The sequence below is a fragment of the Bufo gargarizans genome, chromosome 4, assembly GCF_014858855.1.
Source record: "Bufo gargarizans isolate SCDJY-AF-19 chromosome 4, ASM1485885v1, whole genome shotgun sequence".
In the NCBI taxonomy this organism is placed as follows: domain Eukaryota; kingdom Metazoa; phylum Chordata; class Amphibia; order Anura; family Bufonidae; genus Bufo; species Bufo gargarizans.
The window spans coordinates 71,806,027-71,950,205 of record NC_058083.1 but is presented as its reverse complement, the minus strand read 5'-3'; positions in this window follow the sequence as shown (position 1 = coordinate 71,950,205).

Here is a 144,179-nt window from a genome sequence, read left to right as displayed (position 1 = left end):
ATAGAGCAGATCGTTATGGACGTGACAATACCTAATATGTATACTTTTTCTTATTTATTTTTACACAATAATAGCATTTTTGAAACCAAAACAATGATGTTTTAGTGTCTACACAGTCTGAGGGCCATAGCTTTTTTATTTTTTGACCGATTGTCTTAGTTAGGGTCTCATTTTTTGTAGGATGAGGTCACAGTTTGATTGGTATTATTTTGGGGGTCATATGCCTTTTTTATTACTTGGTGATGCACTTTATGTGATGTTAGATGAGAAAAAATTGCTTTTTTTTTTAGGGTGTTTACCTCAGGGGTTAGGTCATGTGATATTTTTATATAGTAGATTGTTACGGATATGGCAATACCTAATATGTCTACTTTTTTTTATTTATTTTACTTTAACACAATAATAGCAGTTTTGATGCAAAAAAGTCATATTTTAGAGTTTCCCTTGTCAGAGCTTTCTTATTTTTTGACCAATTGTCTTAGTTAGGATCTCAATTTTTGTGGGATGAGGTGACGGTTTGATTTTTTATCACTTGGTGTTGAAATTTTTGTTATGTAAAGTGACAAAAAAGGACTTTTTTTGGCACTGTTTTTTTTTTTTTTTTTTGCTGAGGGGTTAGGTCATGTGATATTTTTATAGGGCTGGTTGTTACGGACACGGAGATACCTAATATGTATACTTTTTTTTTTATTTCACTTTAACACAATAATAGCATTTTTGAAACAAAAAAAATATGTTTTAATGTCTCCATGTTCTGAGAGCTATAGTTTATTTATTTTTGGAGCAATTTTCTTATGAAGGGGCTCAGGTTTTGCGGGATGAGGTGATTGTTTTCTTGGTACCATTTTGTGGGACAAACACCTTTTTGATCACTTAGTTTTTCACTTTTTGTGATATAAGGTCACAAAAATAGCTTTTTTTGACAGTTTTTAAAAAATTTTATGGTGTGTATTGGATGGGGTGGATCATGTGATTTATTTATAAAGCCGTTCATCACGGACGCGGCAATACCAAATATGTCTATTCTTTTAATTTATTTTCTATTTTAAAAAAATTATTACTTACTTAATTGGTGAATTTCTTTTTTACATTATAAAACTTTATTTTTATTTTTTTTATTTTTTTTATTTTATACTTTGCGTCCCCCATAAGGTCATACAAGACCTCTGGGGCATATTTAACTTCAGTTTTTTTTTCACTATTGATTTCTCCTGTAACTGTGGAAGACCCGACAGCTCCTGCACTCTCCAAGCCCGGTGGTCACATGACCACCGGGCTGGGATAGGAGTCGCTGTGTATACAGCGATCTAGAAGGCAGGGACATACAGGAACAGTCCCTGCCTGCTCTCCTGGGTGCCCTGCTGTCACTGACAGCGAGCCCCCCACTCGGTCGTGAAATGGTTAAAGACCCTCCCAGCATCATACATGTAAGGGTTTAAAGGCATCTGTTACCTGTGACCTCCCTATCCAGATGTTTGTATAGACACATAGCTGCAGCTCACCTGATTAAGACTATTTGTCTTATTTTTCCAAATTATGACACTTTTACTTAATATGCAGATTAGGCATTTGGTGCAATTATGGCGTCAATTAAGGCATCAAGAGCAAAGGTGAGGCCCTCATTGCACCAAATGCCTAATCTGCATATTAAGAAAAAAAATCATAACTCCAGAATGGAGCCTCAGATCAACAAAAGAAAAACAACGTTTCAATCAGGAGAACCACAGCTATGTGTCTATGCAAACAGCTGGATAGGGAGGTCACTGGTGATAGATTCCCCTTCAGATACATACCTAAAAATGGCCTCCTGGGGTCTGTCCTGTAGGAATCTCTGCGATGAAAACAGACAAATCCTTATATTCTAATATACATTGTTAGACTAATGATATGATAGATGTTGCATCTCATGCCCATTGATACTGACTGCGGGGGAGGGCCACAGGACAATGTCTCCTTGTCTGTGCCTTAGATCCCTATGGGGGTGTCCCTGGTGCATCAGTTGTGTGTAAACACGCAATGTGCCAAGATCGGAGCCTGGAGACCGAGCTCATCATGCTGGATCCTGCACTGCTTAAGATGAGAAGAAATGATCTTCACAGGGAGAACCAAGGGACACTTCTGAAAGACTTTGCTTTCGATATTACACATTATGAAGGGATCACAAAGACCTAGAACTGATCTCATGCCACAATGTTATGTCTTGTTACAATGTACAGGGCCGTTTATAATATTGAGTGGACCCTGGGCAAGAATTTACTTGGGCCCCCTGGATCCTGCCTTCCCACATCCTAGCATGCAATGCACTGAGGGGCGCCACAATCCTTGATACCTGCGCTATGCCAAGTCCGCCCCATGTCTGCAACAATAATGTTTGATGTCTGCAATAATGATGTCTGAATAAAGAAGCTACTTTTTTGGCGAGTGCCGCCCACATTTGTTTTCTCCTTCGTGACATAAGTTGTTGTGATTTGGAGGCAGAGCACCATCTGTAGCAAGGAAAACCCGGCATCTCAGTTTTTTTTGTGTCTTGGGAGAAAGCTTTGTGCCACCTTGTTGTGCTCTTTAGAAAGTTTGACGTTCTGAATTCAGACATTAGTGCGGGCCTCACCACAGATCATCCAACGCCAACCCCCCCCCCCCTCAGGTATGCAGCCGGTGTGTGCGCATTATCCATTCTTTCGTTCTGAATTCAGAGTTACTGAAGGCCACACCACAGATCCCCTAATTATCCTCCCCCCCCCCCCCCCCCCCGGCCGGTGTGTGCATACATTGACAAAAAAAAAATACTCAACTGCCTCTAACTACTTCTTCCGCTCCGCACTTGTGAGATGCCCAGGCGTGAGTTTGTTACGCAAACCCGTCGGTGCGTGCGCCCGCGAGAAACACCGCGGGAGTTCATGGGTGTCGCAGGTTTGCGCAATGAACTCACACCTGGGCAAGTACTCCCGCAAGTATGGCGCAGAAGAAGTAGAGGTAGTTAAGTAGGTTTGCTGACATTGAGCGCAGCGCAGACGCACTTATCATATAGGGAGTGCCCGTCGCCGCACTTAAAAAAAACACTTGAAGGGCGCGAAGTGGCCAGCGGGGCTCAAGCGGCAGCTCCCTTGGGCCCCCCAGGAGCAACTGGGCCGGGGACATCTGCCCCTTTTGCCCCGCGTTAAAGACAGCCCTGACAATGTAGCTTCACCATATTGTCACCTGCTTCCAATGAAGGGTTCTAACTTGAGTTCAGGAACAGGGGAGGTTGGCAGAAGTATAAATGAATGTAATTGAGAAGCATAGGAGCTGTCCAGCACTAGATGTAAAGAAAACGTGGCCATGGTATCATAATGTGCTTGAATCTAGGAAAGTATGCAAAGAAAGCTGCAAAACTTTAGTGTATTCATTCCCAGGCCTCGTGCGCACGACCGTATCTGCTTTGCGGTCCACAAAATATGGATGCGGTCCGTGTGACGCCTGCATTTCTTTTCAGACCTCAGTCTTGACTTCAGTGGATCTTATGTCCGTTCTACAAAAGGGTGCACCTAGCCTTTCTGCTTCCTGCGGAGAAAACTGAAACAGCGTCCCCCCATCCTTCCCCATGCAAATTTCTTAACCAAACTCCTTCCCTTCAGCCAATGGCCCTTCGGCTTCCCGCCTCTTGCCCCTACCTGGTGCTGCCTGAGGTGATCTCCTCACCTGGCCTCATTGATGGTGCACCTCTGCTTGGCCTCAAAATGTGGACCATGGACCGATTGAAGTCAATCGATCTGCAACACAGGCGGCACCTGTATTTTGTCAATCCGCAAATACATTTGTCATGTGCATGAGGCCTAATAGAGAAAACAATTATCACTTCTACATCTGTAAAATAAATAGCAAAATAATGTAAAGATACACTATATATCCTTACCATAAAAAAAATGAATCTGCAAGTAACGAAAAAATGCTTCATCGCACCTCTTTGTTGTTCACCCAGAATACTCTGTATTCCCGATTGCGCTATGAGCTTTAGGCGATGTATTTATCGTGTATGCCACCTATAAATTATTTACCAGTCCAATAACTGGTGGTGGGCTGCTGCGCTATCTTTCATCCCTGATGGGCTTGAAGATAATTTAATTTTGATTTGCACTTCTCTTGCATCATCTGGGTTTATGTGGATGTATATATATATATATTTTCGAGAACACTTTACTTTTTATGTCCTTTTATTGGTCTGCATTGATTTGGGGCTTATTTTATTCAGTGTTTATGCAGTTTACTCTTTTGCTGATGGGACATTGCAACTAGTGAGGACATTTTGTCCTAATATTATGTCTAGACACTTTTGCACTTTATGAATAGTGATGATCGGCAGGGGCAATATTCGAATTCGCGATATTTCACAAATATTTGGGTGAATATTCGTCATAAATTAACAAATTTGAGAATTTGCCATTATTTTCTTAATTGCCAAAATCGGCAATGTAATATGCGCATATTACGCGCGCAATACAGGCGTGGGTCACTTTTGATACATTTTTCAAGCTGCTCGAAGTTTCCTGAGACTGGAGAAAATGGTTGGTACGGCAGAACATTACAATAGCTTTATATGTAGATAGAGTGCTCCAATATATTTGCAATTGCGCAAATTGGCAATTAATGATGCGCATATTTTGGCGCAATTCGTGCAACTTCACATTTTAGCAGGTCTGACTACATATTACTGACTGGTGCACTAAGTATTGTTGTGAACTTGTGACATCACAGCGCTATGTCTGTAGCATGTATGTATGGACAGCAGAACCTATCACACTGCCTAACACCCTGCACTGGAACCTATAAGCTACACTATATCACGATTAGTGTTGAGCGAGCATGCTCGGCCGAATAACTGTTCGGCTCGAGCATCGCTATGCTCGGCACATGGCGGTACTCGGCCGAGTACCACATGTGCTCGAGCTCCATGCTCAAGTCTCCTCCCCGCACATTTCACGGCTGCTAAGCAGCCAATAAACATGCAGGTAAGTACAGTGATTGGCTAGCCAGAACGCGTCATCGGGTGCTATATAGCACCCGATGACGCAGGTTCGGCTCATTGTGAGTCAGGGAGAGCTGCGCTTAGGAAGGGAAAGATACTGTAGGGAGTGTGATCGCAATATATAGTTGCAAGAAAAAGTATGTGAACCCTTTGGAATGATATGGATTTCTGCACAAATTGGTCATAAAATGTGATCTGACAGTCTGCTTAAACTAATAACACACAAAGAATTAAATATTACTACGTTTTTATTGAATACAAAATGTAAACATTCACAGTGCAGGTGGAAAAAGTATGTGTACCCCTAGACTAATGACATCTCCAAGAGCTATTTGGAGTGAGCTGTCAGCCAACTGTTGTCCAATAAATGAGAGAAGATTGAAGGTGTTGGTTGCAGCTGCCCTGCCCTATAAAAAACACACACCAGTTCTGGGTTTGCTTTTCACAAGAAGCATTGCCTGATGTGAATGATGCCTTGCACAAAAGAGCTCTCAGAAGACCTACGATTAAGAATTGTTGACTTGCATAAAGCTGGAAAGGGTTATAAAAGTATCTCCAAAAGCCTTGCTGTTCATCAGTCCACGGTAAGACAAATTGTCTATAAATGGAGAAAGTTCAGCACTGCTGCTACTCTCCCTAGGAGTGGCCGTCCTGTAAAGATGACTGCAAGAGCACAGCGCAGACTACTCAATGAGGTGAAGAAGAATCCTAGTGTCAGCTAAAGACTTACAAAAGTCTTTGGCATATGCTAACATCCCTGTTAGCGAATCTACGATACGTAAAACACTAAACAAGAATGGATTTCATGGGAGGATACCACAGAGGAAGCCACTGCTGTCCAAAAAAACATTGCTGCACGTTTACAGTTTGCACAAGAGCACCTGGATGTTCCACAGCAGTACTGGCAAAATATTCTGCGGACAGATGAAACCAAAGTTGAGTTGTTTGGAAGAAACACACAACACTATGTGTGGAGAAAAAGAGGCACAGCACACCAACATCAAAACCTCATCCCAACTGTGAAGTATGGTGGTGGGGGCATCATGGTTTGGGGCTGCTTTGCTGTGTCAGGGCCTGGACAGATTGCTATAATCAAAGGAAACATGATTTCCCAAGTAAATCAAGACATTTTGCAGGAGAACCTAAGGCCATCTGTCCACCAGCTGAAGCTCAACAGAAGATGGATGTTGCAACAGGACAACGACCCAAAGCATAGAAGTAAATCAACAACAGAACGGCTTAAACAGAAGAAAATATGCCTTCTGGAGTGGCCCAGTCAGAGTCCTGACCTCAACCCAATTGAGATGCTGGGGCATGACGTCAAGAAAGCAGTTCATACCAGATATCCCAAGAATATTGCTGAACTGAAACAGTTCTGTAAAGAGGAATGGTCAAGAATTACTCCTGACCGTTGTGCACATCTGATGTGCAACTACAGAAAATGTTTGGTTGAAGTTATTGCTGCCAAAGGAGGTTCAACTAGTTATTAAATCTAAGGGTTCACATACTTGTTCCACCTGCACTGTGAATGTTTACATGGTGTGTTCAATAAAAAACATGGTAACATGTAATTCTTTGTGTGTTATTAGGTTAAGCAGACTGTGATTGTCTATTGTTGTGACTTAGATGAAGATCAGATCACATTTTATGACCAATTTGTGCAGAAATCCATGTAATTCCAAAGAGTTCACATACTTTTTCATGCAACTGTATTCAATAGAAAAATGTTTCAAAGATCCAAAAGTCCTTTTAAGGACTATTGTGTGTGGTGGCAGGCTGCCAGTAATATATTATAGCCAGAGAATACTTTTTCAATAGAAGGTGTCTGCAGTGAATTGTGACACCTATGCTGCAATACCTTCTGTGTGTTAGGGCCTGAGATAGGAAAAATATTAGCGAAAACAGTTATATTTTTTCCATAATTTATCCACATTTTTGTTATAAACGGTCCCTGCAGGGAATTGTCACATCTGTGCTTCAAAAGCGTCTGTGTGTCAGGCCAGATATTCGGAAAAATATTACTGACAACAAATATATTTTTTCCATAATTTATCCATAATTTTCCTATAAACGGTGTTTGCAGTGATTTGTCACATCTGCGCTGCAATAGCGTGTGTGTGTCAGGCCCAGATATTGAGAAAAATATTAGCAAAAACAATCATATTTTTTCCATAATTTATCCACATTTTTCCTATAAACGGTCCCTGCAGTGAACTGTCACATCTGTGCTGCAATAGCGTGTGTGTGTCAGGACAAGAGATAGTAAAAATAGACTTCACTTATATTTTCCTTTTTCCATACTTTTACGTACTTTTTTCATATACTGTGCTTGCTGTGAACTGTGACATCCGTGCCACATCTTGTGTGTCAAGCGTGCATATAACCTTTAATATGAAGAAGGCAACAGGGCAGTGGCCATTATGCTGATGGTGCAAGCAGAGGCCATGGCCCTGGGCGCGGTGAAACTCTGCCTGCTGCCAGAGCACAAGAAAAACAATCATCCAAGATAACTAGCTTCATGTCCCAGTTTGCAGGGCGGCGCAGGACACCACTGTTGAAGTCAGCCTAGTGCGAGCAGGCGGTCGGTTGGATTGTAGTAGATAGTGCTTCCAGTCAGTTAAGCACCACCCTGTCTTCCACCAAGTCCAGTCTCAGTAGCCAGGAGTCTGGTCCACACAATCCTCACCCTGATCCTCCTTCCTCCCACTATTTACAGTCTTGCTAAACAAGAACCCACACTCGGATATACAGAGGACCTCTTTTCATCGCCATTAATTGATTTGGCCCTCTCGACAAGCACGCTTGAAGAGGGACCTGAGATCTTGTGCCCCGATTCCCAACCTCTTGAGCATCCAGAGTCACAAGAACATGACGCTGGGGAATGGCAATTAGTGTTTAATTAGATGGATGATTATGAGACACAGTTGCCAATGATTCAACCGCAATTACTATCTCAAGAGGTTGAGGAAGAGGATGACACACAGTTGTCAATCACTGAGGTTGTGGTTAGGTCAACAAATCAGGAGGATGATCAGAGTGAGGAAGTGGAAGAGAAGGTGCTGGACGACGAGGTCACTGAGCCAACCTGGAAAGGTGGCAACAAGCCAAGCGAGGAGAGCAGTACAGAGGGGGAAGGATCTGCAGCACTGCAAAAGGCTGGAAGAGGCAGTGGGGTGGCAAAAGGTAAAAGACGGGCACCACCGAACAGGCCCTCAACTGTTCCACGGAGCACTCCCTTGCGTAAATCTCCCTTGCCAAGGGGGAGATGTTTGGCAGTATGGCGCTTTTTTGAGGAAAGTGCGGATGACAAAAAAATAGTAGTTTGCAACCTGTGCCACACCAAAATGAGCCGGAGGGTGAACACTAGCAACCTCACCACCACCAGCATGATCCGCCACATGGCATCAAAGCACCTTAATAGGTGGGCCGAACGCCTGGGTCCACAATCTGTATCTCCAGGTCACACCACTGCCTCCTCTTCCCCTGTGTTACGTGCTGGCCAATCCCCTGTCCAAGATACAGACCTCCCGCCCTGCACCTGGACCTTTGCAAGCAGCATCAGCGACCACATCCACTTCCCTGTCCCACCGCAGCGTCCAAATGTCATTACCCTAGGCATTTGAACGCAAGTGCAAATACCCAGCCACCCACCCAAATTTACTGGCAACGGAAAAGTTGCCATTTAGGCTTGTGGACACTGAGACCTTCCACAGCCTGATGTCGGTGGCCGACCCTGGATACACAGTCCACAGCCGCCTCTATTTTTCAAGGTGTACCGTGCCAGCCTTACACCAACATGATATTCACGATTAAAATTTGTGATTAGAATATTCACGCCCAACACTATTTATGAACACTCGCCTGGGTTAAAGGGGTTATGAATAATAAATGATGTAACAAATGAAACTCAGACATCATATGGTACATGACAATCTCTTTCTAAGGCCTCATGCACACGACCGTTGTTGTTTTGTGGTCCGTTTTTCACTGATCCGTTGTTCCGTATCTGAGGTATTTTTTCCTCTGATTTAAGTCCTCTTCCGTTACGTTATTCCACAAAACATATCCGTTTGGTTTCTGTATGTGATCCGTTTTTTGCGGATCGGAAACTGAAACAGTAACTTATTAATGACCAAACACATGAGCAATATGGGCTGGGCATAGCATTTCTACAGTATGAATCCGCAAAATACGGATGAAATATGGATGACATATGGATGTGTTCCGTGTGCGTTCCGTATTTTTTTCGATCCCATTGACTTGAATGAGGTCTCAGACCATGATCTGTGGAAAATAATAGGACATGCACTACTTTTTTGCGGAAAGGAAATACGGAAATAGGAAAATGGAATGCACACGGAGTACCTTCCATTGTTTTTGCAGACCCATTGAAGGGAATTGTTCCGCATACGGCGTGTCTCAGCTCTACCTATCACAGCTCATGAGGCAGTTGGAGGATGAAACTGAGCATGTGTGGCAGGTGGCGCTATACAGATACATATTATTAAATAACTCAGTAGCTATGTAAAATATTTAATTACATGCAATTACAAAAGTATTCAGATTCAGCTGCTGGTTTGAAAACTGTAGAATATTTTTCATGGGACAACCCCTTTAACATTTAACTATTGTTTTTAACCTTGTATTAGCTTTTTGTATCTATTACTTATTATTATTGTGTTATTGGACTGGTCTATCATTTATAGGTGATATGATTTTTATTGGATATCTGGCCATGGTTATTAATTGTATAAAGGTTCATTTTTGGTTGGTCACAGCTGCTGAAGCCTTTTTCTATACAGACGTGGACAAAATTGTTGGTACCCTTTGGTCAATGAAAGAAAAAGTCACAATGGTCACAGAAATAACTTTAATCTGACAAAAGTAATAATAAATTAAAATTCTATAAATGTTAACCAATGAAAGTCAGACATTGTTTTTCAACCATGCTTCAACAGAATTATGTAAAAAAATAAACTCATGAAACAGGCATGGACAAAAATGATGGTACCCCTAGAAAACACAGAACATAATGTGACCAAAGGGACATGTTAATTCAAGGTGTGTCCACTAATTAGCATCACAGGTGTCTACAACCTTGTAATCAGCCATTGGGCCTATATATATGGCTCCAGGTAATCACTGTGTTGTTTGGTGATATGGTGTGTACCACACTCGACATGGACCAGAGGAAGCAAAGGAAAGAGCTGTCTCAAGAGATCAGAAAGAAAATTATAGACAAGCATGTTAAAGGTAAAGGCTATAAGACCATCTCCAAGCAACTAGATGTTCCTGTGAGTACAGTTGCACATATTATTCATAAGTTTAAGATCCATGGGACTGTAGCCAACCTCCCTGGACGTGGCCGCAGGAGGAAAATTGATGACAAATCTAAGAGACGGATAATCCGAATGGTAACAAAAGAGCCTAGAAAGACTTCTAAAGAGATTCAAGGTGAACTTCATGCTCAAGGAACATCAGTATCAGATCGCACCATCCGTCGTTGTTTGAGCCAAAGTGGACTACATGGGAGACGACCAAGGAGGACACCATTGTTGAAAACGAATCATAAAAAAGCAAGACTGGAATATGCCAAACTACATGTTGACAAGCCACAAAGCTTCTGGGAGAATGTCCTGTGGACAGATGAGACAAAAATCGAAGTTTTTGCCAAGGCACATCAGCTGTATGTTCACAGACGAAAAAATGAAGCATATCAAGAAAAGAACACTGTCCCTACTGTGAAACATGGAGGAGGCTCTGTTATGTTCTGGGGCTGCTTTGCTGCGTCTGGCACAGGGTGTCTTGAATCTGTGCAGGGTACAATGAAATCTCAAGACTATCAAGGAATTCTAGAGAGAAATGTACTAGCCAGTGTCAGAAAGCTTGGTCTCAGTCGCAGGTCATGGGTCTTGCAACAGGACAATGACCCAAAACACACCGCTAAAAACACCCAAGAATGGCTAAGAGGAAAAAATTGGACTATTCTAAAGTGGCCTTCTATGAGCCCTGACCTCAATCCTATTGAGCATCTTTGGAAGGAGCTGAAACATGCAGTCTGGAAAAGGCACCCTTCAAACCGGACACAACTGGAGCAGTTTGCTCATGAGGAGTGGGCCAAAATACCTGCTGAGAGGTGCAGATGTCTCATTGACAGTTACAGGAAGCGTTTGATTGCAGTGATTGCCTCAAAAGGTTGCGCAACAAAATATTAAGTTAGGGGTACCATCATTTTTGTCCATGCCTGTTTCATGAGTTTATTTTTTTACATAATTCTGTTGAAGCATGGTTGAAAAACAATGTCTGACTTTCATTGGTTAACATTTATAGAATTTTAATTTATTATTACTTTTGTCAGATTAAAGTTATTTCTGTGACCATTGTGACTTTTTCTTTCATTGACCAAAGGGTACCAACAATTTTGTCCACGTCTGTATATGAAGCCACTGGGCTCATTGACATATGATTAAGAAGGACCAGTCTATTTTAGTAATCACCTGCATTCCCCATGTAATAACAATTCTGGAACAACTATTCTTATGACTGTATGATGTGCTGTTCTTCTATTATTCCTGCTAGAAGTTCTGAATGAATTGCAGAAAATGGCAAAGAAGGTACAGCTGGGTGTTACCAGTTGGGTGGGGGGAGGGGTCCTTGCACAGCCTTACACTATCCAATAAGTGCAGCCAGTGTTAGACTGTGCAGCCTAACTTGTAACACCCACCTGGACCCTCATTGAAGGCTGCTCGCAATTCATGCATAACTCCTAGCGGGAATAATAGAGGAATGGCACAATTCCAGAATTATTATTACATGGGGAATGCAATACTAAGGGGGCTTTATTACTACTGAGGGGTCTGTAGGGAGCTTTATTTCTATTGGGGGATCTGTGAGGGTATTATTAATACTGGAGGGCTCTTCTACTAATGGAGGCACTCTTGGGGAGCACTATCTCGGTTGGGGGCACTATTACTAATGAGAGCATTCTAGAAGGGAATTACTATTGGTGGGACTATGAGGAGTACTGTTACCATGGGGGGCACTCATTTTTCTTCAGGATAGTATTTGGGGGTACAGAAAAGTAAGGAAGCTAAGATGTCTGTGTGTCACACGCTGCAGAGACGAGGCGGCTGAGAGAAATTGTCCGGACCGAATGGAGAAGATGATGACAGAGAAGATCTACATGAGAGGAGACGTCACCTGGAGGCACTGGATGTGAGAGGTACGTGCTGCTGTATAGCAAGTACAGTAAAATGTCTTCAGTGCTAGTGTTTGCAGGGGGGAGGGGGGAATGCGGTTGTTCAACTTAGAGAATTGGGCCTTATGCATTGGTGCTTGGGTCCCGGATCTTTTGAGACCCTAGCAACGCCCCCGGTTAATGCTAAGTCCTGGGGCCTGCAGAGTACTAAGACACAGAGTCACAGGAAAGGTTCTATAGGTGGAATGCCCGCCTTCTCTGGTTAGCCAAGCCCATCGCACCAGATTTGAGGTCCATTTGAGGACATCCTCCTGCTCTCTGCTGGTATTTGGCAGATCTGCAATACCTAGTCCTATAACGAGCTGTACATACTGGGGTGCCAGCTGCAGTATATGCTTTCTAATATGTTTTAATATTCATATTATTACTGTTTTGTTAGAGGATTCATTAAAATAATTGAAGTCATTACAGTATCTGAAATCATCACAATATTATCAAGCACATAGCGCTAACACCAGGGCGGGGGTAGGCTTACTTGGCTCCCCACATACATCTATCCTGCAGTATCTCTATGAGAACTATCTGTGCTGCAGAATTCGGCATAATATATGTGACATTCTCGGATACGTACATCTGTTGGAAGCAGTTGTTCGTATTTTTCAAGAGCGCAGCCTTCATTCTGCACATGGGCTTGGGATTACCTATACAAAACTGCAGCAGATTGGCTTTTTGATAAAATACAGATGGGTTATCAGTGTGACCCCGCTTTAGGTATTGACATGCAATCTGCAGATTTAATTTACTCAAAGAAAGATAAAGATTCTGATGAAGATATAATCACTTCTCACCAGCAATGGACTAGTTCACGGGGAGGAAAACCGGGAAAGACAGAAGGAATACATTCACATATAAATAATGTACTGTCTATCTATCTATCAAATATCTAACTATCATCTATTTATTATCTATCTATCTATCTATCTATCTATCTATCTATCTATCTATCTACGGGTATCTATCTAATTCAATAAAGCTTTATTGGCACGTCCAAGTAAAACATTTAGCATTGCCAAGCAAAAGAAATAATAGGTATTGTGGAGGGGGGTTTGATGTGTGAATTAAAGGGGGTGGATGTTGGGTTAAAGGGGCAGTATGGGGGTATAATAGTCCATGGTGTCTCATCTTCCTCTCAGTTGGTGACAGGTAGAGACATATTGGGCAGCGATCTCCACAGTGGACTGTTCTTCTCCTAGTAGGATGTGGAGTTTCCTCCGCTCATCTATGGAGGTGAAATCTGGGATGTGACTGGAGAGTCTCTGGAAGTAAGTGGCCCTCACGGGTCAGTATTTGCTGCAGTGTAGCAGGAAGTGGGCCTCATCCTCCAGGGCCCCCTGCATACAGTGCTGGCACAGTCTATCTACAGTATCTATCTCATCTATCTCTCTGTTCTATAACTGTAATGTCCATATCACTTTAACTAATCTACTTTGATAAATTTCCTTTGGGGAAATCTGCTCGGCTACCACCTAAAAGGTCACTACCCTTTGAAAAAGCTTTGTACATATATTATTGGTTGCTTATAAGGCCATTTTATTTAATCACTGTCACTTATAACCAAGAATGTCCTTTCAGCTATTATTATTATGGATTAGTCAATGGGATTGTGGGACTGTTTGACATCTAACAAGTAGTCTGAAGCACAGATGTGCATTTATGGAATATCCACATATCTGGTCACCTCTCCATTCATTCTCTGGATGTAGTCAGGTCAGGAAATCCTCATTCTCCGAATAGCTGGGTGCAAGCCAAAACATACAAACATGCACACTGGGCCACTGTGATGACTCCTCATGCGGTTGCCACTACTGTCCCTGTTCCTCCTTGTTGAGATCACCATTTGTTTTACCCTTCTTCTGATCTGTCAGAAGGACGGAAAAATGAGAAACACAACGAATCCTGTCTTTGAAGCAGCCTTAAGGCCTGTATCATACGGTCCCTATTTTGCATCATGAATTGGAAGCCAAAAGCAGGAGTGGGTACAAAACATAGAAGACATGCAATGTCTTAAAGTTCCTAGAAGCGTTGAGCAAGTCTTGGCTGCTTTTCTTTCACTCTGCAGTCCAACTCATCACAAACCATCTCAAATGGGTTAAGATAAGATCAGGGCCAGTCTGGGACTGAAAAGCTGTCCCTGCACGCAAACCCAACCAGCCCACATACATTATCACAACCAACATCAGCCTCAGCACACCAGAAAATCCTTCCCTAGCATTGTCAAATACAGTCAGATCCATAAATATTGGGACATCGACACAATTCTAATATTTTTGGCTCTATACACCACCACAATGGATTTGAAATGAAATTAACAAGACGTGCTTTAACTGCAGACTGTCAGCTTTAATTTGAGGGTATTTACATCCAAATCAGGTGAACGGTGTAGGAATTACAACAGTTTGCATATGTGCCGCCCACTTGTTAAGGGGTCAAAAGTAATGGGACAGAATAATAATCATAAATCAAACTTTCACTTTTTAATACTTGGTTGCAAATCCTTTGCAGTCAATTACAGCCTGAAGTCTGGAGCGCATAGACATCACCAGACACTGGGTTTCATCCCTGGTGGTGCTTTACCAGGTCTCTACTGCAACTGTCTTCAGTTCCTGCTTATTCTTGGGGCATTTTCCCTTCAGTTTTGTCTTCAGCAAGGGAAATGCATGCTCAATCAGATTCAGGTCATGTGATTGACTTGGCCATTGCATAACATTCCACTTCTTTCCCTTAAAAAACTCTTTGGTTGCTTTTGCAGCATGCTTTGGGTCATTGTCCATCTGCAATGTGAAGCGCCGTCCAATGAGTTCTGAAGCATTTGGCTGAATATGAGCAGATAACATTGCCTTAAACACTTTAGAATTCATCCTGCTGCTTTTGTCAGCAGTCACATCATCAATAAATACAAGAGAACCAGTTCCATTGGCAGCTATACATGCCCACGCCATGACACTACCACCACCATGCTTCACTGATGAGGTGGTATGCTTAGGATCATGAGCAGTTCCTTTCCCTCTCCATACTATTCTCTTCCTATCACTCTGGTACAAGTTTATCTTGGTCTCATCTGTCCATAGAATGTTGTTCCAGAACTATGAAGGTTTTTTTAGATGTCGTTTGGCAAACTCTAATCTGGTCTTCCTGTTTTTGAGGCTCACCAATGGTTTACATCTTGTGGTGAACCCTCTGTATTTACTCTGGTGAAATCTTCTCTTTATTGTTGACTTTGACACACATACACCTACCTCCTGGAGAGTGTTCTTGATCTGGCCAACTGTTGTGAAGGGTGTTTTCTTCACCAGGGAAATAATTCTTTGGTCATCCACCGCAGTTGTATTCCGTGGTCTTCCGGGTCTTTTGGTGTTGCTAAGCTCACCGATGCGTTCCTTCTTTTTAAGAATGTTCCAAACAGTTGTTTTGCCCACGTCTAATGTTTTTGCTATCTCTCTGATGGCTTTGTTTTGTTTTTTCAGCCTAATGATGGCTTGCTTCACTGATAGTGACAGCTCTTTGGATCTCATCTTGAGAGTTGACAGCAACAGATTCCAAATGCAAACGGCACACATGAAATGAACTCTAGACCTTTTATCTGCTCATTGTAATTGGGATAATAAGGGAATAACACACACCTGGCCATGGAACAGCTGAGAAGCCAATTGTCCCATTACTTTTGGTCCCGTAACAAGTGGGAGTCACATATGCAAACTGTTGTAATTACTACACCGTTCACCTGATTTGGATGTAAATACCCTCTAATTAAAGCTGACAGTCTGCAGTTAAAGGACCCCTTGTTCGTTTCGTTTCAAATCCATTGTGGTGGTGTATAGAGCCCAAAATGTTAGAATTGTGTCGATGTCCCAATATTTATGGATCTGACTGTACCAGAAGTGCAGCACAGAATCCTCCCCAGCAGCACCAAATACAACAGGGCAGCACAAAATACCTCTCCAGCAGCACAGCACCCAATCTAACAGGGCAGCACAAAATACCTATTTCAACATTTGTGGTATATTGATAGGATATGCCAAAAATGTCAGTTGAGTATCGGATCTGCTCCTATCTCCAGCATGGGGCCTTCAAAGTAAAGGGCGAGCAGCCGCCCATGTTCGGCCACCCTCCATTTACCACTATGGGGTTTCAGAAAATAATCAAGCACTGGCTGGGCTTGTTCTGGGAGTCCAATTGCAGTGAATGGAAAGGTGGCTGTGCTTGTGCAGGCGCATATCGTGCTGAAGGATGCTCCAAATCGTTGACAAGGCCTGCCCCTCGACATATATTAGGCGCATCCATGGGCTACAAAGGGGAAATTAAAAGCGGCAAAGAAAACACTGGTCTTGATAAATGTTACTCATACTGTATAGGATAGACACCTTGGGGTAAATTTATGAGAAACTGAAAAAAAGAAAAACTGGCTTGGTTGCCAGTGACAACCAGTCACAGCCCAGCTTTCATTTTTGCAAAGCTCTATTAGAAATGAAAGCTGCATTGTGATTGGTTGCTATGGGCAACAATCCAGTCTTTCTTTTGGACTGCTTCATAAGTCTGCCCCCTTGTGACACAATATCGTGAAATCATTTGAAAAACTTGTTTTCAACTGACACACCTACAGTATTAGAACCTGTCCAGCCAAGAGGAAAGGTAAGGAAGGACACGTCTGTATCTAATAAAACCTGGTCAGGTCTGTCATACCTGTTCTTTTATTACTCCACTTTCTCAATGATTTCTGTACAATATGTTGTTTCCAAACCGCCCCCCTACTAAGGTCCCGAGGGATCAGGGGAGCCTGCCAGTTAGTGTTCAATTTCCCTGCAGCACCACCACGGGGGAAATGAAGCATTACACCATGCCAATTCAAATCAGTTTGTTATTTGTGTAATGCAGGACAGGACAGGTCCTCCAGGGCAAGAGACGATCTTTGCAAGCATTGTGGCTAAGAGATGAGGATCCTTAACAAAAGAGCCCCCATCTATTAACATAGAATTCCCTTATATGGTCTGTGAAAATGGGTTTGCAAAACTGTACAATCTCTTTAAATGGTCGAATGAGATTAGAAAAACATGGTTGCTGTTTTATAAAAATAGTACCAGTCTTATGAATATTCTTTTTAAAAGAAAATGTTTATGTCATTTGTAACAATATTAATTTTTTGCTAAAAGATTATTCTGACATTTTAACTTTTTTTATCACCTAAAATATTCTTAGCCGCTGTTGTTAAGCTGGGAAATTCCCTGCTAAATCATCTGCGCCAAAGAAAACAGAAGGTTCCCAAATAACCAGAACTTTTTTTTAGAAGGAAGTCTAAAGCATAAGAACATGTGCTACCAGTGATGAGGACATCAGGGTGAGGCGGACGTGCATAATGTATTAGGGAGATGGCAGAACATAACTCATAACTGATTGGCTGTGATGTCATTCAATTACCTAAATCATGCTATCACACAAGGCACTGGTCCTGTGGTACAGAATGACTAAACCGAAAAAGCAGCTGAAAGTTCAAATTTAGGTTTAAACCTCCCTCGAGAAGCTCTCATGAAGCACACAGGGAAGAGTTGTGACTATGAACTGTGACACTTGATACTCACTTCGTATATACTGCTGTAGGTGACAGACAATGGCCAGTGGTAGTGCAGTATTGTCCAACCTGGTGCTGTTGAGATATATGCTATGGTAGATGACTAGGTCAATCCATGAGGGTATTTCTTCACTGGAGGTACTATTATAGCTCATTGTCAGATAAATAAGAATTTTATTGAAGTACAGTAAATTTTACTGTCTGGAAAAATTGGATATCAGGAATTGTATGAAAAGTGAGAAAAATGTACATTAAAATGTTGACATTCACTCAGAGGGATCCAGAAAAGACCAGATCAAGGCTGGTGGAAGTCCCTAGGCAAAGATTTGACAAATACCCTTCCCCTGTAACAATGTCATATAATGTGCAACTTTGTTCCTCAGACACTTGTATCCCTGACTTGCCTCTATATTTATTGGAGCTGATGACATCCCATTGACAACGCTTTACCACAGAAGGGAGTCGTTCAACATTTTGGAATATTTTTCTTTTTAATTTTGGCAGTGCTAGGCCATTGAAAATTAAGTGCAAAATTTCTTCTTTTGCAGTAGTCAGCACAGAGTAATAAAACTTCGGTATAGGTATGGAAGCCATTGTTATTTTACTGCCACTACAAGAGAAATATGTTATCAGCTGGTATAATAGTAGATTGGAGGATTGGGATAACAGTAGGATAATACCTTTGTCCACTCGATAAGCCTAGATCAGATGCTCACAGAAGACTATTGTACTTATCAGTGTAATGTGTGATGCTTTAATTGAGTCACAACCCATCGTCTCTCTCTGGTCATAGTGAATGGTCTGACTGAGAAAGCCAAGCGAGGCTGTTTGAGGTGCTGAAAGTCCAAAGGAAACTTCACAGAAACACCATTTATTCTAAAACATAACATTTAATATGTCAATAATAAAAGCCAATAGACCCTTATAACACAGAAAAAAATATATAAATCAAAAATAAATAAAAAAAACCTAGATATGGAAATAATATTTCAGTAGCCTACATTTGCAGGATGGCTGACAAGTGTTCCATAGACTTTAGGGGCAATATCCCTGACCTGGCCCTATTATTGCCAGTCCTGCCTGTAAACGGAATAGCTGCCCCGATTGGGGCGATCCCGTGTCTCGTACCTCCTGATAACCCTTAGATAACCCTAGCACAGGGAATTATTTCACCAATGTGAAAAAGTGGCCCTATAATAAGACCTGCACTAATATAAGTACCAAAAATAAAATAAAAAATGCATATATATAATGCCCCAGGTGGGGTGACAAGAAACCACCCAATAACATACAGTGAAAAAGGTGAGCGATACAACAAATATCAAAGTCAGGTGTTTGAGAGACACTCCTGACCGTCCCTTTAGCGTTTCACCTAGTTGATTACAGGCTCTTCAGGGGACATAACATACATAACAATACAGCAGGGTGCCAGTCACCAGAAATGTATCACCGGAGCAAAGAAAGGACAAGATGTTACTTGTTTAATAGACCAGTGGTCAGTATTATAGAAAACCACAGCTATATAGATTGCTGGATAGATTCTTCAGTAAAACCAGAGACATACAGGTTCATAACCTAGGTCAAAAGTAATAACCGAGTAGTCGTTATTATAAAGAACCACCGCTATATAAATTGCTAAGTAACTTTTCAAGGATATATAGGCTCATAGCATAGGATAATAGTAGAATAAGGGCAACACTAGTATACCCTATCTATACCTCTCTTATATTGCAGGGCAAAATAGCTGAATAGAGAGAAAGGATTCCCTTTATAAACAACATATCTGATGAATTGATAAAAAGAACGTGTGGATTAGTGGCTATCAACTGAGTCGTCAGGTAGATGATATACACAGACGCTATAGCATACTGAATAGTCAATCATCAATATCTCCCTGACATCGTAGATAAGCTGGTAAAACCAGCAATACTTGCGCGCCCATAAGATATAGGGCAGCGGCCCTTAGATATCCACATGAAGAAAATGGCATTGTTCAGATGAAGACACATGCCGGGCGGCCAGGAATCTCCAAGATGTGAGGCGGATGGAGGCAGCACTCTGCATGTGGCGCTCACGCTATTTAAACTCCACTTCCGGGTATGATGTAGATGCGCACGTGATCGCATGAACCGGCTGACGTAGTTGGTCATGTGCCTTACGCTCCCAATCACGTGACCAGGCCAGGCGGCTGAATAAGCCGATCAATCCAACTGCAGTGAAGTATAGTGCTGCAGAGAATATATAGGTAAAAATCCCATTCACCAAATAGTCCATTTTTGGACCAGGTGACCACCTATTTGAATATATACATGTTGATCACCTGCCATTTGATATACCAGATATAGATTATGCTGTAGTTCATTACAGCTTACAAAGAGAGGACACTTATTCTATTATCCTATAGATATGAACTCAATATGAGATCGGACATAGCTGATAACATGTCAGAATATTTGATAGATTACCCATGGTCTAATAAGGGAATTGTTGGCTCTAAATGGTATGGGGATATTCGTAGGGAGGCCCTCCCAGCACTAATTATATAGACATGATGTCATTGATACATTAATCCCCAAGTCCAGAAAAGATAAGGGAGACCATTTCATAGAAAGCACTCAAAATCAATATATTAATTTAGTCAAGCAGGTGCAAAGGTATTAAGCATAAAAATACATCTGCCCCTATTTGTTGATTTCAATACTTCAATCGTAGAGAACTGGATGACATTCGTCACCCCAGCATGGTTGGCCCATACATGTCGAGAAATGGATTTGTCCCGTCTATTACGAATGTCCCCAATGTGATCGAGGATTCTTTTCTTGAACATCCTCTTGGTTTTACCTACATATTTGAGCCCGCAGACGCATTTGGCCAAATAGATAATTCCCGAGGTATTGCAGTTCGCAAAGCTCCGGGTGTAGACTATCCTATCTTCAGAACTATTATTAAATTTTTTACCTAGAGATATAAAGTTGCATGACTTGCATTTGCCGCATTTGAAGGTACCCACTTGTCTATTGGATAACCATGTGTTGGTCACAGGCGGCTCTAGATGTCTGTGAACCAGTGTATCCCCTATACTATGGCCACGTCTAAAGGTGATAGATGGGTTTTCAGATAGAACGGTAGTTAAAGGGGTTCTTCACTTTCATTTAACTGATGATCTATCCTCTGGATAGATCATCAGCTTCTGATCGGCCGGGGTCCGACACCCGGGACCCCCGCCGATCAGCTGTTTGAGAAGGCAGCGGCGCTCCAGCAGCGCCATGGCCTTCTCAATATTTACCGCCGGGCCGCCCGCCCACTGACGTCACGACTAGTATCAACTACAGTGGGCGCGGCTAAGCTCTGTTCACTTGAATGGAGCTTAGCCGCGCCCACTCTAGTTGATACAAGTTGTGACGTCAGTGGGCGGGCGGCCCGGCGGTAAACAGTGAGAAGGCCGTGGAGCTGCTGGAGCGCCGCTGCCTTCTCAAACAGCTGATCGGCGGGGGTCCCGGGTGTCGGACCCCGGCCGATCAGAAGCTGATGATCTATCCAGAGGATAGATCATCAGTTAAATTAAAGTGAAGAACCCCTTTAAGTCAGGATCCGTTTTTATCAATGACCAATAACGAATCAAGAAATCACGGACCTATTGTGACTCAGAATCAAAAGGTCCCAATGATCCTTATAGGTTTTTGTGAATTTGTTCTCTTTATTTGTGGCCGTAGTAGGGAGGAGCGGTCTCTTGATTTTGCCTAATTCCACGCCTCATAGAGGCATGGACTAGGGTACCCCCTTTCCTTAAAGCCATGGAATAGCTTAGATGATTCATGTGTAAATATATCAGGTTCTGAGCAGTTTTGCCGTACCCTCAAAAACTGTCCTTTGGGGATACCCTTCTTTAAGGGCTTAGGATAGAAACTATCCCATCATAGGAGGCTGTTAATCGAGGTATTTTTCCTGAATAACGTTGTTTTAATGTAGTTATCATCATTTCTCTCCAAAGCTACATCTAGAAAGGTGATAGTATTCCGATGAATTTCTGAGGTGAAAAATAAGCCTATATGGTTGGAATTCAATTTGTCCATAAATTGTTGGAACTCACTTTCTGTCCCTGACCAGAAAAGTAGAACATTGTCTATGAACCTGGACCAGAGAGATATATGTCTGGTCCATTGTGTCATAGATTCAGAGAAGACCTCTGTGTCCTCCCACCAGCCCAGGAGCAAATTAGCATAAGTTGGTGCACATGGGCTACCCATCGCGGTGCCCCTGAGCTGGTGGTAGAAACGGTCCTCAAACATAAAATAATTATGTGTTAAGACAAAATTAAGATGTTGCAAGACAAATAGATTGTGATGATACATATCCTTAGATCTGGAATCTAAGAAATATTTAGCTGCTGGGAGGCCTTTTTCATTGGGGATTGACGTGTAAAGTGCCTCTACATAAATAAAGGCAAACCAACTATCTGGTTCCATAGTTATACCCTCTACTCGTTTTAATAGGTCCGTCGTGTCACGGCGGTAGGACGGTAAAGATGACACAAAGGGACGTAAAACATGGTCAATAAAGGTGCCAGCATGTTGAGTAAGACTATCAATTCCTGACACTATAGGACGTCCTTTTAAGGGAACGGTCCCCTTATGAATTTTAGGGAGTCCATAAAATGTTGCTGTTTTTGGAGTAGTGGGTAGCAGGAATTCAAATTCTTTACGGTCTATACATTTGTCTTTCAGACCCCCATGTACAATTTGCGAGAGCTCAGCCGAATATTTCATAGTAGGGTCCCCCCTTAGTACTTCATAACTTTTTTGTCTGATAATAGAGAAAGACACATATTTCTATATTGTTGAAGGGAGAGGATCACAATGTTTCCCCCTTTATCAGATGGCTTCACTATAATCTTTTTGTTCGTACTAAAATTTTGTAACGCCATCATTTCTGTTCGAGTATAGTTTTTATTAGGGCTGGTATATCCTATTTTCTCCAGATCACGTATAACTGATTTAAGAAAAATATCAATGTTGGCTTCGTTCAGTGTTTTTGGTGGCATTTTCACACTTTTGTTTCTCAGAGAGGTGAAGGGGCCCTGTCTACTTGGTCGTTCATTCTCATCTAACAAGTGTGTCAGGTTGTCTAAGCTCTCTAAATCCTCTCTATCTAGGCCTAACTCAGAGCACCTCTTTTTATCCGATGTAACAAATATCTTATGCCATCGGAGTTTCCTGGTAAAGAGATGCATATAAAGAGTTAAAGAGATGCATATAATCAGTCAAAGCAGTTGAAACGTGTAGTTGGAACGAAAGTAAGTCCTTTTCTAAAAACCGATATTTCATCTTTAGACAAAATCATCCCTGGTAGATTGATAACCAGGATGTCATCAGAGGATGATGTATTTATTTCTTGTTGGAGTTGTTTCCGGTCCCTTAATGCATAGGTGTTTGGTTGGGGTTGGCCTAAAAAAGTTTGGGGGTTGGGTACTGGTGTTGCAGAAGAGCCAGAGGATCCAGATATACACCCATCCTGCTCTGATTGTTCCTGAGTTCTTTCGTTTCTTGCCCTGTCTCCCATCCCTCCCATGTTTTGTGGGCCCCATTGTTCGGAGTAATATGAACCTGTGTATTGTTCGCCTCTCCAGTTCGGTCTAGCCCCCGAATATCTGTTACGTCCCCTCATGTGACCCCCCCCCCTCCCTCCAATTTGCTCTTGGATTTGGGTATAATTGTCGATACGAGGTGGATTCCGGGTCTGAACTTTCTGCCTCTGATGTTTCTGTAATGGACCCCCTATATCTGCTCTAATATTCGTGTAGGCAGTGTTATTCCTGAACTCCATTAGATCTTTGGTGAGTTGTCTATGTTTCCTTACAACCAATTTAGTTCTAAATTTTTCAATGTTGTTTTGTAGCTCAAGTTCCTTTTTGGGAAATTCAGTATGATCTTTAAATTTTAAAGCTGTCTCTGTCAGGGCTATTTTCCGTTTCTCTAATTGTTCAATATTGATTTTTTTCTGATCTAATAGTAGTCGCATAAACCTTATAGAGCTTGCTGTGGCCTCAGTCTCCCATTTCAACAGTAATTCAGTGTTACTAATGCGTGCTGCTGGACGTATATAAATCCGTAGACCGCTTGGTACAATTTAGTATTTTATATAGTTATCTAGGGATTGAATTTCCCACCATGCTTTAATGTATTCTTAATGTATATCATATAAGTCCTTAAATGTAGTTTTAATCGAGGGACTCGTTATGGAGGATAAGGTAAGTTTCTTGTTCCGAGAAAATTTCAGTGGCTTCTAACAACCATCTATCTTCATTTGTTTGCGTGCTTAGAAAACCGGCCCAATAACATACCGTGAAAAAGGTGAGTGATACAACAAATATCAAAGTCAGGTGTTTGAGAGACACTCCTGACCGTCCCTTTTTCACTGTATGTTATTGGGTGGTTTCTTGTCACCCCACCTGGGGCATTATATATATGCATTTATTTATTTTTGGGGTACTTATATTAGTGCAGGTCTTATTATAGGGCCACTATTTCACATTGGTGAAATAATTCCCCGTGCTAGGGTTATGTAAGGGTTATCAGGAGGCACAAGTGATGCTTGTGGGATGCATGGCTAAGTGTTGTGTTCTTGTGCCTCACAGTGCCCATTACAGTGGCCTGGCTTGCCTCTATGGGAGGTATCTATATCTAACAATGGTCCTCTCTTCTCCAGATACACCACTGTTATATAAAGAGGACTACTATTTTCAGGCCAAGACCTTTTCATTATAACTTGTAGTAGAATTTCATAAAGTATGTCAGCTGTATGCTACTTTCAAAGCAGCTTTTAGACTACATAAACAATTTTACAAAAACATAGTTCTCCGTCATGAGCTGTGAAAATATTTGCCAAATTAGCAGTAAGTCATTCACACTTCTCCACTGACCATTCGAAATGACAGACTGTGAATCTGTCAAAACATTACATTTCAGTGGATGTGAGCATCAAAACTGTCTTCTCTGCACATGTTACTGGTAATGAGAAGCTGTCTGTCTCTATCTAGTAATAGAAACAATGTGTCATTGGAGATCACCTCCCCTAAGTTAAATTGACTGATATGAATTATTTTACAACAAAGTCTATGTTACCGTTAGGCCATGTTCACATCTTGTGGTTTTCGTTTGCATTTCTTACAATGAGTATTAAAGTTTCAACAGATAAAGGTTATTTATTGCATCATTAAAGGGGTTGTCCGGGTTCAGAGCTGAACCCGGACATACCCTTATTTTCACCCCGGCAGCCCTCCTGAGCCTGGCATCGGAGCATCTCATGCTCCGATGTGCTCCCGTGCCCTGCGCTAGATCGCGCAGGGCACAGGCTCTTGTGTTTTCAATAACACACTGCCGGGCGGTAACTTCCGCCCAGCAGTGTGTTCGGTGACGTCACCGGCTCTGAGGGGCGGGCTTTAGCTCTGCCCTAGCCGTTTTACTGGCTAGGGCAGAGCCAAATCCCGCCCATCAGTGCCGGTGACGTCACCGGGCTGCCTGTCAGCCCCATAGAGAGCCCGGTATGTCACCGGAACTCAGAAAAATGCCTTTGCCCTGCGCGATTTAGCGCAGGGCAAAGGAGAGCATCGGAGCATGAACTGCTCCGATGCTCATGTCAGGGGGGCTGCCGGGGTGAAAATGGAGGGATGTCCAGGTTCAGCTCTGAACCTGGACAACCCCTTTAAGTCTTGAAATTTTGCTAAATCCATTCTGTACGTGTTCCTCACTATTTCTGTTTCTTCTAGAAAATAAAAAATCTATTCTGGTCATGCATTTCACACTCATCTATCAGATAACTAAGGCTACTTTCACACTCACTTTAAGCTTGTCCAGCAGGCTGTCCCAGCAGGGGAACAGCCTGCCGGACCCGTCCTAACAATTGCACACGTTTTCTGATGGAAGTCCACCCCAGCCCCCATTCATTATAATGGGGACCAGCCGGAGATGCGGCCGCAGCACACCTAACATGCCAAGAGGCAGCCGGACAAATACCGCAGCACGGTTTGCCGTTCTGCGGCCACATCTCCGGACAGTCCCCATTATAGTAAATAGGGCCGGGCCGGACATACAATACTGGCACATTCAAGAGAAGGGAGACACCCACTGCTTGTGAGAGAAATGCATCTACCTATGCTACTGAAACAGAGCATAATAAGGTTGAAAGAGACTTTAAAGGGGTTATCCAACCCCTATAATGCCCCCCAAAATGCCCGGGCCCCTCATACTGGTTATACTTACCCCACTCCCCAGCACCTGCATCGCTTCTAATGCCTGCAAGGCCACTGCTGCATCTCCCCATCGCGTGGATCAAAACATCATAGGTGATGATAGGGAAGCAGGGGGAGATCCAGATGCAGCATCAGAAGAGATGCGGGTGCCAGAGAGCGGGTAAGTATAACCTGTATGAGGGGCCCGGGCAGTTTGCGGGGCCGCATCTCTGGCCAGTCCCCATTATAGTGAGTGGGGCCAGGCCGGACTTCCGGTAGCACACGTGTGCCAGACAAGCTTAATGCAAGTGTGATAGTAGCCTAACTTGGATAACCCCTTTAAAGAGGCCCAAACATAACTGTTCCTTCATAGTTATGATTGTACAAAGGATCACAGCCATTGTGAAAACTTTTTGAAAACTCAAGTAGGCTTTAAGGTTCCCCATGGATCAAGCATTGATGGCCTTTTCTAGAATGTCATACTGACTTCTAGAAAATAAAAAAAATGATTAACATTTGATTTGGGTCTGTTTTAGCCAAATCCAAAGGATGTTTCAATTCAGGTCTGAATAAATTCAACCTGAATCGAAAGTGCTCAGATGGCCTGGAAAATACTTTATGTACCTCTCCCTTCCTTTCTCTCCTTCTTGATTCTCCGGAATAGAAACACACTAAATTTGGGTATATTAAAATCTGAATTTGTTGAAAAATTCTGGTTGAATTTTCAAATTTTAGAATAGATTTGCTCATTGTTATCCATTAGCTCACATAACATGGCTGTTAGCAAATAATTGGGTTACCCAAGAAGTAAAAAACTGACACCAGTATGCTTGTCAAAGGGGTGTGTCCCTTCACAGTCCGACACCGATAGCACTGATTAGGCAATATCAGAATATATGGGACACACCCCCATCTGGAAGCACCAATTTATCAATCTATTCCTACATTTCAAGAGGAATACTAAAAGCTCTAAAGCTGTGAAGGAACAAAAAGAGATGAGGCTCACCTACTGTATTTTACTGTGCACAGCACTCTTTCTTCTTGAGTTCGCTCTGGTACCGGAGGTCAATACAACATAGAAAAACAACAAAAATAGAAAAAAATATGTTAATGCTGCCACCCAGGACTCACCAATGGATAGTTCCTGTCTAGTTCAGTAATTGATGTGCTAAAATACTCCACATTTCAAAATCGTACCGATTTCTTCATCAGGTTATTGTATACCGTGTTCAACATATGAAATATTTTTTGTCTGCTGTATTGTATGTTGTAAAGCAAGGTCATAAGAATATATGCTTCAGAATTGTTATTTCATTAAGAATACAGATATTTACTAAACAGACAAGTAAAGATAGGTAATATAAATTGCATTGAACTGGTGCTCCTTGGACCAGAGGAAACTAAATTAAGGTTGACTTTTCAATCCATACTTATTTTAGTCACTTTATCGATTCTGTTGTTTTAAGTGCAAATACAGCCATTAAAAGCAATAAATCCTAAAAACTCATTGATTGTGAATACAGTCATCCAGAAAGCAGCAAATTACATCAGCTACTATGTTACTTTTAGATGCAGTTGTAGGACCTTGGCCTACCAGATTCTTTAGCCCACAACGGTGTGTGTGTGTGTGGGGGGGTCATTTGCTGGGGCATTACTCGGTAAGGGCTAGAACTGGGTGAAGAATAAAATTATTAGTTTTCTACAACTGTGGGGAAATATTTTGCTATTGTTATATAAACTAGAGATGAGCGAATTTCTCAAAAATTTTATTTGGCCGATTCACAGAATTTTCCGAAAAGATTTTCCGAAATTTTTCTGAATTTATTTGCGGCGAATCGGCTTAAAAAACTGCTATTTCCTGGCTGCAGAGAGCCTGTATAGTGGTGTAGAACACTGTGCCTTGCAGTAACATGCATAGGGAGTCTGCTGTGGTAGTCAAACAATACTGTGAGTCAGTATGACATGTAGATGACAAGTGTCGCTCTAATAATCACTGCACACTTCACTTATTTGGACAGTTACCGACCAAGTAACTCAAGTATTAACTCAGCCTTACAGGTCGATGTTAGCGTCAAGAAGAAGTGCACTCCTTTTACACCGTTGTCAGCTGATTCCACCTGTTCGATTAAACGCTTATACAAGTAGAGCCCCCCGACAAAGTGGAGGGGGTGTCAGCAGTAAGTTTGTGTTGACGTCACTGATTATTTTGCCCTTCCTGTGATCCTTCAGAACAATAACCCCAAAAAAATTGATCCTGTCTGTTGAGCATCCACCTTCACTCGGTCAGCATTTGGTCAGTAATCCATCAGTATTGCTAAATGCCCCCCAAAAAAACAGGAGTGGATCCAAAACAGAGATGACACGTGAAAGGAATATTTGCATGTCTTCTGTATTTTGTACCCACTCCTGCTTTTGGCTACCAAATCATAAGCCAATTCTAATGGGACCATGCAGACTTTACAGCTGCTACACAGACAGGATCCGTTGTGTGTCTCATTTTACCTTCCTTCTGACAGATCGGAAGAAGGGTCAAATAAATGATGATGTCAACAAGGCCAAAAAGGCAAAATAGTGGCCAAGTCACGGAGTGGGGAGGGTGGGAGAACAGCTTGAGAAGTCCACTGAGTGGCCCAATGACATAGTGTTCAGGTAGCAGCAGCATTAGGAGACCACAGAGTGGCACAATGACATAGTGGGGAGTTGGCAGCATCAGCGGAATGAGGAGAACACAGAGTGGTCCATTTACATAGTGTTGAGGTGGCAGCAGCATGAGGAAGCCAAAGAGTGGCCCAGTGACATAGTGTTTAATTAGCAGCAGCATGAGGAGGCCATAGACTGGCAAGGTGACATAGTGTGGAGGTAGCAGCAGCAGCATGAGGAGACCACAGAGTGGCACAATGACAGAGTGTGGAGGTGGCAGCAGCAGCTTCATGAGGAGGCCACAGACTGGCAAGGTGACATAGTGTGGAGGTGGCAGCAGCAGCATGAGCATACCTGAGTGGTGAGGTGGCAGCAGCATCAGGAGACCACAGAGTGACCCAGTGACAGAGTGGGGAGGTGGGTTGAAATAACAGTACCCGCTGACGATGGTGGGTGTAGGAAGGAGCACTTGGCATTAGATGTGTGGCATCAGGCGGGTGGCAGCATCAGAATAGTAGCTGAGGCAGGTAGCCAGAAGAAACTGGTCTCTTTTGTCAAGGTTTGGGTGAGGCAGCATAGATGATCTAATCTGAGTGGGTGAAAATCCTGGCTGATCCACGCCTGATTCATCTTGACAAAGGTCAGTCTCTCCACATTTTGGGTAAACAGGCGAGTTCTACTTGGGGTAACTATGGCCCCCTGCCGCACTAAAAACCCGATCTGATGCCACACTACTAGCCGGGTAGGACAGCTTTTACAGGGCAAACTCGGCCAGTTGTGGCCACAAATCCAGTTTGGCTGCCCAGTAGTCCAGTGGATCTCTAACCACTTCAGCCCCCCTAGCTTAAACCCCCTGACCAGACCCCTTTTTACAATTCTGCACTGCACTACTTTCACGGTTTATTGCTCGGTCATAGAACTTACCACCCAAATGAATTTTGCCTCCTTTTCTTCTCACTTCTCACTAGAGCTTTCATTTGGTGGTATTTTATTGCTGCTGACATTTTAACTTTTTTTGTTATTAATAGAAATTGACCAAAGTTTTTGGCAAAAAAATGTAATTTTTCACTTTCTGTTGTAAACTTTTTCAAATAAAACTACATTTCTATATAAATTTTTCTCTAAATTTATTGTTCTACACGTCTTTGATAAAAAAAATGCAATAAGTGTATATTTATTGTTTTGCGCAAAAGTTATAGCGTTTACAAACTATGGTACAAAAATTTGAATTTCCGCATTTTGAAGCAGCTCTGACTTTCTTAGCACCTGTCATGTTTCATGAGGTTCTACAATGCCCAGACAGTAGAAACACCCCACAAATGACCTTTCGGAAAGTAGACACCCAAAGGTATTCGCTGATGGGCATAGTGAGTTCCTGGAAGTTTTTATTTTTTGTCACAAGTTAGCGGAAAATGATTATCATTTTTTTTCTTTTCTTACAAAATCTCATATTCCACTAACTTGTGACAAAAAATAAAATTTTACATGAACTCGCCATGCCCCTCACGAAATACCTTGGGGTGTCTACTTTCCAAAATGGGGTCACTTGTGGGGTATTTATACTGCCCTGACATTTTAGGGGACCTAGAGCGTGAGAAGAAGTCTGGAATATAAATGTCTAAAAAATTTTACGCATTTGGATTCCGTGAGGGGTATGGTGAGTTCATGTGACATTCATGTGAGATTTAATTTTTTGTCACAAGTTCGTGGAATATGAGACTTTGTAAGAAAAAACAAAAAACTAAACAAAAAAGTGATCTTTATAGCGCCGCAGCGATTTTACAGTGTTTTTGCAGTGATCAGAAAAAAATTAATTTCTGTCACTGCGGTGGGGCGGACTGAACGCAAGTGTGTGCACAAGATCAGGCCTGATCGGGTGAACACTGCGTTTTTTGTAGAGCCTATAGAACATGTCCTATTCTTGTCTGCAATTGCGGACAAGAAAAGGCATTTTCTATATAGTTCTGGCAATGTGCGGATCCGCAAAATGCAGAAAGCACATTGCCGGTGTCCGTGTTTTGCAGATCCACGGTGTCCTTACAGGGAGGTGATCAGGGGTTAATAAGGGGTTAATAAGTGACAGGGGGGGGGTGTAGTGTAGTGTGGTGCTTTGTGCTACTTATTACAGAGCTGCCTGTGTCCTCTGGTGTTCGATCCAAGCAAAAGGGACCACCAGAGGACCAGGTAGCAGGTATATCAGACGCTGTTAATAAAACAGCGTCTGATATACCTTTCAAGGGTTAAAAAAAAAATCGCATCTACAGCCTGCCAGCGAATGATTGCCACTGGCAGGCGAATGATCGCTCCGGCTTGTCAACGAGGAATAACCCGGCCGCCCGCAGGACGCATCCCTGCGTTAGGCAGTCGGGAGCTGGTTAATGTGGGGTGGCGGCGTGCTGTCCAAGTATGCCACCACCTGCTGGTTTAGCTTCTGCTCCAGGTCTAGCTGCTGCTGCTGGTGAGTAGTTCCTTCACTAGGCGGGTGCAGAAAGCTGCTCATCATCGACTCTAGATTCAAACAGCTGCTGATGGAGCTGGTACTGTTCATAACCCCCACTGTGCCAGAGCAGCAATAGCATTGGAACGAGAGCATAGATGGCCCCCCGGTCAGAGCTGCGAGAGGATGGACGATGGCGCAGATAGGAAACGGCCAACTGACTACATAGGATGTCTCTATAGTAGTTCAGTTTGTCCTCCCTCTCAGCGGGTGTAAAAAAGGCCCCCATTTTGGACCGGTAGGGAGGGTCCAACAAGGTGGATAGCCAGAAGTCATCCCTCTGCCGAATGGTGACAATTCGGCTGTCACTACGCAAGCAAGTGAGCATGCAGCGGGCCATTTGCGTAAGTGACTCAGAGGGACTCCCTGTCTCCATCTCCACTGCATACTGCCACAGTGTGTCTGGGTCATCTGCCGCATCTTTTTCATCTACCTCTTGCTCCTCTGGCAGCTCCTGTAGAAAAAACACCCATTTTGCTACACATTGCTTGTGCTACAATGTTCTCATCCTCCAGTTCAGCCTCGATAGGGCTTATGTGGCTGTGAGATGTAGGCGCCAGGTCTCTAGTCCCCTGACCAGCCAGATTTACCAGCATCTGTACCAGGATATGAAGCAGTGGAATTACGTTGTTCATCCCGTAGTCCTGGCCACTGACAAATAATGCGGCCTCTTCAAAGGGCCTGAGCAAACGGCAGGTGTCACGCATGAGCTGCCACTGACCTACATCAAAGTTACACAAGGGAGTATTCCTGTCCGCTTGGATCATAAAGAAATTGTTTATGGCCTTTTTCTGTTCATATATTCAGTCCAACATATGGCGGGTGGAATTCCAACGGGTGGAAACGTCGCATATCAGCCTATGTTGGGGGATGCCGTTCTGCTGCTGCAGCTCAAGGAGGGTGTTCTTGGCGGTGTATGAGTGACTGCAGTGCATGCAAAGTTTCCTGGCCATTTTTAGGATGGGTGGAATACTTCAGGAAACGCTTGACAACCAGATTGAACACGGGCGCCATGCAGGGAGCATGGCTCAGCCCTCCTTGATGCAGCGCCGACACCATGTTCTTCCCGTTGTCGGTCACAATGGTTCCAATTTTGAGTTGTCGCAGAGAAAGCCAGGATTCGATTTCTTGATGAAGGACACGGAGCAGTTCCTCCCCTGTGTGACTCCGATCGCCCAGGCAAACAAGGTTTAGAACAGCGTGACACCACCATGCCCTGCACATGTGGAATGCTGGAGGAGCACTGTGAATTGTCCCTGCAGTGGAGGAAATGGTGGAGGATGAGGAAGCAGAGGCGGACGTTGTTGCAGGACCAACGGCGTGAGAACGTGGGGGTGGAAGCAGAGTCACCTTGCCAAGTTGCTGGTTTGACTGGGCAGGAACCACATTTACCTAGTGGGCTGTAAAATACATATATTGTCCCTGTCCGTAGTTACAGCTCCACACATCAGCACTGCCGTGCACTTTGAAAGACACAGACAGACTCAAGGACTGGCCCCCCTTCTGTTCTAAATATTTGTGAGGGGCTAGTACTGCCTTTTTGGCAAATAAATGACAGCTTGGGACTCTCCACCTTGGCTCGGCACAAGCCATCATTTCCAGGGTTGTATCTATCATGAGGCAAACAAGGCATTTGCCTAGGGCGGCACTTGTCAATGGGGCGGCAGCATGAGAGGATGCCGCGCCCAGTACGTGCGACTCTCCTCATTCTCACCATAGAGACGACGTAACCTCTTTCTGTCACATGACCCCTCCCTGTCAAAGACCTCAAGACTCGCCGTCGCCCTGTGAGACACGGACGCAGCGCAGCATGGACACTCGGCAGCAGGCACAGCGGCAAAATGAAGGCAGGCCGGAGACAGTGTCCGCAGAGCTGTTGGAGCAGAGGAGGGAGGCTCGGGGCTTCCTGCTGACGCTGTCTCAGCACTCTTACTGGTTCGACATCTGGGTCTTCCTCCTGTTTAACCTGATCCTGTTCGTGTTCATCTACCTGCTGCCCTGAGTCGGTGAGTGGTGGCTGTAATGCCCTGTCTGCTCCCTGCAGTGTATGGAACACATAGGTGGGTGCCCCTACATTACAGTGGATCATGCCCTGTCTGCCCCCTGCAGTGTATGGGTGGCCTTTTATGGGTGGTAGCCTGTGAATCTGCCTTTGCTATGGAAAGACACACAGCCCTAACTACCCCTTGTGATCATCCAGTCGTCATATGGCGTCAGTGGCAACAAGTTGCAGTGAGAGCATGCGGTGGCAGTGTCTCGGCCTTCTGGGTAATTGCCGTGATATGGTTGACACGCATGCTGTAGCCGGTGGTAACGTGTGGTTTGGTATGCTTGTGTGTGCACTTCCCCTTTTAGTGGCTTCCTTCCTCTGTCTTGTGTTGGAAGGGTTAACTCCCTTCCTAGTGTTTTGTGAACACTGGGTTATGTGTGTGTGGGTGTGGCTGCTTGGGCTATTTTTCCTCTGCTGGATGCCTGAGTCTCTGTGTTCCTCCAGCCTTAGTGTATGCTGGTGGTTCATTGTTCCTGGCTTTTACCATCTGTCCAGTGAGGGTCACCCTTGTGGTCATTGATGTTATTATGGTGTCTCTTTCCCATCTTATCTTTTGGTTTGCGTAGGTTATGTTCAGGGTGTTGTCTGTCTTGTGTTGTGTTACATGGCTGGTGATGTTTGGTGTCCAGCATGTTTGCTAGACATCCTCCTGTCTCACGTTTATTGCAGCTAAGGGTATCCTGGGTTCCTGTGTGGTTGTGGTTTGTGCTGTGTCCTTTAATGTTGGAGTGGACAGCAGCACTTGTGCACGGGTTCCAGTCAGTGTGTCTGTGGCAGGTAAGTGTGTTATGGGTTTCGCTTACCTGCCAACTCCATATGCTGTATGTGTTCCCCTCTCCTTGCAGCCTGGCCTCAGATAGAGACTCCTGTTCCTCCATGACTGGGATGAACAGGTCGTCTCTTCCCAGCTCCTTGGTGAGGGATTACCAGGGTGACTCAGGATCTCTAGGAATCCAGAGTATGAGCCATCCTACCATTGGGGTCCGCTCATACAGTGAGGAGTCAGGGAGAGGATTAGGGATGCTGTAGGAGGTGACCTGCTCCCTTATTACTCCTTTTGGCCAGGATGATCCCCTTTTACCCAATGTCACTCCCCACCGTGACATTGGAAAGGGAGTGACTGCAGCACCTTGGTCAGGAGCATGTTCAGCTTCTGCACCGTTGGATGAGTGCACACATACTGTTGTCCCTTGGCACCCTGGCCATGCTTCACCTTCTGCCCACAAATTCGGCAAATGGCCATGTTCACCTCCTCCGGTGGCTTAACAAAAAACTGCCACACTGCCGAGTAGGTGATTTTACCCCCAACACTGCACACTGACTGACTGCTACTGCCGCTGCCTCTGTGAGCCCCTGCCCCACTACTTTCCGGGCAGGTAGGCTCCTGCGAAGTGGGAGGTCTACCCCAGGAACGTTTGGTTCCCGACCTGCTGCCACCCTGCTGACTCCCGGCCACGCTACCGACTTGCTGGCTCTGATGCTGCCTCACGCGCAAGCTGCCACCCTCTTCTCCTAATGATGATAAAACCCCTTCGTCACCGGATTCCCAATTACAATCGGCTCCATCATCATCGAGCAACACCAGCTCCAATGCCACTCTTCTCATCATTACTTGCCCGCCTACTGGAGGAAGCTGCGGATGTCTCCTCCAAATCTTGGCTGGGCAGTAGCTGCTAACTGTCCTCTAGTAGCTAGTCCTCGCTGTATAGTGCAGATGAGCCCACAGGATATAATACTTCTCTGGCTGAGGGAACAGAAAAGGACAGAGGCAGGTTGAGGACAGGTGAGGGCACAGGGCCTGCTCAAAAACCGCTGGGTTGCTGGTCAAGACACGACCACTAGATGACACAGGGAGCTCAGGACTCTCGAAGTGACCCCTGCTGCCACACCCCCTTACTCTGCTGCAACTTGTGCTTGCGCCAGAAATATTTAGGCCTCTGCCCCTCCCCTGTGCAGGGCATGTCACTTCTCTGTCTGACATACTGTTAGATCTAATAAGTTAATAAAAAAGAAATGAATACACCCCAAAAAAGGCTGTAATTTTGTCACTTCACCACACAATGGCAAATAATACTTTTTTTGCCACTAATACACGCCATAAAAGGCTTTAGAATGTATAATTGCACCTCTGAACTGCAAATATATTATTATTTTTTGCCACTAATACACACTTAAAAGAGCTGCAATTTATTCGCTTCACCACACAACGGTGAATAAGCCCCCCCCCCACTAATACACCCCAAAAAGGGCTTTAGAACATATAAGTGCACAACTGAGCTGCTAATACCGTATTTTTAGCCCTATAAGATGCACTGGCCCATAAGACGCACCTAGGTTTTAGAGGAGGATAATAAGAAAAAAATATTTTCCATTACACCTCAGGTCAGACCAGCAATCAGACCCTCAGGATAGTATTTGGGGGTATTGGGGGGGCAGGGGCGTAACTAAAGGCTCATGGGCCCCGATGTAAGAGTTCAGCTTGGGCCCCCCTTCCCTCAGTGCTATGTGTGTCTTCTTATGCGGCACAAGTGTCTTTGGGCCCCTTCAGGCTCCTGTGCCCGGTAGCGACTGCTACCTCTGCACCCCCTATAGCTACGTCCCTGGGGGGAGCACAGCAAGCAGCAGGATAACACTGTGGGGACTCCAGTTGGGGGATAATGATTGAATGTGAGGAAGCTAAGCTGTCTGTGTGTCACACTCTGCAGAGACGAGGCGGCTGAGAGAAGTTGTCCAGACCGAGTGGAGAAGATGATGAGATAGAAGATCTACAGAGAAGATAATGACAGAGAGGAGACGTCACCTGGAGGCCTCGGATGTGACAGGTAAGTGCTGCTGTATAGCAAGTACAGCAAAGTGTGGGGGGGGGGCAACATATTTATTGGGGCTTGTGCCCCGGATCTTTTGAGACCCTAGCAACGCCCCTGCCCACCAGACTACCAGAAGGTCCTTCAATGTGCCCAGCTCTTGTGGGCCCCAAATATCCAGGAGAATTAGAGCTCCCCTTGAAGTTCATTACTTGCCTATTTCTTTGATTCAAAGCCTATTAACCTTTATTGATGATATAGAGGTTGGGCCCCGAGTATAATTTCCTCTAGTGGTCCCAAGGAACCCAAAATCAACACTGCCACGTCCTATGTCGCCATTTTCACCACCAGTCATTTCACTACAACACTCTGTTCCACTCTGTAAAGCCTATGACAGCTGCAGATGTGATCAGTCCCAGAACGTCACATGAAAAAATAAAATTCTACACCCCCTTGCAACTTCTCAAACCCTTTTCTCCACCCAGGGCCTTCAAACTTCTCCCTTTCCTCTAAAGTCATCACCTTGTGTCTATTGATGTTTGCTTTTATAACTGAGATGTCTAAGGACTCTTTCACATGAGCGAGTTTTCCGTCCGGGTGCAATGCGTGAAGCAAACTCATAGCATCCGGACTAAATCCTGACCCATTCATTTCAATGGGTGTGTGCACATGGAATGATGCCGGTGAGCTCATTATGGGAGTAGAACGGACATTACGTTTAATACTACAGAAAACCCCTTTAAGAACTGAGGTTCTCAAAAGGAGAACTAGCCCATCTTTTGACGTACAGTATGTCCGAGGGAAACGTTTATCACTTCAAGTATCTAGTCCAGTGATGACTTCCGCACTCCAGCTGTAGTGAAACTATGACTCCCAGCATGCTCCATTCATTTCTTTGAAGTTCTGAGAACAACCAAGCTAGTGTGCATCTTGGGAGTTGTAGTTTTTCCACAGCTGGAGTGCCGGAGGTTAGCCATCACAGATCTAGTCCAATGGGCCCTAAATGTTATCTGTTCCCAAAATACATTTATCCGTTTAGACCTTTTTCACACTTGCATTGCTGTCTTCTGGTATTGAGATCCAGCAGAGGATCTCAATACTGGAAAAAACATTTCCGTTTAGTTCTCATGCATTCTGAATGGAAAGAGGATGCATCAGGATGTCTTCTGTTCCGTCAGCATTCCGTTTTGTGAGCGGACAAAAAAACGCAGCGGTTTTGTGTCCAGTCATAAAAACGAATAAAGCACTAAAAACAATGCTGACTGATCCATTTTTTTAGGAGCCTAAAAAAACGGATCCATCACCCATTGACTTTCAATGTATTTAGTGACGGATCCGTTTTCTTCTGTTTTGATTTCACATAACCGCATCCTAACGGAACGGATGAATCCTGATGTGAAAAGCAAAACGGATCCATTTAATTCTGGTATTGAGACCCTCTGCCGGATCTCAATACCGGAATAAACAGCGCAAGTGTGAAAGTAGCCTTAATCTGTTAGCATAAAATGCTATTTTGTGAATTCTGAGGGCTATGCTTTGAAAGTTTTGAAGAATTTCATTTTTTTTCATCTGTTTAGAATTTCATTGACCTTTCCGAATTGTTACATCTCTCCTTTTTCATATGTCTGAGCAGAGCTGCAATTTTTATGCAGAGTGAATCTGACTTTTCCACGTTCTTCTGCACACGTTCGGCAAGCACAGGTTAATCCCCGTATCATACTCTGCCACCAGTTTGCTAAGCAGCTTAAAACGACATGTTATAACTTTGACAATGACCTGCTAATGATTTTACATTTCTCCAAAGTATTATGAGCGATCTGCAGCACATTTATCATCTAATGAGATCAATAAATTCAGAAAGCCGTCTGCAGAAAGCTCAGTGCCAAATCCAAGGACATTGTGAAACTTCTATTTCTTAAAGTAAATCATATGTCACACATTCTGTCTAGATAGGAGGGTCTGCTTCTAGATCCGAAGGAGAAGTGGGGACACTACACAAAAACCTTGATACAAAGGGCTGCACATAATTCATTTCATGCCTCTGACTTCACATTCATTGCCTCGGTTTGCAGGATATATTTACACTCATGGACCCTTCTGATATCCTTATAATTACACACAAAAACCTTGTAACAGCCAAAAAGTTCTCCTGCTTTTTATCTGATTGTCATAATGGAGGTTTCATTTAGGCACACCGAATGTGATACACTGGTGGCATGTGTTACTACTGTAAGGGATCGTCTCTTATTTGGGGGTCATTCTCACAGAATTATCTTTATAGCCACTGGGTTTCAGGTCCAAACAGTGCAATTTATTTTACACTCTTCATACACAACATGGCATAAAACAAAAGCCTGCCCGCCTGGGCTCTAACTAAACATAATAAACATCATATCCCTAACTCAGCTATACGATAGCATTCCCACATGGAACCAGGTGCGGCTTACCCCAGACATACAGTCCACCAGCCCTCAGGCTGTAATAAATGCAGTACCTTTGGAAGGGGTTGTGGTCTAGCAGTCCTCCCGACTCTGACCTTTCAATGCTTGTTCCCGGGTGTCGCTGAGTCCCCCAAAGTCCAGGCTATTGCCTAGCCTCGTGGTCCCTCAGCCTTGCCTAGCTGAGACCACACTGACAGAGCCTCACTAGGCCTCTGTCTGCACACTCTCCAGAGTGAGACACACCCAATTCCAGAAATCATATTCAATGGAATCCTTGGACTTGAGCATGCCCTAAGTCCCGGACTGGAGCATGGGGAACTGTCACCCACCCAACACATTGTCTGTTCCCAGTATAAGCCCGCCCTGAAATAGCTGAACCAGCTACACTATCTATATGGTGTCCCCCAACTATTTTAGTGGACACCTGGACTAGGGCTTTTACTCCACCAAGGCCGGGCCCCTTGGTGACACGCTCCTGGTGCAAACACCTCAATGTTCATATTGCCACACTACTGTATTCTAGACTTCCTGCTACACTGCAGCAAATACGCACCCGTGAGAACTGCCCACTTCCTGAGATTCTCTGCCCGCATCCTGGATTTCACCTCCACAGATGAGGAGAGGAAACTCTACATCCTACTGGGGAAAGAGATAACAACCATGCAAATAGCCGCACAGTACGTCACTACCTGCCACCAACGGAGAGGAACATGATACCCCATGGACTCTATACCCCTTATACTGCCCCCTATACCCCCCTCCCCTATGGACTGTATATCCCAGCCCCCCATACTGTACCTTATATCCTCCACACTCTTATGGACTGTAATACCCTAACCCCCTAAACCCTTCCCTTATTCCCACAACCAAATCCCCCCCCCCCCCTTCCTTGTTAATGCTTTGTTTTGCTTTGGCAATGCTAAATGTATTTGGTCCTGCCAATAAAGCTCTTGGATTTGGATTTGGATTGAGTACAGGTGCTTTTTTACACAGTGGACCAGTGTTGCTTATATAAGTACTCACCTCTTCTACCTTCCTCTGCAACTTTTCTTCTCGCTCCTGACTTCAGAAAAAAGTGGGCTGCAGTAATAGTTTTAGAGATGGAATATTGGACAAAAGTACAGGTTCTCCATTTTTTTAGGAGAACTCGTAGGAGCAATCTGAGAGCGAAGCATGTAAACTTTGACTGTCCTGGACCACCAGGGACTCTACTGTTACCCCTTAATATTTAGGATGAGTCTCCAAGAATTGACCGAAAGAAGCAATCTGAGAGTAAAGCATGTAAGGCCCCATGCACACGGCCGTTGTTCACAGCCGTGTGCGGGCCGTGGAACCGCGGCCTGGATCCCTCCTGAGAGCAGGAGCGCACGGCGTCACTGGTTGCTATGACGCCGTGCGCTCCCTGCTGCCGGCACAGTACAGTAATACACTGGTACGATCTATACCAGTGTATTACTGTACTGTGCCGGCAGCAGGGGGCGCACGGCGTCATAGCAACCAGTGACGCCGTGCGCTCCTGCTCTCAGGAGTGATCCAGGCCGCGGTTCCACGGCCCGCACACGGCTGTGAACAACGGCCGTGTGCATGGGGCCTAAACATTCACTGCCTGGACCACCAGGGACTTTACTGTCACTATTTAGGAGGAGTACCCAAGAACTGAACCAATAGGACCAGACTGAAGGTAAAGCATATAACTCTTCACTACCTGGACTACTAGGGACTTTACTGCTACCACCTCACTATTTAGGAGGAGTCCCCAAGAAATAACACACTTAGATTTAGCTCAAAGTCAAACCTGTTGGTTGACACAGTGGTACAACTACATCGACTTCGGCTTCATGGTGAATCGAATTTTCCCTGAAATTCGGATGGACTTCGATTCGCCCAACACTAATATTGGCCCTATTGAGTGCCAACCACAATATGTAGTTACTGCCTCATGTTCATGCACTGCCAAGCCGAGTGCGCATGTTTGTGGAGAGGTCAGTGAAGACAGGGTTCTTATTACAGATGAGCAAATTTCCGCTTATGAAATTTGTTCACACGTTTGTTGGTAAATGATGAATTGCGTTATGGATTCCGTTACCACGGACCATAACACAGATCTATGATGGAATGCATAATGGAATGCTTCTAGAGGCATTCCGTTATTCATTCCGCCATAATAGATGTCTATGGGCTGCAAAACGGATCCGTCCCGTTTCCATTATGGAGGACTCCCCTGCATAACGGAAACGGGATGGATCAGTTTTGCAGCCCATAGACTTCTATTATGACAGCATTCCATTATGCATTCCGTCATAGAATTGCGTTATGGTCCGTGGTAACGGAATCCATAACGCAATTCACCTTTTACCAACAAACGAAGTGTGAGCGAATTTCAAAATGTGAAATTCGTTCATCTCTAGTTCTTATGTATATGGCCAGCTCAATAGTCAAAAAGGAGATAAAGAGTAAAAGCGAGAAACAGAGAGAAGTGTTAAGGATTCTGATGAAGCATAAGATATTTTTTTCTTATTAAAAAATAATCCAATATCCGTTTGTATAATTAAATCAGAAGCATAAATGTAAACAATTATCAGATTTGGAAGTGAAACAAAGTATCTTTCTGCCCCCCCTCCCCGAATGGATCACAAATTCATTAAAATCTCTTCCAATAACCTTCCTCCAATACCGAACATATTTGTTTTTAATCAAAATATGCAAAGTACGTGAAGTTGATAACATGTTGCAGATTTCTCCGGGGACCTGCTTATCACTTTATACATTTCTGAAAAAAAAGAACAATAGGCTAATCTCATTGGCAATCATGAATATTCAAATGCTATTTATTAATTTTACATAAACACTTGTGTAAGCGCTTTTCATTGATATTAAATTTAATTGTCACGGAAACATAATGGCAAATAAGCATCAAACACAAGTTCAGTTGACAGTTTTAATATTAAACTTTAAAAGGGGCAAATAACAATGAACTGACATGTCCGTGGTATTTTGTAAAAATTTAAAATTTTGCCTTGCATTAAAGGGGTTGTCTGGCTGGCATTTGATAATGGCATGTCATATACCCTGCTGCAGTCAATCACTGGCCTCAGAAGTATGTGGCTAGGACATAACCGTGTAAACATACACCAGAGGTGAGGACCAGAGCAGTGGCGCTGGAAGCGTCAAAGGATTAACTGGTGACTATGGGGGTTGGATAATCCCTTTAAGTAGGTACGGGTACACAATCTGTTTTGTAGCTCCAGAAAACCCATTTAAATTTTATTTACATAAAACCGGAAAATGTCTTTAACCCCTAAATGGCTACGTGCCCTGAAAACGGAATCTGTCACTAGGGACCTCCCTATCAAACTGTTTGCATAGACACATACAGTGCTGTGGTTCACCTGATCAAAACAGTTTCTATTTTGTTGATCCTAGGCTTTGTTCGCAAGTTATGATATTCTTTCTTAATATGCAGATTAGGCCTTTGGTGCGATATAGGCATCCCTGGTAATCTTGTTGCACCCAAACTCCACTACTTTCTGTGGTCAGCCCCTCCTTCGCTGCATTGCCGCTGCCTGGCCCAATCAATCAAAGCAGCCAGGGAGAGGCTGACCGCAGACAGGAGTGGAGCTTGGGTGCAACAAGAGAAACTGCAGGGCTGCACCTAGCCTTTCCGCTGCTAAGGCGAAAGCTGAAACGGTGCCCCCCCCTCCCCTCCCCTCCCCTAATACTAAATTCTCAACTTAACTTTTTTTCTACAGCCCTACTGTTAAAGGTACAGAAAGAATATGCAGAGATGAGCGCTTCCACAATGGAAATGCTTATTGCCCATGGCTCCTCCACTTGGCCCTACATGGCGCCACCTGAGGCAATTGCCTCATTGGCGGTGCCCCCCTGAAAAAACGGTGATGCTCTAATTGCACCAATCACCTAATTTGCATATAAAGAAACAATGTCAATGCCTCAGATTAACAAAAGAAAAACTGCATTTTAAACTTCCGCTGCGTACATTGTTAGTTTCCAATACATCTGATTGGGGGGAGTACCAGGTGACTGAGATGAATGACCTATTCTGAGGAAAGATCATCAATATCTGTAGCCCAGAGACCCTCTGTATGTTTGCTAATGAGCTTTCTAATGTCAGTGTATTTAAGATCTGCATCCTGGGTTAATTCATGTTGTGGATTTGTTTTGCAGTTTGTGGATTTCATTAAATCTGATTCACGTTGCTGCTGCTATATGTCCGCAGGTGTAAGGGCACTTTCACACTTGCGGCAGAGGATTCCGGCAGGCAGTTCCGGACGCAAACGGATGGCATGCATTGAAATACCGGAGCCGTCTCTCCGGTGTCATCTGGAAAAATAGATCTAGTATTTGTTTTTTTCACAGATTTAAAGGTCTGCGCATGTGAGGACTGGAAGAACGGATCCGTTAATGTGGCAATTTTAATGCCGGATCCGGCACTAATACATTTCAATGGAAATTAATGCCGGATCCGGCATTCCGGCAAGTGTTCAGGATTTTTCGCCGGAGAGAAAAATACAGCATGCTGCGGTATTTTCTCCAGCTAAAAAAACGTAAGAGGGACTGAACTGATGCATCCTGAATGGAATTCTCTCCATCCAGAATGCATTAGGATAAAACTGATGAGTTTTTTTTTTCCGGTATTGAGCCCCTGTGACGGAACTCAATCCGGAAAAGAAAAACGCAAGTGTGAAAGTAGCCTAATTCTGTCACTGTCCTCTGCTAATTCTGTATCTGTCCCGCACACACCACCACCAAGTCCAGGCATGCATCATACAATACAGACTGTGGGCAGGGGCATCGATGAGGAGACTGCGCACGCGCCTGATTTCAGGCAGGCGTGGGATTCCAGGAGCATAAGACAGTGACCTCAGGAGGATACTAGGCTACCTGAGCAAAGAGTTATTGCTGAGTAGGCCTGTGGGCCTGGGCACTTGCAGCAATAGATGACTCCCCTGTGCATTTGCAAGCTTATTTGCATATGGCTTCAAAGTTAGTTTTTGGACCATCACAGCAGCAGACAAGTCAATAAAAGATACTGCAGCGTGCCACCCCCCAGGGCTGTTCATTTTTAGGAATGACAAGTGTTGATGCCGCATTATTAGTTTTGTGTGTGTCGCGGTGCTCCTACCTGGATACCATCGCTCCCCAGAGTTAGGCTCCGCAGCAATAAAGGGGGCAGTTAATAGCTGGTGGAGAATAAGTTGAGTCCAGACTTTAGAAAGTTCAACAATTTTATTTGAATAAACTTGGATCCAGATAATATTTGATCTTTCTCTGGCTCCAGTGGCTTCCCCTTGAAAACTCACTGCTCCATGTCTGGTCCATTTGAACTATAAAACTCAACTCCCCAGCTTCCTGTAACCTCACCCTTGGTAGGAAGGACTAGCCCACTTCTGGGGAGATATCTCTCTGCCAGATACACTGCCACCCTCTGGACAACCAGGCACATTACATGCAATAAAATACATAAGTTACATAGCAATGTTATTAAGGCAAAGTATAAAAGGACCTGGAATCAAATACACAGATGACATTATTTGTTAGCCGTTAGAGACAGTAGCATGGTGTAGGAATGGTAGTGCCCGCTCTGGGGTACTATAGTACCATTTGTGAACTCTGTGTACGACCTTCAATGTGATTTGAGTAGTTTTACATGAGTAAAATAGATGACATACTCCTTTTAAGATACTGTGACATTCAGAATACTTTGGAACCATAGACATATTTAAAGCATCTTCTTCTTTCCAACAGAGAATCTGTTGTATGAAAATTAGTGAAAATTAAACTGAGGAGAGAATGGGAGAAATATACTAAGAAAACATAATTTATTTTCTTTTCTTTTTGTGTTCTTTATTTTTATTTATTTTTATTGTATTATTTTTTTGTATTAAATTAACAGCAAAGCAAAACACATGTCAGCCAGATACTTTCTTCTCAAAAGAAAAAAAGAGATGTCTGACGGCAGCTTACCCCATTCTCTCCATTAAGAATACATGCACACTCAGCCAAACTGAGCATGCATGTGTAAGCGGAAGTCAGCTGAAAGGGCCACCTAAAAGGGGTTGTCCTATGTAATTAAAAATCTTGGACTTGCCTGTGAATATTCTAAAATAAACAAAAACGTAAATAAACAAAAACTGCAACATTGATGTTCCATTATATGGCATGTGACCACTGCAGACAATCACCACCCTCAGCGGCAGACCATCGCAGGGGTAACATGCCATACACCTGCACGTCACTGTGCCAGACATTGTCCTCAGTGGTCTACTGTTGTCCATGGTTTGGAGCGCATGAATCTACCAGCAGGTTCCCTTGAACTTGGGAAAATGTGAGTTTCCGGATATTAAAAGTCACCAATTCTTGTAACTTGTTACTATTTTCTATCTTGATGGCTTCTTTCTCTCCCAGGTTCACGTTCAGTGTTACCTAGTCCATAACAATTGTTCCAGACAAGATATAATGTGCTAGACTTAGAGCCTGTGTTCTGAAATCTCTGTTAAGCACATGCAATAAAAATGCATTACTGTAATATAAAATACAGCAGGAATTTATAAGATGGAGCAATAATTTCAATCAGCCACAACTAATGCTAAGAAAGGTTTTATAAGGTGCCAGGAGCTTAAAGTGATTTGTACAGTGAAATGGTAACACACAGTTTTACAATGCTTCAAAAACAAGCAGGTGATCGGCTCACATTCATACAAATCCATCACTTGTGCAAAGGAACGTACCTGAACAAACCAAGACATAAAGAAGCAGAGATTCAGAATCAACGTTAGAAAATACAACATGGAACACGGCAAAAATATCTCATGCGTTTCGGCAATTTGTCTAAACTCATCTTTTCAACCTCACTAATGTAGCTAATTACTAATTCACTTAAAGGGGGTTACATAGTCTAGTACATGCCAACCTCTGTATAGCAAACCTAGAACCAGCCCTGTACCTCACATGGACTCAGAGATCTCCACATTCATTGCTCTAATTGTTCTCCTAGATTTATTTCAAGCAGGCAGCTCGGGGGATGTGTCCTTTCTCCTGCAGCTGGTGGCAGTTGAAGTATAAAAATGAACATGTGTGGCCATCTCAGAGAGCGGGACAGAGAAATTAGAAAAAGAAAAAACAGCAGGTGGCGCTATACAGATAGACTTCTTTGAATAACTCAGTAGCTATGATACATTTTTATTTACATGCAATTGCAAACATATTCAGATCCAGGTGCTGGTTTGAAAACTGTGGAATATTGTTTGTGGGAGAACACCTTAAATGGTACAATTTAACCAGTACAGGCTGATCTTCATAATACTTCCTACTTTGTAATTGGAACACCAGAGGATCTACCATTCCTGACTCAATAACAGGGTCTTAAAGCACCAGCAGAAGACAACCTTGTGTAGAGGTGATTTTGGAGCCAATAAATTCTCACTAGGGTCTGTGTCTTATGAGTTTATTCATTCACAAATAGCCTACTAGACATCAATGATGACATGTCCCATCCCCACTTCTCTCTCTCTCTCAATAAAGTATTTTACTCTTCAGGCAAGTGAGTGCTTTAGTGCACTGGGGCGTGTGGCTCCCAACAGGATCAACCCCAATAAATCAGACATACTGTCAGGTAGGGTTGATCTTGACGACAGGTACTCTCTTTAAGTGAAGGCTACACAGGCCCATAAAGAACCTTAGTGTTGCCAACAAATCTCATCTCAGTACCATCTATACCAGTCACAGTCCTGAAAGTTGCTGCCTCTGTGCCAGTATCCAGCCCATCCCATGGGCATTATGCCACTTACCATTAGTATTCCATTCCCCATTGTATAGGTAAGTTCTAAAAGCCAACATACAGTATAGTCCACAGTATCTCAGATCCCTATTTCCAGGCCACGTTGACTTAAGCAGCTGCATTACGACAGTGGTGCTGCTCTTCTTTACAGTGACCCGCCACAGTTTTAGGGCTCGTTCACACTAATGTTTTTTGCGTTCCGTATACAGGCCGTTTATTGCATTCCGTATACTGTCCCTATACGGAACCATTCATTTCTATGGGTCCGCAAAAAAAGCGCGAGCATTCCGTTTCCGTATGCACGCATTTCTGTTCCGCTACATTTTGAGTCTTGTCCTATTATTGTCCGCAAATCACATTCTGTGGCTCTATTCAAGTCAATGTCTTCCGTATGCGTTCCGTTTTTGCGGAACCACCTATTGAAAATGTTATGCCCAGCCCAATTTTTTCTATGTAATTACTGTATGCTGTATATTCTATATGGAAAAATGAAAGAAAGAAATGGAAACACAACGGAAACAAAAAACAGAACAACGGATCCATGAAAAACGTTCCGCAAAACACTGAAAAAGCCATACAGTCGTGTGAACAAGCCCTTAGGCCCTTTTTGCGTTCCGTATACGGAACGTATACGGAACTATTCATTTCAATGGATCCGCCAAAAAAAAAACAGAAGGTACTCTGTATGCCTTCCTTTTCTGTACTTCCGTTGTTCCATTCAAAGATAGAACATGTTCTATTATTGTCCGCATAATGGACAAGGATAGGACTGTTCTATCAGGGGCCAGCTGTTCCGTTCCACAAAAAACAGAATGCACACGGACGTCATCCGTATTTTTTGCGGACCGCAAAATACTGAAAAAGCCATACGGTCATGTGCAAGAGGCCTTAGTCTAGGACAGGGATCAGCAACCTTCGGCACTCCAGGTGTGGTGAAACTATGACTCGCAGCAGCCACACTTACTTGGCTATTCTCAGAATTCCCATAGAAGTGAATGGAGCACTCTGGGAGTTGTAGTTTCACAACAGCTGGCGTGCTGGAGGTTGCTGACCCCTGGTCTAGAATAACATTTACATATTGTCTTACAAGTTACAAATTTTAAATTGAATTAATTTAACAAAATTAATCATTTCTTTGCAGAAAACCAGCCATAGACTTTCCATGAATTGCATGCATACCCCACGGGGTCTCAAGATCTGGCAAAATAACACTAAATATTGGACTGTTTCTTCTACAACAGGGATGCCGAACCTGCGTCCCTCCAGCTGTTGCGAAGCTACAGCTCCCAACATGCTTTGACGGCCTATAGCTATCAGGGGATGATGAGAGTTGTAGTTTTGCAACAGCTGGAGGGCTGCAGTTTGTGCCTCTCTGTTCTGCAACCTAATCTGCATAATGTTCATCCATAGTAAGTCAGTTTCTTCGTACTGCATATGATTCATGTAAATGTATTCCTTCATACATTCAGGCAAACAACCCCCACATTAAGCCATGTCAACAGGATTCCCTCCATTCTTCAGCCCGTCCTTTCACACATGGTAATTGTTATTGCTTTGTGTCATTAGCTATTCTTGACAGCCATCTGCAGCTACTGACCAGATCTATTTGCAGTGCTGTATGCAGGCTGGTATTAGAGCGTGCAGCTGCGCAATGACGGGCGAGATGTCAATTTACTAAAATACTGTATGACAACATAGAGCTCTATGGGCTTGCAAAACTTTAAGAACCAATGTACACCTTCCTTTTTCCAGGGGCGGACTATGCAAAACAAAGCTTGGGTCCCCCCCATTGCTGGCCACGAGCAGTTTCCTGCACAGGAGCCACGTGGGAGAGGGGTGTCCTTCTCAGCGGTAAAGTAGTAGAAGCTGTGCACAGGCTGAGTTCACACTTCAGTTATTTGATCAGTTATTTCCATCAGTTATTGTGAACCAAAACCAGGTGCGGGTCAAAAACACAGAACAGGTGCAGATTTTTCCTTTATACCTGATATCTGTGTAGGCTCCACTACTGGTTTTGGCGCACAATAAGGGCTCATGCAGAAGACCGTATGTATTTTGCGATCCGCCCGTGTACGTCCGTGTACATTCCATATTTTGCGGAATGGAACAGCCATCCCCTAATAGAACAGTAAAATCCTTGTCCGTAATGCAGACAATCATAGCACATGCTCTATTTTTTTTTGTGAACGGACATACGGAAACGGAATGCACACGGAGTAAGTTTTTTTTTTTTGCAGACCCGTTGAAATGAATGGTTCCGCATACGGTCCACAGAAAAAATGGAACGAACACGGAAAGAAAATACATTCGTGAGCATGTGTCCTAACTGATGGAAATAACTGATCAAATAACTGAAGTGTGAACTCCGCCTAAGCTGAGAGTGGGGTTTAGTGGATCGGCAAGGGCGGAGCTTAGCGTTAGAATGGGTGGAGTTTAGAGACGAGACAGAGGTCCGCAGTGCAGACATAACTTGGCTTGGGGCCCCAGAAATGGCGAATCCTCCCCTGCACTTCATCACAATGGCCTTTGTGCAGTGAAAAGTAATTAAATCTAATAGTGATGAATCATTGTCCAATCAGGATGGATGAGATAAACACAAAGAAACAAAAAATAAATAAATAAATAAAAATAAATAAATAATAAAGATAAAAAAATATATACAAATCCAGCTAGCGCTGCCCTTCTAGTGACACGATTGCTTTCCTTCCCTAGATGTGTATTCTCTCCAAACTTCCCAACCATTAATCTCTCTGCCTGTAGAGCGCTCTGTCTAATTCCGACACCCGGCTGCTCCTCTACAAATGTGAAACTTTCTAATATCAAAATCCGTCTCTGAGGCTCAGCATGAATATCACACTATTCACCGACATATTAAAGGATTTGCTGCAGTTATCAAGGGAACAGCCCAATTTGCAGGGTATTTTCATCTCTGGTTAGGTTAGTGATTTTTTATTTTTTTTATGAGATAATGCACTGATATCTGAATTATGGAGAGAAAAAGCAGATCAGTCCTTGACATTGGGAGCCTGTAAATGTTTTAAAGACACAGTGAGTGGGTGGCGGGTGTGAAAATGTTTCGCAAACTGCAAACAGCAACCCTGTTGTGAAGCAAACAGCTGTGTTCCAGGCACAGGTGTGCTAATACAACGGCACTTATTCATCCCTCTATTCTGCATTGGCCAGGTTTACAAAGACACAGCTGACCACATAATAGAGGAGGCATGCTAACTCTGAGCTGCGCTGGGATCTGTGCATTATAACGTGGAAGCACAAACCACATTATTCACTGTCCTGCTGGTAATAGCGCAAATCTGGTCCTACCAGCACGCTCAACTTTATGTCAAGATTAATATTTACTGCCAGACTAATGAAAGAGTTTCCCTTGGCCATTTAAAGGGGTTGTCTCATCTCAGACAATGGGGGCATATCGCTAAGTTATCTTATAGGTGCGGGTCCCACCTATATCAGGAACTGAGTCCTGCAAATTCGTGGCTGAAAGACTCCGGTCCGGCAACCACCAAGCGCTCTCTCCATAGAAGTAAATGGGAGCGCACTGTGCATGACCGGCCACCGCTGCCATTCATTTTTATGGGCCTGATGGAAATGACTTAGCCGGCGCTCAGCAATTTTCGGCAGCCACATTGAAAATGAATGGAGGGCGGCTGCGCAAATAATCACTAATTATGTGCATATATTTTGCGTAATACAGGTCTGAGTAGATATTACTGATTGGTGCACTAAGTATTGTTGTGACATCACAACATATTCTTTGCCCCCCCTCTGCTGACAGTGGCGTAGCGTGGGGAGGGACGGGGGACCATTGTCCCGGGCGCAAAATTGCAGGGGGTGCCAGGCAGCAGGAATTTCAATGTGGGCCATTGGAGCTTATGTCTCCCGTCCTCTCCGTTCAGCCTCATAGGCTTCAGGCTAGTGACCTGAAGCCTATGAGGCAGTAGAGCAGTGCAGGAGATCGCAATTGCCTTACCGTGACCTCCTGCGCCGGTCTCGCGAGATGACGTGATGTTGCGGCACAGGAGGTCACAGTGATGTGTTCATGACCGCCTGCGCCGGGAAGTTTGAAGACAGGCCAGAAGCAGTGACGAAGTATGGAAGGCTTATTTTTTGCGGGAAAAGTTGTACTTTCTACATAATATAGGAGGCAAGTTGTACTTTCTAATGGCATTATACAATGTTGCATATGATGTAGTGGTAGTGAATAAAAAATTTGAAATAGGGTGGAATTGGAAAAAAAACGCAATTCTGACACAGTTTTTTGTTTGTTTGTTTTTTACGGCGTTCCCTATGTGGTAGAATTGATTGTTTACAACGATACCACTTGAATACTCTTTCTTGAGTTTTAATACTGAAAAAAGCCTAGGGAAAAAAAATGATATATTTTTTTTTCATTGCCATATTCTGACCCCTATAACTTCTTATTTACATTTTTTGGGGAGGTGAAGTGACAAAAAATGGCAAATTTGCCATATTTTTTTTTCTGTTACACTATTTGCCGCATGGGAGAAATATTGTTATATTTTAATAATACAGACATTTGTACATGCATAATGTGTATTCTTTTATATGTTATGTACTTTTATTTTGATTTGGGGGAAAATGAGGTGATTTGAATATATATACAGTTGCAAGAAATAGTATGTGAACCCTTTGGAATGATATGGATTTCTGCACAAATTTGTCATAAAATGTGATCTGATCTTCATCTAAGTCACAATAATAGACAATCACAGTCTGCTTAAACTAATAACACACAAAGAATTAAATGTTACCATGTTTTTATTGAACACACCATGTAAACATTCACAGTGCAGGTGGAAAAAGTATGTGAACCCTTGGATTCAATAACTGGTTGAACCTCCTTTGGCAGTAATAACTTCAACCAAACGTTTCCTGTAGTTGCAGATCAGACGTGCACAACAGTCAGGAGTAATTCTTGACCATTTCTCTTTACAGAATTGTTTCAGTTCAGCAATATTCTTGGGCTGTCTGGTGTGAATCGCTTTCTTGAGGTCATGCCACAGCATCTCAATCGGGTTGAGGTTAAGACTCTGACTGGGCCACTCCAGAAGGTGTATTTTCTTCTGTTTAAGCCATTCTGTTGTTGATTTACTTCTATGCTTTGGGTCGTTGTCCTGTTGCAACACCCATCTTCTGTTGAGCTTCAGCTGGTGGACAGATGGCCTTAAGTTCTCCTGCAAAATGCCTTGATAAACTTGGGAATTCATTTTTCCTTCAATGGTAGCAATCCGTCCAGGCCCTGACGCAGCAAAGCAGCCCCAAACCATAATGCCCCCACTACTATACGTCACAGTTGGGATGAGGTTTTGATGTTGGTGTGCTGTGTCTCTTTTTTTCCACACATAGTGCTGTGTGTTTCTTCTAAACAACTCAACTTTGGTTTAATCTGTCCACAGAATATTTTGCCAGTACTGCTGTGGAACATCCAAGTGCTGTTGTGCAAACTGTAAATGTGCAGCAATGTTTTTTTTGGACAGCAGTGGCTTCCTCTGTGGTATCCTCCCATGAAATCCATCATTGTTTAGTGTTTTACGTATCGTAGATTCGCCAACAGGGATGTTAGCATGTGCCAGAGACTTTTGTAAGTCTTTAGCTGACACTCTAGGATTCTTCTTCACCTCATTAAGCAGTCTGCGCTGTGCTCTTGCAGTCATCTTCACAGGACGGCAACTCCTAGGGAGAGTAGCAGCAGTGCTGAACTTTCTCCATTTATAGACAATTTGTCTTACCGTGGACTGATGAAAAGCAAGGCTTTTGGAGAAACTTTTATAACTCTTTCCAGCTTTATGCAAGTCAACAATTCTTAATCGTAGGTCTTCTGAGAGCTTTTTTGTGCGAGGCATCATTCACATCAGGCAATGCTTCTTGTGAAAAGCAAACCCAGAACTGGTGTGTGTTTTTTATAGGGCAGGGCAGCTGTAACCAACATCTCCAATCTCATCTCATTGATTGTACTCCAGTTGGCTGACACCTCACTCCAATTAGCTCTTGCAGATGTCATTAGTCTAGGGGTTCACATACTTTTTCCACCTGCACTGTGAATGTTTACATGGTGTGTTCAATAAAAACATGGTAACATTTAATTATTTGTGTGTTATTAGTTTAAGCTGTGATTGTCTACTGTTGTGACTTAGATGAAGATCAGATCACATTTTATGACTAATTTGTGCAGAAATCCATATCATTCCAAAAGGTTCACATACTTTTTCTTGCAACTGTATGCAAGTTATTTCTCTGCATTTCTGTAATTGATTCACAGGAAGGAAGTGGCACTAAGAACGATGTTTAATCAAGTGCATAAAACAATACAAGATAGTTTCTGGGTTAAGGAAATCCAACTTGTCAAAGTAATAATTTTGAGAAATGTACAAGTATGAGTTTCTGAATAAATATTTTGTTTTTCACTTTAGAAAATTGAAAAAAATCTAAAAAATGTTGTAGGTTTCTTTTGCATCATTTTGTACAATAGCAGATAAAATCTAATCAGGGTGCACACCAAAAAGAGAAAGTCTATAGTGAAATCAAAATGAGGTCAGCGCCTTGTTTTGATTTATACTTTCGGTGTATTTGGCATCACAGTAGTGACTTTGTAATGTTCTACTGGCAATACAGACATTACTGAATTGTACTTCACTTCCAAATTTATCTTTATTTTTCTCCTTCGAATGTCAAATGTTGTTTTTTGTTATAATGGCCTTTCATTTCTACCATTGTACTGTCTATGCCATCATCGGTTGCTTGTGGGTTTGGATTTGTGCAGTTGTGTTCAATGGTAATTCATACTGCCACTGCTCCATGTTTACTGGTCTGGGTTACTTGTGGAGTGAATTGTACCAATTTGCTTGTACTCCTTCTCAAGTTCTGTATTGTGAGGGTTAATTTTCTCTTGCAAAGTGTGTGTTTGCATCTGTTCGACTAAAGTCTCTTAATTAGTCCTGAGTCCTGTGTCAGTTTAGTGAATTTCTGTTGAGTTCTGTGACCTAATCTGGTTTAAATGGTCCCTTAGTCTGGTTCAGTAGTCTATACAATCATGGGAAAGACTGCTGACATGACAGTTTTCCAGAAGACAATTATTGACGCCAAAATTTTGCATTTCATATGGAAATTAGCGTCTGGAGGAAAAGTGGAGAGGGACACAATTCATATTGCTTGAGGTCCAGTGTGGAGTTTCCACAGTCAGTGGTGGTTTGGGGAGCCATGTCATCTGCTGTTGTTGGTCTACTGTGTTACCAAGTATCAAGTATCAAGTTCAAAGTCAGTGCAGCCATCTACCGGGAAATTTTACATCACTTCATGCTTCCCTCTGGTGACAAGGTTTATCGAGATCCTGATTTCATGTTCCAGCAGGACTTGGCCCCTGCCCACACCACCATAAGTATCAATACCTGGTTTAATAACCACAGTATCACTGTGCTTGATTGGCCAGCAAACTTGCCTGACCTAAACCCCATAGAGAATCTATGGGATATTGTCAAGAGGAAGATGAGACCCACCAAAACCTTTGCTCTTTCTTTACTTCAGTCTGCCCCTCTGTACAGTAACTGACAGCTATCTCTGTATACACACTTACACAGAGAATGCTATCAACAGGGGCGGACTGGGTACTTATAGTGGCCCTGTAAAAAATACTAAAAGTGGCCCTATTTTTGTAGTGGGGTCCAAATTGATGGAAGGCAGGACCAGGAATACCACATTGTGGTACATTATAGCACCCCAACAAAGCCATATTCCACAGTCCATCACAAAATACTGCCAGCAGCACAAAATACAGCTCCAAAAAATTCTACTGGCCAGCCCTGAGTAAGGCCCAGATGGCCCCCTGGAAAGTTTCCCTGTAAGGTCTATGGTCAATCCGCCTCTGGCTATCAATCACTGATAACACCTCCCTGCAGGGCCATCTTTCACGCGGGGCAAAAGGGGGAGCTGCCCCAGGCCCAGTTGCTCCTGGGGGTCCAAGGCAGGTGCCTCTTGAGCCCCGCTGGCCACACCAGTGGTTTACGATCACGGTCACAGAGGGCGCGACTGCAAGGGGGGGCGCAGCCCCGCAAGTTCTTTTTTTTTAAGTGTGGCGGCTGGGCCCTCCCTGTATTTGAAGCAAGGTATTTGAAGCGAGGTCTCACTGGATCACAGCTGGGACTGGGAGGGTATCGGGATTGCAATTTCCGCACCACATAACTAAAGCCCGCCGCAGCCCGCAACCTAGTACAGAGCGGAACAATTAGGTAGTATATATATTTTTTTAATAATGTATGGCACTGCCCTGGCACACTATTCCTGCTTCATCTGGGGGGGGGGAATCTGAGGTGAGGTGATGTTCAGTGGTGCGGCAGTGCTGGCTGCGGACAGCTGTATAAGGCAGGAGAGCACTGCACTGGCAGCAAAAGCAAATCCTTCATAGGGGCCAAAATCATTTAAAAAAAAGTGGAAAACAAATATATACAATGGGCTTGGGGGCAAAAAATTGAATATATACAGAGGGGGGGGGGGGAATGGACATATTATATGTTTTATGTGAGTAAGGGTGCTGGGTGGTTGGAGAAGGGGGAGGAAGGGGTGGATGGGTTATTAGTACAGTACTATCTGCACATTGTAAAAAAAAAAAGTAATCTGCAAAATACTATTTGTGTCAGAAGTTGTGCTTTTTTTTAATTTTTTGAATACTGATACAGCCATTTTATTTGATATTTTTTGCTGATTCTTTTTTCCCCCCTCTATGTTAAGGGCTGTTTCACACGAGTGGATGCCGTGCGTGGCATCCGCTCCGTGAAAGAGTGCCAAGACCCGATGCAGTAGTAAAGAGGTCACAGAGAGGCACGGAGCATTATCAGTCATGTTAATGCTCCGTGCCTCTGCAGTCTGCATCGGGTCTTGGCACTCTTTCACGGAGCGGATGCCACGCACGGCATCCGCTCGTGTGAAACAGCCCTAAGGGACACTATAGTCACCAGAACCACAACAGCTAAACGTAGTAGTTCTGGTGTCTATATCATGTCTCTGCAAGCTTTTTAATGTTTACATTACTGGTAAGAAACACCTCTAGTGGCCACTCATCAGACGGCCACTAGAGGTGCTTCCTAGTCCAGTGTTGCACAACGTGGAGGGCGTGATTGCACGCTAGGGTGTGGGAAGGCGGGATCGAGGGGGCCCAGGTAAATTCTTTGCCAGGGTCCAATCAATATTAAAGACGGCCCTGCCTCCCTGTATACAACTATCAGTAATTGACAGCTATCTCTGTATTCACACTTACACAGAAAATGCTATTAATCACTGATAGCATCTCCCCGTGTACAGCTATCAGTGACTGACAGCTATCCCTGTATACACAGTTACACAGAGAATACTATCAATCACTGATAACACCTACCTGTGTACAGCTATCAGTGACTGACGCCTATCTCTGTATACACAGTTACACAGAGAATACTATCAATCACTAATAACACCTACCTGTGTACAGCTATCAGTGACTCACAGATATCTCTGTATACACTCTTACACAGAGAATACTAGCAAACACTGATTACACCTCCCTATGTACAGCTGAAGAAAAAGGAAACCATGCCGGCCATAGACTTCTATTATGACAGAATGAATAACGGAATGCCTCTAAAGGCATTCCATTATGCATTCATTCATGGAATTGCGTTACGTTCCGTGGCAACAGAATCCATAACGCAATTCAGATTATACCACAACCCGAACCCAAACTCGAATTTCAAAATATGAAATTCGCTCATCCCTGTTGGACTTGTACAAAGTTTTGTTTCATAACAGTATGGTAGTAATTTAAGCACTGTTTAACGGTATTGGTAATGACAGGGGCGTAACTACTATAGCGGCAGACCATGCGACTGCTATGGGGCCCAGGGCAAGAGGGGGCCCAGTTTTAGTTGGGATTATCTCCTTTTTTACTGGGGGTGAAAACCTGGTCAGGACTCTACTTTCTAAGGGAACAACTTTTAGTAATTGAGCCAGTGAAAATGGCCCAAGGGTCATTGAAAAGGGTTTAGGCAGAAATCCTTCTGTTCTGTGGGGGGCCTGGTTTGATCCTTGCTATGGGGCCTTTACTTCTCTATGTACACCACTGGGTAATGATCATGGTGTGGAGCCCCCCCCCCCCCCCCCCCATGCTGGACCCCTAGTTACTCCTCTGCATAGACTATCACATGGAAAAGTTTGAAAGCCTTTCTTAAAAAAAAATAGACAGTGAGGACACTTGCCTGCATTTTCCTGGTGGGATCTGATCCACATGGAGCCTAAATAGCCCCCTATACATAAAATCTTACCTGTACAGACTAGACCAGGCATCCTCAAACTGCGGCCCTCCAGCTGTTGTAAAACTACAACTCCCACAATGCCCTGCTGTAGGCTGATACCTGCAGGCTGTTTGGGCATGCTGGAAGTTGTAGTTTTGCAACAGCTGGAGGGCTGCAGTTTGAGGATGCCTGGACTAGACCATTCCACAATCCCCCACCAATCTAATAAATGCAGGACCACCTGGTAAGTAAGACTTAGTGGCGTGCGACTGGGAGGTCGAATCTCCAGCCAAAACTGAATGCTCATATTTTGGCTAGAAATTGACTTTATGTCCAGTGACATAGAAACATAAAGAAGACTGTGATTGTGTGTTTTATAGAGGTTTAATGGTGATCTATTGGATGTTAGTCGATTTAGCTATATCACGTACGGATGTCTTGTGGGATAAGGACCATTATAACTTTTGTCGCCCCAATCACTTCAAGATTTTCTTTTTCTTTTAGAGGATGAGAAAATATCTTTTTGCTAGAATACCCCTTTTTTCTAATCCATCTCATTTCTGCAACAGCTGTGCTAAGGGGCTGCTATTTTAGTTTTACTTGTGTGCAGTGGCGTTCTTCCTTTGGCTTTTCTTCCTTCTCTGATAAATAACAAACCACAGCTGGTGCAGCTATTTTTTCCGTTGTGCTCTTCATTTGCAGACTTTCGCTCAATAGGTAGAACAATGGTAGATCTGGGAGCCTCTCATTAAACAGAGAAAGAAGAAACGAACATTAAGGATGGAATGTAAAAGTTATCTCCTTGCCATTGTGGAAGGAAAAAAGTCTTAATTTGATCATATTCTTTCTGTTATTCAATATACTATATGTAACATTATTAGATCATTCATCCCGATAAGTGAAGAACATTGGGGGAGATGTATCATCTCCCTCTGCTACTTTTGTGGCATAAAAAGGGACAGACCAGTGACTGTTTAAAATCCACTTCCAATACCATTTTGTCCCAAGTGTTATTTCTGTGCCACCCTCACAGGGGGCGTGATGGTTGGGGAGTGGGTGAGGCCCGTAGGCATCTGTTTTCACGTGCAAATGAAGACAGAAATCTATGTAGCTCCAAGCTGCCGAAAAGTTCATTACAGACATCAGGCATCGTCATGGAGTATACAATATTTTAAACCTCCCATCTTTTATAAATCTCCCCTATTATTTTGAAGACATGTGCAATATAGTATAGTATTGTTTAAAGGGGTAGTGCAGTGCTAAGCTTTTGTACCTGTGGGAATTCCCTGAGACCAGAGGTGTGGACTAAGCAGTGATTTCTATGTGAGCAGCTCTGTGTTTTATGATTGAAAGTGAGGAACTAGGTCAGGACTGTAATGTATACCTAGTCCTAATTCACATTGTGCGCATGGGTCAGACATGGTCCCAACTATTCTTATTGGCTATATCCTGACTAGTGGCAGCCACCACTAGGGGGAGCTCACAACATACAGAATCATTATGCTGTTCAAAGTGAACTATAGAAACTTTTCTGCAGTAAAGTGACCCCGGTAGAGGACACAGGCAGTAAAAATTTTTGAACTGTTTAAATAATAGAAATAAAAATGAAAATATTGATAAACCTTTCAGAATTTCTTGAAATGTTCCCCTAGAACAGTGGTGGCAAACCTATGGCACGGGTGCCAGAGGCGGCACTCAGAGCCCTCTCTGTGGGCACCTGCACCCTGGAAAAAGTCTATGGTGTATTAATATGCCTTAGACTTTCCCTGCCATTCATCAGCGCAGGGCGCACTATAAACGGCACAGGCAGCGCACTGAATGTAGGCAGGATATTATAGCTAAATGATAAAGTACATGGAAGATTTACTAAATTGCTGTGTTGACACTTTGCGATAAATAAGTGGGTTTTGGGTTGCAGTTTGGGCACTCGGTCTCTAAAAGGTTCACCATCACTGCCCTAGAAGGTGATCCTGGACTATGCTGCTGAACCTTCAGTATTCTTTGGGGAGGACCAGAAAGCAAGCGTTCAATTCCCCTGCAGCTCCCACACAGGGGAGGATAAAGTATCACACAATGGCCATTAGCATCCATAGTTGGTCATGTAAGGGTACTTTCACACTTGCGTTGTTGGATTCCGCCAGGCAGTTCCGTCGCCGGAACTGCCTGCTGGATCCGGCAATCTGTATGCAAACGCATACCATTTGTAGACAGATCCGGATGCGGATCCGTCTCACAAATGCATTGCAATACCGGATCTGTCTCTCCGGTTGTCATCTGGAAAAAAGTATCCGCTATTTATCTTTTTCACATTTATAAAGGTCTGCACATGCACAAACCGCAAAACCGGATCCGTTTTTCTGGAACACTTGGGGCCGGATCTGGCATTAACGCATTTCAATGGAAAATAATGCCGGATCCGGCATTCCGGCAAGTGTTCCGGAATTTTGGATGGAGAAAATACGGCAGCAGTGACTGAACTGAAGGTGTCTTGATGCATACTGAACAGATTGCTCTCTATTCAGAATACATTGGGATAAAACTGATCAGTTTTTTTCTGGTATTGAGCCCCTAGGACGGAACTCAATACTGGAAAAGTTTAACGCAAGCGTGAAAGTACCCTTATGCATAGATTTTCCAGGTTGTCTACAGCTCCCAGTAAATAGGATTTGTAAACCACAAAACTTCTAAATAACAACAAATCTAACTCAGTTTTCCAGTCATGTTTAGCTGCACCTACAGATGCTCTGACAGGACAAAAAAGATTCATTGGTGTCTGGACTGTTTAGGGCTGCTTTGTTGTTGGAAACCCAACCAAAACCACCATATCTCACCTACCGGACACTGGTGTATATAAAGTCAACCAGTCACCAGATATGTGTGCTTGCCTGATGATTCCAATGCACTTTTCCCAATCTTGATTTGTGGCCAATTATTTTATTTTATGTATATGACCTGCTTTAGTGTGATTAAAGAGGAACTTTCACTAGTTTAAAAACTAACTATATCAGTGGGCAGAGCGGCGCCCAGGGGTCCCCCTGCACTTACTAGTATGTCTGGGCGCCGCTCCGGTGTCTGCAGCTCCCTCTGTTGTACTGGGCGGAGTTTTTGTATTAGGCGTGTCCCTTGCTGCAGCGCTGGCCAATCGCAGCGCACAGCTCATAGCCTGGAGCTGGGAAACTAGGAGACTCTCTCACATGATAAATTCCTGGTGACATGAGGCCCCTGGATGGACTGGTGTCAGTCGAGATCTGGTTGAGATCACCTTGTATTAATGCCTTCTGTATGCGGTTTACCTCCGTATTGTTTATTTCCATATTTAGGAGCCAACATTTTTTGCTGTTATTTATGCCTCCTGGTCAGTCACCAATGAGCTTGCATTTTCCATTGTATGTACTTAGTGCTTTAAGGTCCCTAAGCCTTACCTAGTAGTTGATATGCTGCCTCTCCTGACATATGGCCTATCAGAAAGCCTGTTCCTATGTATGTTGTCCAACAGACTCATTTTTCCATGTATGCGTTGTAATTTGTACGCTTCCTCGATCTTTGGGCTTGTTGCCCTTCTGTTATTGTTACATCTCAATATGCTGGCAATAATAATAAAATAAATATATGATAAAAAAAAAAGAATGAATTCAAAAGTCTCCAGGAATACATAAAAACATCTTATACAATGATTAAAAACCAGACCTGCACGTTTCAGACATACTGTAGTATGACTTGTCCTTAATCATGGACCATGTTTCCGCCTCAGGACATATCCTAGCACCTGTTATTTGGACATCCAACACAGACAAGGCAATGAGCATAATCAGTTTTCTTCTGTTAATCTTCAGAATGACCCCACTCAGGAAAATTTACTTTAGGGGCAGGTATAACTCCATAAGTTTGGCCGAAGACAGAACTTATGTTTCTTTTTCTGGAATGACTACAAACAATTGTGCAGGCTACCCAAAATTTCCTGTAATTTTTTTTTTTCCTTAATGTAAAGGTCCTTCATATTTTTATTAAGTGAGAAGATGGAAAGTTGATAAACTTTGAACAGATGTGATGTTCACACATTTTTCAGCCTTAGAAGAGGTTAAACAGCAGCACTCCAGTTTTCTGCAGGTGGAGAAGAAACATATCAGGATGTTAGTGTCTACACCAGACTTCTTCCAAGGTAACTGTTATTCCTGTGTAGATATTCCATTTGTGGCCATTAAACTTGAAGCTGAACAGAAGAACAGTCTCTGACTATGGAAAGGTTTTGTTTGAGTTTTTGAAGGAGAAATACATGTACATTTGCCCCCTTGATTTTATAATATTATAAAAGACTTGATCGGTATGTAAAAATGTTTTATTTTATATGTACGTAGTTAGTGGTAAAGTAGGGTCATGGAAACCAAGAAAGTTTATATAAGTCAGCTTGAAGTCTAACAGGGACAAACAGACTGAGAGAAAGAGCAGGTCTGACCATATGCAGACACCACTATAAAGAATCTATTCGAGTGACTGTAGTCCTATGTTATCGGGAGGTCACTGGGTGCATGCAGAAGTTAAGGAATGTACAAAATATATGTTAATACCGGTTATTTCAATATATAATGTGAATTATTTTTATTTTTTATTTTACCATGCAGACTTTAAAGGGGTATTCATATCCAAAACATTGATGGGATATGCCATCAATGTCGGATAAGTGTGGGTCCCACCTCTGGGACTTGCTCTTATCTCCACAATGGGGCCTCCTGAAGTTAAGAAGAGCACACCATGCATGAAGTTAAGAAGAGCACACCACCATTCTTTGTATGTTGCGGGCACAATGATGGGGAACATTGATTGCGCCACCCCCCAGTCATTGAACCCCTCAGATCCGCGTTCAACGCTGAATCCGGCATCTGAGGCTAACATTTAGGCCTTTCAGGGGTTTATCAGGGTTAAAAAAAAAATACTCACCTTATCCATTTGATTGCGTAGAGGCTGTCTTGATTAACCACTTCAGCCCCGCTAGGTGAAACCCCCTTCATGACCAGAGCACTTTTTACACTTCGGCACTACACTCCTTTCACCGTTTATCGCTCGGTCATGCAACTTACCACCCAAATGAATTTTACCTCCTTTTCTTCTCACTAATGGAGCTTTCATTTGGTGGTATTTCATTGCTGCTGACATTTTTACTTTTTTTGTTATTAATCAAAATGTAACGATTTTTTTGCAAAAAAATGACATTTTTCACTTTCAGCTGTAAAATTTTGCAAAAAAAACGACATCCATATATAAATTTTTTTCATACAAATTTATTGTTCTACATGTCTTTGATAAAAAAAAAATGTTTGGGCAAAAAAAAAATGGTTTGGGTAAAAGTTATAGCATTTACAAACTATGGTACAAAAATGTGAATTTCCGCTTTTTGAAACAGCTCTGACTTTCTGAGCACCTGTCATGATTCCTGAGGTTCTACAATGCCCAAACAGTAGAAAACCCCCACAAATGACCCCATTTCGGAAAGTAGACACCCTAAGGTATTCGCTGATGGGCATAGTGAGTTCATCGAACTTTTTATTTTTTGTCACAAGTTAGCGGAAAATGATGATGATTTTATTTTATTTTATTTTTCTTACAAAGTCTCATATTCCACTAACTTGCGACAAAAAATAAAAAATTCTAGGAACTCGCCATGCCCCTCACAGAATACCTTGGGGTGTCTTCTTTCCAAAATGGGGTCACTTGTGGCGTAGTTATACTGCCCTGGCAATTTAGGGGCCCAAATGTGTGAGAAGAACTTTGCAAACAAAATGTGTAAAAAATGACCGGTGAAATCCAAAAGGGAATGTGTTTTGGGGTGTCATTTTACATATACCCATGCTGGGTGAGAAAAATATCTTGGTCAAATGCCAACTTTGTATAAAAAAATGGGAAAAGTTGTCTTTTGCCAAGATATTTCTCTCATCCAGCATGGGTATATGTAAAATGACACCCCAAAACACATTCCCCAACTTCTCCTGAGTACGGCGATACCAGATGTGTGACACTTTTTTGCTGCCAAGGTGGGCAAAGGGGCACATATTCCAAAGTGCACCTTTCAGATTTTGCAGGCCATTTTTTACACATTTTGATTGCAAGGTACTTCTCACACATTTGGGCCCCTAAATTGCCAGGGCAGTATAACTACGCCACAAGTGACCCCATTTTGGAAAGAAGACACCCCAAGGTATTCCGTGAGGGGCATGGCGAGTTCCTAGAATTTTTTATTTTTTGTCACAAGTTAGCGGAAAATGATGATTTTTTTTTTTCTCTTTTTTCCTTACAAAGTCTCATATTCCACTAACTTGCGACAAAAAATAAAAAATTCTAGGAACTCGCCATGCCCCTCACGGAATACCTTGGGGTGTCTTCTTTCCAAAATGGGGTCACTTGTGGCGTAGTTAAACTGCCCTGGCAATTTAGGGGCCCAAATGTGTGAGAAGTACCTTGCAATCAAAATGTGTAAAAAATGGCCTGCAAAATCTGAAAGGTGCACTTTGGAATATGTGCCCCTTTGCCCACCTTGGCAGCAAAAAAGTGTGACACATCTGGTATCGCCGTACTCAGGAGAAGTTGGGGAATGTGTTTTGGGGTGCCATTTTACATATACCCATGCTGGGTGAGAGAAATATCTTGGCAAAAGACAACTTTTCCTATTTTTTTATACAAAGTTGGCATTTGACCAAGATATTTTTCTCACCCAGCATGGGTATATGTAAAATGACACCCCAAAACACATTCCCCAACTTCTCCTGAGTACGGCGATACCAGATGTGTGACACTTTTTTGCAGCCTAGATGCGCAAAGGGGCCCAAATTCCTTTTAGGAGGGCATTTTTAGACATTTGGATCCCAGACTTCTTCTCACACTTTCGGGCCCCTAAAAAGCCAGGGCAGTATAAATACCCCACATGTGACCCTACTTTGGAAAGAAGACACCCCAAGGTATTCAATGAGGGGCCTGGCGAGTTCCTAGAATTTTTTTATTTTTTGCATAAGTTAGCGGAAATTGATTTTTTTGGTTTTTTTCTCACAAAGTCTCACTTGCCGCTAACTTAGGACAAAAATTTCAATCTTTCATGGACTCAATATGCCCCTCAGCGAATACCTTGGGGTGTCTTCTTTCCGAAATGGGGTCACATGTGGGGTATTTATACTGCCCTGGCTTTTTAGGGGCCCTAAAGCGTGAGAAGAAGTCTGGAATATAAATGTCTAAAAATGTTTACGCATTTGGATTCCGTGAGGGGTATGGTGCGTCCATGTGAGATTTTATTTTTTGACACAAGTTAGTAGAATATGAGACTTAGTAAGAAAAAACAAAAACAAAAACAAACAAAAAATTTCCGCTAACTTGTGCCAAAAAAAATGTCTGAATGGAGCCTTACAGGGGGGGGGGTGTGATCAATCAGGGGGGGTGATCAATGACAGGGGGGTGATCAATGACAGGGGGGTGATCAATGACAGGGGGGTAATCACCCATATAGACTCCCGGATCACCCCCCTGTCACTGATCACCCCCCCTGTAAGGCTCCATTCAGACATCCGCATGATTTTTTACGGATCCATGGATACATGGATCGGATCCACAAAACACATGCGGACGTCTGAATGGAGCCTTACAGGGGGGTTATCAATGACAGGGGGTGATCAGGGTGATCACCCCCCTGTCACTGATCACCCCCCCTGTAAGGCTCCATTCTGACATCCGCATGATTTTTTACGGATCCATGGATACATGGATCGGATCCACAAAACACATGCGGACGTCTGAATGGAGCCTTACGGGGGGGGGGTGATCAATGACAGGGGGGGTGATCAATGACAGGGGGGTGATCAATGACAGGGGGGTGATCAATGACAGGGGGGTAATCACCCATATAGACTCCCGGATCACCCCCCTGTCACTGATCACCCCCCCTGTAAGGCTCCATTCAGACAACCGCATGATTTTTTACGGATCCATGGATACATGGATCGGATCCACAAAACACATGCGGACGTCTGAATGGAGCCTTACAGGGGGGTTATCAATGACAGGGGGTGATCAGGGTGATCACCCCCCTGTCACTGATCACCCCCCCTGTAAGGCTCCATTCAGACATCCGCATGATTTTTTACGGATCCATGGATACATGGATCGGATCCACAAAACACATGCGGACGTCTGAATGGAGCCTTACAGGGGGGTTATCAATGACAGGGGGTGATCAGGGTGATCACCCCCCTGTCACTGATCACCCCCCTGTAAGGATCCATTCAGACATCCGCATGATTTTTTACGGATACATGGATACATGGATCGGATCCACAAAACACATGCGGACGTCTGAATGGAGCCTTACAGGGGGGTTATCAATGACAGGGGGTGATCAATGACAGGGGGTGATCAGGGAGTGTATATGGGTGATCACCCGCCTGTCATTGATCACCCCCCTGTAAGGCTCCATTTAGACGTCCGTATGCGTTTTGCGGATCCGATCCATGTATCCGTGGATCCGTAAAAATCATACGGACGTCTGAACGGAGCCTGACAGGGGGGTGATCAATGACAGGGCGGTGATCAATGACAGGGGGGTGATCAGGGAGTTTATATGGGGTGATCATGGGTGATCAGGGGTTTATAAGGGGTTAATAAGTGACGGGGGGGGTGTAGTGTAGTGTAGTGTGGTGTTTGGTGCGACTGTACTGACCTACCTGAGTCCTCTGGTGGTCGATCCTAACAAAAGGGACCACCAGAGGACCAGGTAGGAGGTATATTAGACGCTGTTATGAAAACAGCGTCTAATATACCTGTTAGGGGTTAAAAAATTCGGATCTCCAGCCTGCCAGCGAGCGATCGCCGCTGGCAGGCTGGAGATCCACTCGCTTACCTTCCGTTCCTGTGAGCGCGCGCGCCTGTGTGCGCGCGTTCACAGGAAATCTCGCGTCTCGCGAGATGACGCATATATGCGTGACTGTGCGCAGGGCTGCCACCTCCGGACCGCACATCTGCGTTAGTGATCAAAAAAAAATTTTTTTTTGTCACTGCGGTGGGGCGGGTGTGGGCGAACACACGTGTGGACGACTGATCAGGCCTGATCGGGCAAACACTGCGTTTTGGGTGGAGGGCGAACTAAAGTGACACTAATACAATTATAGATCTGACCGTGATCAGTTTTGATCACTTCCAGATACTATAAAAGTACAAATGCTGATTAGCGATACGCTAATCAGCGAATAACGGACTGCGGTGCGGTGGGCTGGGCACTAACTGATCGCTAACTATCTAACCAAGGGACCTAAACTATACCTAAAACCTAACGGTCAATAACAGTGAAAAAAAAAAGTGACAGTTTGCACTGATCACTTTTTTCTTTTCACTTGTGATTGACAGGGGTGATCAAAGGGTTAATTGGGGTTCAGGGGGGGTGATCAGGGGCTTTAGTGTAGTGTTTGGTGTACTCACTGTGAAGCCTGCTCCTCTGCTGGATCCAACCGACGAAAAGAACCAGCAGAGGAGCAGGCAGCCATATAACAGATCATATTTACTAATATGATCTGCTATCTGGCACTTTGATTGGCTGGCAGGTTGCTGACGAAATACCTCTGTGCGAAATGCCGGCGCGAACTGCGCATGCGCGCGCGCATAGTCGCGTCATCTCGCGTCTCGCGAGATGACGCGTATATGCGTGACTGTGCGCAGCGCTGCCACCTCCGGAACGCACATGTGCGTTAGGCGGTCCGGAGGTGGTTAAAGACACTGCACGAAATCTCTGCGCCATGACGTGATGATGTCATCACGCTGGTCGGCGTGGCGACGTCGTACATCACCGCACGTGAGATTATGTGCGGTATCTTCAATCAAGATGGCCGCAACAGCTTCTTTGCGCGCAAATGGATATTTTTTAGTTTTTAACGCCATTTCAGGGAAAATTTATTTGTTACCATGCAGTATGAGGAAACTCAGCAGTGCTTCAAATAGAATTTTTCCAAAAATTCCTTTGACTTTGATTCGCTCAACACTAGGTAGAAGGAAGGAAGAGGAAAACATACTGCAGTCTCCAATCTGTAAACTGTAAATCAGAAGATGTATTTCTCGACGAAACATCAATATCAAATATTAAGTCAAAACTACTGTCACGGATGGTGTAACAGAAAACAAGAAGTTACAAATAAGGATCCGACTGGCTTGATCCGAAACTAAGGAACAAAAGGGTGACCCCTATTAAAGCCCTGAAGCTCTCCCTGTCTTCTCAGTCCCATGCAAAGATCTCTATGATAGATAATTGCATGCCCTCGTGTCTCGACTGTATGACACCTGAACACCCTATAATAGTGAGGGGACACGACCACCGGCTCCCTACACTTAATACGGAGGGAGTCAGGGTCACCTAGGATCAAGGCAACAGGAAAACACCAATAAATGAACAGACTTATCTGTAGACGCATCAGTTGCAGCTTGCTGCATGAGCACACTCCAGGAAGTTGTATACACCGCAAGGTGAGGCAGTATGGGGAGGAGATATATAGGGAGGCAATCACTGCTAATAGATGACAGCTGGGAGAGGGAGGAGAGATGTCAAAACGAAAGCAAAACAAAAGAAGATCATGCAGGAGGTACTGAAGAACGTCTATCAGAACTTCTCAAAGATCTGGTGGTGACAACTACACAGAAATTAATTAAAAAACACAGTAAATGTCCTAATGGGGGAAGTCAGTTCAGACCAATTTTCTTGAACATACAGTAACTGCTATGAAATTTGACAGAACTGGAACAACTTTGCGAATCTGAATGGGGAAAATGGTGTCCACACATAGGAGAGAAGTATCCATATGGACAGAGATGAGAGAATCGATTCTAACCTATTCAAATTTGTTACAAATTTCTTCTAAGATTCCAATTTGGGTGAATCTATAGCTTTTATGATTCATCCCTCGCGAATCACACAAAATGGCTGTCACTGTTTTACAGGTAGGAAGCTAAAAAAGGAGGCATCTGCCACCAAAAAGGTCAAATTTGCACTCCTCCTGAAGAAGCAAACGCGAAACGCGAGTAGAGGGGCACGCCAGCCAGCGACCGCTCATCCTGTTTAACATATACCTGAGGCATCGGGTAAGAGAGATTTAGATTGTAATACCACATTTCCTGGACATAGCTTAGATTGATGTCATCATTGACTTTCATGAATCTGCTGCGTTTGATTTTATACACTGGGATTGTATGGATATTAGTTAGCATGTTATTCACCGTATGCCTGCTAGGTCTGCATTTAGTTCGATTATTAGGACTCATGAGAAGAGATGTATATTTGTATGTAGATGGTCACGCTCTTTGAATGGTAGTTCACATTATATGTATATGCGATTTCATAGGATATATATGAGCTGTCGCTTCTGGCACTTTATGTTGTTTCCACATGTCTGTATAAGTGTATGTATGTTTTTTATGTCAAGTTAATAAATCTTTATATATTGGGTATTTTTGGTACTTGATCTCTTTGTTGATAATAGTTTAGGAAGTACACCCTTGCATGCACTGGTGGTGTCAATCCAGTTGAATACTTTAATATTAATGTCAGCAGCTGCGATCAACTATGAATGCGCCATCTAAGGGGTACAATGATGGGGGCGGTGTGGTTATGGTAACCTTTGCTGATAACCGACTTGAATTGTTTGTGTTTAATAATTAGTACAAATTTTGATCTATTTGTAAAGACTTGACTTCATTTCACTGCAAAACATTCATTATACTGTGTAGAAACTGTACCTAGGCATTCACATGAATGACAAATCCAACGGCTGCAGGACTGTTTCCGGCAATATAGAATAACTATCATTTTTTCCGTTTCCCGATGTGTCTTTTTTATGTGATGTATTGCGCTTAGTACGTCTCCTACAGTGCAGCTTTTTTGTTCCCATGTGTCTATTTTCACCAATGTATCTTTTAATGGGTTAGAACACAAGACAATGGAGCTGGAGGAACCAGGTGGGTTTACCAATGGCTCTTTCAATGACACATACCTTACCATTGTATATGTAACACCCCAGAGTGGTGTTACCACTTCTGCACCCTGCTACTGTTTTTATTGGTCTAATCTCATGTCATCTTATGCATTTATTCCAGGTCCTCCACAATGTGCATTTCAAATGTTATGTAACTGTTCATGTAATGTACCTGGTTCAACAACAGGTGGCAGAAAAAATGGCAGAGCTATATTTAGATTGAATGGAACCTTCCATTCCATTCTAAGCCCCCCTCTGGAGAGAGGTGGGCGAGTCCTACTTCCTGCAGGAAGGGTGGGGCACGAGTTCTAGTTAGTCTAGCTTACCCCCTGCTAGGGGAAGGGTGTGCAGGGGCACGTCTCTGCTGGACATGCCCACGCCAACCAGAGAACCTTAAGCTCTGCTGGCGATGGAGGCCAAAGTTTTAAGCCTCAGGAGCCAGGAGGAAAGTTCCCTGGTATAACCTAGAGTCATACTACAAAGTGAAGTGCAGCATATAGAAGAAGCTGAGTTATACAGCCAGCCTGTCAGTACAGCAGAGTCAGAGAGCAACAAAGACATAGCAAAGTTGAATTTGCGTGCCAGTTTAATGGTAAAGCCTGCTGGAACCAAGATAAAGCCTGAAATCTGTTTTGGAAAAACGTTTACTCAAGTAAAGCTGCCATTGAACTTCATCTGAAGGTCTAGACAAGTTCTTCCTTAATCCCTCAATTGTTCCCTTTATTTGTTGTTCGGGGCCAAGGCCTGGGGTCCAGCGGTATCCAGGTAGGAGCACCGTGACACAAATAAAGAGACATTTTAGGCCGCAACATACCACTTGGCATTTCCTACACCTGGGACATGCGACATATAGAGGGCCCTGGGGGAAGCACCCATTGCATATACTCATTTTCAGATGTAGAAACTTTTCTCTGCAAGGTAATTTATAATGGAAAAAAATGCATCCTTTTCCAAAACTGAGGCTATTGAGGAGTGCGAATTTTGTAAATGGAAAAGGTGAGGTCAACCAATCTATTTATTAAGAATTATTTCAGAATAGACTATACATTGTAAAAAGAGGGAAATCAAGATACATCTGTTGTAAGGTGTTTGAATCCAAGTTATGTTAACTCTTTGTGGGCATTGATTTTTACTGCTTACTAGATCCGATGAATAAAATATTGATATCCATATTGGGTATCGGTATGACAGGGACTATGTTTTATATAACCTGCATTCAAGAGAACTGAAAGTAGTAGAATCACTGGGAGCAGGAATAATAGACACTACAAATTAAGATCTGTCAACAGCAGCAACTTAAATGATTGATGTTAGATTTTTTCCTTAACTACTAAATAAACAAACTAAAGATATGAAACATATAATGAGGATATGCTGCAATACAAAGACCCTAAACCTTGCATTTTCTGACTATAGACCTTTGATAATCATAACTAGGGCTTCACCGTTAGGTAAGGATTTATAAAAAAAAAAGCACAAACACTATTGGCACCTTTCACCATCATGAGATACAGTACAGACCAAAAGTTTGGACACATCTTCTCATTCAAAGAGTTTTCTTTATTTTCATGACTATGAATGAAAATTGTAGATTCACACTGAAGGCATCAAAACTATGAATTAACACATGTGGAATTATATACATAACAAAAAAGTGTGAAACAACTGAAAATGTGTCATATTCTAGGTTCTTCAAAGTAGCCACCTTTTGCTTTGATTACTGCCTTGCACACTCTTGGCATTCTCTTGATGAGCTTCAAGAGGTAGTCACCTGAAATGGTCTTCCAACAGTCTTGAAGGAGTTCCCAGAGATGCTTAGCACTTGTTGGCCCTTTTGCCTTCACTCTGCGGTCCAGCTCACCCAAAACCATCGTGATTGGGTTCAGGTCCGGTGACTATGGAGGCCAGGTCATCTGGCGCAGCACCCCATCACTCTCCTTCATGGTCAAATAGCCCTTACACAGCCTGGAGGTGTGTTTGGGGTCATTGTCCTGTTGAAAAATAAATGATGGTCCAACTAAACGCAAACCGGATGGAATAGCATGCCGCTGCAAGATGCTGTGGTAGCCATGCTGGTTCAGTATGCCTTCAATTTTGAATAAATCCCCAACAGTGTCACCAGCAAAGCACCATCACACCTCCTCCTCCATGCTTCACGGTGGGAACCAGGCATGTAGAGTCCATCCGTTCACCTTTTCTGCGTCGCACAAAGACATGGTGGTTGGAACCAAAGATCTCAAATTTGGACTCATCAGACCAAAGCACAGATTTCCACTGGTCTAATGTCCATTCCTTGTGTTCTTTAGCCCAAACAAGTCTCTTCTGCTTGTTGCCTGTCCTTAGCAGTGGTTTCCTAGCAGATATTCTACCATGAAGGCCTGATTCACACAGTCTCCTCTTAACAGTTGTTCTAGAGATGTGTCTGCTGCTAGAACTCTGTGTGGCATTGACCTAGTCTCTAATCTGAGCTGCTGTTAACCTGCGATTTCTGAGGCTGGTGACTCGGATTAACTTATCCTCCGCAGCAGAGGTGACTCTTGGTCTTCCTTTCCTGGGGCGGTCCGCATGTGGGCCAGTTTCTTTGTAGCGCTTGATGGGTTTTGAGACTGCACTTGGGGACACTTTCAGAGTTTTCCCAATTTTTCGGACTGACTGACTTCATTTCTTAAAGTAATGATGGCCACTCATTTTTCTTTACTTAGCTGCTTTTTTCTTGCCATAATACAAATTCTAACAGTCTATTCAGTAGGACTATCAGCTGTGTATCCACCTGACTTCTCCACAAGGCAACTGATGGTCCCAACCCCATTTATAAGGCAAGAAATCCCACTTATTAAAGTGAAAACTATTTCAGATGACTACCTCTTGAAGCTCATCAAGAGAATGCCAAGAGTGTGCAAAGCAGTAATCAAAGCAAAAGGTGGCTACTTTGAAGAACCTAGAATATGACATATTTTTTTAGTTTTAGTATTTTTATAGTTGTTTCACACTTTTTTGTTATGTATCTAATTCCACATGTGTTAAATCATGGTTTTGATGCCTTCAGTGTGAATCTACAATTTTCATAGTCATGAAAACTCTTTGAATGAGAAGATGTGTCCAAACCTTTGGTCTGTACTGTATATAGAAGCCGTTAAGAGAACCCATAACCTCTCCTGACATGTCTGTTATAGTAACTACTCGCATGCCCCTTGTAATAACAATCCTGGAGCATCTATTCTTATGACTCTATGTTGTGTCATTCCTTTATTATTCCTGCTAGAAGTTATGAATTAATTACTAACAGTTGGCAATGAAGGTCCAGCTGGGTGTTACCAGTTCGGGGGGTGTTCCTGCACAGTCTGACACTGGCGGCACTGATTGGATAATAGACTGTGCAGGGACACACCCCCACAGGAAAAAAAAAAGACTAAGGGCTCATGCACATGACCGATTGACCGTATGTATTTTGTGGTACACAAAAAACAGATCCGCAAAAAAATACGGATGACATCCGTGTGCATTCAGTATTTTGCGCAACGGAACAGCTGGCACCTAATAGAACAGTACTATCCTTGTCCGTAATGCGAACAATAATAGGACATGTTCTATTTTTTTGCGGAACACAAATACGGACATACAGAAATGGAATGCACACAGAGTAAGTTCTGTTTTTTTTTAGAAACCATTGAAGTGAATGGTTCCGCATACGGTCCGCAAAAAAAATGGAATGGACACGGAAAGAAAATACGTTTGTGTGCATGAGCCCTAATACATATAGAGTCATAGGAATAGATGCCCTGGGATTGTTATTTTACGGGGAATGCAAGTAGTTACTAAAACAGACATGTCAGGAGAGGGAATGGGTGTAACTGACCAGCTAAAACCTGTCCTAGGTTGCTAATATAGCTCATATGTTTATATAGCTAAACCTGCCAAAACCCTTAATACAGTTCCTATGTTTGAGTGTTAAAGACAAAAGCAGAGTTATTCACAGTGACTTCATGTTTGGATGTCATATAACTGTTATATATATATATATATATATATTGTTCACAGAAGCAGAAAAGATAATATGACTTTAAGATTCATTATACAAAGTAAGGTAAGCTCAATGACACAGCAGAAACAACAGAAAGCATAGAGTTAAACTGTTGTTGCTGGGCAGGAGTCTCGACAATCCATCAAGCCTCACATAGCAAGAGTTTTTACCAATCACAACCAGCCTCACACACAGCCTGTGTGGGAAATTCCCCTAGCAGGAGCTGCTAGAATCATTACAGCAGAGGAGAGAAGCTGAACAGACATTTACTCCACTAAGAGCTGTGTTTTATGGAAGCAGAGAGGCCAAAATAGGTATTTAAAACAGTTATATAATGTTCCTACTGTTAATATAGTGATTCGAACTGCATACTGAACCAGTTATATATGTGTTTACTTACAGTTCCACAATTCAAATTCCATATTTCCATTCAAATTAATACAACCATACCAGATCATACTCAACCAATCTGCAAATAGTTACTGTAGAACTATTAGTTAGACCTCAGATATACCTCTCAGAGAGATCATAAAGTGCTTAAATAACTTAAAGTGAGAGTACAGATACTGAAGAGAGAAATATATCCACCATTTTATGTTAAATGACGAGATTGAACAGTTGAACCACCATCTTATGCATACCGCCATTTTGTGATATCTTTTCAACACGTGTTATGTACATGGACTATCTTCTGCGAAGGCGGTAGTGTTATATATGAAGAAAAGTTTAAATTAATAAAGAAGTTATTTCAAGCATTTGGTGTGCTCTTTAAACCTACTGTTTCCATAGAACGGCGTTAGAGGAATTACAGAGTAACAAACAGTCTGGTTAGACAAAAAAGTCAGAGATATCAGAATTCTTCTAATGCTACAGCGCAAAAAGGCACTTCCCACAACGGGTCCTCTTAATGTTGTAAGGCAGTAACCTGAGATAATCATTAGTGAAGAAGGATTTGGAAGTACAGTAGTTGGTGATCATAAACTATATAAAAACTTGCAATGCTGGTCATATGCTGCTAAAGCCAGAATTCATGAAATGCTCCGATGCTAATCTCAGAGGGGCTGTCTGGGTGAAGAAGGGGATATGTCAGCTCTGAACCCGGACAACCCCTTTAAAGAGGCTCTGTCAGCATGATCAGTCCTATTAAACCAGCCATATAGCATGGTATGGTTGATCATGCTGATAAAAACGAAACCCTGATTATGACAGTATGCTGCCCCATAGATGAGAAAACATGCCCCCTATTTACCAGGCCCTCTTTATAATGCTGGTGTCTTGCTATATGGCAGAGGGCCATTGGACCTTGCCAGGTACCAGGGCCCTGGATGTGACTGTTACATCTGCAACCCTATAGCTAAACCATTATAGGAAACTAAAAGCTTTTCCCACCTGGAAGTCTTATGGAGGTTAAAGCAGCAATAACAATAGCAATCTACAGATCGAGCAATCTATATCTTGACACTTATGACAAGTTTTCAATGGCTTTTTTTGTACTGTATTGTCAATTTAAAGGGGTTTTCAAGAATTACTATGGTAGATCTGCTCATGTAGCTGCTTACCTCGTGTACATCCCCATACTTGTATTTTCAGTTTGGACTCTCCTGATCTGTTTTCACCATGTAAACCAATCCCTCTGGTTTGTTTCCAACTTCCTGTTGCTGTAGCCAATGAATTCCATGATGCACTTCTCCTTTCTCTGCTGTGAATCCATAACCACCCCTAACAACTTCCATTAGTTACATAGACAATCCCCCATCAGATATGAATACTTGAAGGAGCCCCTCTCCCTTCAGCCAGCCTGGAGAAGAAGGGGGGCAGTGGGGAGCTGATAGGCTGCAGGGAGAAGAGGATATCAAAATATATATAACATTCCTAATATCCTAAAAGCAGAGTCCTAAAGAATTAAGCCATCATGTTATTTATACCACACAGTGAACACTGTAAGAAAAATCCCACAAGACAACATTAAAATCACTTTTTTTTTTAAAGGGGTTATCCAACACTAAAGAGTGGCCAATACCTGTCCGACCCAAGGTGGGGGTCATGCTCACCTGGTCCCTGCCTCCAGTCCTCTAGCTCCTCCATCTATTGGGCTACCAGGCCGGCAGTTCCACTCCCAGGTGCTCCAAGGACAACAGCCGCTGATGAGGGCACAAATGACTGCTGCAGCCAATCACAGGCCTTAAAGGTGATCCGCTCTCCTTGTGTCATGCGTGACGTCACACGTGATGCAGGGTAAGCAGGTCACTGCTGTGACCTGTGATTGGGCATGTGGGAGTATCACTGCTGGACCGAGAGCCCAACATACTGGATCACGTGAGCATCACCCCCACCCTATGTCGGGCAGGTTTGGGCCACACTTTTAGTGTTGGATAACCCCTTTAATCTTTATCCTTAAAAATAAAATAATAAAATGTATTTAATACAGTATATTAACTCCAAAATGGGTCCTAAAATAAAACAATACTAAAATTTGTCCTGCAAAATTAAAGCTAAATTAAAGCAAAAATTTTAAAAAGTTATGGCCACTGAAACGGGGGGAAAAGTTAACAGGTCCTTAAAGCTAAATTAGTTACGTCACTAAGGGGCTGAAATGCACTTCATGCCAGCTATATTTATTTTTCAAAATCTACAATTTTTCCAATTTTAATGTGACTGTTAAGGGCTTAAAGTTTATTGATCATGCTAAGAGTCAAGTTAAAGATTGCTACATCTGCATATTGGAGATTGTCTTTTAGGCAATTCTTAGTCACTTGTTTCCCAAAGAGAAAACTGGAGATAGATGCTTCTTAATACCGTAGAAGGTGGCAGGATGCTGGTGTGAAAGAAACCTTTCCACAAATTCAACAGAGATTGCAACGAAGGACTAAGAAAGTCACTTCATTAATCACACAGACACACCGTTATATTGTGTGGCTCTCACTTACACTTGACTGTGAACATTAGTGAACTTAGTACGCCTCCACTGCTAAAAGCAGCGGTTTGGGAGCCACTACCACACATTGGCTGGAATTCTGCAAACCTAAAACAGCAAGAGGCTAGTTAAAAGAGATAAAATGCCCAATTTTAATATGTATAATTCACGAAAGAATAGTATTTCTGGGCAGAGAGTACTGCAATGCTTGCTATCCATTTTTGCAATGTTTTAAGGCACTTTGGCTGTTTTGTCCCAATCTGGGACCCGTTTAGGTTTGTTAACCACAGAGAGCTGCAATAATGAATTGTGAATCCTTTTGTTGGTGCAGCCATTTAAAGATCATAACAAGAGATCATAACACATTAAAACGCATAGAGGAATTAAATGTCGGATTCGCTGCAGAGAATTTCTTTTCAGAGGGAAGGACGCAGAATAGCACGGTAGAGAATTTCGGGTATGATATTTGACTGCCATTGATTTACGCTTCTGGAGTCACTTAGTCTATGAGCAAATCATAATTCATAGCAAACGTTGGGACAAGCCCAAGACCAAATATGGGTCTTGTTTTATTGAAAACTGATCTCTTAAAAGCTGTTGTCAAACACAAAAAAATGCCATAATCACAGGGTTTCGATGGAGTACAATGCAGCTTTTCATGTCTGGACTCAATTAAAGCTGTATCAACCACATATTATAGTTCATACATTTAACTGTTTTCTAACCACTAGATTAAAAAAAAATAATACAACTTTGCTTAACATCATTGCAGTGGAGGATGATCAGTGTCACACTGAACTTTCTCGGGCTCACCTTGAAATATTTTTAAAGGCCCACTATGGAAAATGACTTTGGTCCACAACTATAGAGAGTATGGGCATGTCCACATTTAATTGCATTGTAATTAGAGATAAGCAAATCAATTTTAAGCAATCATTATTTTTTTTTTTAAAGAAGCTCTGTCAGCATGATAAGCCTTATTAAACCTGGTAGGGGTCATCATGCTCATTAAAACAATACCTTTCTTTTGTCTGTATGCTAAACAGCTGAAAAGATAGCTGCGTTTTTATTCAAATGCAAATTAGCAAGTTGTAGCACCGGGGAGCAGGCCTGAATCCTTGAAGCACTGCTTTTGTAACACCCTCTGTGCTCCTTGATTGACAGCGCTAGACATCAGCATACTAAGTGCAGAGCATGTACATATCATATACACTACTTACTGTAGCCTTACCACATAGAGAAGAGTGGATATCTATGCAATGTGTTTTTTTACCTGGCTGTTTGTTACACCCAGCTACCATTTATTTACCCATAGCCATATATGGAGCTGTGAAAACCAATAAATATCGGCAGCTCATTACTTAAATTCTGGAAAATCTACAGGCTGGCTCTCAAGGCACAGCAATATTAAAAGGAAATGATAATAAATGCACTTAAAATGAATATATTAGGATACTTTCACACTAGCATTTTTCTTTTCCGGTGTTGAGTTCCCTCACAGGGGCTCTATACCAGAAAAAAACTGATCAGTTTTATCCTAATGCATTCTGCAGCTTTCTCTCCGGAAAAAAATCCTGAACATTTGCCGGAATGCCGGATCCGGCATTAATTTCCATTGAAATGTATTAGCGCTCGATCCGGCATTAAGTGTTCTGGCAAAACGGAACCGGTTTTCCGGTCTGCGCATGTGCAAAATAAATAAATACCGGATCCATTTTTCCGGATGACACCGGAGAGACGGATCCGTTATTTCAATGCATTTGTCAGACGGATCAGGATCCGTCTGACATATGTCATCTGTTTTCGTCAGGATTGCCGGATCTGGCAGGCAGTTCTGGAGATGGAACTGCCTGCGGGAATCCTCTGTCGCAAGTGTGAAAGTACCCTCAATGATGGAAATAAACAAACTGCTGCTGGTCCCTGGCATTCTAGTTATACAGTATTTATAGTCCAGCAGATAAATAAATAATGTTATTAGAGTAGCTGATATCAGTTAAAATGTAACTGTCAATTTTTTTATTTAGTTGTGTACTGTATAGGGGCAGTGATGCTAACCATTTTTGTACTATACTTTAATTACCGAAATCGTACATTTCCTTTAGAAAAATAGCTCTAAACGCTCCTCTGTCTTCTGTTTACATAACTGTGGAGACTTGCTCAGCACTGACCGTGTTATGTAAACAGAAGACAGAGGAGCGCTGCTAAGACTCAAAATGGGCCACTTTAGAGACGTGTTATCTCAACTAAATGCGTTAAGCAAACACTGTCAATTGCTTTTCAATGGCTTTTGATTCAAGATAACACGATGAGATAAGAAATTTGAGTTAAGAGTTTGTGTGTTAACCCTGCTACCTCTGTACATTGCAGCATTTTTCCACACCTTCCTAAAACGTTTGCACAGAACTATAGTTTTCATGTAATTATTGTCTTATTTCACACCAAATTATTTATGCATAAATAGCTATTTTAGTTCGGCAATATTTTTTACGTATCTGTGTGCTGAATTTAGTAATATTTACTTACTCTACCTAAGAGTTAGATACGCTATATCAATGTCCCAGGCAGTATACACAGGAGTTGGATCCACTGTCTCTGCGTCCCAGGCAGTATGTGCTACACACAGGAGTTGGATCCACATGTCTCTGCATTCCAGGTGCTATACACAGGAGTAGGATATGTTGTGGAAAAATTATTGTTCGCCGTATGGTCACCATCTATTCTATGGAGATGCGCAGATTCGTTCAGGTTCGCATTCGCATCTGTGCAGAAACTTTCGCACGATGGTCTGGTCATCCCGACCTGTTGTTGATTTGTGCCCGGCCTGGTATTACTGCAGGATACCAGTGTCATGGCGCCGGCTGAGGCAGGAGAAATGGGGTACCGTCGAACAAAGGTTTCCTCATCCACGAGGATAAGGGTGGCAACGGAAAGGGTGCGAATAAGTGTGCTGAACGCGCGAACATAAGTCCGCGCTATCATTCATATCTTCGCCAGCCAATCACTTCATACCATAACCTGTCTCCCCATTGGTCATGATTGTAAGACCGCCTTCCAGCCAATCACTTTCATACCATAACCTGTCTGCCCCATTGGTCATGATTGTAAGACCACCTTCCAGCCAATCACTTCATACCATAACCTGTCTCTCCATTGGTCATGATTGTAAGACCGCCTTCCATCTTCTGGTATAAATAAACCTTGCCTAGCTGTTGGAAGCAGGCACATTATTGGATCCTACTTGAGAACGTCTCTGTGATGTTATTTTGGAGGAATTGTGCACACATCGGCGCACACTACACCAAGGATTTCCCGATTGTACTTCTGGCGGTCGTTTTCGGTTGGGAGAACGAGACAAAGGTGCAAACGGCGATATCAGATACACTGTCTCTGCATCCCAAGCGCTATACACAGGCGTTGGATACACTGTCTCTGCATCCCAGGCGCTATACACAGGCGTTGGATACACTGTCTCTGCATCCCAGGCGCTATACACAGGCGTTGGATACACTGTCTCTGCATCCCAGCTGTTATTCACAAGAGTTGAATACACTGTCTGAGTGTCTTTCCCCAGTTGTTGAATGCACTATTTTGGCGTCTTATGCGCTATTCAGTGCTTGTGCAAGTAATTGAGTCTGCTGAGGATTGCTAGAGACTTGCCAGGATCCTCTTGATAGTAGCGCATACTATACTGTTGCGTATAATGCTAGTGTTCTTACTGGCTTATTAGGTGTGGTGGAACTTATACTGTAGTTGTCCACTATTGCAGAGATCTCCACTGAATTGTATAAGTGGTAGTTGGCAGGGGCGTATATTCCTAAGCTGCCAGGAATTATCAGGTCAGACAGTGCTACTTCAAAAAAAAGATTTAGGCTTAATCCATAATGTTGGGCGAGAATGCTCGGCCGAACGCTACTTTTACTTGTGTGCTCGAGCGCGATGCTCGAGTAAGTACTGCCATTCACTGTAATGCCGTAGCCATGTTGGCTACTGGCATTACAGTGATTTGCTGGCCAGAACCCGTCATAGCACCCGATGACACGTGTTCGGCTCAGTCTCAGTCAGGGAGATCTGGAGAGCAGAAGGGAGAGATAGTGTAGAGAGTAAAATAGGAATATTTTAGCTTTTATACTTTTTATAGACCCAAAAGTCCTTTTAAGGACTATAGTTGTATCTGGCAGCAATATATACGTTTAGTGCAACCTGCGCTAAATAGCTTGCAATTGTTTGGCTGCTGCAGACAGCGACATTATCTGCGCTACATCTCCTGTGTAACGTGTGCGCAGCCTAAAAATATCTGTGACATCCAGTGTACTTTTTCTGTAGACGGTGTCCGCTGCGGACAGTTACATTACCTGCGCTACATCTCCAGTATAACGTGTGCCCATCCTAAATATCAGTGATATTCATTCAGTGTAATTTTTTATTAGGCGGTGGTGACAGCGACATTACTTGCGCTATACCTCCTGTTTAACGTGTGCGCATCCTAAAAATATCTGTGACATTCTGTGTACTTTATTTATGCATACACTTACAAAACCTGCGCTACTGTATGTGTGACATACTTGCAAGCATACAGGGAGTGCAGAATTATTAGGCAAGTTGTATTTTTGAGGATTAATTTTATTATTGAACAACAACCATGTTCTCAATGAACCCAAAAAACTCATTAATATCAAAGCTGAATATTTTTGGAAGTAGTTTTTAGTTTGTTTTTAGTTTTAGCTATTTTAGGGGGATATCTGTGTGTGCAGGTGACTATTACTGTACATAATTATTAGGCAACTTAACAAAAAACAAATATACCCATTTCAATTATTTATTTTTACCAGTGAAACCAATATAACATCTCAACATTCACAAATATACATTTCTGACATTCAAAAACAAAACAAAAACAAATCAGTGACCAATATAGCCACCTTTCCTTGCAAGGACACTCAAAAGCCTGCTATCCATGGATTCTGTCAGTGTTTTGATCTGTTCACCATCAACATTGCGTGCAGCAGCATCCACAGCCTCCCAGACACTGTTCAGAGAGGTGTACTGTTTTCCCTCCTTGTAAATCTCACATTTGATGATGGACCACAGGTTCTCAATGGGGTTCAGATCAGGTGAACAAGGAGGCCATGTCATTAGATTTTCTTCTTTTATACCCTTTCTTGCCAGCCACGTTGTGGAGTACTTGGACGCGTGTGATGGAGCATTGTCCTGCATGAAAATCATGTTTTTCTTACCTTGCAGACTTCTTCCTGTACCACTGCTTGAAGAAGGTGTCTTCCAGAAACTGGCAGTAGGACTGGGAGTTGAGCTTGACTCCATCCTCAACCCAAAAAGGCCCCACAAGCTCATCTTTGATGATACCAGCCCAAACCAGTACTCCACCTCCACCTTGCTGGCGTCTGAGTCGGACTGGAGCTCTCTGCCCTTTACCAATCCAGCCATCTGGCCCATCAAGACTCACTCTCATTTCATCAGTCCATAAAACCTTAGAATAATCAGTCTTGAGATATTTCTTGGCCCAGTCTTGACGTTTCAGTCAAGTGTGTCTTGTTCAGTGGTGGTCGTCTTTCAGCCTTTCTTACCTTGGCCATGTCTCTGAGTATTACACACCTTGTGCTTTTGGGCACTCCAGTGATGTTGCAGCTCTGAAATATGGCCAAACTGGTGGCAAGTGGCATCTTGGCAGCTGCACACTTGACTTTTCTCAGTTCATGGGCAGTTATTTTGCGCCTTGGTTTTTCCACACGCTTCTTGCGACCCTGTTGACTATTTTGAATGAAACGCTTGATTGTTCGATGATCACGCTTCAGAAGCTTTGCAATTTTAAGAGTGCTGCATCCCTCTGCAAGATATCTCACTATTTTTGACTTTTCTGAGCCTGTCAAGTCCTTCTTTTGACCCATTTTGCCAAAGGAAAGGAAGTTGCCTAATAATTATGCACACCTGATATAGGGTGTTGATGTCATTAGACCACACCCCTTCTCATTACAGAGATGCACATCACCTAATATGCTTAATTGGTAGTAGGCTTTCGAGCCTATACAGCTTGGAGTAAGACAACATGCATAAAGAGGATGATGTGGTCAAAATACTCATTTGCCTAATAATTCTGCACGTAGTGTATATAGCATTTAACAGGGGCGTTGCTAGAGTCTCAAAAGATCTGGAGCCCAAGCCCAAATGCATATGGCCCAATTCTTTAACATACTGGTCAGTGTGGATAAGTCCATATGACCCCTTTTTTACCTATGTATCCAAAAATGAAATTTTTGTGGATCATGATGTACTGTAAATTAAAGTTCTGGCCAAATTGAATTGAATTCCAGAAGGGTTTGCACGTCGCACCACCACACGCTAAAGATATCATCTATAAAGCACCGCCAAACAATGCAATGTCGCTGATATAATTCATTATAATATTTGAATGTGCTCTCAATTTGGGCCATGTATGAATTTGCGTAAGGCGGTGCAACATGCGAACCCATCGCGGTCCCCAGTTGCTGCTGGTAGAATGTGTCCTGGAACAGAAAATAATTCTGCTCCAAAACCACCCTAAGGAGTGAAAGAAAGAAGTCTCTCTCAGTGTTATTGTATGTGCTCTGTGTTAGCAGTTGTTCGACCGCGATATCACCTGTCATGAGTGATAGACGTATACAGGCTGCATACGTCGAATGTGACAAGAGTGCACTCTGTGTCAATGTGTAGAAATTTTACCTCTCCAAGGAAATGGGAGGTATCCCTCAAGAATGAAGGTGCAGATATGGTACGTGGTGTCAAGACCTTCTCTAGAAAGATAGCTGGTGGAGAGAGAATGGAATCAGTTGATGCCACAATGGGTCTAACTGGAGGACAGGTCATGGATTTATGTACTTTTGGTAGTGTGTAAAACACCGGGGTAAGCGGATGCTGATTTATTCGAAAATCACCTAGCTTGGCATCGACTATACCATCCTCTCTGGCTCCATTCACAATGGTCTGTAATGTATTCTTGATCTGCCAAACAGGATCAGTGTGGAGTGGCTGATATGTCTCTGTGTCTTCTAATTGCCCAAGGATCTCAGACACATAATAATCATTATCCGGTACTACAAGAGCTCCCCCCTTGTCTGCTGATTTAAAGATGAGAGATGGATCATCAAGTAGGAGATCTAAGGCAAACCTCTCTTCAGTAGTTAGATTGTTGCGATAGTGAAAGACACCTTGTTTAAACTGATGTAGTAGTCTATTGATGTCTCGCTGGACTAGGTTTATAAAAGTCTCAACAGGGTGATAGGATTTGGGTGGTGATGAATATGTACTCTTAATTTTCAGATCAAACAGTTTGAGAGTTAATCCACCCATGTCAGTCCTATCACACAGTGGAGAGATGTCACGATCAACAGAAAAGTGAGCTTTTAAACGTACATTACGGAAAAACCTTTGTAAGGCCATGTCCAGATCAAAGGTGTCCAGACCCCCAGTAGGGCTGAAGGCTAAACCCTTCTGTATTATGCTCATTTGTGCCAGGCTCAAAATCTTGGAAGATAGATTTAAGACTAAGTTCTGTGTGGTACCTGTAATCGGGTCATTCGCAGTGCGTCCACCTCTCCTATGATGGCTCTCCACTCGTCTGGTGTTTACGTTCTTTGTTGTTTGCGTCTTCCTAAAAAACAACCCTGTCGACCACCCGTATTGTCGCTGCCAGAATCAGAGGATGCGGATCCTGTCCGTCGGTCTCTTGGTCGCGCTTGCGTTAGAGCAGTGACCATTGTATCCTGCCATCTGTATACACGATTTGAGAGATAATCCTCAGAATCCCTGAGGTATTTAGCTCTCTTGGTTTTTTCAAGTCCAAATACTGTTTATTGATTTTGTCTTTTAAAGCAGTTAAATCCTCAGGTTTAAGGCAGTTGGCTCTCAATAGTGGATATGTTGGCTTTAGACAGATGCTCAATCATCAGCACAATCAAATCCAAGGAGCATTTATTTAATATATTGGCAAAACGGGTGCAGTAATGCAGGTTGTCACAGAAAAGTGTCGGTCTAAGATTCACCCATAGCCCCCGAGGTATTTTCTTTGTCCGATAGTATTCGGCTAATGTTACCGCATGTAGTTCAAGGGAGACTAGATGTTTGGATTCCTTCTCCAGATTCCTCCCTTTGAATTCACTGAAATCAGATGAAGCGGTGATCCTCACCACAATCTCATCAGTCTGTGCATCGTTATAGGTAAAATACATCATCTGGTCCTGTATTGGTCCTTACAATCCGTGTGCACATACATACAGTATCAGAAAGCCAAGTTCAATGTACACAATGTATCAATCGGCACTGCGAGAAACAGAAAGGCAGTGCGCGTGCCCGGGGGCAGGCGTCCCATGCAGATAACAGAAAAAAAGGAGCGGCACTTGCTGTTAGTATGTAATCTTGCTGTGATTTATTGCCACATTACAGTGACGTGTTTCAGCATACAATTTGCCTTTCTCAAACTGTGAACAAACAACTGTTATCTACAGTTGCCAATAAGTCAACCGCAATTAGTGGCTCAAGAGGTTCATGATCAGGATAAAACACAATTTTCAATAACTGAGGTTGTTGTTAAGTCAACAAGTCAGGAGGATGACCAGAGTGAGGAAGTGGAAGAGGAGGTGCTGGACGATGAAGTCACTGACCCAACCTGGAAAGGTGGCAAGCCGAGCGAGGACAGCAATACAGAGGGGGAGGAAACTGCAGCACCGCAACAGGCTGGAAGAGGCAGTGGGGTGGTAAAAGGGAAATGGCGGGCCTGCAACTGTTCCCCGGAGCACCCCTTTGCGGCAATCTCCCTTGCCAAGGGGTAGGTGTTCCGCAGTCTGGTGCTTTTTTGAGGAAAGTGCGGACGATAAAATAATTGTCATTTGCAACCTGTGCCGTACTAATTGAGCAGGGGCATGAACACTATCAACTTCACCACCACCAGCATGATCCGCCACATGGCATCAAAGCACCGTAATAGGTGGGCCGAACGCCTGGGTCCACAACCAGTGTTTGCGGAATTGCGGGTCACACCACTGCCTCCTCTTCCCCTGTGTTACGTACTAGCCGATCCCCTGTTCAAGACGCAGGCCCGGATGCCTCCTGACTTGCACCTAGACCTTCGCAAGCACCATCAGCTAGCACATCCACATCTGTGTCCCAGCGCAGCGTACAGATGTCTATACCCCAGGCATTTGAACGAAAGCAAAAATACCCAGCCACCCACCCACAGACCCTAGCACTAAATGTGCACCTTTCCAAATAGCCAGCTCTCGAAATGTTGCCATTTAGGCTTGTGGACACTGAGGCTTTCCCCAGCTTTATAGCGGCAGCTGTCCCGCGGTACCCTGTCCCCAGCCACCAATATTTTTTACGGTGTGCAGTCCTAGCCTTACACCAGCATGTGTCCCCTAACATCACCTGTGACCTGACCAACGTAGTTATTGGGAAGGTCCACTTAATGACTGACACATGGACAAGGGCTTTTGGCCAGGGACACTACATTTCCCTGACGGCACACTGGGTGAATGTTGTGGAGGCCGGGAGCCAGTCATACCCTAGGATAGCACAGGTGCTACCGACACCAAGGATTGCGGGCCCTACTTCCATCAGGGTTTCTGCCACCACCTACATTTGTGGCTGCAACCCCCGCTTCTCCTTCTCCGCCTCCTCCTCCACCTCTGTAGCTGTCAGTAGCTGGAAGCAGTGTAGCACTACAGTGGGGAAGCGGCAACAGGCCTGCTTAAACTGATCTTCTTAGGTGACAAAAAGCACACCGCCGCAGAGCTGTGGCAGGGGATAAGGGACCAGACTGAGCTGTGGCTCTTGCCACTCAATCTAAAACCAGGCATGGTTGTGTCTGATAATGGCCGTAACTTGGTGGCGGCTTTGGAGCTCGGCAGGCTCACACACATATCATGCCTAGCCCACGTGTTCAACCTAGTGGTTCAGCGGTTTCTCAAAACCTACCCCAATTTGCCTGAGCTACTGGTGAAGGTGCGCCGCATGTGTGCCCATTTCCGCAAGTCATCGACAGCTTCCGCTGGTCTGGCAATGCTGCAGCAGCGCTTGCAATTGCCAGCTCACTGACTGTTGTGCGACAAGAGCACGTGCTGGAACTACACGTTCCACATGTTGGCCAGGCTTTGTGAGCAGCAGAGGGCAGTAGTGGAATACCAGCTGCAACATGGTTTTCGCCTTTCCAGTCAGCTTCCGCTCTTCACAAGCGACGAGTGGACATTGATGTCTGACCTGTTTTATGCAACTTTAAAGAATCAACACAGACGGTGAGCGGCTATAACGCAATTATCAGTGTAACCATCCCACTTCTGTGTCTACTCAAACTCTCACTGCTCACAATTAAGTTGGCCGCTTTGCATGTGGAAGAGGTGGAAATGAGGGAAGAAAGTACACAGAGTAATAGCCAGATCACCCTCAGTTCGTCTTCTCAGCGCAAATTGGATGATAAGGAGGAGCAGGAGATGGTTGCCTCCTCTACAGAGGGTAGTACCCATAGAAGTTTTATTCCATCTGTTCAGCGTGGATTGTTAGATGAGGAGAAAGAGGATAAGGAGATTGAGAGTCATCCTCCTGATGAGGACATCGAGCCTTATCTGTTGGGACTCTGGCACACATGGCTGACTTTATGTTAGGCTGCCTTTTCCATGACCCTCGCGTTGTAAGCATTTTGGCCAACACCGATTAGTGGTTGTTTACTCTTCTCAACCCACGCTACAAAGAGAACTTCTCATCTGTCATTCCTGTGGTGAAGAGGAAGAGCAAAATGGTGCAATACCAGAAGGTCCTTGTGGAAAATTGCTCCAAAAATTTCCAGCTAGCAACGCTGACTGCAGAGTACGTGGTTCCTTGGCCAACCGAGGAGGGAAGACGAGTTCCGACAGAGGCAGGGCAACACTCTTCAAGGCCTGGGACAGTTTATGACACCCCACCAGCACCCTCACCCTTTTGCGCGGCCTAGTGTCACAAGGAGGGAAACATTTTGGAAGATGGTGAAGTCGTACATAGCAGACTGTCAGCATCCCCAGTGATCCCTCTGTGCATTACAACTATTGGGTGTCCAAGCTGGACACGTGGCACGAACTGGGGCTCTACGCCTTGGAGGTGCTAGCCTGCCCCGCCGACAGCGTTTTGTCAGAGCGTGTATTTAGTGCTGCTGGGGGCATAATAACTAATAAGCGCATCCGCCTGTCAACTGAAAATGCTGACCAGCTGACTCTTATAAAAATGAACAAGGCCTTGATTTCCCCTGACTAGTAATGATCGAGCATGCTCGGCTAAACACCTGTTCAGCTAGAGCATCTCGATGCTCGGCACATGGTGGTACTTGGTCGAGTACTGCATGTGCTCAAGCGCTAAGCTCGAGTCTCCTCCTTGTATGTTTCTTGGCTGCTACGCAGCTAAAAAGTGTGCAGGTAAGTACTGTCCTCATTGTAATGCCAGTAGCCATGTTGGCTACTGGCATTACAGTGATTGTCTGGCCGGAACACGTCATCGGGTGCTATATAGCACCCAATGACGCATGTTTGGCTCATTCGTGGTCAGGGAGAGCTGAGCATAGGAAGGGACAGAGAGTGTAGGGAATGTAATTGAATATTTTTTGGGACAAAAACGTTTCAGAGACCCAAAAGTCCTTGTAAGGACTATTGTGTGTGACAGCAGCAATATATGTTTGTACCGCAACCTGCGCTAAATTGCTCAGTGTTAGGGAGAGCTGTGCATAGGAAGGGACAGACAGTGTAGGGCGTGTAAAAGGAAGATTTTTATACGAAAAACTTTTCAGACACCCAAAAGTCCTTTTAAGGACTATTGTGTGTGACAGCAGCAATATATATTTTAGCGCATCCTGCGCTAAATTCCATGTAATAGGCCGCTGCGGACAGTGAAATAATTTGCGCCACATCTCCTGTGTAAAGTGTGCGCATCCCTAAAATATCAGTGACATCCAGTGTACTTTTTCCGTAGACGGTGTCCGCTGCAAACAGTGAGATTAGCTGCACCAAATCTCCTGTGTAAAGTGTGCGCATCCCTAAAATATCAGTGACATCCAGTGTACTTTTTCAATAGACGATGTCCGCTGCAGACAGTGAAATTAGCTGCGCCACATCTCCTGTTTAAAGTGTGTGCATCCCTAAAATATCAGTGACATCCAGTGTACTTTTTCCGTAGACGGTGTCCGCTGTGGACAGTTAAATTATCCGCGCCACATCTCCTGTATAAAGTGTGTACTTTTTCAATAGACGGTGTCCGCTACGGACAGTGAGATTAGCTGCACCACATCTCCAGTGTAAAGTGTGCGCATCCAAAAAATATCTGTGACATCCAGTGTACTTTTTTAATAGACAGTGTCCGCTGCAGACAGTGAGATTAGCTGTGCCACATCTCCAGTGTAAAGTGTGCTCATCCCTAAAATATCAGTGACATCCAGTGTACTTTTTCCGTAGACAGTGTCCGCTGTGGACAGTTAAATTATCCGCGCCACATCTGCAGCGTCCCATTACATGTGTGTGGGCACTGCTTAAAGCACTTTTTATCCTAAAGATTGTATTATGCTGTATTATGTGATTTTGTACAAACTTATCTGCAAAATCCCTGTTACTAGGCAGATTAGGTGTAATTTATACATCCCACCACTAGATAGGGATAAAACTTAGGTTCTATAAATACCTTAGCCAGGCCTAGTGTGGGAGAAGTAATTCAGATCCAAACAGTGATGAGAATGCAGCGTGAAGACTCCACACCACAGATTAGTGCGTGGAGCCAACTTCGCTATGAGGTAGTACCAAGGTTTGAGGCCCAGAGCGTTTTCCTTCTGTGGCCGGACTATACACTTACATCCCTGACCAGTAGGAGAGAGTTTTCCTCCATAGAATAGAAACAAGCATCAGACAGATTCATCAGTGATAATAGCCATTATTTAGGACCACAGACACCTTTGCGCATGGTGGAGGACTTATAGCTTCTGGCAGCCACACCATAATTCTGGGAAACAGAGTAGGTACCTGTCCCAATATTCAGCTTGGAGGGAAAGGAAAAGGTATAGGACTGAGCACATCAACAAGAATAAGGTACTCCATAACCACAGCCTGAATCAGGGCCTAAGAAAGCCTAGAAACAGTGGACTTGCAAATTAACAAAAATAGCAATTACCAAAAAGAGACTGTATTTTGTACTGCTGCAGCCAAATTCAACCTCAGTAAAAGCTGTGAGTTGCAGCTTACCACTGTCTACCTCATTATTACCACTATTGGTTGTACCACCATTAACAGTACTGGCGTCACGACAAAAACCATCAAGGGACTCAGCCACAACAAGCACCCCTAACATCAAGGGCACCTCAACCACCATCTTGGCTGATGCTTTCCTACCACAGAGCATGCCCCGGAGGATTTTGTGCTGTCCACTTCAACACTGTGCTGCCAGCCCACGGAGGCTTTCTGCTAACCGTGAGTAAACTGATGAACTGTGTTTTATTACTTGACCCCTCATTGGTCCACCGTTCACTTCGCATGTTGCCCCTGCGCTACTAACTGGCTGCACATCTCCTGAATAAAGTGTGTACTTTTTCAATAGATGGTTGTCTGCTGCGGACAGTGAGATTAGCTGAGCTACATCTCCAGTGTAAAGTGTGCGCATCCAAAAAATATCTGTGACATGCAGTGTACTTTTTCAATAGACAGTGTCCACTGTGGACAGTGAGATTAGCTGCGCCACATCTCCTGTGTAAAGTGTGCGCATCCCTTTAATATCAGTGACATCCAGTGTACTTTTTCAATCGACAGTGTCCGCTGCGGACAGTGAGATTAGCTGCGCCACATCTCCTGTTTAAAGTGTGCGCATCCCTAAAATATCAGTGACATCCAGTGTACTTTTTCTGTAGACGGTGTCTGCTGTGGACAGTGACATTAGCTGCACCACATCTCCAGTTAAATTATCCGTGCCACATTTCCTGTATATAGTGTGTACTTTTTTAATAGACTGTGTCTGCTGCGGACAGTGACCATACCAGGGCCACATTTGCAGTGTAACGTGTGCGCTTCAAAAATGTATCTGTGACATACAATGTAATTTTTCCGTAGATGGTGTCCGCTTCTGACAATGACCATACCAGGGCCACATCTGCATTGTAACGTGTGCGCCTAAAAAATTTATCTGTGACATACATTGTAATTTTTCCATAGACGGTGTCCGCTTCTGAAGGTGACCTTGCCAGGGTCACATCTGCAGTGTAACGTGTGCGTTTCAAAAGCTTATCTATGATATCCAGTGTACTTTGTCAGCATTGAAACCATACTTCCCCTGGAACCCAAAGACTGTGGTTTCCTGGAATCAGCTCGGCGAGTCATGGGAATAACGCCGCCCGATTGCCGGTCGTCAACGTTTTTGGTCGGAACTACAACGGTATCTGATTGTCTTTGAACCTCCGACTTTCGTTATTGATTCATGAAAATATTCTTGGCAAATGCTTTCGCTTTGGTTTGTATTGCGCCAGTCCAAGAATTTCACCTCTAGCGGCGCAATACAGATCCCACCGGCTGTCCCTCTTAATCATGGCCCCAGTTCTGAAAACCAACAAAATAGAAACGGAGTCCTATTCCATTACTCCTAGCTAAAGTATTCAGGCGACCCGGCCTGCTTTTAACACTGTATATTTTTCCAATGGTCAGCTAAGCAGAAGGCACTCTCCCATCATTTCTTTAATGGTCAGTTTAGCAGCAGGCCCTCAACCATAATGTTTTAGAGGGTCAGCTCAGCAGCAGGCCCTCGCATATAATTTTTTAGAGGGACAGATCACCTGCAGGCCCTCGCATATAATGTTTTAGAGGGTCAGCTCACCTGCAGGCCCTCAACTACAATCTTTTACAGGGTCAGCTCACCTGCAGGCCCTCACCTAATTATACCTAATAGGTAATTTGCACTTATGCTGCCTTGCTTGGATGTGTTAGCCGTAGCCGTTTCTCAGGCTTCCTCTCCGAAATCGAACACTGATTCCCCCTTACCCGTGGTCACCGTGATTGGCGCTGAAAATATCATTGAAAGTTCATAGAGCAGACATCCAAATGAATCGTTGCCGTAACGGGGAAGCGCAATCGGCCCCAAGTTATCTAGGCCCTCGCCCATAATGTTTTAGATGGTCAGATCAGCAGGCCCTTGCTCCAAATGTTTTGGAGAGTCACTATCAGGCCATCAATCATAATTTTTCAAGGCTGTGTATGATGCCCTCCTTTATGTGTAACAAAGGGTGTATTTGGCAGCCCTTTCACTTAGTGCCTAGGCTTTATAAGTGTAGGAGTCCCACTATCTGAACACTTGTACCATAATGTGAATAAGGCCCTCCTTTATGTGATATACAGGTTGTATCGGAGTGCCTCTTCCTTGTAATTTTTGGCAGCACTTGCACTATATATACAAGTAAATATACAGGAAAGAACAGTGGCGTACACACAATCCATGGGGCCCCGGTGCGTAACTGATCCATAGGGCCCCCTCCCCTTGGCCCCCCCAACCTGCCTCCACCCCCCCCCCACTACCTCCCCTACCAGTGGCGTAACTATAGTCTTATGGGCCACAATGCAAACTTTGGATTGGGCCCCCCCCCCCCCATTTTTACAAAGAAGTGGCAGATTTTCTTACTAAGGGTTCTTTCCGCGTGGCTAATCCGCTGCGTGACTGAGTGCCAAGCCCCATTCTGGACAGCAGAGACACAGAGCAGTAACATGATTGACTATGATCTTTTTACTACAAAATCACTGTGATAACTTTTTCTCACTGTGATTTTGTAGTGAAAAGATCACAGAGAGGCACGGAGCATTATCAATCATGTTAATGCTCCGTGTCTCTGCTATCCGGAAAGGGGCTTGGCTCTCTTTCACGCAGCGGATTACCCGCACAGGATCTGCTCGTGTTAAAGAGCCCTAAGCCCAATGCATGGCTACACTTACCCAGTCCTAATAAAATCTGGTCCTACCTCATCCAGGGTGTCACTGGCATCGGCGTGATGTCCGCTGGATTCAGAACAAGTACCTGTGGTGAGAAATAAAAAATAATCATATAAGGAAGGGATGGTGACTGCCCCTGTGAAATCACCAGCAGGGGGCTCTGTGCTGGCCTGTAAGACTGAGCCATGCTAATGTATAGCAGGGTAATCTAGGACATTTTCAACCACACAGTACTAATGCCCACCTAGTGGCCCCTCACAGTAGTTATGCCCACCTTTGTCTCTGTCACAGTAGTTATGCCCAGATATGTGCCCCCTCACAGTAGTTATGCCAAATATGTGTCCCCTCACAGTCATAATGCCAAATATGTGCCCCCTTACAGTAGTTATGCCCAGTTATGTGCCCCTTCACATTAGTAATGCCCAGATATGTGCCCCCTCACAGTAGTAATGCCCAGATTATGTGCCCCTCACAGTAGTAATGCCAGATTATGTGTCACCTCACAGTAGTAATGCCAGATTATGTGCCCCTCACAGTAGTAATGCCAGAGTATGTGCCCCTCACAGTAGTAATGCCAGAATTTGTGCCCCTCACAGTAGTTATGCCAGATTATATGCCCCTCACAGTATTTATGCCCAGTTATGTGCCCCCTCAAAGTAGATATGCCCAGATATGTGCCCTCTCAGAGTGGTTATGCAAGATTGTGTCCCCTAACAGTAGTAATACCAGATTATCTGCTCCTTCACAATATTTATGCCCGGTTATGTGCCCCCTCAAAGTAGATATGCCCAGATATGTGCACCCTCAGAGTGGTTATGACAGATTATGCGCCCCTCACATTAGATATGCCCACATATGTGTCCCTCACAGTGGTTATGCCAGATTACATGCCCCCTCACAGTAGTTATGCCTTCATATGTGCCCCCTCATAGTTATGCCTTCATATGTACCCCCCTCACAGTAGTTATGCCAGATTATGTGCCCCCTCATATTAGTTATGGCAGATTAGGTGCCCATCCGTAGATGTGCCCCCTCACTCTAGTTGTGCCCATCAACCCCCCCCCCCCGCCCCCTGTCTGCAGCGTTAGAAAAAAAACCACATACCTTTTTCCCTGATGACGCGCTCCCACACTCATCTCGCTGCTGGCTGTGCTGAAGGCAGATTCCCGGGCTTTCAGCTCTCCTCCAACAGCCAGCAGCGCGAGGTGGGGCCAGCAGGGGGGCTCCTGAGTTCTGTGTGTGAGTGAGTGTGTGCTCCCCCCCTCTTCCCCCCTCCCCCATATTATACATGTAATGGAGGCATGGAGCCGGGCCCCACCAGAGCGCTCCATTGCTCCACATGCTTTAGGGCAGCCTGGGGGGGGTCCACAGGCGACCGGGTCCCCTGGAGTACCGGGCCCGTTCGCGATTGCGACCCCTGTATGTATGCCAGTGAGAAAGAATGTTTCCTAACAATTTTTCCTCTAAAATCGATTTTATCTTCAGTTTGGTGATTATTATTGTCAGTCTGTAAAAGCGGCATACTTCTCGGACAACATCGTTCCCAGCAGCGACCTGGGAATCCAAGATACATCCAGACATCCTCCCCATGCTGTTCCCGAACCATTTCAGTGGTGTTTCCATCAATTTCTGACCTTTACTATGAACCAGACACCCTCCCCTCTTCAGAGCAGGGGGTGTCTGGTTTAATTCTCGGGTTCTCCCATTGACTTCCATTGTGTTCGGGTGCTCGGTGTTCTACTCGAGCACCCGAGCACTTTGGTGCTCGACCAACACAAGAGTGTGCATTTTGGTGTCTAATGTCAATGCTCAATAGATGGTAAGGGCTATTCAGAATTTGCTCTAGGTCCCAGTCCTTTCCTAATTATGCCCCTGGTAGTTAGATTAGATAGATTTCCATAAAATAGGTCCATACTGGTACAATGTGATAAAACACGCCAAACGCTCCATCTGAACACACGGCAATAAACTAGACACATTTAAGACTTGTCCCCTTCTTCAGGAGACCGACTGTCTAGACCTGCACCAGATTTATCACAATGGTTGAGGCTGGATAATAAATCTGGTGCAAAGACACTTTTTCCTCTGACTCTATACCCACCATTGGTTGGCTTACTTTGAGACTGATTTTTATGCCAGAATTGGCGTACAATTTTGATGCAAAATGGTGCATTTTAGGCCCTGTCCCAATTTCATTAAGCTACAATGTCCTTTTCACTAAGCCCCACCCATTTTCAAGCATGACAGAAAAAAATCTAAAAAACCAAGATGCACCAATTTGCGCCACTATTCAGACAGATTTTTGGCACAGACACATTCCTAAATCTGGACCTATGTCTATAATTTCTGACAAAATTGATTCACATACGTAAACAACTGGTTATCATGCTATTGGTACATATTAGGTTTGCGAGTCCCATTACTGGTTCTCATTGTAGTGATTCAGCAGACTTATGGAGACTAATTTTCACCGGAACAATCCATGGGAAAAAAGTACGCAACTTAGTTGTGTCAAGCAGACCAGGGACTCCTTCAAAAGAAAGACTGACCTATCTGTAAACAGCTGTTTCAGGGTTCTTGCCCAGAAGGAGTACCAGTTGCCTGGCTGAGATGCCATAGACACAGCTCAGGGGTGTACGTACTGGATCTTATCATAGAGATCCAGAAGGTGGGACTTCTCCAATGAAAACCTCAAGGGACATGGCTTATGCATGTGTTTATGGGAGGCTCTGTGAGTGTTCCTGGGCAGGTACTGTATGAAGGATCTGAATGAAGGCTTATCAGATGATTTGATTAAGCTGATAAATTCTATAGGGGCATACCCTGAAGTAGGCTTGAGTAGGAAGTCATCCAGCAGAAAATATACTGTGTAGCATGGACAGGAGAAACCAGAAGTGCTCTTGAGATTTGATGCACATTCTAGAAGGATCAGCTTGCATTGTTTTTTCTTACTACTAACCCTTTAAGGACCGGGCCAAATTTCATTTTTGTGTTTTTGTTTTCCCTCTGCTTTTCCCATAACCTTTTTACTTTTTCTTTCACACAGCCTTTTAAGGCTTACGGTAGTTTCTGAGGGGCAATGTGTATTTTTAAAGGCACCATTTAATATTACATAACTTGTATTGCAAAAACAGAAACACATCTTTGATGGGTGAAAAAAAAATGCTGACGATGACCCCCTGCCCCATATACCTCTCATGCCCAATGATTTACTTTATTATTATGTCAGTCAGCATAAAAGGGGTGGTCCAGGTTCAGAGCTGGACCCAGACATAACCCCTTCTTTACTCATTCTGCATTGCGCAGGGCAAGGGCTGTTTTGTTTACATTCTCACACTGCTAGGAAGAGGCTTCTGCCTAGCAGTGATCTCAGTGACATCACTGGCACTAATGGGTGTTTTACAGGCTATAGCAGTGCTAAAGATCGCCCATTAGTCCCGGTGACATCACCAGGCTCACTGCTAGATGGAAGCCTCCGCCTAGCATACCCATGCTGAGACCGGAGTAAAAAAAAAAAAGCCCTTGCCCTGTGCGATGGAACATCAGAGCATTCAATGCTCTCATTCATGCTGAAGGGTTCAGAGTGAAGAAGCTCTGAACCCAGACAACCCCTTTAAGGGTTTAATAATAAAGAAACTGTTTACAAAATAGTATTTTTTGTGTTGCTGTGTTCTGTGTACTTTAATGGGATATGGCAGAAATAACAAAAAAATATATGGGTATCCCCAGAAATAAAATAATAAAATAGGGAATATCTCAGAAATTAAAATAATACATGGGTTGAAAAAATAAAAATCTCTGGAGTAATGCATACCATTATTTAAACAATATTAATGCAAAACAACGCTGCTCTCCAGTGCAATTTTCACAGTTTTTCTTTTACTTGCCTCTCTGCAACTGATCTCTTCCCTTTCTGTGGGCAGGCAGCAGCTCATTCCATGTAACTATCGAGCACTTGCATCTCCCAGGAATCCATCGGAGTCAGCTCTTCTTAACTCCTTCTTCTCCTTCATAAAGAACAGCCCCTCACACATGGCCTCCACTAATAGCACTATGGTTTGCAATGTTCTCCCCAGTTTCCCTCTCTTCTATCTGGAGAGATATAGGCGCTGCCTAAGAGGAAAATGTAATGAGCATAAAAAACAAACACTATTTTTATTGCCTGTATATCACAGTAATGCTGCATGTGAAATGCCCTGTTCATTGCGTAGCAATACTTTTTGGGGATATCCTCTGTAATTCCATACAAATGCTTTATATATTTGGATGGGAAAAAGGATAGTAGATGTTACCCGTCTCCAGGCCCAGTGATTAGCAAAAAATAATATCTGGCGTGACACTGTCAAAATAAGCTTCCAGCTGCCAAATGTTAAAAAAGGCAAGTAAAAGCTGAGAGGAAGCCATCATCTTTTTTTCTGTCTACCCAGATGGTGAAAGTGCCACATGGTCTGAAATGTGAAAGGTCAAATTCCTATTACTGCATATTATGCTAATTGCTGCACCACCCAGAGATTCTGGCACATGTTCTCCCATATTCATCTGAATGCTGAATTTTGCAAATCCCTAAGCTTCTGAGATCGTAACCATTTTACCTTGCTTTTACTGCTAAATGATTTAGAGTCTATAGTGGTTTATATGTAGTTAATGTATTTTATACCCCTGTAAAGTAAATGCACTCACAACGTACCCTTGTCCCTATGGGTTTGGTTCTGAGAAATAAGATGAAAGAGATAGGAGCTCACGTTAAGAAACTGCAAGACTTTCCGATGAATCCTGAACTTCTTTTCCTTGCTCACTTATTGTACATGAAGGTGATGGTAATGACAGTTAATTAACATGTTGACTTGTGTTAAACATCTCTCAAAAGCCCTGCTTGACTCTAGGATTTGTGCCAACGTTCAGAATAACTTTGGTTCTTTGCTCATGCATACTCTACGCCAAATGAACTGTGGAAACTTTTTAGAAAAATTGCAATGCAGTGAATTCTTTTGCAAATCGAAATTATAAGCAAAGGAAAATAAAGATTGCAGGCAAATCAACATCTATAGGACTACTCAACAAGCCAATGGATCAAGGCAGCCAGTTATCCAAAGGCAAGCCTACAGTATCGCGGTCAGTTGTCAAAAACACTCAATTTAAGGTCGTAATTTTAGCATGTGAACGGTTTATGCCACATACTTGAAAGCAAGGTCCGCTCTCCTCTAGACCATACCTCACATCATCACAAAGAGACAGAAGACCCCAAAGAGCATGTCATGGTGGACTAAAAGTACAGTAAAGACTATTTCCTGGGTGGGTTTTTTTCTTCAAGATATTGTGTTTATTATTATCTGGACCTATTATCTGCTATCTTTAAAGGGGGTTTCCCACAGTATTTACTGATGAACTATACTCAGGATACGTCCTCAGTATCTTATCAGTGAAAGGTCCAACACCCGCCCATCAGCTGTTTGAGAAGGCAACAGCTCTCGCAGTAGCAGGAGGAGATCGGTGAGACTGGCAACATGTGGTTTGATCTGACATGTTTTCCGTTTGGATTCAATGACCATCTGTGTTGTTTCTGGTGCTTGCCACACCTTCTTTCCCCAGGTGTGGCTATTAGGGTAATTTACCTTCTCTATTTATAGTTGCTTCTCCCACAATCCTGTGCGGTTTATAGCTTCTGTTTGGACCTTTGGATAGATTGTGGTTGGATCTCGGCTGAGTTCCTAGTGCTTCCATTGCTACTTTGAAGTTGTCTTTCCTATCCTTTTTGTATTTTGTTTGGGTTCTGTGTGTTGCATTTCCCTATTGTTGGTATTAGGCCTAATGGAGACTCCTGTTCGTCCTTCCTTTTAGAGGAACAGGTAGTCTCGTCCCTGTCATTAGTACCAGGGTCCTATAGGGCTAGATAGGACTCTAGGTATTCCTGTGTATGAACTCACCTACCTTTGGGGTCTGTTCATACTGGTAGTCAGTCAGGATTTTGGTTAGAGTTTTCACTAGGAAGTGTCCATTTTCCTTCCCTAGTTCTTAGGTCTGATTCCCTGTTCCACCCTTCTCTCCTATGCTCGGTGTGGTTTTCCCTTCCACACCGAAGCCTGACACTGCCGATCGGGGGTTCAGTGTGTCAAACCACCACCGATCAGATACTGATTACTAGGGTTGAGCGAATCGAAGTATCCGAAGTTAAGGGAAATTTCCTTGTACTTCATGGAAACTAATCAATTTTCCCTGAAATGGCGTTTAAAAAATAAAAATAAATACTCACTTCATCCAGTTGAGGGTAAAGAGGTCGCCACGGCTATCTTGATTGAAGATCCCACACAAAATCTCATGTGCGGTGATGTATGATGCCCCCCTCTGGCCAGCGTGAAGACGTCATTACGCACTGTGCAAGATTTTGTGCAGGATCTTCAATCAAGATGGCCGTGGTAGCCTCTTCACCCTTAAATGGATGAGGTGAGTATTATAATTTTTTTTACCTGGTGAACACGGAATCTGAGGGGTTCAATGACCAGGCGGCGCAATAGCCGTTCACAGTCATTGCGCCTGCTACTTAAGCTACTTTCACACCTGCGTTTAGGTGCGGATCTGTCTGGTATCTGCACAGACGGATCCGCACCTATAAAGCAAGCGATGGTATCCGTTCAGAACGGATCCGTTTGCATTACCATGATAATGCAAACTGATCCGTTTTGACTTACATTGAAAGTCAATGGGAGGCGGATCCGTTTTCAATTGTACCATATTGTGTCAGTAAAAACGGATCCGTCCCCATTGACTTACATTGTAAGTCAGGATGGATCCGTTTGGCTCAGTTTCGTCAGACGGACATCAAAACTCTGCAACCAGCGTTTTGGTGTCCGCCTCCAGAGCGGAATGGAGGCTGAACGGAGCCAAACTGATGTATTCTGAACGGATCCTTATCCATTCAGAATGCATTGGGGCTGAACTGATCCATTTGGGGCCGCTTGTGAGAGCCTTTAAACGGATCTCACAGGCGGACCCAGAAACGGCAGTGTGAAAGTAGCCTCACAAAGAAATGCGCTTCGTGACAAATTAATTTGTCACAAAGCAAATTTCTTTGTGAAATTCGGCAAAGGTCATCAGTAAAGACTGTTGAAAAACCTCTTTAAAGATAACAACCCCAACTGGACTTCCATCTACCCACCCCTTAGGAGAACTTCAGGAAAGAAAATTGTATATTTTTGGTAACCAAGACTCAAGCAAAATTAGCTTTTCTAACAAACAAAGGTTATTTTCCTATTAATTCATAAAAAAAACTGACCGGGAGAACCATTGGCAACACAATAAATAAGGACTGCGCAACATCTCAAGAGCCAAAAGAAAAATTACAAATAAATAATTGTCATTAGAAAAAACAGGAGAAGAATCGATAGCAGGGACATGAAAAAAAATGATGAGTCCTAATGCTAAATCAATAACAGGCTTAACTGTGTGATTACTCCGACCTGATAACACCTAATACATGACATGAAGGGAAAATAAATCTTATAGTGTAAGATTATCTTTGAATGCCAGCTTTTATGTGCAATGTAAAGGGTAGTTCCCAGATGTACAAGGCCACATTAAAGCCCTAGTGATGAGCAGATTGTTTCTAAACTTTGGAAATTGGACTCGCATTTTTCAAAAAGTTATGATTCTAATAAATCTGAATTTTGTGTTCGAATTTTTTGATGATCTTAAATGCAATGCATTACTGTTACATGTGCACTTGGCAGCTGAAGGCATCTGTTTTGGTCCCATGTTCATATGTGTCCGCATTGCTGAGAAAAGTGATGTTTTTATGCAAATGAGTAGGGATGAGCGAATCGACTTCAGATGGAACATCCGAAGTAGATTCGCACAAAACTTTGTTCTAATACTGTACGGAGCAGGAGCTCCGTACAGTATTAGAATGTATCAGCTCCGATGAGCCGAAATTATTGCTTCGCAAAGTCTTACCAGATTTCGCGCAATAACTTCATAAATTAATTTGTACTGTAAAAGAAACATTTCCCGAACTCGGCTTCGGTTCGAAGGTACCACTTGGAACTGAACCCGAGTTCGGGAAATGTTTTTTTACAGTACAAATTAATTTATGAAATTATTGCACGAAATCTCGCAAGACTTCGCGAAACAATAATTTCGGCTCATCGGAGCTGATACATTCTAATACTGTACGGAGCTCCTGCCCCGTACAGTATTAGAACAAAGTTTTATGCAAATCGACTTCGGATATTTCCTACAAATGAGCCTCTAGGAGAAACAGGGACTTTGCCGTTACACCTAGAGGCTCTGCTCTCTCTGCAACTGCCGAGCCCTCAGCACCTTGATTAACCTTGCCAGGCGTGATCTTGTTTACAGTGTCTGGCCCTGTCAATCGAAGTGCAGAGGGAACGGCAATTGCAGAGACAGCAGAGTTTCTAGGTGTAATGGCAACATCCCATTGCTCCTAGAGGCTAATTTGCATATTTTAAAATATCATATTTCTCAGCAATGCGGACACATATGGACATGGGACCAACACAGATGCCTTCAACTGCCAAGTGCACGTGTAACAGGTCAGCCAGTTTCATAGGTACAAATCTGCTGACAGATCCCCTTTAAAGTACATGGCTATGGGGGCAGCCATCTTGCCTGAGCTGTTTCTCTTCTCTGTTAACAGCATTCCCAGATATGATTTATAGCAGTCTCAAGGACCATAGAAACCTGTAGACCGGAAATGTTCATTAATTTGTGTAAGAGAGTGCTTTAGGCATGCTTTGTGACCTGTGCAGAGGGCCTGAAGATTGGCCATCAATAGTAAAATCCTGAAAAATCTCTTTAAGCTCTAACAGGGTTGAGAAGAGAGCATCTGCATGGGGTCTAGCTCTACCGTAGCAATGGGACCATTCTTATAGATGTTGAATGACAGAAACTGTTTACGTATTAACCTTCCTAATGCCTACATTCCTATCACAGAGATTGGGTCATGTCATACTATTAATTAGGTCAAACTTTTTCCCATGGAGCATTACCTTAAAATAAGTCTGCATATGCTCGTTGGGTCTCTTCACTGAGAACTAGTTTTCCCCCTCCTCTGTAACACAGATGCTGTATATAATGTATATTTCAACAGAGAAGACTGCAGTATGACATCAGGCACCATCTAATGACGTCATCGGTTGGAACATCATTCACCTCCCTGAGCTCCAGTGCTTGACCTGCCTTTCCTTCAAGGCCACGGTGCGTTGCTGTGGCAATCTGCCCAGCCATATAACATCACCAGTTGGATGAATGCCTGAGAAAACTGATATTTTTTTTTCTCTGTTTTAGGACATGTTGTCTGGATCTGATAGTCTTTTGGCTTCAGTACCCAGCTTTAAATTCTGGTTCTAGACTCTTTGATGTCCTCTGGGTCTTATACTGATCTGATATCTGGTTTTATACCAAGCTTATACCTACATTTAGCTACTACCTGCTGAGTCTTGTCACCCCATTTTAATTTCTGGTACAACCTCAGCTATGTTCCTGCCTTATCCTCACAGACGCACCAATGGGAGACCCTACAAGGACAGTGAGCTGGAAATCCATATCTCCAATGGTTAAGGATGCAAGGGTTAAATGTGAAATACCTTGGACAACATAGCCCAGGATTGACTGGAGTGAATTGAGGGTTCTCAAGTGCAGTCAGGTTCTTTTTTCTACTGATGCTAGGCCAAAAACATTGCTGCCTGCCTATCAACACTGTCCTTTTTATGTCTTCTAACATTTTATTGCATAACAAGGACATAGTTAAACTTTCTATTTTCTTGCATTATGAACTGCTTTTCCACCTGAAATAATGACATCTCCTGATAACCCCTAACATATTCCTTTTGCTCCAACTCCATGATCGCTCCGTACCCCAACGCAGTTGCTACAGAGCCCTTTACCAAGACATACTGATAACTGACTCAACTCCTTATAATTCATCCACCTTCCCTCCTATTCCCCTAATGTGACCTTTCTGTGCCAGTTCCTCAGCAATGAGGGTGTCTACTCTCTTGAAATTGCCTTATTAAATTTAGGAGGCTAAAAAATATCTGAAATAACTGAATAATACCTTACCAATCCCACTTAGTTCCTGTGCTTACCCCCTCCCATGTTACCTGCCAGTTTGCATTCTGGCCATGACTTTTTAATATGGAGGTGTGACCACTACAGTCAATCACTGGTGACACACCATTGCTGGAGGTCAGAATATGGAGACTGGTAGGGGACCCGGAAGGCAGCTTGCAAAGGAATTACGTGGAATTGGTAAGGTATTACTCCTTTTATGTTATAGCATTTAGGCTTTTGCTACTGGGTGATCGCTTTTAACAAAATTACAAAATCCTGGTGATGGTGAGTTCACTAAAAAAGTTCAAGAGGGGCCTGGATGTATTTCTGGAGTGTAATAATATTACAGGCTATAGTTACTAGAGAGGGGTCGGGGATCCAGGGAGTTATTCTGATTGGAGTCGGGAGTGAATTCTTTTCCCCTTAAGTGGGGAAAATTGGCTTCTACCTCACAGTTTTTTTTTTTTGCCTTCCTCTGGATCAACAGGATAACAGGCCGAACTGGATGGACAAATGTCTTTTTCCGGTCTTATATACTATGTTACTAACCTACAAAATTTTCACCAACATGTCTCCTGCCTATACTTATTCTGTAATCTCCAAAACAAACCCATCTCTCCTTATAACTTTCTATTTTCTTTTTCTATCTACTCTAGTTACCATCTCCCGCTCTTGGATAGAGGAGTTCTCTTTTGCCTCTCTTCTATCACCTCTCTAATCCCCTTTTCTATGAGCCATTAAACACATTCAAACCTGTAAAATGCTTCCTAAAGCCTCATCTCCTCTATTTCTACCGCAAGTCCATGTCCTCTGCAGTAGGAGCTAGTTGTAATATTTAGCTGCGCTCCTGCTACAATGGCTGGGATCTGAGATACCTCCAAACATGGCTTTTGAACCCTTTAGATGCTGCACTTAATTAGCCATCTGCATGGCTTTTTTCAGAATGACTGACACCCATTACTCCAAATATCACCGCCCCCCCCCAATGGCCATTGTCAATGGTCGCCATGGCAGCCATCAACAGAAGCCTGTTAGGCCCTGCCAGGTCCTAGTAAGCTGTCAGTCAGTGTAATGCAGAAATATTGCAGTGTATTATATGACCAAATGTGTCAGAAATTCATCTATAGTGAGACAGAAATGTATAAAAATAAAATGTTAAAAATGTTTTTTTTTATATAAAAAAGGAAAGAAAGGTGAAAAAACTTGTTCCCAAAAGAAAGGTTAAAAATATGTAAAAGATAAGAGTGAAACTGGATCGCACATCCTCAAAACTATGCTTTTATTTAATAACTGCTTCTCAGCATAGTTAACATGGCTTCTCAGCGCAATTTATCGTATACCTACCCCTATGCTGCATGCTGTACATGAGGCATTAGTATACAATTTGATCAAAAAGCATAGGCCCACTCACCACGACAAGGTTGCCTCTTTAAATGGGAACCTACTCTAAATTTGGCGCTGCGTGGCGACCACCGGCTACGGAGCACTGCACCAGCAGGTAGTGGACGCAGCAGTCAAACAGCGCCCCCGCTGTCTGGCAAAGCCACCCTGGCACTAGGCACCACCAACCCATCAGCACAGCACCAAAGCAGCAATAGCCGCCACGCAGCACTGCACCATGTGAACGGGTGTGAAACTCACCTTATCATATGCGTGGAGGCCATTGTTGCTTTGATGCTGTGCTCGTGGTTTGGTGGGGCCCAGTGCCAGGGGGGCTTTGCCAGACAGCGGGGGCACTGTTTGATTGCTGGGTCCCGTTGCCTGCTGGTGGTCGCCACGCAGCGCTGTGCCAAATTTAGAGTAGGTTCCCATTTAAAGAGGCAACCTTGTCGTGGTGAGCGGGCCTATGCTTTTTGATCAAATTGTATACTAATCCCTCATGTACAGCATGCAGCATAGGGGTAAGTATACGATAAATTGCGCTGAGTAGCGATGTTAATTATGCTGAGAAGCAGTTATTAGATTAAAGCATAGTATTGAGGGTGTGCGATCCAGTTTCACTTTTATATTTTACACAATTAAAAATGTGTTTTTATGTAAAAAAAAAAAAGACACATAATTGGTGCTGGTAAGGACCTTAACTATTACATTATCCTATTATTTAAGCCTTATTGAGGCTGTTGTAAAAAAATAAAATAAAAACAGTCCCAGAATTGCTGTGTTTGTTCTTCGAGTTATATGTACCTCAAAATGCTACCAAAATCAACTCAATCTGCATGAAAAAGTTATGGGCTGGTTCTCAGAATATGACGGCACAAGAACAATTTTTTTAAGCGATTTTTGTTCGAAATAGTAAAACATAAAAAAATTGTATACATATTAGGTATTTAAGAATGCAGTACATCCCAAAACCAGGCCCTCACACAACTACGGGAATTGAAAATTAAAAATGGAATTTGAAGATGAAGAAAACAGAAAACAAATGAATTGTCCTTCAGGGTAATCTGTCACCATGATCTTGGATTCATATTTGCAATATTATAAGTAGTTTTGCAGATAAGGAGTCCAAATCTCAATTTTTTTATTTTCCTAAATTAAAGCTGCACTGAAATACATTGTTAGGACTGCTGCGCATGTGTACAAGAGTCCTCCTCATTATGTTGGCATGGGACAGCAGTCCAAACTGTGTTTTTTAGCACAGCTTTCAGAACTGATAGCAGGCAAACAGAGGGCGTTTGCGGAGTAGGAAAATAAAAGTTGGCAATTTGGACTCCTAATGGGCAGTGCTACTCATGTATTACAGAAGATAATAGCCCAGAATCATGGTGACAACTCTCTCTAATGGGGTTGGCTGGTTTGTACCAATATTTCAGTAATCTCAAGTAGTATGTAATGGCATGGAAACCTGCTAAATGGCCTCCAGGCTTACCTTACTTAGCATTCACAAAGTTGCCACCATCCCCCATGGGTACCGGTGTAAACAGTTGCCAGCATCCATAACCTTCCAAGATGGCACTTCCAAGGTAGCACCATGGGAGCTAATCCATGCAGGCTAAGGTAAGCTGCCATTTAACAGATTCTTAGGCTATCTATTACACTCTAGGATGGCTAACCTCTGGCACTCCTACGACTTCCAGCATGCTCCATTCATTGCTATGGAGTTCTGAGAAAAGCCAAGCAAGTGTGCATCTTGGGAGTTCTTGTAAGTTCAAAGCAGCCAACACTTTTAAGGCACAAGCAGGCCTGGTAGTTAAAGGGATTGTGCAGTAAAGTAATATTGATTCCCAGGATCTGTCATCATTAATATCAGATTGGCAGGGGTCCAACTCCCAGCACCCCCCAGCGCTCAGCTGTTTGAAGGGGTAGTGGTGCTTGTGCAAGATCCTCTTCGCTTGGGCACCGTTTCCTATGCTCTGCAATCCTATGCTCCACCACATTGACTTAAATCCTTAGAATAGGTCATCTATTTTACTCCACTGCACAACCCCTTTAACGCTACATTTAAAAGTCTCCTCTGTGTTTTATGTGCAGCACCACAGAAGATAATGACTTCAATATAAATAAATTAGTGTTAAATTAAGCAAATTCGGCCTAAAGTGTAGGAAAACTTTGATTCTAAACGAACCTGAATTTCTTTGCACTTTGTCGTAACGAATCAGTTTTCCTAAAATAGCGACTGTACGTGTTAAAAAATTAAGAGGAGTAGAGAAGACATGCCCGGGAACTAGGATCACCCATAATGCCAGTCTGCAGGTAGCCATCCTCCCGTGATGTCACAACTAGGCACAGCCCTATAAAACCCTGATCCCGTGTGGTTGCCGCCATTTTCCTGTGAGCTGAGCATAGGGGGAGACGTGACAAGACGCTCAGGCACTAGGGACAGTGTTGCTGCAAACTCTTAACAGAGAGTGTAGGACAATATTGGAGAGGTGGAGTGCAGGGAGAGTGTAGGAGACTGCTGAACTACAGACTCGGCTACGATTTATCACTGTTAGGGATGAGCGAACTCGAACTGTATAGTTCGGGTTCGTACCAAATTTTGGGGTGTCCGTGACACGGACCCGAACCCGGACATTTTCGTAAAAGTCCGGGTTCGGGTTCGGTGTTTGTCACTTTCTTGGCGCTTTTTGAAAGGCTGCAAAGCAGCCAATCAACAAGCGTCATACTACTTGCCCCAAGAGGCCGTCACAGCCATGCCTACTATTGGCATGGCTGTGATTGGCCAGAGCACCATGTGACCCAGCCTCTATTTAAGCTGGAGTCACATAGCGCCGCCCGTCACTCTGCTCTGATTAGCGTAGGGAGAGGTTGCGGCTGCGACAGTAGGGCGAGATTAGGCAGATTAACTCCTCCAAAGGACTTGATTATTGATCGATCTGCAGCTGTGGATCATTGAGCTGCTGATACTCAATTGCTCACTGTTTTTAGGCTGCCCAGACCGTTTGTCAGTCACTTTTTTCTGGGGTGATCGGCGGCCATTTTGTGTCTTATGGTGCGCCAGCACAAGCTGCGACCAAGTGCATTTAACCCTCAATGGTGTGGTTGTTTTTTGGCTAAAGCCTACATCAGGGTGAAGCTGTCACACCAAGTGCATTTAACCAGCAATAGTCTGTTTATTTTTTGGCCATATACTACATCAGGGGCAAGCTGCACCTGTCACCAAGTGCATTTAACCCTCAATGGTGTTGTTGTTTTTTGGCTAAAGCCTACATCAGGGTGAAGCTGTCACACCAAGTGCATTTAACCAGCAATAGTCTGTTTATTTTTTGGCCATATACTACATCAGGGGCAAGCTGCGCCCGTCACCAAGTGCATTTAACCCTCAGTAGTGTGCTTGGTCAAGCTGTCACACCAAGTGCATTTAACCAGCAATAGTCTGTTCATTTTTTGGCCATATACTACATCAGGGGCAAGCTGCGCCTGTCACCAAGTGCATTTAACCAGCAATAGTGTGGTTATTTTTTGGCCATATCCCAGTCTAATTCTGTCAGTAAATCTATACCTGTCACCCAGCGCCTAAATACTAGGCCTCAAATTTATATCCCGCAAAATCTGTTGTTACTGCTGTACTGTTCTGGCTGGGCAAGTTATTTAGTGTCCGTCAAAGCACATTTTTTGTTCTGGGTTGAAATCCAATTCCCAATTTAGCAATTTCCTAATTTAGTGGTTTCTGCTGTATCAGAGCTATTTGAAATCTATCCCTAAAGGGGTATATAATATTCAAGGTGCACATAGGGTCATTCAGAATAACTTCACACACACGCTACTGTGCATTTCCAAGTCTAATTCTGTCAGTAAATATATACCTGTCACCCAGCGCCTAAATACTAGGCCTCAAATTTATATCCTGCTAAATCTGTCGTTACCGCTGTACTGTTGTGGCTGGGCAAGTCATTTAGTGTCCGTCAAAGCACTTTTTTTTTTCTGGGTTGAAATACAATTCCCAATTTAGCAATTTCCTAATTTAGTGGTTTCTGCTGTATCAGAGCTATTTGAAATCTATCCCTAAAGCCAGATCCTCTGTTACGGGACCTCTCTCCTCTGCCTGGGTGCTGGGCCTAAATATATGCCAATGGACTGTTCCAATGTTGGGTGACGTGAAGCCTGATTCTCTGCTATGACATGCAGACTGATTCTCTGCTGACATGAAGACAGATTCTCTGTTACGGGACCTCTCTCCTCTGCCTGGGTGCCTGGGCCTAAATATACGCCAATGGACTGTTGCAGTGGTGGCTGACGTGAAGCCTGATTCTCTGCTATGACATGCAGACTGATTCTCTGCTGACATGAAGACAGATTCTCTGTTACGGGACCTCTCTCCTCTGCCTGGGTGCTGGGCCTAAATATCTGACAATGGACTGTTGCAGTGGTGGCTGACATGAAGCTGGATTCTCTGCTATGATATGAAGACTGATTCTCTGCTGACATGAAGCCAGATTGTCTGTTACGGGACCTCTCTCCTCTGCCTGGGTGCTGGGCCTAAATTTATGAAAATGGACTGTTACAGTGGTGGGTGACGTGAAGCCTGATTCTCTGCTATGATATGAAGACTGATTCTCTGCTGACATGAAGCCAGATTGTCTGTTACGGGACCTCTCTCCTCTGCCTGGGTGCTGGGCCTAAATTTATGAAAATGGTCTGTTAAAGTGGTGGGTGACGTGAAGCCTGATTCTCTGCTATGATATGAAGACTGATTCTCTGCTGACATGAAGCCAGATTCTCTGTTATGGGACCTCTCTCCTCTGCCTGGGTGCTGGGCCTAAATATCTGACAATGGACTGTTGCATTGGTGGCTGACGTGAAGCCTGATTCTCTGCTATGATATGAAGACTGATTCTCTGCTGACATGAAGCCAGATTGTCTGTTACGGGACCTTTCTCCTCTGCCTGGGTGCTGGGCCTAAATATATGACAATGGACTGTTGCACTGGTGGCTGACGTGAAGCCAGATTCTCTGCTATGACATGAAGACTGATTCTCTGCTGACATGAAGCCAGATTCTCTGTTACGGGACCTCTCTCCTCTGCCTGGGTGCTGGGCCTAAATTTATGAAAATGGACTGCTACAGTGGTGGGTGACGTGAAGCCTGATTCTCTGCTATGACATGAAGACTGATTCTCTGCTGACATGAAGCCAGATTGTCTGTTACGGGACCTCTCTCCTCTGCCTGGGTGCTGGGCCTAAATATCTGACAATGGACTGTTGCATTGGTGGCTGACGTGAAGCCTGATTCTCTGCTATGACATGAAGACTGATTCTCTGCTGACATGAAGCTAGATTGTCTGTTACGGGACCTCTCTCCTCTGCCTGGGTGCTGGGCCTAAATTTATGAAAATGGACTGTTACAGTGGTGGCTGACGTGAAGCCTGATTCTCTGCTAGGACATGCAGACTGATTCTCTGCTGACATGAAGCCAGATCCTCTGTTACGGGACCTCTCTCCTCTGCCTGGGTGCTGGGCCTAAATATCTGAGAATGGACTGTTCCAGTGGTGGGTGACGTGAAGCCAGATTCTCTGCTATGGGACCTCTCTCCAATTGATTTTGGTTAATTTTTATTTATTTGATTTTTATTTTAATTCATTTCCCTATCCACATTTGTTTGCAGGGGATTTACCTACATGTTGCTGCCTTTTGCAGCCCTCTAGCCCTTTCCTGGGCTGTTTTACAGCCTTTTTAGTGCCGAAAAGTTCGGGTCCCCATTGACTTCAATGGGGTTCGGGTTCGGGACGAAGTTCGGATCGGGTTCGGATCCCGAACCCGAACATTTCCGGGAAGTTCGGCCGAACTTCTCGAACCCGAACATCCAGGTGTTCGCTCAACTCTAATCACTGTGTACATAACTGTGCAGTGCACCAAGAGTCAAAGGTAATCCATTCTGTTAGCTTTAGAGTTACTGTGGGTCAGTATTACAGGCAGGTCTAATTTATCGCCGTGTACATCAGTGTGCAGTGCACCAATATTCAGAATCAATCTGATCTGTTAGCTGTAGAGTTACTGTGTGTCAGTATTACAGGCCACTGTTACTTTTAGGCAGATTGGCCTGGGTAGGCCTGATTTATGATGATTTGTGACAAATTAATTTGTTACAAATTGAATTCCTTGTAGAAGCTGCCAAATTTTTCAAAATGCTCATCTCTATAAAAAATAATAAAATAAACAAAAACTTATTAAAACTGCACCTATACAGGACTATGGATAAATCATTCACATTTAATCATGCTTATTTGCTATATACAATAGTGCCATGTAGTGCATACAATTTAGCTGCAATGTATTGAGCTTTGGATGCATTGGGCACTGAAAAAAGTGATTTTGTACTATGGCTACTTTCACACTTGCGGCAGTGTGATCCGGCGGGCAGTCGTCGGAACTGGCCGCCGGATTCACCGATCTGCCGCTGACTGAAAGCATTTGTGAGATGGATCCGGATGCGGATCCATCTCACAAATGCATTGCAAGGACGGATCCGTCTCTCCGCTTGTCATGCGGACCGATGGATCCGTCTTGTAAATGTTTTCACATTTTTACCGATCTGCGCATGCGCATGCCGGAACGACGGATCCGGCATTCCGGTATTCTGAATGCCGGATCCGGCACTAATACGTTCCTATGGGAAAAAATGCCGGATCCGGCGTTCAGGCATGTCTTCAGTTTTTTTCGCCTGAGAGAAAACCGTAGCATGCTGCGGTTTTCTCTTTTGCCTGATCAGTCAAAACGACTGAACTGAAGACATCCTGATGCATCCTGAACGGATTACTCTCCATTCAGAATGCATGGGGATAAAACTGATCAGTTCTTTTCCGGTATAGAGCCCCTGTGACGGAACTCAGTGCCGGAAAAGAAAAACGCAAGTGTGAAAGTACCCTATATTACATGCATATGCATAAATTGTATATACACGGTCGAGTCACATTATTATGACCACTTCCTACTTTTGATGTGGTCAGCGTGTCGCTCATGAAAGAAGTCACGTGTGGGGAGCTGGCTTGGTGGGTATATTCGGTATGTGATAGGCTGTCTGCATACATGGCCCTCATTACTGTCATGGGTAAAAGGGGCGATTTATCAGGGTTGCAAAAAGGGATGATTATTGTTTTTTGACCAAGGGTGGCAGTATTTCTGAACCTACGCAGTGTGAACTCTTCACGTGCTTCTGTGGTGAAAGTGTATCCTGAGTGGACAAATGGCACCATTGTGCATAAGTGGAATATCACGTGTCATTGAGAGGTGAAAGTCAGCTACAAAGGTACACGAGGACAGACCGACACGCTACAGTGGAACAGCTCACCTCCAAAATTAACCCGGGAGCTAAAACAGTAGTTCAGTGAACCCTACTGTGTATGGGGCTCCAAAGCAGACGGTTGGTCACTGCACCTCTGCTAACGAAGTTGTATTAGCCAGAGAAGGCTTCAATTTCCACTGGAGTATTAGAATAGCACCTCCGCTGACTGACAAAGGGTAGCCTTCTCTGACGAGTCAGGTTTTCTGCTCGATTAAACAGATGGACATTGGCGTGTAAGGCGAGATATATCAGAGAATAAACACCCTGCAACCATTGAAGAACACAAGCTGGTGGTGGCACTGTTATAGTCTTGGTAATGTTTTTGTGGTATTCCCTGTGCCACTAATCCAAGTGGAAGGCACACTCAACTGATTTAGGTATGAATCCATCCTTGCAGATTTCATAAACCCATACATGCTGATTGTCTTGCCAGAGGTGAATAGGATATTCCAGCAAAACAATGTGGCCTATCAGGCACCTAGAAATATCCAATATTGGTTGAAAGAGCATAAACAAGAATTCCAAGTACTACCCCAGCCCCCTTAATTCCCCAGACTTGAACCAATAGAGCATCTGTGGGACCACCTCGCTTTTGGATACTCCCACCACACACCCTCCAGCAGTTGTGGGATGAACTCCAGTCATCATGGCTCCAGATACCTGTGACCACCTACCAGGACCTTATTGAGTCACTCGCACTCTGTCTAGCTGCTGTCCGTGCTGCACACGGCGGTTACTCCGGATATTAGCTAGTAACATAGTACATAAGGCCAAAAAAAGACATTTGTCCACCCAGTTCGTCCTGTCATCCTGCAAGTTGATCCAGAGGAAGGCAAAAAAAAAACCCTGTGAGGTAGAAGCCAATTTTCACCACTTTAGGGGAATAAAAAATTCCTTCCCGACTCCAATCAGGCAATCAGAATAACTCCCTGGATCAACGACCCCTCTCTAGTATCTATAGCCTGTAATATTATTACGCTCCAGAAATACATCCGGGCCCCTCTTGAATTCCTTTCTTGTACTCACCATCACCACCTCCTCAGGCAGAGAGTTCCATAGTCTCACTGCTCTTACCGTAAAGGTGGTCATAATAATGTGAATCGACTGTGTAAACGTACGTTGTACAACACTGCAGCCTATTATCGCAGGCAATGCACTTTCCCTTGTGTAATCAGTCAGATGGAAGAGTGGAGCTGGGGCATGTCACTGTACTGTTGTGATGAAACACATCTCTCTCTCTGCTCGGAGTGCAGCAGCTGACAGTAATTCTACCTCGCTATCTATTAAAGTGCCCTTCAGTCACCTGCGACATCCACATGTAACTGCTGTGACCGGCTTTAAGTCATGTAGCCGGTATTGGGAGGGCAGTGGGCAGCTGGAAGCCTCCGAGAATTGTCTCTTGTCAGAGATGAATCAATCATCTCGAAAGATGTCAGCATCTGCCCAAACCATTTTATATTAGAATAAGTGGCAGATGGCAGTGTTTTTATATTTAATCAGTTCCACCAAATGCAGTTTCATCTCTTATAAAACGAAACCATCTGTAGTGTGTAGGTGTATGGATCTCGCAAAGTGCCCACTATAGAAGCTTTTCTATTTATTCAGAAAGGTAACGCTGCACATTATTTATAATTTATTGACAAAAGCCGGGGCTATCTTAAAGGTTGCATCAATTCCCTTCCCTGGTATCCATATTATCCTTTCCTAAATATTTGATGTTATCTGATGCTATAGTGCAGCTTTTACTCAGTGTTCAGAGCAGTCGTAGCCATTCACGTGGTCGCTGCTATCGTTATTGACGGTAATGCTATTACTCCTAGGTTCTGACTTTAATATGTCGCGCTTTAGATAATATTTGGCGTTTTTTTTTATTGTTTACAACTTTACGTAAGTCTTAAAGGAACGATAGTCCTCATGATACATATGGCATGATATTATGTTGCTAACACATGTTGTTTCCATATTATTTGTGGGTGTGATGGAACCGGAATAAAGAAATTCACATAGCTTGTCCCGGATTCACCCTTGACTGCACAAATACGTAACTGTATATCAGTTGGAAAATGGAACATAAAAAAAGGGTAAAAAAAAAAAAATACAAAATGAGATGGCGTAGGGAAAAGCAGGATGGTAAAAATCAAGGTAGGGAGGGGGTTAACATGTTTTGATATACGGAACGTAAACTGCAGTGGATTATATATGAGCAGTAGTGGGTCTGAGTCATGACGAGTGCTTGGTTCTGTAGTTATAGGACTTAAAGGGGCTGTCTACTCCTTTAGAAATAGTAGCCTATGCCCAGTACAGGTCATCAATATCTTATCAGCAGGGATCTGAGAGCCAGCAACTCCTGCCGATCTACTGTTTCAGCTCTGTTGTCGGAACTGTGCACCACAAATTCCACATTCCTGTCCATCGAGTAGTAGACGGAGCTGGTAACTGCAGCACTTCTCCCAATGAACTGAATGGCAGCAGTGCTGCAGTTACCGGCTCCTTCAACTGCACAATGCAAATTGTGTAGTTATAGGGTGTCAGATCCCAACAACTATTCAGGTATTGAAGGCCTATCCTGAGGACAGGCCATCAATAGTAAAGGAGTGGGCAACCCCTTTAAATTTGTGTTCATCAGGATCCCTTTTCATAGGTACTTGAAATATAACCAAAGGATTATTACCAATTAATCGACATCACTAAAGACTTTTGCACACAAGCATATTATGGCTCCATGCAACGTTGTATGAAGCTGCTGTAATAAAGCACTCCTATATTTCTCTTGGGTCTGTACAATAACTTCAAATGGCTCCAATTTTATATTATCCATCATTTTTCCTATAACCAAGTTATTCTTTCATAGAAGCACTGCGCAGCATCAGAGGGAAAGCCTGCAGCATGGTCATGCGTAGCCACAGGGACTCTATGTGTCTCTGTATGGCTTTAATACATGGTATGTGTATAAATTCTTCAATAAGCTGATACCACACATATCCATCAGGGAGGTGTATGATATAATATATATGAAAGGATTTTCTGCTTTGAACAATTTGTTTCTTAGAAGACTTCTCTGATTGTAAGTTGATCAAAGATTGCTCTAGTCTGCAGGGAGGACCCAGCAGGAAGTGTTCTACTTCCCTGCAGCGCCACCGCAGGGGAAATGAAGCATTGCACAGATCCCATTAAAAAAAATAAAAAAAATAAATAAAGAGCTGTCCATGCAATATATGGATGTTCTGGATCTTCCAGAGTTGGAGGCACTTTTTTTAATTCGGGAATAAGATATTCTTTAATTGATTTGAATTATTTAATAAACGAATACCATTTTTTTTTTTTTTATAAACTGATAAATCATCTTCAGTCATTTAGAAGCGGATTTGGTGCAAACGTATAAAGTTCCTTATTTTTGTTCAAATTAATTTTCAGGGCAAGATTGGTGCCAGATTGCTGACCTATAACAGAGAGGGTACAGGTAAGAACTGACAAGATATAGTGAATAAAAGGTCAACAGCTGGCAGTGGTAACATATGTTACCATGATCATATTCTATCAGAGTTATAATCTATGTTTTGCCTGAATGCTTCTTCCTAGAGCTCTTATTTGTAAGAAATGAAATTTGTCTCCCCCGCTTACTTGAAAGATGAACTAAGGCATTACTTAGATGAATGTTGGCTACATCACTCGTTTCATATCTCTCTTATGCAGGAAAAATATCCTGTGGTTTCTGTAAAAAGCCATAATATAATACAGTATGAGCCAATGTACAGATAGATAAATCCTGATCAGCTGAACTGACGGCCGAGGAGGCCAGGTTTACCGAAATGCAATCCAATGCATCCAATGCTATACATGAGACATGGGATTGCACTGATGTAGTTTGTCTTTTAGGAGCTCAATAAAAATAGCTCAATACTCTATAGTGGATATTTTCCATATGTGAATACCCCAATACGCTGTGGGGTCCATGGAGAAAGGCAGGCCTGAGATGGACAGTCTTATACCTTGGTGTTCTTTTATATTTGGAAGAAAAGGTAATTTGCATACCTTTGGATTTCTAGGAAGGATATTCAAATTAGCGTTCCTTCAAAAAATAAAAGAACATTAAGCCTATCTGATGCTAAGATATGCTAATTTGCATATGTTTCGCAGAAAGGCAGAGCAACGTTGGCTGTACTACAATACTCCTCATGCATACTATGTGGTTTCCCTCATGAGAAAGAGCATCCTTAAGAGCATGCCCCAAGACCACACAGATTAGCAGGGCAATTTTCTGTGGCAGCCCCCAGTATTCTTCTCCTTTTGGAAGTAGAACTAGCTTGCTTGCCTCACTCTAATTTGCCAAAAATTAATCACAAGAAATTTGGGATGTCTTCTGAATCAATAAAATTGATTTTCTCACCCCTAGTCAATATGTTTATGTGTCTTTGTGGTATTAATATGAACTGGATTTTGGTGCTTTCCCTTGCTGTCATGTTTTGTGCTTATTTGCCTCAGAATACTGAAGGATTTGTATGGCCCCAGGTGTCATGATACAGGATCGGTAAGGATTTAGAAGTACATTTGACAGACAAGACGAGACTCTTTGGCTCATGTGAGAATGCAGAGGAAAAAACTTGTTTCTGAGAGAATATTTCTGTTGGTTAATGCCTATGCCTCTCTGTGAGAAGATTTAATCATGCAAATTGAGTTTGGGTTTCCACACCTGATAAATAGTGTTGAGCAGATCAAAGTATCCAAAGTGGAATTTCCTTGTGCTTCGTGGTAACTAATTTATTTTTCCTGAAATGGCGGTAAAAAAACAACAACATACTCACCTCATTCATTTTGTCATGAAGAAGCAGTCACAGCCATTTTGATTTCAGAAACTGCACAAAATCTCACACGGGGCACCCGCCCATCATGTTGATGTCATCTTAATGATGTCATCACGAGATTTTACTTGGTGTCTTCAATCAAGATGGTCACGACAGCCTCTAAATGGATAAGGTGAGTATATATATATATATATATATATATATATCTTTTTTTAAAAGCCAGATTAGCCCCTGAAAGGCCTTAACTTTAATCTCAGATGCCGCGATCAGAGATGAACGCAGCATCTGAGGGGTTCAATAACAGGGGGCAGCACAATCGCCATTCTCCGTCATTGTGCCAGATAAATACAATAGAATGTGCTTTGTGACGAAGTAATTCATCACAAATCTAATTTCGTTGTAAATTCGCCAAAGCAGCCGAATCAAATTTTTCTCTGATAACACCTGGTGTACCATTTATTTGGACACTACTTGCAAAATTAAATCTGCTCTCTTACTCTTCTATTTTTTTAATGTGATAATGTGATCTGTAAAAAATAAAAATAAAAGTTTCAATGATAAAAAGCTTCCCACCAGCAGCAATAATGGCCTATGCATGAATCCCAGAATCTTATTGAACAAACAGGTCCATATCCATACATAAAATAACGTTAGTGCAATTCTGCAGACTCCTCAATGACCGTTATGTAGTGTACAACAGATTGTGGTAATATTTCAAACATAATGAGCATATGTGCATTAGTGACAATAATTAAAGGATCGTTTCAGATGTAGCATAGCTGACTTTATCAACACAGTTGAGAAAAAACAGTTAGTACAATGTGTTTCTATAGATTTCCATAGTTGGACAGGTAATCCTACTGAGATATTGTAAGGCGATTTTCTGTACATTTACTAAATGGTTTTTCTGGGAGTTTGATATTGATGACTTATCTCTAGAATAAATCATCATCAGATAAATGGGGTTTCTAGGATTCAAACCTAGCAAGGGACCCGCTGTGTACCAGAACCAGGCCCCGTACACCATACACTATGTAGTGGCCATGAATAGTACTGCAACTCTGTAAGAGAATCGGTTTTATAAATGACTTTTTTTGCCCATACGCATTTTGGAAGTCAACATTAGTTTCACATTGGAAACCAAATCCAAAATTCAAAATGACATCATCCCTTCCAAATTTCATCTTAGGCTTGTTTTGCAATACCATATTTTAGGGTCAAAATTGTGGCTTCAACTTGAAGGATCCTCCCCAAAGTTGACTGAAACTTAAATAATTGCACAGTTTCCTGGTAAGCTCCTGTACCTAAATGCAAATGTTTAACAGAGCTCCCCAACTACCATCTGCCATTCATTATACAGTAATGGTGTCTTTTGATGCGGCAGATGTAGGTAGGGGTAAAAGCTGCTCATCTTGCTTTGAGGTGGCAGCATGCTCATCACAGGTGGTAGGCTTTCCTGGAGAGCTGGGCTTTCAGGTTACTTTTGAAGGTTTGGATGTTGGGGGAGAGTCTGATGTGCTGCGGCAGTGAGTTTCAGAGCATGGGGAATGCAAAAGAGAAATCTTGTAGACGATTGTGCAAACAAGAGGAGAACAAAGAAGGAGGTCTGATAAAGATATGTTTACTCTTCTGTCCATGGTCTCTACCTAGACCTCTAAGCAGTTTTTCCGGCTAAAACTGCTGACAGACTCCCTTTAAGATTCATGGTTAAAATTCTTAGTGTGAGTTATTTATTTTACACATTTAGATTGCGCTACTATATTCCACAGCACTTTACAAACATTAGCATCAAGCTGTCCCCAATGAGGCTCACAATTTATGTTCCCTATCAGTATGTCTTTGGAGTGTGGGAGGAAACTCACACCAACATGGGGAGAACATATAAACTCCATACACATGTTGCCCTTGGTTGGATTCGAAACTAGGACCCCAGAGTTGCAAGGCACTGGTGCTAACCACTGAGCCACCATGCTGCCCATGTAATGAAACAGGTGGATGACAACAATTACACTGAGGTAAGGATTAGCGAATTTCCCAAAATTTGTTGTGGGACCAATTCGGTTTAATCAACTTTCAGATTCAATTCAGTCCAAATCGAAAGTGCTGAGATTGCCCTGAAAAGTTGTGTATGGCACTTTGCAGTTTCCTGTATCCAACCTCTTTAAATCTCTTTGATAGCATTAGTAATGTCAAACTGACAGCATCATACAGTTTATGGCTATGGATAAATGTATGGTAGCTGGTGGTAACAGCCTGTTTATTTAAAATAAAAATAAAAATGTCCAAAAAAGTTTGCCCTTTTTTAATTGAAGATGCCTTCTTCTTTGTCCCTTGAACGTTAAAATTCAATACAATTCACAGAATCTTGTCAAGACAGAGGTAGACTCACATTAGATATTTACAGGACACATATTCTGAAAAAGTCTGATTGGTAACTTTAATCTGAGTCTCAAGAAACCTTGCAATGTGCCCAATACATATGTGTATGGTATGTTATAGCACTCAATCACTGCAGCAGCAAAACATATGACGATGCAAATATTTATGGAGTTCAACAAATGAAAAAGAACAGAAGGTTGTCCTATTTTTCTTCTTCTATAAAACAATGTATAACAAGCCAAAGATCCATTACGTAACTGAGTTTCTTCATCCTTCCTGAATATTACATAAGACAGCAATGTCCTTCCATGGTCAGCTACAGTGTACACAGTTCTTCTTCAACCAATAGTTGCCTAGATTCCTTAAGACAATATTTAGGTAGGAATGGAAATAACATATTTAGTCATCGGTTCACCTCAAAATATTTGACTTGCCATATAACATCACAGTATGTGTGTCATCCATGTTAGCACATGCTTGAGTAGAACCATCTGTAATATTACACTTTATAAGTGTAATTGATAGAGATAGATACACAACCAGAAAATGAAAAAGAGATCACCTGGAAAACAATGTTATTGAGCTGAGATTGACAAAGTATAAACTGCTAGTGGAGCTTGGTCAATGATCACACAACCAAGGTGGTGCACCCTCTACTTTGGGTTATGCAGTAGATACAGAGTCAAAGTAATATTGGGTGGCATCTCCCCTTGCTGCGATAAAGGCTGTAACTCTGACAAGGTTATGGTCATAAACACCATCGGACTGAGGTTCCTAGGGCCCACTAGTAAAATTCATTCAGAGGGTTCCCTGTACAGCTACAAGCAGATATTACCAAATCCCCATTGTAAATCCCTAAAACTACACTAGCATGCATTTTTTTGACTACTAGTATGATGCTAAGCATGTGTCTCAGACTGTTCTGGAGACCCTGTCAGTATCCTGCCTTGGACTATGACTCTTGCAGCTATGTGAGCCACAAATACACTGTCACACAGCAACATGCAACTGCAAGACACTACAAGGTAACTGATTATGGTGGTTTCTGCAGCAACTTTAAGAAAGCTGGTCCCTGGGATGAGAGAATATTATCTGGCCTGCCTCTATACCTAGATGTCTCCTCGGCCTTCTTATACATCTATAATAAAAAAAACTTTATAGTTTGTTAAATGTTAAAAGTTTATATGAACATAGCCTTGTTAACATACGTTATTTTTATATCTGTATATGGTGCAGTCAGTGTACTGTGCCATGTGCAACTTGTGCAGGGGGTAGGGTACTAACAGGGGCGTAACTACCATAGCGGAAGACCAGGCGACTGCTATGGGGCCCAGGGCAAGAGGTGAAAACTTGGTCAGGACTCTACCTTCTAAAGAAACAACTTTTAGCAAATGAGGCAATGGAAAAATGGCCCAAGGGTCATTGAAAAGGGTTTAGGCAGAAACCTATCTGTCCTGTGTGTGTGGCCTGGTTTGATCCTTGCTATGGAGCCCTAAAACAGGCATAGAAAATGATGAATGAGATGGGCTTACCATCCTGTTACCTTTCCCCACCCATGCCATGCCCACCTTTTATAACTGGCGTAACTGGGGAAAAGTTGCAGATTGTTGTGTAAAGAACCTTTGCGACGCAATCTGCGCCAGAAATATGCCCAATATAGACGTATTTCTGTTAGTAAATAAACCACTCTGTGTCTGAACTCTCGGGCCAGTAATTACAATCTGGCAATTGTGGCTGTGGGGCCTTCTCTATTATGGGGTACATAGGGTGTTCCTTGGTAGCAGCAGGTGTCACAGTGTGATTCACTGTGATAATGTGTTGCTTTGTAGCCTGGCTGTAAACTTCTGTGGGTGTGTAAAAACAGTTACCTGTATGATTCTTGTGTTTGGGTATGATGTAAGGGTAAATGTTTCCCTCAGGGGGTCAGGTTGCCTTATTACTCAGCTATTTAGACCTGTGGGCAGTCTGCCTGAGAGATTAGTTTCTTTTCTGTCTCCAGGAAAGCTGTGTGCAAGGTGCTTGCTATGGGTCTGCTGTAAGCCTGTGTCAGTGTGGTATGAGCAGGTTCCAGCTTAACTCCTTCAGCCTGTTGAGTGATCTTGCTCTTGCAGTTGTGAGTGGGATTCATGTGCTCTGCCGTTTTCTGACTTCCAGCTGGGTATATGGCACCCTGTTATTCTGTTCTGATCCTGTTCAGTGGGTTTGTGACTTTGGTCCTGACTCTTGTGTTCAGTCTTATTGTTCATTGATGTCAAATACATCTTCTGTTTTGTCCTGTACTGTCCATGAACACCATGCTTCCTGAGAGAATTTTTAGATGCATGGGTTCCAGTACATGCTTTGATCATGATTCCATGCCTTTGGTCAAACATGTCTGTTTTCATCTGCTTGGGTTCCTACCGTTTAGTCTTGTGTGGACAGTTTCCTGCAGTTCTAACTCAGATTGCTTGGACTAAGTCCCTACACTTAGTGAGCATAGGGACTGTCGACCAGTTGGGGGATGTTGTTTAGGACATATTGTCCAAGTAGGTAGGGACAGTGGTCAGGTGGAGATTAGGTTTGCACTGTTACCTACAAGATTGTCCAGTTTGATTCTGTTTATGTCTTTTACCTGTAACTGTAAATTCCATCCGGCAACTGTGCTGATGTTAGCAAAGAAATTCAATCTATTCCGAATTAATTTATCGAGAATCGCTATAAATCAGGTATACTCAGGCCACTCTGCCTTAGGGACAACCAAACAGGCGGTTTGGGACCGTGCTGTGGTGAAGAACCGCGAGGCCAATTAGCCCACAGCTTCCTTTAATTTAATAATGAAGACCAGACTGTACAGTTGCTCTTCATTGTTAATGACCGCGTGGCACCTTTAATGCACCTTTAAACAGGGACTGTTGCTGGTATGGGGTTTGGCTAGTTAGGTGGAGGGACAATATGCAAATTATTGTGTTTTGGACTGCAATCTCCTGCAGGTTATTTGAAAGTAAGCACAGAATATTAATCATCTCTGCATTTTCCCTTCTCCAACCCCAGAGCTCTCCTGCCCTATAGGTGAGAGCCCTTCTTTTGCCATCTGCTTTTCCTCCTTTTCAACATCATCTGTTGTTGATTAAACTATGTCATCAGGGATATCCAACTCCTCCTCTCCCTGTATCTGACTGACTTTTCTAGGTCATATAGATTTTGAAGGATGATTTGGAAGAAGTAAAGCCAGCAAAATATGAGGATTGTCATCATTAAAACCTGGCCCCACTAAGGGTTGCAGACTGGATGGTATTGGTTGGTTGACATGCTGGCACCGGAATAATAAAGGCTTCTATTTTATTGATATTAAATTACATATCTTAGTTTACATAATAAGATTATGTTGAAAAGGAGGAAAAGCAGATGGCAGATGAAGGGCTCCCACCTGTAGAACAAGAGAGCGCTTGGGTTGGAGAAGGGTTATGCAGATCTGATTAATATTCTGTAATCGCCTGATCGCTTCTCCCATAGACTGCAATGATTTAACATTGAATCCTATGAGAGATTCACTATGTTCTTATCTGCCACAGCCAAGGCTTTATAGAAACATAGCTGTGGCAAGCCTCAGCTGCTTTAGAAGGCCGCCCAAGGCTGTCATAGCAACCTAACGGCTCCCTCAGTTTAGGCTCGGGGAGCCATTTAATCCCCAAGACTGCAGCACTCCTGGGGAAAGACTGCTCAGATGCTGTGGTCACAATTGAGAACAGCCAAGCAAGTGTGCATCTTGGAAGTCATAGATTTACCACAGCTGGAGTGCCGGAGGTTAGCCATCATAGGTCTAGGTTCTTCATTAGGGTCATCATTGTTTGTGGTTTGTAATAAAGACTTGGTCTCCATATTACTGCATGTTTCTATGTTTTAACATATATAATATGAAATGTAGAAAGGACTCAGTTGCACGGTTAAATAGCAAATATTGAAAATCCTTTGCTGGCAAACATCCCCCATCTTCTATATACATTACTCATGCCAGCTGTGTTAAAAGATGAAAATCTTCCTATACCACTTGAAAAATATTCCTTTTCACATTAATTTCTTTTTTGCAATAAAAATATTTTAAAGGGTTCTCTGGGCTTTTTACAAAATCTGATCTTTCTTCTGCCCTGCAGAAGAAACATAGTTCAGTTAGGCCACAGCCTGTGTGAGTGCAGCAGAGACAGCGTCATCGACGGCATGATGGACAGGTAAGCATCATGCAAACCATATTTCTTCTGCAGGGCTTTGTAAAAAGCCAGGTAAAACCCAAAGCAGTTGCCTGGCCGCCAGTCTCTGCTTGCAGATCTGTTTCAAAATACAGTAAATGACTGCTCAGATTAAAAGCTAAAATGTCTTTGATAAGGTAAGTTTGCTGTCTCATTATAGACCCCTTTAATATGAGAGGCAACATAATGAATCTGAGTGCACCAAGAGACGTTACCAAGTTACCATTGTTTGCTCATTTCCCCTTTAGTGGCAGTCAGAGGAAAAAGAGTATCATTTGGCCTTTCATCTTTCCATCTAATAATAACTTATAGAGGTGGGTTCTGAGCAGATAGTTGATCTTTGTTGACTTCTTATGCCCTAAAAGGGCAAATATAAAGGGGCTATTGAGCATTTCACTGTAATGATCGCTGCAGCCAACTGACTTCAACTATCCAAAAACAGCAGTTTGCCAGTGGTCACAGGACCCAGACCACCTGAGAACTGATTGCGATAGCAGCTCTGATATTAGATTTTGTTAACATCTATGTTGAAGGCTCCTAAACAGGGGTGGTCAGGGCCGGCCTTAGGTGTTCAGGCGCCCTGTGCAAGCTAACCTTGCCAGCAACAAAACTGCTTGTTGCTGGCATCATGGCATAGGCTGGCTGACTATCCAACCAAGTAGTTACCAGCCCTCACACCCCAAAGGCCGGTGTAATGTTATACTTCCCTAGTTCGTGAGATTTCCCTACCCTCGTCACTTCCGGTCACACCGGACATGACGTGAGGAGGTGTGCAGCATCGCGCAGGCGCACAACGACAGGTTAGGGAAATTTCACAGCAGAATGCGCATGCGCCAGGAGCCTCGCCGGCGGTTAGGGTAGGGAAAAACTATGGGCCAATGCGCAGTGATCGGATGGATGTTTTCAGCTGAACACCGGCCGACACTGCGCATGCACCGGGAGCCTCACCAGCGGTTAGGGAAGGGAAAAATTTACGTACGGACCAGTGCTTTTTCCCTACCCTAACCGCTGGTGAGGCCCCCAGCGCATGTCGGCCGGTGTCCAGCTGAGAAAATTAGTTTCCAATGTAGTATTAATAACTAAACAATTAAATAATAAACATATTGCATTGTCTACTTACCACCAGGACAATAAGATGATCTGGACTCTGACTGCAGTCTGGCTCTGGGGACTCCATTGTCACTCTCTCCACCCCCCCTTCCCTCGTCACTCTCATTATTCCCCCCCCCAATCAATCTCATTATTTCCCCCCCCCCGCCATCACTCTCATTATTTCCCCCCCCATCACTCTCATTATTCTCCCCCCATCACTCTCATTATTCTCCCCCCCCATCACTCTCATTATTCTCCCCCCCATCACTCTCATTATTCTCCCCCCCATCACTCTCATTATTCTCCCCCCCATCACTCTCATTATTCTCCCCCCCATCACTCTCATTATTCTCCCCCCCATCACTCTCATTATTCTCCCCCCCATCACTCTCATTATTCTCCCCCCCATCACTCTCATTATTCTCCCCCCATCACTCTCATTATTCTCCCCCCATCACTCTCATTATTCTCCCCCCCATCACTCTCATTATTCTCCCCCCCATCACTCTCATTATTCTCCCCCCCATCACTCTCATTATTTCCCCCATCACTCTCATTATTCCCCCATCACTCTCATTATTCCCCCCATCACTCTCATTATTCTCCCCCCATCACTCTCATTATTCTCCCCCCCATCACTCTCATTATTCTCCCCCCCATCACTCTCATTATTCTCCCCCCCATCACTCTCATTATTCTCCCCCCCCATCACTCTCATTATTCTCCCCCCCCATCACTCTCATTATTCTCCCCCCCCATCACTCTCATTATTCTCCCCCCCATCACTCTCATTATTCTCCCCCCCATCACTCTCATTATTCTCCCCCCCATCACTCTCATTATTCTCCCCCCCATCACTCTCATTATTCTCCCCCCCATCACTCTCATTATTCTCCCCCCCATCACTCTCATTATTCCCCCCCATCACTCTCATTATTTCCCCCCCCATCACTCTCATTATTTCCCCCCCCCATCACTCTCATTATTTCTCCCCCCCCCATCACTCTCATTATTTCTCCCCCCCCATCACTCTCATTATTTCTCCCCCCCCCCATCACTCTCATTATTTCCTCCCCCCCTCCCCCTTTTCACTCTCTTTTCCACCTCTAGTGTAGCGTGGCCGAGCTCTGTTCGATCTGCGGTACAGGAGCATTTGTTTCCTGTACCCGGCCGGACTGACAGGAAGTGCACACTAAGTGAGCACTTCCTGTCAGTCCGGCCGGGTACAGGAAACAAAAGCTCCTGTACCGCGGATCGAACAGAGCTCGGCCACGCTACATTAACAGCACACAGCAGGCGCAGGCAGGCGGTCAGCCTCAGCCACTCAGGCGGCGCAGAATGAGGGGCACCGCCAGCCGCCCGAACTTATATAAGCAAGTTTTTTTTTTTTTAACCACAACGTGCGCCCCCTGCTGAATACAGGGGAGGGGGAGATGGAGGGGGCGGGGGCCCGCCCCGTGGGAAAACATAAGTGCCGCCTCGCCTGCCCATATTACATTGCGGGCTGTCGGCCGCCCGGCGCCCCTGTTGCTATGGCGCCCTGTGCGGCCGCACAGCCCGCACACCCCAAAGGCCGGCCCTGTTCCCGGTGGGCCAATGCCCAGGGGGCCACCTGAGCCCTCTTTACAGCTAGCCAGTGGAAGTTTTTAGGGATGTATTCTGTGCTGATCGAGCATTATTTTGTGATGGACTGCAGTATTTGGCTCTTTTTGGGTGGAATAATGTGAAGGACTGTGGTATTGCTGACCCTGCTTAGTTGTGTTGGCTCTGCCTTCCATCAATTTGGACCCAACTACAAAAAAAAGCCACTTTTAGTATTTTTTCCCAGTCCGCCCCTGCTCCAAAGAAACGCTAAACAAAATAGGGTGTCATGGTGCACTATCTTGTTGAAAAATGACAGGCAAGAGTGTTAATCGAGTACCATAGTGCTCGGGGGCTCAGGCCGAACACATTGGGATGCTACCGAGCACAATGGAAGTCAATGGGAGAACCCGAGCATTAAACCAGGCACCCCCTGCTCTGAAGAGGGGAGGGTGCCTGGTTCATAGGAAAAGGTCAGAAATTGTTGGAAACACCACTGAAATGGTTTGGGAACAGCATGGGGAGGATGTCTGGATGCATCTTGGACTCCCAGGTCGCTGCTGGGAACGATGTTGTCCGAGTAGTATGCCACTTTTACAGACTGACAATAATCCACACAAAACCGAATAAAAAATTGATTTTAGAGGAAAAATTGTTAGGAAACATTCTTTCCTGTATATTTACTTGTATTCAAAGTGCAAGTGCTGCCAAAAATTAAAAGGAAGAGGCACTCCGATGCAACCTGTATATCACATAAAGGAGGGCCTCATTCACATTATGGTACAAGTGTTCAGGTAGTGGGTCTCCTACACTTATAAAGCCTATGCACTAAGTGAAATGGCTGCCAAAAATTACAAGCAAGAGGCACTCTGATACACCCTTTGTTACACATAAAGGAGGGCATCATACACAGCCTTGAAAAATTATGATTGATGGCCTGCTGGTGACCCTCAAAAACATTTGGAGCAAGGGCCTGCTGATCTGACCATCTAAAACATTATGGGCGAGGGCATGCTGCTACTATGGTGACTCTAGATAACCTGGGCCCGATTGCACGTCCCTGTGACGGCAACGATCCATTCAGATGTTTGGCCTGTCAACTTTCAATGTTATGTTCAGCGCGAACCACGGTGACCATGGGTAACGGGGAAATTAGGGTTTTATTCTGGAGAGGATGCCTGAGAAACAGCTATGGCTACCATTTCCAAGCAAGGCAGCATGCATGCAAATTACCTATTAGGTATAATTAGGTGAGGGCCTGCAGGTGAGCTGACCCTCTAAAAAATTATATGTGAGGGTCTGCTGCTGAGCTGACCCTCTAAAACATTATGGTTGAGGGCCTGCTGCTTAGCTGACCAATTAAAAAATTATGGGAGAGTGCCATCTGCTTAACTAACCATTGAAAAAATTTACAGTGTTCAAAGCAGGCCGGGTCGCCTGAATACATCAGCTAGGAATAATGGAATAGGACTCCGGTTCTATTTTGTTGGTTTTCGGAACTGGGGCCATGATTAAGAGAGGCGACCGGGGCCATCCGTATTGCGCCGCTAGAGGTGAAATTCTTGGACTGTCGCAAAGCGAAAGCATTTGCAAAGAATGTTTTCATTAATCAAAAACGAAAGTCGGAGGTTCGAAGACGATCAGATACCGTTGTACTTTGCAAATTAATTTGGTGGAACTGTAAGTAAACACACATATAACTGGTTCAATATACAGTTCCAATCACAATACTAACAATTGGAACATTATATAACAGTTTTAAATACCTATTTTGGCCTCTCCTGCTTCTATAAAAACACAGCTCTCAGTGGATTGAATGTCTCTTCAGCCCCTGTCTCTGGTGAATAATGATTCTAGCAGCTCTTGCTAGGGGAATTTCCAGACAGACTGTGTGTGTGGCTAGCTGTCATTATGTTTCTACTGTGTCACTGAGCTTACCTTACATAACAAAATAAATCTTAAAAGGCATATTATCTTTTTCTGTTTCTGTGAATGCAAAATATATAACAGTTATATGACATCCAAAACATGATGTCACAGTAAATAACTCTGCTTTTGTCTTTAACACATAAATATAGGAATTGTATTTAGGTTATTGGCAGGTCTGGCTATATACACATATAAGCTATACTAGCAACCTAGGACAGGTCCTAGCTGGCCAGCTACACTCCCACCAAAATTACCTATAATTATATGTTCTTAGTGGTAGGACTTGAACATGAATTTGAGGAGTTTTCCATCGGGTTCTCAACTTCCAAGTGTCTTTTATCACTCTCAAGTAGAACAACTAACTTCTGTATAGGACGTTCCAACTTGAGTGGAGTAGTGAAACATTTTCCTTTTTTGCCAAGTTTTGAGTCTCCTATTTATAACAACACTCTTCTTACTAGTCTGTCTTCATCCTTTTGAACTTCTAGAATGTTGGCCAATTTCCATTGAATTATCGGTAAATCTTCTTCTTTCACTAACACTATGTCACCAACTTGGACATTTCTTCTGGGTGTTTGCCATTTACTTCTTAGCATAAGAAGCTAAGTACTCTTTCCTCCATCTATTCCAAAACTGTACTGATAGATATTGAACTCTTCGCCATCTCCTTTTAGCATATAAATCTTCTTTGGCAAACTTGCTAGGTGGTGGCTGTATGTAATCTGACTTAAGGTGAAGTAGGTTGGGAGTTTAAGGGTCCAAACTTGTTGGATCGTTGATGTTATCAACTATAAGAGGACGACTGTTAACAATAGACATTACTTAATAGAATAGGGTCCTAAGTGAAGCATCATCTATTCTTCCGGCATTCTTTTTCAACACTGAACTTTACACATTTCTCACAGTTCTGATTTGTCTTTCCCAAACTCCTCCTGTATGGCTTGCATGTGGTGCATTCATATGAAAATCACACTGTTTCTCTAACAAATACTCAGTTACTTTTTCTTTATCGATTTCTTTTAGAGCTTTCTTCTATTCATTCTTTGCTCCTACAAAATTAGATCCTTGGTCAGATCTAAGCTCTCTGACGGTATCTCTAATGGCTATGAAACATCTTAAGGCATTAATGAATGCGTCAGTTGAGATATCCTCTAACATTTCCAGGTGAATTGCTCTGGAGCTCAGACATGTAAATATTAGTCCATATCTCTTGTACTCCTTGCGATAATTGGGCCAAAACAATCTATTCTGCTATAAAGAAATGGTGGTGATTGGTTTACACGATCTGCCGGTAAATCTGCCATTCTTTGTTCTTCTGTTGGTCTACGTACCTTTCTGCAGACTACACATTTACTTATATACTTTGCTATAACTTTGCTTCCTTTCACAATCCAGTAACCACCTTCTCTCAAACAGCTTTGGGTAAAGCTTCTTCCTTGATGCAAGGATATGTTGTGGTAGTGATCAATAATCAATCTTGTGAAGGTAGAGTTTTTGGGCAATATTGCTGGGTGCTTCACTCTGCTAGGTAACAATGGATTTGCCAGTCTCCCTCCCAGCTTCAGTATACACTCCTGCAGAACAAGATTAAGCTTGTACAATGGGTGGTTGTTTGGAAGCCTTTTAGGTTTTTGTCTAAGTCTCTTCAACTCTTGACTGTAGAATCTTTGTTGAATGAGTCTTATGACTGTTTCTTCAGCTTTCATTCTTTCTTCTACATTCAACAATTCCTTCTTTCTGATTCCCTTTGCTAAACGTTGAATTCGAGCTACTACATTTATGATTGTATGCCATTTTGAACATCTGGCTAGTCTTTCAAGTATGTCATCTTGAAACTTAGCAGCAGTGCTCAATGTTTGTACAACTTTTACTTCTGGATCACCCATAGACAATTCTGTGTAACCTTTACTGGGCGTGATTTCCTTTTCCCAAAGGAAATCTGGACCGGTGAACCAGTTTGAATTTTTTCAATTCTGTTACATTCAGGCCTCTTGAAGCATGATCTACTTCAAGATGCCAATGTTCCAGATTTGTTATTTCACAAATTTTCTCAAGTCTGTTGGTGACAAAGATATGGAATCTTTGAGCTTCGTTTATGTATTCTAGGACAACTTGTGAGTCTGTCCAAAAATATTCTTCATATACTTTCAATTCCAATTCTTCTCTCAGAAACTTGCTTACTGATGCTGAAACAACAGCTGCTGTCAGCTCAAGTCTTGGTATTGTCTGAATACTGGTACAGTGGGATGCGAAAGTTTGGGCAACCTTGTTAATCGTCATGATTTTCCTGTATAAATCGTTGGTTGTTACGATAAAAAATGTCAGTTAAATATATCATATAGGAGACACACACAGTGATATTTGACAAGTAAAATGAAGTTTATTGGATTTTTTTTTTTTTTTTTTTTTTCGATTTAAATCTTTTTATTTCCATTTCGTACAATAAATACTTCCGTAACACAACATTATCCCAATAATACATATGAAAAAGTTATTAACAAATGGTGGTTACTGTTCATCTTTCATTTCTATTCTATTTCTTTCTTTCACCCCATTCCCAACCACCTCCCGGCACCCACCCTCCCGTTACCCCCCGCGTGGAGAGAAAAAAAAAAAAAAAAAACCTAGAGTACCCAGTTTTTCCAGATCTGGTCGAGATTTGAAAACTTTTTAATATAATTCTTCATCCCACGTTCTTCTTTAATTAACTTGTCTATTGTTTCCCTCCACTGTTCCACCGTCGGTGGATCTACCTTTATCCATTTTCTAAGTATCAGGATTCTAGCCTGGAATAATACTTTATTTAAAACCAATCGTATATTTTTATTTAATTTCAAGTGTTCAGTTGCCCCTAAAATACAAATTACTGGGTCATTTGGTACTCGGACCTTCAGTAACAAAAACACGGTTTCCATAATTTCTGTCCAGTATCTATGAAGCTTGGGACACCTCCAAAAACAGTGTATCAAATCAGCTCTCTCTTCCCGACATTTTAAACATTTGTCTGTTGGTCTCACCCCCATTCTTTTTAACATCCATGGAGACCGATGCAGTCTGTGTATTATAAAAAATTGTGAGATCTTATGCGAACCCCTATCTGAAATTGTCGCGTAATTTCTAAGGGCATCGCTCCATTTTTCCTCTGTAAAGGATACTAAGTCTTTCTGCCATTTCTTCGCGGCAAGCATTGTAATTGTTTTTCTTTTTTCCTCCATCAAGATCTTATATCTTCTTGCAGTTATCCCAAATCCTTCCCCTGCTGCAATAAACTTATCTAACGTATCTGATGTTTCCCTTCGGTATCTATCCCCCTGTACCGCTATCCGCAATGCATTCCTAAGCTGGAAATATTTATACAAGTCCCTATGGGGGATCCCAAATTCCGATACCATTATATTAAAGTCCTTCAGCTTATCTCCCACAAAAATCTGTGCTAGGTATTTCACTCCTTTTTTTTCCCAATCTATATAATCCCTTATTGTTTCCAATTCCTTTAAATTAAGATTTTTCCATATCGGTGTAAATTTCAAAAACCCTTTAATCTCCAATAGTCTCTTAATTTCCCCCCATACATATTCTAAGTGATTGAATATCCTATTACTAGTATTTTTTTTCCCAAAAAACCTGACTCCAACACCTCTAAGTGATTAAATTTTTCTTTCCATCCCCATCTATTTATTTCTTGTCTACCCACCTCACTATTTAAACTATCCTTTATATTCCCATATTGTGTTATTAAATAGTAGAAAAATAGATTAGGAAGCGCTAATCCTCCGTCTTTCAATGGGAGCTGAAGGACTTCCTTCTTTATCCGAGGGACCGCACCCTTCCACATAAAATCCCCCATTAATCTATCAAGTAGTTTAAAACTATTCTGTGATATTCTTACTGGGGCATTTTGCAATACATAAAGTATCTTTGGGAGGAAGACCATTTTTATTAAATTTACCCTGCCCTGCATTGACAGTGGTAATCTTTTCCATATGTGTATTTTAGTTCTTAGTTCTTTTATTAGAGGGAGAAAATTTAATTTTTCATATTCATCTATGTTCCCGGAGATTTGTATACCGAGATATTTGAAATTTTCGTGTCTTTTTAAAACCTGCACCCGTGTATCTCTCTGTAGTTGCCCCTCTCCTAATAATAACATGTGTGATTTACCCCAATTAATGTTTAAACCGGAATAAAACCCAAACTTATCTATTATCTCTACTATTTTGTTAAACTGTTCCCCGGTGTTTTGCAAAAAAAGTAAAATATCATCTGCATACATCAACAATTTTTCTTCTCCACCCACATATGTAAAACTTTTAATCTCCCTGTCATTTCTTATTATATTTGCCAGGGGTTCAATTGCAATTGCAAATAACAATGGGGAGAGAGGGCATCCCTGCCTTGTACCACGTGATAGGGCAAACGAAGGGGATAGGCTCCCATCCACAACCACTCTAGCCCTGGGGTTACAATAAATTAGCTGAATCCAGCCTATAAATCCTTCCCCTATGCCAAATCTCCTTAATACTGCCCATAGATACTCCCATTCAATGCAATCAAAAGCCTTTTGAGCATCCAATGAGAGTATCGCTTTTTCCCCTGCATCTGATCTATTAGCTTCAATATTAAGGAATAGTCTTCTTATATTGGAGTATATTGTTCTTCCCGGTATAAAACCTGTTTGATCTTTATTTATTATTTCTTTAATAACCTTAGAGAGCCTATCTGCTAGAACTTTTGCCAAAATTTTTGCATCTGTATTCAAGAGGGATATAGGCCTATATGAGCCAGGGTCTGTATGTTCCTTCCCCTTTTTTAGAATTAATGTAATAATTGCTTCCTTCATAGAGCTCGGTAGATCACTTAATTTTCGGGCCTCATCCAATGTTATTTTTAATTCTGGAACTAATACCTGTGCAAAAGTTTTATATATTTCAAAGGGCAATCCATCTCCACCTGGTGCTTTCTCGGATTTTACCTTGCCCAGAACTGAATTTATATCTGCCACAGTTATTTCTTTTTCCAGAAATTCTTTTTGAACCTCAGAAATCCTATTAAAAGCAATCTTATCTAAATAGGAATCTAACTCTTGTTTTGAGTATTGTACCCTGGACTTATATAACTCTTGGAAGTAGTCCCCAAACACTTTTTTTATATCTTCAGGTACCGTGAGTAATTTTCCCATTTTATCTTTAATCACTCCAATCCATGATTTCCCTTTTTGATTTCTGACTATATTTGCTAATATTTTTCCAACCTTTTCACCCTCCGAGGCCAACTTAATCCCCTGAAGGAGCAATTCTTTCCTGCTTTTTTCTAATTGATATAGCCTCAACTTTTCTTGTTCTTCCTCCCAAACTCTCTTATTAAGTACAGTAGGGTGTCTCATACATACCATTCCAGCCTCTTGTAATTTTTTTTCCAATGCCTTCCCATTCTCTCTAGTATTTTTTTACCAATAGTTTACTTTTTTAAACAATATTCCCCTCAAAAAAGCCTTAAAGGTGTCCCAAACCACAAGTCTACCGGCAGAACCATTATTTTCCATAAAAAAGAGTTTCAACTCTTCTATTATACTCTCTTTATCTGAGATTAATAATAACCAATGGGGATTGAACTTAAACGACGGCAAAATATTATTTTTATTCAGATCTAGCTCCATTACCATTGCACTATGGTCCGATAAAGCCATGGGTATATACTTTATCCTAATCCTATTTTGAGATATTAAATTTTTATTTCCCAGAATCATATCTATTCTCGACCAGGTTTGGTGTGTTTTTGAGTAACAAGAATAATTAATTTCATCCGGGTTCTGCACCCGCCAAACATCTACCCAATTAAATTCGTACACTAGTTTGCGTAACTCTACATTTTTGTGCTCCTCCCCTTCCACTAGACATCCTATCCTTGAGTGGATCCATAACCGCATTATAATCTCCGACCGCAATCAGCATACATTCCTGTTTATTCAACATAAATCTATACAGTTGGTACAAAACATCTGATTTATAAGGAGGTGGAATATATATATTTGCAAGTACAGTTTTTTTCCCTTCTACATAGCAATATAGAAAGAGGTACCTGCCGTGATCATCAACCTCACATGCCAGGGCCTCAAACTTAATTTTATTATGTATCAAAATCGAGACCCCTCTAGAGTAGGTAGTATATACCGAATGATATCCCGCCACCATCCATCTCCTCTCCAACCACCTGACTGATTCTTTGTCTAAATGTGTCTCCTGGAGGCAGATGACGGCTGGCAGGAACCTCTTGATCCACTCAAGGATAGCAAACCTTTTAACCCTCTCGCGGAGCCCTCTCACATTCAATGAAAGAACCCTAACCATCTATCCAGATAGACAGAGAAGAAAAAAAAAAAAAAAAAATTTTTAAATAAATAATAATATTGCTTCTCTCCACGCCCCCCCCCCCCCCAACCCCTCCATAATAGTCCCCCCTTCTGCTGGTCGGCAGTCCGGGCGACTCCATATCTTAGCATATTAGCGCCTATCGCCTCCTCCCCCCCAACCTCAGAGACCCTCCCCGTCTACCCACTCGCTAGCTTCCTCCGGAGTCTGAAAAAAAATAAACTTGCCATTGTGTTCCACCCTTAATTTTGCTGGAAAAAAAAGGCTATACTTTTTACCTGCTTCCCTTAATCTTTTTTCTTTGCCAGCATGAGAGAGCGTCTGACGTAGGACGCTAGGGCTCCGCCTCCTCCTCCTCCCCTGCCTCTGCCCCGCCGCCGCCCGCTGGCCGCCTGCAGCCCGCACTACCGAACAGCTGATGGGCCGAGAGTCGGAGACACCACTATGCTGAGCCTGCCCTGTTTTCCCTGCTCTCCCCTGCTTCCGCTGCTACCGTTCCGCCCCTGCTCGCTGGATTGTGGAACTGCCGAACAGCTGAACAGTTGAATAGCTGTCGGGCTGAAAGTGCGAAAGTCCGAGACGCCGCAATGCCGAGGTTGCCCTCACCTTAATGCCGGAGTTTATATACTGACCTCCGTTTCACTCTGCAAGGCAAGGGGATATCGGGTGGTGAGTTGGTGTGTCGGCTGTCTTGTGAGTTGTTGTGGAGGAGCTGGGATGTTGGAGAAATGAAGGGTGCATAAAGGGCTTCACAGGACGCTACAGTTTCTTTGAAGTGGATTCCTGCCGCCCCTGTTGCCTTTGTGGGAGAGGCGGACCGGTTAACCTGGACTGCACTGTCCGACGATATTGTTGAATGACAGGTCCTCTTAACTTTAATATATGACCGCCAGGAGTGACTAACTTGGGGGGTACAGTTTGTACTGCCTCCCACCGCAACCTATACTCAGCCTTTGCCCTTAGGTCTGCCTCTACCGTGAAGGTATACTGTGAAGGTATACAAGTAGTGGGGACGATATCCCCGGTGATGGCAGCTGATAGAGGGCTGGTTTCCCACGGTGATTATGGTTGCATGGATGGATATGCGGTTTGAAGATATTGTCGACTGAAGGGAGGAAAAAAAAAAAAAAAGGGGAAGGGAAAGGGGAAAAAAAAAAATATATATCTATATAAAAGAAAAGGATATATGACCCCGCTCCCACCCTGGTCGTATAATTAATGACATTGTTCTTTCCGGATTTAACAAACTAACTAACTTTTTTGCACCTTCTGATACGCCGGATGCTAATGCGTGTGTTATAACTTTGCAAGAAATCCACCTCTCCCGGTCAAAGCTTTAATTAACAGTACTAATATTACTAATGTTTTCTCCTTCTGAAATGATTTTTCCTGTATTGGACGGATATTGAATCGATCTCCTTTTTTATTGTTTGAAAAAGATTTACTGTTTACATTTTGATTGTGATTAATTTAGAAGGGGGGGTTATATCTGCAGTTGTTCCTTCGGGCTTATAAACCGTGTTGGTATTGAGAGAGGGAGGGGGAGGGAAAAGGGAGGGAAAAGGAAGGGAGGAGGGAAGGGGAAAAAAAATAAAAAAAAAATAAAAATTGTGAGAACTGAAATGCCGTCCAAGAAAAGGGAGGAACCGCGTGCTCCCGCGGGAAACACCGCTAGGAGATCAGCCGCAGGTTTGGAAAGTGGGTCTAAACAATCGGGCCTAAACAAATATCTGGTCCCGAATTCACCGGGGATAAGATCCCCACAAAAAGAAAAAATTGTAGACTTGAGACCGCAGGGCTTAACGCACGAGACATCAGTCGAAGGGGGAGAGGCAAAGAGGGGACCCCCAGTGACATATACAGAAACGGATGTAAAAATGGTGCAGGATATACTCTGTACTGTCTCACGGATGGAAAATTTAATGGGCAATCTAGTAACCCAGCTTGGGGCAGTACAGACAGATGTTATGGTTATACGAGCAGAGATGGAAAAAGTTAGACAGCGGTTGCAGGAGATGGAAAAAAAGATTCCCCCCCTTGAGAAATCTGTTCAGAAATTAGAGAAGGAAGTGATTGCTTTAAAACAGACAAACGCTAAGATGGAAAAAAAACTGGTAGACCAGGAGGATAGATCAAGAAGGTCAAATATAAGATGTGTGGGGATTCCAGAGCGAGCGGAGGGAGATAACTGTACCGATTTTATGGAGGGATGGTTAAGGGAAAACAGTAGAGAAGGTACTCTCTCTCCCCTGTTCTCCATTGAAAGAGCACATAGGATCCCCACAAAAAATAGGGTACCAGGAGATTTTCCCAGACCGATATTAGTGAAATGTCTACTATCTAAGGACCGAGATGGAATATTAGCCGACGCTAGAACCTCGGAAAGATATCACATACAGGGGGTAAAGATTAAATTTTTTCCAGATTACTCATCCATTACTAATGCACAAAGAAGAGAGTTTATATCGGTAAAAAAAAGTTTATTGGATTTACAGAAAGTGTGCTATAATTGTTTAAACAAAATTAGGCAGGTGCATAAATTTGGGCACCACAAAAAATAAATAAAAATCAATATTTAGTAGATCCTCCTTTTGCAGAAATTACAGCCTCTAAACGCTTCCTGTAGGTTCCAATGAGAGTCTGGATTCTGGTTGAAGGTATTTTGGACCATTCCTCTTTACAAAACATCTTTAGTTCATTCAGGTTTGATGGCTTCCGAGCATGGACAGCCCTCTTTAAGTCACACCACAGATTTTCAATTATATTCAGGTCTGGGGACTGAGATGGCCATTCCAGAACGTTGTACTTGTTCCTCTGCATAAATGCCTTAGTGGATTTTGAGCAGTGTTTAGGGTCATTGTCTTGTTGAAAGATCCAGCCCCGGCTCAGCTTCAGCTTTGTCACTGATTCCTGGACATTGGTCTCCAGAATCTGCTGATACTGAGTGGAATCCATGCGTCGCTCAACTTTGACAAGATTTCCAGTCCCTGCACTGGCCACACAGCCACACAGCATGATGGAACCACCACCATATTTTACTGTAGGTAGCAGGTGGTTTTTATTTTGGAATGCTGTGTTCTTTTTCCTCCATGCATAACACCCCTTGTCAATTTTAGTTTCATCAGTCCACAGCACCTTATTCCAAAATGAAGCTGGCTTGTCCAAATGTGCTTTAGCCCACCTCAAGCGGAACTTTTTATGCTGTGGGCGGAGAAAAGGCTTCCTCTGCATCACTCTTGCATACAGCATCTCCTTGTGTAAAGTGCACCGAATGGTTGAACGATGCACAGTGACTCCATCTGCAGCAAGATGATGTTGTAGGTCTTTGGTGCTGGTCTGTGGGTTGACTCTGACTGTTCTCACCATTCGTCGCTTCTGTCTATCCGAGATTCTTCTTGGTCTGCCACTTCGAGCCTTAACTTGAACTGAGCCTGTGGTCTTCCATTTCCTCAATATGTTCCTAACTGTGGAAACAGACAGCTGAAATCTCTGAGACAGCTTTCTGTATCCTTCCCCTAAACCATGATGGCGAACAATCTTTGTCTTCAGGTCATTTGAGAGTTGTTTTGAGACACCATGTTGCTACTCTTCAGAGAAAATTTAATAAGGAGGGAAACTTACAATTGACCCCCTTAAATACTCTTTCTCATAATTGGATTCACCTGTGTATGTAGGTCAGGGGTCACTGAGCTTACCAAGCCAATTTGAGTTCCAGTAATTAGTTCTAAAGGTTTTGGATTCAATAAAATCACAACAGTGCCCAAATTTAAGCACCTGCCTAATTTTGTTTAAACAATTATAACACAATTTTATGTAAATCCAATAAACTTCATTTCACTTCTCAAATATCACTGTGTGTGTCTCCTATATGATATATTTAACTGATATTTTTTATCGTAATAACCGACGATTTATACAGGAAAATCATGCCGATTACCAAGGTTGCCCAAACTTTCGCATCCCACTGTAGGTGCAACTCTGGTCTTCCCCATAACCAGGGCACAGTGTATTTTTTCTTCTCCTATCACTCTGATGTAGGAACACTGACCATAACCATAACTACAAAACACCTGGGTATCCCAACTTCTCTCAAGTTTTGCAAGTCTCTTATCCAACTCTCCCACCTTGGCCTCAAATTTTTAGGTATGGGCTCGTCCCATCCCAACTTCTGTCTGCATAATTCTTGTAGTATTTATTTTTCTCTGAGGATTACTGGGGCCAAGAATCCCAATGGATCATATATAGAAGCAACTGCATAAAGAATGGTACGTCTAGTTGCAATTTTCTCTTCAATAGATACTTCAAAGAAGAACTTGTCATTTTCTACATTCCATCCCAATTGAAGTACGTTCTGAACTGGAAGATTATCATAATTGAGATCTATATTCTTCATTGTTGCTGCAAGTTCAGAGTTACTCATGGACTCCAGTACCTCTCTGTTGTTTGAGATAAATTTGTGAAGGCGCAGGTTTCCTCTTGCGCATACCTCTTGGCTTTCTTTCACTAGTTTGATTGCAGATTCTGTGGACTCTAGACTTAAGACCATCATCTACATAAAAGTTTTTCTTCAGAAAATGTGCTGCTGGTGGGCAATCATTTTCATTCTGATTAGCCAGGTACTTCATACCATAATTGGCTCAACCGGGAGATGATGATGCTCCAAACAAGTGTACTTTTATTCTGTATTCTGCTGGCTCTGTATCTGTACCTCCATCATCCCACCATAGAAACCTCAGTTTCCTCACATGAAACTGGTGGAACATCTTTTCAACGTCACACATGACCACTACAGGATACTTTCTGAATCTACAGAGTACTCCAGGCAGAGTGTTTGTAAGATCTGGTCCTTTTAGTAGATGATCATTCAATGCAACACCATTGTACTTTGCTGAGCAATCAAATACTACTCTAATCTTATCTGGTTTCTCTGAGTGGTAAACACCTTGATGTGGGATGTACCACACGTCTCCTTCTTTAGGTTTGTTATTAACTTTCTCTGCATGTCCTTCTTCGAGGATGCCTTCCATGAATTTCAAATAATCCTTCTTGAATTTGGGATCTCTTCCCATCTTTTTCTTCAAACATTTCAATCTTGCTAGGGCAAGATTTCTGTTATTTGGCAGACAAGGTCGTTCTCTAAAAGGTCAGGGCATTTCAAGATGACCTTGTTGACTCTGTTAAATACTTTCTTCTAGAGTGTGTACAAACTTTATGTCTTCTTGGGATACACTCTTTAGAACTTATGTCTGCAAAGTCAGATTCAAGGATCTTGATTACTTTTGCTGGACTTACAGTTGGTAAGTCTTGGACAGATATTCGATGATACAATCCTGTCACCTGTCTTGAGTTTGCGATCTGCTGTTTTCCTCCAACAACACTCCATCCTAGATCAGTTTGAACAGTGTAGGGTTCACCCTTTCCTCTTGTGATTACCTTTCATGGTACCAAGGCTTCAGGACAATTGTAGCCTATCAACAGTCCAACGCCAAACTCCTTTAGCGGGGACATTTCATGAGATAGGAAAGATAGGTGCTCCCATTCATTGGCTGTTTCACAGGTAGGTATGCAATCTCGATCTAGAGGTATATAGTCTTTTGTATAAGCTGGAGGTAGATCCAATGTGCAGTTTGAATGAAGTCCTCTAACTCTCAGTCCTTTGACCCTTTGACTGTTCACTAATGTGTCTCTCCCCGTCATTGTGGTGAGTTTGAGCGTCACTGGTTCTGTAGCCACTTGTAATTTCTTGCAGATTTGTTGATCAATGAAAGTGACATCCCTCTGGGCATCCAGTAGCGCATAGGCTTATACCTTCTTGTTCCTCATTTTAGGATTTAATATGCACACTGGTACAACCATTGATGTGTCATTGCTTTCTCCTTCCCTCACTCTGCAAGAGAATACCAATACTTTCTTTCCTTCCTCAGTATCTTTAGGTATTGAGGATTTATCTTTTTTTGGACGATCTTCATGTAGTGGTGTAGGATGGCATCCTTTGCAAACGCTGCATGTGGCCTTTTTCTTACACTCCTTAGTAACATGGCCTTTTCTTAGGCATCCGAAACACAGTTGGTTATCCAGCATAAATTTTTTCTTTTCTTCTGGGGACTTCGCCTTCAATTGTTGGCACTTATGTATGGAGTGGTTCTCTCCACAGAACATACACTTGAAGGTAGTCTGAAGATTTGTCGGTTCTGTCTCTCTACTGATCCCAGTAGTAACTTTGAACTTGCTCTCGTAGGTATCTGGACCTTTAGCTGCTGCATTGGTTGCAAAGCTAGTTGCTCTTGCATGTTTTATCTCTCTTGCAGGCCTTTCTTCTAAGGATTTTAAGACGTAAGATGATGTTACTGGATTACATGCTATCAGTGCTTCCTTCCTCCTGACGAACTCAGAAAACTCTTTAAAACTTGGGAAGTTCTTACCTAGATCTAACTGTTTAGTCACATAGCAATTATATGTAGAAGACACTTCAGGTAGCTTAGTTAGCATCCTGTGGTTTTCTAGATAGTCGTTCAGTACTTCCAGTGGGACGGCATTGCTGCATGCTTGCAGGAAGTCACCATATTTTTGGAGTGTTTTTTAGGACCTATTTTAGGCCAGTTATTCAGTTTCTCTCTAAAGGCTGTTTGTACTAAGAAAGGATGCTCATATTTTGTATTCAATTTTTCCCAAGCTTGTTTGTAGCCTTCTTTGTCTTTTTTATAGAAGTTACCTTCAAGAACTTCCTTGGCTTCTCCACCAACATATCTCTGAAAGTGGAATAACTTGTCAACTGGACTGAAGCAATGATGCTCAATGATCATTTCAAAACTTGCCTTCCACTCTATGAACTTCAGTACGTCTCCTGAAAATACAATGGGTTCTGGAATAGGAAGTCTAGCTAGGACTGTTCTCTGTGGTCTTGCTGGGACAATGGTTGTAACATTCTCCTGAGCATTGCCGTGGCATCTAGGAATGTAATCATCCGGTTCTATTTTCTCACTTACTTCTGAATTAGATGAGTCCTTTTCTTCATTTTTTCCGGTAGAGATAGAGGGTAAATTCACACACCTCTTTCCTAACACTGGACTAAGCTTCTCTGTTTTTCTCAGCAGGGATAGAAGGATAATAACTTATTTCTTCACTAAGTGCTGGAGATTTCATTTCATTCTCTTGAGCGTACGAAGGAAAATAGAAGTATTTTTCTTCACTTAGTACAGATTTGAACCTATGACTAGAGTTGAGCGAACACCTGGATGTTCGGGTTCGAGAAGTTCGGCCGAACATCCCGGAAATGTTCGGGTTCGGGATCCGAACCCGATCCGAACTTCGTCCCGAACCCGAACCCCATTGAAGTCAATGGGGACCCGAACTTTTCGGCACTAAAAAGGCTGTAAAACAGCCCAGGAAAGAGCTAGAGGGCTGCAAAAGGCAGCAACATGTAGGTAAATCCCCTGCAAACAAATGTGGATAGGGAAATGAATTAAAATAAAAATTAAATAAATAAAAATTAACCAAAATCAATTGGAGAGAGGTTCCATAGCAGAGAATCTGGCTTCCCGTCACCCACCACTGGAACAGTCCATTCTCAGATATTTAGGCCCCGGCACCCAGGCAGAGGAGAGAGGTCCCGTAACAGAGAATCTGTCTTCATGTCAGCAGAGAATTAGTCTGCATGTCATAGCAGAGAATGAGGCTTCACGTCAGCCACCACTGCAACAGTCCATTGGCATATATTTAGGCCCAGCACCCAGGCAGAGGAGGGAGGTCCCGTAACAGAGAATCTGTCTTCATGTCAGCAGAGAATTAGTCTGCATGTCATAGCAGAGAATGAGGCTTCACGTCAGCCACCACTGCAACAGTCCATTGGCATATATTTAGGCCCAGCACACACACAGGCAGAGGAGAGAGGTCCCGTAACAGAGAATCTGGCTTCATGTCAGCAGAGAATCAGTCTGCATGTCATAGCAGAGAATGAGGCTTCACGTCAGCCACCACTGCAACAGTCCATTGGCATATATTTAGGCCCAGCACACACACAGGCAGAGGAGAGAGGTCCCGTAACAGAGAATCTGGCTTCATGTCAGCAGAGAATCAGTCTGCATGTCATAGCAGAGAATGAGGCTTCACGTCAGCCACCACTGCAACAGTCCATTGGCATATATTTAGGCCCAGCACCCAGGCAGAGGAGGGAGGTCCCGTAACAGAGAATCTGTCTTCATGTCAGCAGAGAATTAGTCTGCATGTCATAGCAGAGAATGAGGCTTCACGTCAGCCACCACTGCAACAGTCCATTGGCATATATTTAGGCCCAGCACACACACAGGCAGAGGAGAGAGGTCCCGTAACAGAGAATCTGGCTTCATGTCAGCAGAGAATCAGTCTGCATGTCATAGCAGAGAATGAGGCTTCACGTCAGCCACCACTGCAACAGTCCATTGGCATATATTTAGGCCCAGCACACACACAGGCAGAGGAGAGAGGTCCCGTAACAGAGAATCTGGCTTCATGTCAGCAGAGAATCAGTCTGCATGTCATAGCAGAGAATGAGGCTTCACGTCAGCCACCACTGCAACAGTCCATTGGCATATATTTAGGCCCAGCACCCAGGCAGAGGAGGGAGGTCCCGTAACAGAGAATCTGTCTTCATGTCAGCAGAGAATTAGTCTGCATGTCATAGCAGAGAATGAGGCTTCACGTCAGCCACCACTGCAACAGTCCATTGGCATATATTTAGGCCCAGCACCCAGGCAGAGGAGGGAGGTCCCGTAACAGAGAATCTGTCTTCATGTCAGCAGAGAATTAGTCTGCATGTCATAGCAGAGAATGAGGCTTCACGTCAGCCACCACTGGAACAGTCCATTCTCAGATATTTAGGCCCCGGCACCCAGGCAGAGGAGAGAGGTCCCGTAACAGAGAATCTGTCTTCATGTCAGCAGAGAATTAGTCTGCATGTCATAGCAGAGAATGAGGCTTCACGTCAGCCACCACTGCAACAGTCCATTGGCATATATTTAGGCCCAGCACCCAGGCAGAGGAGAGAGGTCCCGTAACAGACAATCTGGCTTCATGTCAGCAGAGAATCAGTCTTCATATCATAGCAGAGAATCAGGCTTCACGTCACCCACCACTGTAAGAGTCAATTTTCATAAATTTAGGCCCAGAACCCAGGCAGAGGAGAAAGGTCCCGTAACAGACAATCTGGCTTCATGTCAGCAGAGAATCAGTCTTCATATCATAGCAGAGAATCAGGCTTCACGTCACCCACCACTGTAAGAGTCAATTTTCATAAATTTAGGCCCAGAACCCAGGCAGAGGAGAAAGGTCCCGTAACAGACAATCTGGCTTCATGTCAGCAGAGAATCAGTCTTCATATCATAGCAGAGAATCAGGCTTCACGTCACCCACCACTGTAAGAGTCAATTTTCATAAATTTAGGCCCAGAACCCAGGCAGAGGAGAAAGGTCCCGTAACAGACAATCTGGCTTCATGTCAGCAGAGAATCAGTCTTCATATCATAGCAGAGAATCAGGCTTCACGTCACCCACCACTGTAAGAGTCAATTTTCATAAATTTAGGCCCAGAACCCAGGTAGAGGAGAAAGGTCCCGTAACAGACAATCTGGCTTCATGACAGCAGAGAATCAGTCTGCATGTCATAGCAGAGAATCAGGCTTCACGTCAGCCACCACTGCAACAGTCCATTGTCATAAATTTAGGCCCAGCACCCAGGCAGAGGAGAGAGGTCCCGTAACAGACAATCTGGCTTCATGTCAGCAGAGAATTAGTCTGCATGTCATAGCAGAGAATCAGGCTTCATGTCAGCCACCACTGCAACAGTCCATTGGCATATATTTAGGCCTAGCACACAGGCAGAGGAGAGGTTCATTCAACTTTGGGTAGCATCGCAATATAATGGTAAAATGAAAATAAAAATAGGATTGAATGAGGAAGTGCCCTGGAGTCCAATAATATATGGTTATGGGGAGGTAGTTAATGTCTAATCTGGACAAGGGACGGACAGGTCCTGTGGGATCCATGCCTGGTTCATTTTTATGAACGTCAGCTTGTCCACATTGGCTGTAGACAGGCGGCTGCGTTTGTCTGTAATGACGCCCCCTGCCGTGCTGAATACACGTTCAGACAAAACGCTGGCTGCCGGGCAGGCCAGCACCTCCAAGGCATAAAAGGCTAGCTCTGGCCACGTGGACAATTTAGAGACCCAGAAGTTGAATGGGGCCGAACCATCAGTCAGTACGTGGAGGGGTGTGCACACGTACTGTTCCACCATGTTAGTAAAATGTTGCCTCCTGCTAACACGTTGCGTATCAGGTGGTGGTGCAGTTAGCTGTGGCGTGTTGACAAAAGTTTTCCACATCTCTGCCATGCTAACCCTGCCCTCAGAGGAGCTGGCCGTGACACAGCTGCCTTGGCGACCTCTTGCTCCTCCTCTGCCTTGGCCTTGGGCTTCCACTTGTTCCCCTGTGACATTTGGGAATGCTCTCAGTAGCGCGTCTACCAACGTGCGCTTGTACTCGCGCATCTTCCTATCACGCTCCAGTGCAGGAAGTAAGGTGGGCACATTGTCTTTGTAGCGTGGATCCAGCAGGGTGGCAACCCAGTAGTCCGCACAGGTTAAAATGTGGGCAACTCTGCTGTCGTTGCGCAGGCACTGCAGCATGTAGTCGCTCATGTGTGCCAGGCTGCCCAGGGGTAAGGACAAGCTGTCCTCTGTGGGAGGCGTATCGTCATCGTCCTGCCTTTCCCCCCAGCCACGCACCAGTGATGGACCCGAGCTGCGTTGGGTGCCACCCCGCTGTGACCATGCTTCATCCTCATCCTCCTCCACCTCCTCCTCATCCTCGTCCTCCTCGTCCTCCAGTAGTGGGCCCTGGCTGGCCACATTTGTACCTGGCCTCTGCTGTTGCAAAAAACCTCCCTCTGAGTCACTTCGAAGAGACTGGCCTGAAAGTGCTAAAAATGACCCCTCTTCCTCATCCTCCTCCTCCTCCTCCTGGGCCACCTCCTGTTCCATCATCGCCCTAAGTGTTTTCTCAAGGAGACATAGAAGTGGTATTGTAACGCTGATAACGGTGTCATCGCCACTGGCCATGTTGGTGGAGTACTCGAAACAGCGCAACAGGGCACACAGGTCTCGCATGGAGGCCCAGTCATTGGTGGTGAAGTGGTGCTGTTCTGTAGTGCGACTGACCCGTGCGTGCTGCAGCTGAAACTCCACTATGGCCTGCTGCTGCTCGCACAGTCTGTCCAGCATGTGCAAGGTGGAGTTCCACCTGGTGGGCACGTCGCATATGAGGCGGTGAGCGGGAAGGCCGAAGTTACGCTGTAGCGCAGACAGGCGAGCAGCAGCAGGATGTGAACGCCGGAAGCGCGAACAGACGGCCCGCACTTTATGCAGCAGCTCTGACATGTCGGGGTAGTTGTGAATGAACTTCTGCACCACCAAATTCAGCACATGCGCCAAGCAAGGGATGTGCGTCAAATTGGCTAGTCCCAGAGCTGCAACGAGATTTCGCCCATTATCACACACCACCAGGCCGGGCTTGAGGCTCACCGGCAGCAACCACTCGTCGGTCTG